This window comes from Vulpes vulpes, chromosome 6, assembly GCF_048418805.1.
Source record: "Vulpes vulpes isolate BD-2025 chromosome 6, VulVul3, whole genome shotgun sequence".
NCBI classification, from domain to species: Eukaryota; Metazoa; Chordata; class Mammalia; order Carnivora; family Canidae; genus Vulpes; species Vulpes vulpes.
Window position 1 is genome coordinate 6,078,824 of NC_132785.1, and position 119,827 is coordinate 6,198,650.

The 119,827-nt window shown below is 40.1% G+C and overlaps 2 protein-coding genes and 1 pseudogene across 2 annotated transcripts; 1 reads left to right on the forward strand and 2 right to left on the reverse strand.

Annotated features, from left to right (window-relative positions):
* Positions 1–12,593: 12,593 nt before the first annotated feature.
* Positions 12,594–53,042, reverse strand: GPALPP1 (GPALPP motifs containing 1). Its single transcript, XM_026017214.2, has 9 exons — positions 52,828–53,042; positions 38,599–38,731; positions 37,702–37,803; positions 34,726–34,831; positions 27,237–27,368; positions 26,663–26,827; positions 20,867–20,965; positions 16,893–17,111; positions 12,594–16,134 (listed from the first exon to the last, which is right to left on the reverse strand). The coding sequence occupies exons 1-8, from the start codon at positions 52,916–52,918 to the stop codon at positions 16,893–16,895; spliced, it is 1,047 nt and encodes a 348-aa protein (XP_025872999.1). The 5' UTR covers positions 52,919–53,042; the 3' UTR covers positions 12,594–16,134.
* Positions 19,385–19,938, reverse strand: LOC112933898 (peptidyl-prolyl cis-trans isomerase A pseudogene; annotated as a pseudogene).
* Positions 53,043–53,100: 58 nt separating the features above from the next.
* On the forward strand, positions 53,101–97,403 carry NUFIP1 (nuclear FMR1 interacting protein 1). Its single transcript, XM_026017247.2, has 10 exons — positions 53,101–53,552; positions 55,884–55,966; positions 57,777–57,875; positions 58,805–58,867; positions 59,658–59,734; positions 73,259–73,351; positions 80,314–80,507; positions 90,110–90,226; positions 94,923–95,140; positions 97,119–97,403. Exons 1-10 carry the CDS (start codon positions 53,147–53,149, stop codon positions 97,233–97,235), a joined length of 1,467 nt encoding a protein of 488 aa, XP_025873032.1. The 5' UTR covers positions 53,101–53,146; the 3' UTR covers positions 97,236–97,403.
* Positions 97,404–119,827: the final 22,424 nt, after the last annotated feature.

Here is a 119,827-nt window from a genome sequence, read left to right on the forward strand (position 1 = left end):
GCTTCTCCCTCAGCCTGTGTCTCTGCCTCTCTCTCTCTCTCTCTCTGTGTGTGTCTCTCATAAATAAATAAAGTCTTTAAAAAAAAAAAAAAGAAAGAAAGGCCCAGCTGATACCATCATGCTTGATAGAGGTTGAGGTATAGGATAAGGAGGTGATTTTAATATTTCAGGAGAGCACAAGGGCCTGGCCCAAAGCAGTGGTGAGGGGAATGGGACAAGGAGCGGAAGAAGAGATATTTAGGATATACAAGGTCCTGGTGAGGTGGGTGAGAGGCAGAGACTGGAGGATGATGATGGGCCCCTGGGTGGAGGGCAGTTGGTGACTTGGGGAGGAGGAGCCTGCCTCACAATGGTTAATCTTCATTTTCATCTACTGCTCTGAAACTCAGAAGAAAGTTGTGGCTAAACCTACAGACATGTCACCGACAGTCCCTAGAGAGAGGAGACGCGGGTTCACAGGTCAAGGACCTCCAGGGACACTAGATGTAAGGAATAGGTGGTGAGGGAAGAGCCAGGGAGTAGGAGAACAGGAGGTCACACTTAGGGAGCGTATTAAAGGGGAGAACTTTATCAATAAAGTCCTACAAAGAGGAGCAGGACCCGGTACCCTAACAAGGTATTATATTATATTATATTAATTATATTATATTATATTATATTTATATTATATTATATATATTATATTATATTATATTATATTATATTATATTATATTATATTGTTTCTGGACAGAAGGGGTGGAGATAGGAGAAGTCGAGAGAGGGAGAGAGGGAGGAGGAGGAGAGGGAGGAGAAGGGTGATGGGAAGAAGAAAGGGAGGAAGGTGACAGGAAGGAAGGGAGGGGCGGGAGGAGGGAAGGCACAAGACCATTTATGTTAGACGTTGGGGGGCCACGGGGAGAACAGTTGCAGCGGAGCCTTGAGTCAGGAAGCCTAGACATGGAGGTAGAAGACTTTCTAGAAGTTTGGCTGTGAAAAGGAGAGAGGATGACAAGCAGAGAGAGTCACATTTTTAAAGATTTGATTTTAATGAGCTAGGACAGACTTGGATCCAGTGACAGGCTGAGAGGAAAGTGCCAGATGAGAGGGAGGCCTGAGGATCAGGACAAAGGGAATAATTGGGGGAGCAAGGAACTTGACGTGGGGGTGGGTGGAGGGTTGGAGGAAAGTTGCTCCCTCCCTGGGGAGCCCAGAGGAGGCCGTTGGGACAGGCTGAGCAGGGGACGGAGTGGGGACCCGTGGATTCCATCCCCAGTGGGCAGGGGGGACATGGGCCTTAGGAAGGACTACGGCCCACAGTAGCAGACAGAGCAGACTCCGGAGGCGAGCCGGGGGATCACGTGCTCTTCCTGCCATCACTAGCTGTGACCCCAAATTTACCCAGACACCATCCAGCCTCAGTTTCCACATCTGTACCATGCAGAGGAGAAGAATCCGCTGTGGGCTGTTGGAAGGGTGAAGTGGGCTACAGTGTTGGGGGGGTGGGCTTGGGTCGATACCACTTGTCTCAGTGGTGTCATCCCCACGGTCACCCTGCCGAGCCACACGGCCCCGGTGCATGGTTGGAGGGAGGAAAGGTTTGGGCCAGCTGTGGGGTCACCTAGAAGGGGACCGAAGCACATGAAGGTTTGGGTGATAGCAGGGTGGGGGGGGTGCAGACAGGACCAGGACACACAGCACCGTGACAGTGGCGGTCTTGCCAGCTGTGGGAGGCTATCCTCAACCTAAAGAGAGGGGCCTGTTGCCCTTTTGCAGGGGAGAAAACCTGAGGTTTCGAGAATTCCCAGGGGCCGGCCTGGGGGTCCATGCTGGGAAGGGATGCGCCCCAGGGCTCTTCTAACCACAGCAGCGCCACAGCAAACTGTCACCAGGCTTCTGCAGCTGTGGTTGCGGGGCGACAGTGGGGTCGGTGGGGTCGGGGCAAAGGACGCGCATGACAGGTCATCTGGCTCCGGGAAGCACTTCTGGGCCTCAGCTGCTGGAAGTTTCCTTCTCAATGCCAAAAAGGCTAGTTCACATCTCACTTGCTGGAAACACAAGGCCAAATTCTGATGGATTCTGGGAAAGAGGCCATAAACAGACCCTTTATTGGTGGCTCGGCATTAAAGCCAATGGAACAGGTAACGCCTATTACCGGGGGACGCATACGATGGGATCCACCGGCAGTCCACAGCGGTTACTGAATGGATGTGGTTAGGGCGGAGAAGGGATCTGGGGGGTCTCTCAGAGGTTAGTCTAACAGAGGGGAGTCCTATTAAACGGCTTTTCCTCTAACACTTTTAAGTGTTGGCAGTTTGCTTAAAATTGCTTAAAATGTCTGTATGGTTCTCACCTAAACAACTGAAATCACTCGACCATATTAACTATCCTAACAGCCAAGCCCCACCAGCTTCTAGAGGCAATGGCCCAGCTGGTTTAAATGGGTCTCCATGGTTACAGGCATGCGCCGGTTGCCATGGTTACATTTCCCAGTCCCTCGCAGGAGTTACATACACGTATCTGAGATTTCAAAGGATTTTTCTCCCCCTCTCTTGCCAGCCTACACAGAAATCCAGGGTTCGAAGGGCTGAGATGGAAGTTTCAGCGACCCCTTGGGAAGGAAAGGGGGGGACACGGTGATAATATTGATGACAGCCGTAATCAATCATTGAGCGAGGCAGAAAGGATCCCGTGGGGACCCAGTGTGGGTGGAGAAAGATATCGCCCTATTACCAACCCCGGTGTCTTGCTTAATTAGCAGAGGATGAAAACTGGGGGGGGGGGGGGGTGCACAGTGGTGGTGTCTGGATCTGGCTCCGGGGGGCAGGGGGGATGTTGCCCCGAGTGGAGGGGGAGTTCCCTCACGTGAGAGTCCCTGTGCAGCGGGGGCTCCCCTCCTGGTGCCGTCGCCTCCTTGCACGGATTTCCCCCACAGGCCTCATTTCCAACCGTCTTCTAGGCCTATTTTGGCTCCACCGGGCATCTGTGAACAAGGCACCAGCCCGGGTTAAGACGCGTCCTTGGATCCCGCCTTGCTTGGCAGAGGGAGCCCAGTGGAAGTGTGGTGCCCCCCTGTGGCATCGCTAACATTTCCAGCTCCAGCTCAGCCTCCGGAAACCAGCCCCAAGCCGGGGTTCCTAACCCCTGGTATTCAGACAACAAACACCTGCTGGTACTTAGGAGGCAGAAATAGTCTTTCTCCATGGATCAGTGCGTCCCTCCTTGGCTCCTCGTCTCCCACAAACTCTATGGGGTTCCCGTTACATTTCACTTAGGCCCCAGAAAGACTACAGCAGACGAGAGGCTATTAACCTTCTCAGAGTTCACAGTCCGGGGGTGGGGAAGGGACAGAGCAAGTGAGCAGCGCCTCAGAGTCCTAAGAGCAAGTGGGACGAAGAGGGGGGGACCCCCTGGCTGGGGAGAGCGTGTCGGCTATGAAGGTAGAAGACTTTGTTGGGCCGGATGTTCAAAAACCACGTCCCTCCACGTTGAAAGGGGACATGAAGACAGTCCTTCAGCGACAGGGGGCTGTGTCATCAACACACCCCGGAGCATCACACGCAGCAAGCCCATCTTTATCTGGGTCCATGTGCTTGCTCCTCTGAGGTCAGAAACAGGCACAGAGGGGGACCCCTGGGGGGCTCAGCGGCTTAGCACCCACCTTCGGCCTGGGGGGTGATGCTAGAGTCCCGGGATCGAGTCCCACGTCGGGCTCCCTGCATGGAGCCTGCTTCTCCCTCTGCCTGTGTCTCTACCTCTCTCTCTCTCTCTCTCTCTCTCTCTCTGTCTATCATGAATAAATAAATAAAATCTTAAAAAAAAAAAAAAAAGAAACAGACACAGAGAGAGCACGGGGAGAGGGGACAACCTGGGAAGGAGGTGTCCGGGGAGGCTGAGTCCAACACAGCCCCGTGGGCGCTGGGCCTGGGCCTGGGAAGGACCAGCCCGATCACGGGGCAGAAGGGGGGGGTGCACGGGTGAGCCCAGGGGCGCACACAGAGGCTGGGGGGAGGCTCCCACACAAGCCTCAGCTGCAGCCGGGAGGACGTGGCCCCTTCATCTGGAGGCCACGGTGTCACTGCAAGATGTCACGTGGGGGGAGCAACACAATCAGGTTGATGTATCACGAAGTGCTTATCTACGGCCTTGTGGTCATGGCTAAGTTCAAGAATGACCCCTGCACTCGGGATTGGGGGGCCTAACATGAGGGGCCTGTTCACAGGCAATCTAGGAGGGGTCAGAGGACAGCAGCCGCGCCTACGGGATTCTTATAGATTCTCTCTGACGTATTCTTTGCTTCTACAAACACATTTTGATTTAAAGCAGGTAACGGATCGTGGTTGGTCATGTGTGGGAAGGACCTGTGAGCATCAAGTAGAGATGTCCAGCAAGCAACAGACTGAAGGAAAGCCGTCTGCCTAGAGACTTCATTTTTTGGGGGGGGGCAGGACTTTCTTTTTTTTAAATATTTTATTTATTTATTCATGAGAGACACAGAGAGAGAGAGAAAGGCAGAGACACAGGTAGAGGGAGAAGCAGGCTCCATGCCAGGAGTCCAATGTGGGATTTGATCCCGGGACTCCAGGATCACGCCCTGGGCCAAAGGCAGGCGCTAAACCGCTGAGCCACCCAGGGATTCCCCTGACTCATTCTTTTAAATAGCAGCGTTTCAATTTCTTTATAGCCAGTCCCCTAGGCTGGGCATTAATCTCTTGCTCTTGCAGACACGCTCAATGTAAAATGACATGTCATTTTCTCCTCGTGCCGGTTTACCTGTAGGATCAATTCCTAGCAGTGGAATAGTTCTGTTGTATGTGATTTTTTTAAAAATTTTTATTTATTTATGATAGTCACAGAGAGAGAGAGAGAGAGAGAGAGAGAGGCAGAGACACAGGCAGAGGGAGAAGCAGGCTCCATGCAGGGAGCCCGACGTGGGATCCGATCCCGGGTCTCCAGGATCGCACCCTGGGCCAAAGGCAGGCGCCAAACCACTGCGCCACCCAGGGATCCCTGTTGTATGTGATTTTTATGAATAGTCACAAATCGCCAAAAAGGCCACCCCAGTTTATAGTCCTTCTAACAATGTGAAGAACACATTTCCTACCACTCTTGCCAACAGAGCGTTTTAACATCTTTTTTTTTACCTTTCCGAACCTATTAATTGAAAAGTGGTTTCTTAGTGTAGTTTTGATTTGCATGTCTTTTTTATGAGCAAGGTTGACTTCCTCTTCCAATATTTAAGCTTCAACTGTTTTGTTTCTATGAATTGTACTAGTTTTTGCCCACTTATCTGTTGACTTGTTCATTTTTGTTGTTGTTGTCGATTTTTTTTGTTTTGTTTTTTAAGTAGGTTCCGTGCCCATCCTAGAGCCCAACGCAGAGCTTGAACTCACAGCCCTGAGATCAAGGTCTGAGCTGTGATCAAGATTCGGCTGCTTAACCAACTGAGCCACTCAGGAGGTGCCCCTTATTGTTGTTGAATTTCTTCTCCACTTTTATCAGTTAATCAAATGCTAAGGAAATCACACTTAGGTCTGTGATGTGAGCTGCAAATATTCATTCGTCTTTTGACTGCTTTCTATGCAGGATTTTTCTTTTAATATCATCCAGTTTATCAACATTTTATTTTAGGGCTTCTAGATGTCACATTATCTTTTGGCAGTCCCTGCCCATTCTGAGATCATGGAAATAAATTTTCTCACATTTTCTTCCAGTACATTTATGGTTTCATTTTTTTCTTCTCCTTTAAACATATAATCTGTCTGGAGTTTGCTTTGATCTACAGCATGAGACAGAGATCCAACCTCATTTCCCGTCCACGTGTCTACTGAGAAGTCTGGACACCATTTGTGGGATAATTACTTCCCCTCTCACTGATGTGAAATGCCTCCTTTAGTATCTGTGTCTGCTTCAGAACTTTCTGTGACAGATGAGCTTTCATCCCATTCCCAACTTTATCCTCGAAGGAAAGTTGTCGTTGTTGCTGTTATTATTTTAGGATTTTATTCATTTATTCATGAGACACACAGAGAGAGGGGCAGGGACAGGGGCAGAGGGAGAAGCAAGCTCCCTGCGGGGAGGCTGAATGGGGGCTCCATCCGAGGACCCCTGAGCGAAGGCTGACCTTCAGCCCCTGAGCCCCCCAGGTGCCCCTGTTATTATTTTATTTTTAAATACAGGAGGGCCTTGAGTATGTTTGCCTGGAGGGGGAAGAGGGGCCTGAAAGGCGAGTGCAGAGGGGGTGCAGTGGGGCCTCCAGGGAGAGGAGGTGAGGACGGGGGCAAGGGCCCAGGGGCTGCGGTGCCTGCAGGTTCCACCGGGTTTGCATCCTCGGGATGGGGGGTGGGGGGCTCCCGGGGCCCCTGGCCGCCACCTCATGCCCCTCCCCAGCCCGCCTGGAATTCGCGCTCCTCCCCTCAGCGCTCCCGCACCGACCTTCTCCATCCTTCTGGAAGGCTCGCAGGGCAGCCTGGACGTCGCCTTCTGCTCCTCCGGGTCTGGGTCCCTCTCGTCTGCCCCCCCCGCCCCCCGCCACCTTGGCAATCGTGCCCAGCGTCTGGGGTGCTGACCCCTTCCTCCCAGCAAATGACCCCTGGCACCCAGAGTCCGCGGGGTGGGGGGGCTCAGGAGGCCAGGAAACCGGTTCCCCGAAAACATGTGCGGCAGGTGCGGCAGGGGCGGCAGGTGTGGCAGGTGCAGTAGGTGCAGCAGGTGCGGCAGGTGCAGCAGGTGCGGCAGGTGCAGTAGGTGCAGCAGGTGCGGCAGGTGCGGCAGGTGCGGCAGGTGCAGTAGGTGCGGCAGGTGCGGCAGGTGCGGTAGGTGCGGCAGGTGCGGCAGGTGTGGCAGGTGCGGTAGGTGCGGCAGGTGCAGTAGGTGCGGCAGGTGCGGCAGGTGCGGTAGGTGCGGCAGGTGCGGCAGGTGTGGCAGGTGCGGTAGGTGCGGCAGGTGCAGTAGGTGCGGCAGGTGCGGCAGGTGCAGTAGGTGCGGCAGGTGTGGCAGGTGTGGCAGGTGCGGTAGGTGCGGCAGGAGGCAGGTGCAGCAGGTGTGGGGGGTGTGGCAGGTGTGGCAGGTGCAGAGCTCATCAGTCTCAACACCCTGAGAGGTTCAGAGACCCTCACCTCAGCAAATTGAGGGGGGCCGGTAGAAGCGTTTTCCTGCTGCGGGAGCACTCACCGATGGGGACCGTCCGCATCCCCGTTTCCCCGGCCTTTGGAGGGCGGCGGGCGTCCTCGTCCTTCCTTCAAAGCCAACCCTATGCGTCACCCTGAACCCCAGCCTTTTCCACCTGATTATTCCTCTGAGTCATCCCCCCCCCCCGCCCCCGGGCTCCTTCCTTTCCCGCAGGCCTGGCCCCTGGGTGCGCACCCCACGCCCCTGGGTGCCCCCTCCCGCGGCGCCCCCCCGGCTGTGCAGGTGCTGTCCCCCCTGGGACCCCGGGAAGCTGGGGACCGCGACCATCCTACATTTCTACCTCTAGGCCAACGTCTCGCACGCCGCGGGAGCTCCACGCATAGGTGTAGGCAGGAGCTCACGGATTTCCTTCTGCTCTAGGCCTCCTTCCTCTGTCTCTTCTTTTCTTTCTCCCGCCCCCACCATCAAAAGTATTTATTGATTTACATGTTATGTCTTTTCTTGAGGTATTGAAATCAGAATGGGAAAGTCGGTTTTTTGTTTTCTAAAGATTTTATTTATTCGGGGAGGTGGGTGGGGGGTAGCTGGGTGATGGCACTGAGGGGGACACTGGATGGGATGAGCCTGCGATGAGCAACTGTATGTTGACAGATCGAATTTAAATTAAAAAATGTAAAAAAATAAAGATTTTATTTATTCAGAGAGAGGCAGAGACACAGGCAGAGGGAGAAGCAGGCTCCCACCAGGGAGCCCATGGGGGGACTCGATTCCAGAACCCCGGGGTCACACTCTGGGCCGAAGGCAGACACTCAGCCACTGAGCCACCCAGGTGCCCCAAGAAACAGTTTTCTATGGAGACCCACCATAGGTTTGTCCAGAAGTAGCACCACTTCCCCCCCCCCTCGTATTTCTTTCCTCTCTCTCTCTCTCTTTTTAAAGATTTTATTTATTTATTCATGAGCAATACAGAGAGAGGCAGAGACACAGGCAGAGGGAGAAGCAGGCTCCACGCAGGGAGCCCGACATGGGACTCGATCCCGGGACCCCAGGATCACACCCGGGGCTGCAGGCGGCACTAAACCTCTGAGCCACCCGGGCTGCCCCCCGATTGCTAATTTTAAACAACAATTTATTACAGAACGACTTCCACTTGACAACACTTAAAAAAAAATCCATTTCCAACTACTCCGTGTCAGGCTTTTTACTGACGAGCGTGTTTGCTTTCAAGGCTTGCCTGCCTAGGTAGGATATATTCCCTTCCTTAGGTAAAAACCCCTCCGCTTCCCTTTAGGGGTACTTCATGGTGCAGAGACTAGAACCGGCAGAGCGTCTGACAAACCCAGGGCCCGTCGGGGCCCTCACAGTGCCAGGGGCCGCCTAGGAGTTGCTACCACGAGGCCACCTTGAGAAAGTGAAGATGAATCCAGCTCCCATCTTGTTCCTAGTTGCCTAGGGCTGCTGCTGCTGCTGCAAAACCCCCAAAACCTGCCGCTGACTTGGCACCTGAAAGCAGCAGAAGTTATCTTTCACAGTTGTGGAGGCCACAAGCTCGAAATCAAGGGGTGTCAGCAGGGCCAGGCTTCCACTGAAGGCTCCAGGGGGGAGTCGTTCCTCCCATCTTCCAGCTTGTGGGGGCTTGTAAAGTTCCTTGGCTTGTGGCAAATATAACTTTCTCTGATAAGGACACCAGTGGTTGGATGTAGGGCCCACCCTAAATCCGGGATGATCTCATCTTGAGATCCTGACCCTTGCTCCCAATGAGCCACATTCTGAGACTCTGGGTGGACATGCCTTTTGGGGGCCACTGTGCGGCCTAGTCCGCACCTAGTCTTCTCCAGGCCTAGTCCTCCAGGTGCTCGGGAGAGACATTTGAGACTCCCTCCTCCCTCCTCTTGCTTCCACCTAGTTTTATGATCTGGGGGGTGTGGCTCTCACTTTGGCTACCCCCTCTCGAGAGCTTCCTCAGACACTGAACACCTCCTATCCCAGATCCGTGATTAATTGGCAAGGTCGGGCAAGCTTCCTTGCTATTGGTTGGGTTGAAGCTGGCAACTTTTCATCATTTGTCATTTCCCTTTCCTTTTTCTTGTCATTCGTAGAAAGAAAGGCTGAATCAATCATTTTGGATTGTATCGTGAGCCACACGTCGCAGCTGAAGATCCGGTGAGGGCTTCGTTTCCCATCGACCTCGTGCTGAGTGTGCTTCTTGGCATCAGAGGACTTGATGGAAGCCAATAAAGTAGGAGCAATCACTGGGTGGGACCTCACCTGGCGCAGGCATCTGCGCAGCGCTCAGTGTGTGCCCCCTCCCACGCTTCCCTGCACACGGGCTCAGTACCCCACTACCTGCACCAGAATATTCCTAATGGAAAGGAGATGCACGATGTCCAGGGAGTCATACTGATAACCGGGGGAGGACTGACAGGTAGGGGGGTGATCTCTCATTTTGGTAAACAGAATGCTGGTGTTCTCATTAGAAAAGAGGTGGGAATGAAACCTGGGATGGGGGCTAATGGAAGCATCAGCTGTTTTTGCCTGTTACTTTGTTGCCAGTTATAGCACCTCCACTTTGTTTTAGGGAACTACCCCCCCACCCCCAACTCTGAAGTCTGTGTGGTTGGGTAAGGTTTGGCTCCACAGGAAGGGGATGGGAACCAGCCTGGGTTGCGGGGTGTTGTGTCTCCTGACCACGATGGACTCATGGGTGAACAAATGACCAAAGCTTGTCCTCAGAGTCAGTTAGCATTAGTCCTTGGGCTCTGGCTGGAATTTAATGGGAAGGAGAAGCTTTCCTTTCACTGGGTGGCCAAGCTGGTAGGATGTCACTTTAGAAGTGCTGCTATCCACGTCTGTCATCAACTAGGAAGCCCACCTAGCCACGAAGTCCACACAGAGGAAGGCAGGCTGAGGGACAGGAATCCTGATGGCATAATTTGGGCTTTCAGATCCGGCTGTACCCAAAGCCAGGGCTACATTCTGTACTTTTCATTACATGAGGGGATAAATGATCTTTTTTTTCACTTAAGCCAGTTTGAATTAGGTTTCTATCACTTGCTGCCAAGATCCCTGATAAATATAGGACTACTCTGAGATTATATGAGTGGATATGTCTACAGAAGTTGTCTCAGCGGGCTTCTCACCCAGGGGTCTACAATGATAACCACCGTTTATTGTTGGGTTTTGTGCTAATTGTTGGCATGTGTCATCTCTGTAATCCTCATGCCACCCTTTGAGGTATTACTGGTCTCATTTTAAGACCTATTTGGGCTGAGATAGGTTAAGGAACTTTCTCAAGTCCTCACAGCTAGTGGCAGGGCCAGGACTCCATTCCAGGCTGGTTTCCAATGTTTATGCTCTTAATTAGCATAGGATCACTAATTCTCCTATGTTAATGAGGGCTCTTGTGCCCAGTGATAAAAGGAGCACATCTGTTTTCATCTCAGAGCGTTGACGGTATGAAAACTTTAGGACTAAATAACTCCTCACATGCTTGGCCCACGTTACCTCATCCTAAGGAGACCAAATGGAAAGGTTGGATGTAGAGAGGCGGTTATCAGAGACCTGAACTGAGTTCTGCAGTTCTTTTAAATATTCTAGCATAGGTCCTTGAAAATTTTCAGCTTTAAAACAATCATGCCCCTTTGTTTCTCCTTGACATTCCTTTAGCTGCTGTCATTGTTCTTTTGTTAGCAAATGTAGAAACTGGTATCCAAAAAGTAAACTCACTTGCTTTCAACGTTCTTTAGTTAAAATAATTAGCTGTCAAGGCACAGTTATCTCAGACCTCAACATTGGTGAGTTTTGCTAAGGAAAAGTCCCAAGGCAGAGACCACCTCTGGAGTTCGTGGTTCGCACGCGTGTGTTCTGCGCTTCCAGGGTACTCGGCGATCTCTTGAGAGCCACCAGCCAGCGCCAAAGATCTTATAACCCACTCCTCCTCCTGAAGACTCTTCCATGTTAAAAGGAGCCTACGAGAAGGCAATCTAATGAAACCAAACTCTCACTGCCAGTAGAATCTTGAGCCCCGTGGTACCTGGCTGGTCAAAATGTTTGAAGAATATACCCTTTTAGGCATCAGTTCCCCCAATAGGAAGGACAACCTACTCTTCCTAATGGGAGTTATTGCTGGTACTAGTGGCTGCAGCTGTGCGACCTAAGATGATCACGGATATGGTAAGTGCAGTGATTCTCAAACTTTTTACAAAAGGATGACCTGAGAGATGGTTAAAAGCAGAGATTCTCTGGGCTCTAACCTCAAGGATTCCCAGAGGGGTGGGCCTGGGAACCTGCATTTAATCAATCTCCTCAGTGGATTCTGATGGCGGTCCAAGGATCGCAAGAAATAGAAATGTGAAAATCTCCTTCCAAGCCCTGAATTTTAAAGATTCATTTACTCATTTGGTATCCGGTGCTATTTAGCTCTTAAAGAGAATGTATATAATCCTTAATAATTAGGCCTATGGGGAGAAAATGAACAATAATTTATGACAAATCTTGAAAGATAGACAAACGGCCCCGGCTGTGCTTGAAGTAGTTTTGGGGACAAGTATAGGCAGACGTTCAATGCACTTATTTTCTGCTGCTGACACTAGTGGAGTACGTGCAGTCTTCAGAGCAAGGGCCTGAAGGATCAATTCAGACATGGCTGGGAATCCTCGAAGGCCAGGAGGACAGATCTTTGGTGTTAGGACCCATCTGGCTAACTCCTGTGTGATGTTTGTTTGGCCAAAGTATACTCTCCTCTGGGAGGCTTCCTTTCACCTTCTAACTGCTCAGATGCCTTTATCTGGGTTCCTGGCATCAGTAGCAAGGACCAACCCTGAGCCCCTGTATTTCTTACATACTGTCCACCCTGGTGCAGTTCTTCAAACACCTCAGAACTAATGCTTCAAGGCCTTTGCATGTGTGGTCAGTCACTGTTCACACTGCTAGCATCTTTTTCATTTTTTAGGTTTTAGCTTAAATGACATCTCTTCAGAAAGACGTTCCTTATCATTTTTACCTGAAAAGTTTCTCATCCTCAACTAACCCTATATAATAAAAAATTAGGATTTAAACAAAAAAAGGGGGGGTAGGATTTAAAAAAAAGGGGGGATAATCCCTCCACTCCAAATGATAAAAGAATACATGTGTTCTCAAAGAATTTGGGAAGTAGAGAAAGGAAAGAAAAAAGCTGATAATCAAACACTCCTGAAAGCACCCACCGACCGTTCCAAAACAATGGAATCTTGGTGATAAACCAGTGCTAGCCCTCTTGTGCCATGGTGCTCTTAAGAGCATTTCCAATTTGTCTTGCAGGTCTAAAGAAAACAGTTACTGTTTGTAATTATGTTGGGATAATGAAAACTTGGCAAGTGAGCTGTCTTCCTAAAATGATCCAGTTGGCCAGAATGTATTTTTGTGGAATATTCTCTTTGCCAAGATTGCCTGCTTCAGATGAGTTAGTAATATTAAAACAGAAGAAAAAGAAAAGACCACAGCTTCTCAGATAGAGATGAAACTTTATTTATACATAAAAAATTATACATCAGGAATTCTTTTCTAAAAACAGTCTTTTATTGTAAAGTTCAAAATGAAAAGATTCAAAGGGGCAGTGTATAGCTCTTTATAGTATTTTACAAACCACAGTCACAGTTAAACAATTTTTGAAGCTGCAAAAAAATATACCTCTCTTATAGCAGGAAATGCATGACCTCTGTAACTGCAGACTTAGACCTCATGATGGTGTCAAAAACCAAAGTAAAATAAATTAATATCACGAAATAGAAGACTTGGCACGGATATTACACAGGCACTATCTCTAATCACTTTCCTCCATGTTAATTCTTCCTCGTAGGTACAATACTCAACAGACAGTTGTTTTTTCTAACAATGTTTATCGTCACCATGAAGGAAGTATAAAAGACACAAGACAAAGACTCTTATAGTTTAAAAAACCTATCTCCCATGATTATATGTTTCTGAGTAATAATATTAACATGATCTACCCCATATAAGAAATAAAAAGTGCCGTGATGTTTGGGGACCAAATAATTTATAGAATAACTATTAATCTATTCTGGAGCAAGGAAGTTTTGGTACCATGCCAATCTCAACCTCGCTTCTAAAAAAACTCATTAATTAAAAGAACTATTAAAAGTTCAAGAGCTAAATTAAATGCGAAATGGCTGCTATATCCAAACATGACTGAAAACCTCTTAGTAAGACCATGATTTTTGTTGTCGTTTTGTTTTTTTAAAGAGCAATGGTTTAATTTATAATATTTTGCTAATATAAAAAGGTTCTAATTTATGTGATAATGAATGGCGTAGCCACCATCTCTCATCTTCTGTTCCCACTCCCAATCCTCTCCCTGCTAATGCCACCATTTATTTATCAGTAATGTGGTTATTCATGGAAGTAACTTAGTCTATCTGAGATGACAACTTACAGAGATGGACAAAAATCATGTAATTTCAGGTACAATGAACTTAGATGTCACCTTCAACAGAAAAGAAAGTTACAGTATCTGCTTCATCTTTTTTTTTTTTTTTTAAAGATTTTATTTATTCATGAGAGACACACAGAGAAAAGAGAGAGGCAGAGACACAGGCAGAGGGAGAAGCAGGCTCCATGAAGGGAGCCCGACGTGGGACTTGATCCCGGGTCTCCAGGATCACACCCTGGGCCAACGGCAGGCGCTAAACCGCTGAGCCACTTGGGCTGTCCCTGCTTCATCTTTTGAACTTAGTGTTGCTTTTTAATTTTTCCTTTCATTTTTAAGTTTCAAAGGAGGCCACAGTTCTGTAAGACTTAGCCAAGAAGTGCAAGAAATTAAAAAGGTCTTATTAGAAGATGTCAATGATGCTAATTTTCTGCCAGATGAATGGAGACTTGAATTAATTAGGCTTTTTACCACTTTTGGAAGAGGGGAGGGGCTGTCCTGAGCACCTTTCCATTCTGTGTAAATAGCAACTCTGTTCTTTTATTATCAATGCTATTCTACTGGGCTTAGTCTCTCCGAAGGGCATAAAAACCTCTGGTCTGGCCTCACGTTTGATTAAAACTGGGATGGCATGAAAGAGCATTACACCCAAGGGAGCAGTAAGATGGTAACTCATGGAAAGCATCAAGCAGAGAGAAGAGGTTTTTCTCTCTTTTGCAGAGGACAAAGACGCTTCAAGGGGACGGGAAAAACAAGTAACTATGTGATGCAGAAATATCCTATCCCTTTAAGATGAATAAAACAAAGAAAAAGAAGTAACCAAAGGTGATATTTTTACTTTAAAAAATACAAAGTTTCCCAAAACTGTATGTTAGAAATTTATAGAAGGGTGAGGAACTAGAAAACATGTCTTCCTTTCATCCAGGAAAAATTATAACCAAGTTAAATGAGAGCAAGGATGCTTTTGCACAATGTTCTGCATTCAGAAAATATTACTAAAAATGACATCTTTAGTCAAACGGTAGCTCTGTTCAATTTTGCTTAGACAAGAAGCTGTTTCAGTTTGCTTAGGAGAATTCATCTCTTTAAAAGCTACACTCCTTGAGTAGGCTACTGTTTACGCTGATATCATAAAAGAGCAACGAAGAATAACTTGTGCCATAATCTCAACAGTTCACTGTACTCAATTTTCACAAAGCCTAAATGAACTAAGAATCAGAAATGTTTTTCCATTAAAACCTCCCACCTCCTACCTAGTCTCTCATTTTGTATTCTTTTTTCCCCCCACACAAAACAAAAAAACAAAACCCCTCATGCTTTATCAAAACTAGAACACAGAACTAGTGAACAATTAGGATGACTCTGTAAGAAAACATAACTAAGAGAATTTGAATTTAGGCATTAACTATTTAGAATGTTCTATTTAACATCTTAAGAGACAGTGCCTCAAAGCATTACCAAGTTACGTACTCTCATTAGAGTGGTTATGATTAGAGTTTCCATTCATATTTTTGTATTTCAAGATTATGAATTTGATTTTTAAAAAAGACTACTCATGATTGATATAAAAGATCAGTCCCCAATAAATTAGCTAAAATCTGTTAAATATAAATGGGTAAAATAAGTCTCAAAGCAAAGTTTAAAGACTTAGAAAGCTTTGGCTGAGCCCAGAGAGACCAAGTCTTTGACTTCACACCGCTAATGGTTAATGGCATATTTTGTCCCTTAGATCGCCTCTCCTAGAAGTACTTATCAAAGTTGGAAAAATCAAATTAGTTTTTCTTAGTACATGAGATAACATATAGGCCCTTCTTTCTTACTTAAAAACCAACCAACCAACCAACCAACACAAAAAACCCAAACAAGAAACGAAAAGCCCTGGTTGCCCAAACAAGCAAAACGTCAACAAAACAGACAAAATCTCCAAGCCCTCTATTTGTAAATGTGTATTCACTGGCTGCAGTTTAGAGGGAAAACCCGAACAATTTCAGATGCATGGATTTACTGCAAGGACTCAACACACTTACTCCAGGGCAGGTTAGGAACAGCTGATGAGGAGGTCTACACTGGTGGAGATTCAGCAAATAGTCCTGAACAGATCTTACACAATACTTGGGAGACACCACAAAAATTAGGGAATAGGTGGGAGATCCTCAAAATAATTATTTTTTTTTAAAAAAGATTTTATTTATCCATTCATGAGAGAGACACACAGAGAGAGAAGCAGAGACACAGGCAGAGGGAGAAGCAGGCTCCATGTAGGGAGCCTGACGTGGGACTCGATCCTAGGTCTCCAGGATCACGCCCTGGGCTGAAGGTGGCACTAAACGGCTGAGATACCCGGGCTGCCCTCAAATAATTATTTGAAGAAAAGCCCACACTTCCTCAGAAGCCAAAGACACATAAAATTCTATTCCACATAAGAAATACTGACTTTAGGTTTCCACGTGACTTACAGGACATACAGCACAAGGTAAGTTTGTATGGTTTTTAAGACTAAAGTAATCTCTAATTTTAAGAAACTCAAAACAAAGGAATAAAGGTGGACAGACTGACAAAAGACTGTTCTTCAACTTTTCTTCATTGCACAGGGAAATCCCCCTGAAGTAAGAATAAGAAAGTTTAGTAAGTTGGAAATGTTTCTAACCTTAACCGTATTTTCCTTTATTTTTAATTTTTTTAGATTTTTAAGTAATCTCTACACCCCAACGTGGGGCTCAAACTCACAATACTGAGATCAAGAGTCACATGCTCCACCGACTGAACCAGCCAGGCACCCCTGTATTTTCCTTTAAAGCCATATTTTAATATTGATGTAGGTTTCATACAATTAAAGATTTTAAGGAGCAACCTCAGCTTTTATGTAATTCCTTACTCACCTTTATGAACCCTGGTCAGATTGGGCTTGGATGAAGGATATGATTTTAAACCTTAACTTAAACAGAAGCTTTCAAAGCAATGAACGTTTTCTAACTGTGACCTTGTTTAACACAGAAATGATAAACACATCTCCTTTCTCTGTTTTTTAAAAAAGCATGCATATTTACCCAACCTTAAACCATTCTTTCCTTTGCCATTTCTTTTAAACTAAAATTTAATTTTAGTGTTTTTAATAGCAATGCCTGGTTAATAGCAATGCCTAAAGACAAGGCTACTTTTCCAGTTAACTACATTTTTTATCCCACAGGGCTGAATATTCAAAAACTCATGGTTGACTTATCAAAAAAGATTTTCAGGTTATAATCTACTTTATTATAAAAGGAAATAAATTTTTACACACAATTACTTATAGATAACAGCGTATTTAGAAAAGTTTAAATTTATCAGTTTGGAAATATACCCCACTGAGATATACTTACTTATAAAAACATACTGCCTTTGCCATGTGAAAATCTGGTGTTTAGTTCTCTAGATTTCTTTATCAGAGCTTTTTTCTGAGCTTCATCAAACCGATTAACTTTGAGATCTTTATCACGGTCAAATGGTATTCTTTCTTGGGGCTTATTTTTCTCTTCGGCAGCCTTATTTTTTAATTTCTTATGATGAATGTCCATAAGAGATTCTGATCTTTTTGATTCCTAGGGGAGAGGAAGAGATGAAAATCTTTACTTGTGCAGAGTATGGACAGAATATGATCATGAAGCAAAATGATTAAGCAGTCATGATGAACGAACATTAAGGAGGGCTTTTACAAACCCTAATAGGTTTTGCCAAATCCAAGACAGGATCTGGCCTGTCCTACAGATTTCATTTTTATTTTTTTAAAAAGATTTTATTTATTCATGAGAGACACAGACACAGAGAGAGGTAGAGACATAGGCAGAGGGAGAAGCAGGCTCCATGCAGGGAGCCCGACATGGGACTTGATCCCGGGTCTCCAGGATCACGCCCTGGGCTAAAGGTGGCGCTAAACTGCTGAGCCACCTGGGCTGCCTTATTTTATTTTAGAGACAGAGCACAGAAGGGGCGCTGGGGGAGGGGCAGAGAACCTTAGGCATGCTCCACAGCCAGCACAGAACCCATCAGAGGGCTCCAACTCAGGATCCTGAGGATCATGACATGAGCCGAAATTAACAGTCTGATGCTTAAACGACTGTACCATCCAGGCACCCTTTGATGCATTCTAAGGTAAACTGTAGACATCATTACACAATCCTTAAGTACTTTAGCATTCATTTCATTAGCTAGAACTCCACATTTGTTCACAATTTTCTCCTTTAAGGTAAATTTACATGCATAAATCTTTTTTTTTAAAGATTTATTTTATTTATTTATTTATGATAGACATAGAGAGGCAGAGACACAGGAGGAGGGTCTCTCTTTCTCTCTCTCTGTCTCTCATGAATAAATAAATCTTAAAAAAAAAAGTTAAAAAAATAAATTCAAATTCAACTATTTGAATTATTTGAACAGATAGTGTATTATTAGTTTCAGAGGCAGAGCTTCTCATAGAAGTCTTTTTGAAGACATTAAGGATAAAGCATATTCAATCTTTGTGCTGGTTAGGTTTTCATTTGCCTTAAGTAGATGCCCAGGATGATGCTGTAGGGTCACAGGGGAGGTGTAGTATAGGAAATGCCTATTTGTTGGGGAATATAAAAAGTAGTGAAAGGGAAAAAAGGGGAAAGGAGAGAAAATGAGTGGGAAATATCAGTGAGGGTGATGGAACATGAGAGGCTCCTAACTCCAGGATACGAACAAGGGGTAGTGGAAAGGGAAGTGGGTGGGGGAGTTGAGGTGACTGGGTGACAGGCACTGGGGGGGGGGCACTTGGTAGGATGAGCACTGGGTGATATGCTATATGTTGGCAAATTGAACTCCAATAAAAAAAAATAAAAGCACAGGTATTAAACCATGTATTAAAAAAAAAAAAAGAAATGCCTATTTGGAAAAAGGCCCAGCTTATTGATTTTCAGCTATTCTTCTTTTCTAACAGAATTCATTATGGCTATAAATTTTGCTTCTAAGTACCACCTGATAGTGCATTGCATACATTTTTTGATATGTCATATTTTTGTGTTATTCATGTCTAGGTATTTTCTAACTTTCATTATCATGTTGTCTTTTTTTTTTTTCATTTTTTTCATGTTGTCTTTCATGCAAAATTCAAATTCTGAATTTTTCTAAGTTCCACTTGTATAAGTCTTTTAAATTATTCTGAATTTTTACTTAAATTTCTTGAGTTCAGAGAACATGGCTTTAATGATAGTGATTCTTAGTTTTGTTGAGATTTGACTTTTAAGCTGATCAGTTTTCATAAATGTCCCGCGTAAGTGGAGGTTTTGGTCAGTTTCCAAGAATGTTTCATGTATGCTCACTGTTTGTGTACTGTCCAACTAATCATGCTAACTATGTTTTTAACATTTATGGAACTTTTCATTAACTAATATACTGAGAACAGGTAATTTTCCTTAAATACCTGAACACTGCAGGGCTGAAAGGTTTAGTAATTTACATTTATTCTTTGAGCTAGAACAATCACCAGTTTTTGTTTTTTGCTTTTTTCTTTAAAGTAAGAGAATATAATGAAATAACAAAATGTCAAATGAATACTAAACTGTTTAGTTTATAAATTTAGATTCTTTTCTCCGATGTTTAAATGTTCACATTGAATATTCCAAATCTGCTTATAATATAAAATATGAACTGAGGATCTCTAGGAATTAGTAAGGCTTTTGCTTTCTTTTATTGCTGTTTAGTTTTTATTTCACAATCATAAGCTTAACTCTTCAATCCGGCTAGACTTGGGAAGGGAGTAAGGAAAATATGGAATCCACTGAACTGCAGTGAGGGCATAGAGATTATCAGATTTTTTGAGCAGATGAGGGTAAAGGAGTGCTTTCCTGAGCTATCAAAGGAATAGACTCGTAGTTAAAGTAAAATACAAGTCAAATTTATTAGATTTATCTACAGTCAGCAATGGTGATCTTCCTGCTGGGCTTGTCACTCCTGGACCCAAACTGCTCCATTATTTCCATTATATTCATGCTCTCTCTCACCTTGCCAAAGACTACCTGCCTGCCACCCAACCATAGTCTTGGCAGTGCAGATGAAAAACTGGGAATCATTCGTGTTGGGTCTAGCATTTGCCATGGACAGGATGCCAGGACCCATGTGCTTCAGGATGAAATTCTCATCAGCCAATTTCTCCTCACAGGTGGACTTACCACAAGTGTCATGGTGTGTGAAGTCACCACCCTGGCACGTAAGTCCTAGAATAATCCTGTGAAAGCAGGAACCTTATTACCAAATCCTTTCTTTCCAGTACCCACAGCAGGAAAGTTCTCTTCTGTCTTTGGAACTTGGTCTGTAAACAACTCAAAAGTGATGCAGCTCAGGGGCTCCCAGTCCACAGTGATGTCAAAGAACATGGTGGGACTGACCATGGCTGGGTGGCGCAGGCGGCTCTGGGTGGTAGTATCTGCAAGGCCAGGGCTCTTGTTTTCTGATCATCTGTTACTAATCTCTAGAAATTAAATTTCTGATATATAACTTAAGTAAACTGAAAGGGACACCTGGGTGGCTCAGTGGTTGAGTGTCTGCCTTTGGGTCAGGTCGTGATCCCGGAGTCCTGAGATCGAGTCCCTCCCCGCATGGAGCCTGCTTCTCTCTCTGCCTATGTTTCTTTATTTTTTTTTTTTTAAGGATTTATTTATTTATGATAGACATAGAGAGGCAGTCCCTCTGGAGGGAAAAGCAGGCTCCATGCAAGGAGCCTGATGTGGGACTCGATCCCGGGACTCCAGGATCACGCCCTGGGCCAAAGGCAGGCGCCAAACTGCTGGGCCACCCAGGGATCCCCTCTGCCTATGTTTCTGTCTCTCTCTTCCTCTGTGTCTCAAGATTAAATAAATAAAATCTTAAAAAAAATACAAATTGAAAATATTACATGAATACAAAAAAAATCCTACCAAAATCCTATAAAAAGGATTTAAGATAAATATATATAATACAACAAAGTGGGATATTTCTCAGGGCATACATGCAGAAAAAGATCGAGGTAAAAAGGAAGATGTATAAAAGAAAGAGAAACAAGAAAGACAATACTAAAGGATAGAAAAAAAAAAAAAAAGCTTGGGGCACCTGGGTGGCACAGTCAGTTAAGCATCTGACTCTTGGATTTGGCTCAGGTTGTGATCTCAGGGTTGTGGGATCCAGCCCCAAGTTGGGGTCCACACTCAGTGTGGGGTCTGCTTGAGATTCTCTCTCTGCCCCTCCCACAACTAATACATACTCTCTCTCTCAAATACATAAATAAATCTTTAAAAAAAATGACAAAACTTATGACCACTCTTAAAAAGAATAAACGCGTATATATTTTATTCTTACTTACATTGTATGAGGACACCTGCTCAGCCAACCTCTTTTCCCTTCCTGACAATACATGTTCTTCATCCTTCTTATTAAATGACTTCCTTGCTTCTTGTGTTTCCTGAAGAATGAACACAGATAATATACTATTGAGCCATATAGTTAAGAAAAACTAAAAAAAAAACAACTATTATTTTTATTCAGACTGAGTAATAAGAGACTAAACTAAGATTGATGAATCTTTTCCCAATAGGAATATATATACATATAGTTGATAAGGGATTGTTCAAGTTCTACTCTATGATTTTCTTAAAAACAAGAAGAAACCTGTTCAATCAAGTAACTGGAAGAAATTCCTTATTTATCAAACTCACAAAGGAGTTTGACAAACAATGATGGCAAAGAGAATAATTAGGGATGCCAGGGTGGCTTAGCTGTTGAGCATCTGCTTTGGCTCAGGGCGTGATCCTGGAGTTCCGGGATAGTGTTCTGCATCAGGCTCCTTGCATGAAGCCTACTTCTCCTCCCTCTGCCTGTGTCTCTGCCTCTCTCTTTGTGTCTCTCAAGAATAAATAAATAAAATCTTAAAAAAAAAGAGAGAAAATTAGACTTTAAAAGAAATCCTATAGGGGCAGCTGGCTGGCTCAGCTAGTAGAGCATGTGACTTGATCTGGGGGTTGTAAGTCTGAGCTCCACGTTGGGTATAGAGATTACTTAAAAATAAACTCTTAATAAAGAAATCCTATATTATCTGTTTTTAAAACTAGTAAAGTCACTCTTCAGGTAGAAAAATAAAAAGACAAGGTTTAAGGAGTTCGGAAAAGAAATAATACATCTATCTTTACTCACAGATGACGTGATTATAGGAAACTCCAGGGCAGCCCCAGTGGCTTAGCGGTTTAGTGCCACCTTCAGCCTGGGGTGTGATCCTGGAGACCGGGGATCGAGTCCCACATCTGGCTCCCTGCATGGAGCCTGCTTCTCCCTCTGCCTGTGTCTCTGCCTCTCTCTCTCTCTCTCTCTCTCTCTCTCTGTGTCTCTCATGAATAAATAAATAAAATCTTAAAAAAAAAAACAACTCCAAAGCATTTATAAAAATACTGGAACACTACAGCAAAGCTGCAAGGATACAAGGTCAATATACAATATATACCAACAATGAACAATTGGGATATGAACTTAAAAGAAAATTTAACAACTGTGCGTACACAAGATGAAGTACTTAGGTAAATTTCCAACAAATTTTAATTAGAAAAAAGATTCTAGAGACTATAGTTCCAACCAGGAATGATAACAGCTCATAAAAAGACCATTGAAAACCACTGTTCTCAAGCATATTTTATACTGCTGTTATCTGCTTAAGAAAACCAAGGAGGTCATCTGCAATTTTTATCTTAATAATGTACAAAACAGTGCTTGGTTAACTCAGTTGGTAGAGCATGTGACTTTCAATCTCAGGGTTGTAAGTTCAAGCCTCACATTGGATGTGGAGCCTACTTAAAAACAATGCCGTATTTAATGAAGTATGTTAAAAATACAGAAATAGCTCAGTTCTTATTTTCTTATAAAATTTTCCTAGAAAACAGATGTTCTCATTTATTTAAAGATTTTATTCATGAGAGGCACAGAGAGAGAGAGAGAGAGAGAGAGAGAGAGAGAGGCAGAGACACAGGCAGAGGGAGAAGCAGGCTCCATGCAGGGAGCCCGACGCAGGATTTGATCCCGGGACTACAGGATCATGGCCTAGGGCTGAAGGTGGCGCTAAACCGCTGAGCCACCTGGGCTGCCCAGATGTTCTCATTTATAAATATTAAGAGAACAATGATATTATGGTAAATAGAGACAAAAACTTGACCATCTAGGGATCCCTGGGTGGCTCAGCGGTTTGGTGCCTGCCTTTGGCCCAGGGCACGATCCTGGAGACCCAGGATCGAGTCCTGCGTCGGGCTCCTGGCATGGAGCCTGCTTCTCTCTCTGCCTCTCTCTCTCTCTCTCTATGTCTATCATAAATAAATAAATCTTTAAAAAAAAAAAAACTTGACCATCTAATAGAGTTAATATATCTAGAGTTAATATATCTAGTCAAGATTGGGAGATGAGGGGGCAGCCCTGGTGGTCCAGCGGTTTAACGCCACCTTCAGCCCGGGGTGTGATCCTGGGGTCCTGGGATCGAGTCCCACATCAGGCTGCCTGCATGGAGCCTGCTTCTCCCTCTGCCTGTGTCTCTGCCTCTCTCTCTATGTCTGTCATAAATAAATAAATAAAATCTTAAAAAAAAAAAGGGAGATGAGAACATAATAGATGTCAGTCAATTTATACTGAACATGTCCATTTCTTTCTAAAGAGCAATCTTACCTCTTTAGGCCATGTTGGCTAAGTGAATGTGAGACTTAGTGGCATGGGAGATTATGCCGGGAAGTCAAATATTAAAAAGAAAGATAAGTAGTATGTTGGTAAATTGAACACCAATAAAAAATTAATTTATTAAAAAAAAAAAAAAAAAAAGAAAGAGAAGTAGAGGGCAGCCCAGGGGGCTCAGCGGTTTACTGCTGCCTTCGGCCCAGGGTGTGATCCTGGAGACCAGGGATCGAGGCTCCCTGCAGGGAGCCTGCTTCTCCCTCTGCATGTGTCTCTGCCTCTCTCTCTCTGTGTCTCTGTCTCTCATGAATGAATAAATAAAATCTTTAAATAAAAAAAAGATGAGTAGAAGAAATAAAAAATACATGGAAAAAATGTAAACAAAAATACAGTGGTCCAAAACCTTTGTAATGCAGCAAAAGTGGTCCTCATAGGGAAGTGGAGAGCAATACAGGTCCATCTCAAGAAGCAAGAAAAATCTCAAATAAAGAACCTAACTTTATACCTAAAGGAGCTTGAAAAAAGAACAACAAATGAAGCATAAAGCTAGCAGAAATGGTAAAGATAGAGCAGAAATAAATGCCAAAAACTAAAAGACAACAGATCAATGAAACCAGGAGCTGGTTCTTCAAAAAGAAAATTAATAAAATTAATGAACCTCTAGCCACATTTATCCAAAAGAAAACAGAAAGGACCCAAAAAAATAAAATCACAAATGAGAGAGGAGAAATGACAACCAACATCCCAGAAATAGAAATAATCTTAAGAGAATATTATGAAAAACTAGATGCCAACAAATTGGAGAATCTAGAAGAAATGGATAAATTCCTGTTAGAATGGCTAAAATAAAAAACACAAGAAATAACAAGTGGTGGAGAGGATGTGGAGAAATAGGAACCCTTGTGGGCTATGGGTGGGAATGCAAATTGGTGCAGCCACTGTGGCAAACAGTATGGAGATTCCCAGAAAGCTACAATTAGAACTATCCTACAGTCCAACAATCACACTACTAGGTATTTACCCAAAGAATACAAAAATACTAATTCAAAGGGGTACATGCACCCTGGTGTGTAGGAGCATTATCTTCAACAGCCAAATTATGGAAACAGCCTGTGTCCATCAATTTATGAATGGATAAAGAAGAGGTGGTGTGTACACACACACACACACACACACACACACACACACACACAGAATATTACTTAGCCATAAAAAACAATGAAATAAAAAAAAAACAATGAAATCTTGCCATTTGCAATAACATGGATGGAACTGGAGAGTTTTATGCTAAGTGAAGTTAAGTCAGTCAAAGACAAATACCATATGATGTCACTCATATGTGGAATTTAAGAAACAAAACAAATGAGCAAATGGAGAAAAAAAGAGAGAGAGGCAAACCATGAAACAGACTCTTAATTGAAGAGAACAAACTGATGGTTACCAGAGGGGTGGTGGGTGGAGGATGGGGAAATAGGTGATGGGGATTAAGGAGGGCACTTGTGATGAGCACAGGGTGAGGTATGGAAGTGCTGAATCACTATGTTGTACACCTGAAACTAATATTACACTGCATGTTAACTAACTGGAATTTAAATAAAAACTTAAAAAAAAAAAAGATGGTACCATAGGAATAATACAAAAGAAAAAAAAAAAAGAAAGATGAGTTGAGAGAACCTGTCAAAAAGGAAATTTGGCTAAGAGCTTCCATAACAAAAATTAGTCATAAACTATACACAGGATCAAATATACAAGAAAATGAATAGCTCTCTGAAACTGTGTAGTTTATGCCATAAATCTAAGTCTGTGGTACCATATGCTTAATATAGTATAGCGTAAAATTTAAGGAGTTATTAATAGCCCCTTTATGAGTTCACTGTAATACTGAGCAAAACACTTTCAGTGCCGAAAAGAAGAGGATCTAAAGAACTCAATCACAGGGCCTAAAATCACCTGTCGGTTCACCTCAACTGTCTATTACAACCTTCATCTTCTGGACAAAAGAGAACTTGTGATTTTGCCACATATACAAGGTAGGGTGTTAAAGTCTAGAGACCTCACCATATCATCCACATTGTAAGAAAAACACTGTGCATCTTACAACCAATTCTCCACAAAAATGACAGCTCCTTAAGAAGCTTTTTTCATTTTGCTATTACCTGCACCCAAAAGAATTTCTGGCAGAGAAGGTATTTGATTTATTGTTACAGAATGAAGATAGAAAGCCTCATAATTCTCATTACTGATGGACAGTAATGAGTTAAAACAGAGTTAGGGGCAGAAATGAAGTGTGGAACTACTCAAAACTGATAAAGCTATAACCCTCGGGTACCAATTATTCAAGCATTGAAATTTGAATTAAAGGGAATTAAGCCTTCAGATGGAGTAAATTTCAAAAGTAGTGCCGGGGTATTTCTAATTTACAATGGTTCAATTCTTAATTTACAATAGAATGTTTGGCAATAAGCAGAAATAGTCAATAATGTATTCTATCCATACTTTTTTCTTTTTTCCCAAATTATTTAATGTACTAATGAAAGTGCTTCTTTTTTTTAAAAAAAATTGAGGTGTAATCGATGAAATACTATATTAGTTTCAGGTGTATGATATAATGACTCGTTATTTGTGTATATTGTAAAATAATCAAAATAAGTCCAGGTATCATCCATCACTAAACACAGTAACACTTTTTTTCCACCATGATGAGCACTTTCAAGATCCACTCTCCTAGCTAATTTCAGATATGCAATGCAGTATTATTAACGATAGCCACGGTGCTGTACACTATATCCCCACGACTTAATTCACTTTACAACTGGTAAGTTGTATTTTTGACTCATTTCACCCACCTTGCCTACCCCCACCTCAGGCAGCCACCAGTCTGTTCTTCATATCCATGAACTTGGGTTTTTTTTGTTTGTTTTTCAGATTCCGCATATAAGAGAGATCATACAGTATTCAGCACTATTGATAAGAGCGTTTCTTGCCTGTTTTGACAGTAATGCAAAGCTTAATGCACCTGAGGTAAGTTTGAGAGAGCGTCTCTATGCATCACTTAACTTGCTAGGCCAATGTGTGGCTTTGGTTTCATGGAGAGAGTGTGATGTTGTATATAAACACTGGGGGATTTCGAGTTATAGGAAGTTCTAGAACAGAACTACTGTTCATTATGTACCAGCCCTCTAGTTCCAGAAAAGTTGACCTCATAAAAGTTAGTTTTTCCTTCTATAAAATGAAGTCAGTAAGTCCATGTCTCTGGGTTTTCTTGAGATTTAAATGAGACAGCTCACTGGGAAATAGTAAGCAACTGGGATCACTTTCCTTATTTTCTTTCAGGGGGAAATTTGTATTTTCCCTTGGGAATCATAATTTTAAAAATAGTACCTTGAAATAATTATGCCTTTTATCTTTTCAAAATAGAGTGAACACGGGCAGAAATACAGGAACAAACCAACCCTCTCACCTTGGCTTTCTTCTCCCTGTCCGCTGGAGTGTCTGTCCAGACCGATCGATCTCCAGATTTGTCATCGGCTCTTCTCTTAAAAGTTCTGGGCCCAAGACCAAAGTCTTTCATTTCTGGAGGCAGTTCAGTCATCCATGACTCTCTTGTAATTGGTTTAGATGAATCCTTTAAGAGAAGTAAAAAGTGGAAAAAGAAAAAAAGGAGCTTAGACAGAGTGTGTGTGTGTATAAAATATTCTGTAAGTGGGCATGTTTCTTAATTGAGGCTTTAACATTAAAAAACACACTTTATGAGAAAGAATTTAATATAAAGGATTGATTTTTTTCACGTATGTTACAAATACCTTTGTCTAATTTATTATTTTTTTGACTTTGTTATCTTTTGCCATATCGAAATTTTTAGATAGGCAAATTTGCCAGTCTTTTCCTTTTCCAGCTTCTGGGTTACCTTACTCCTAAATTTTCTTTATATACATATATGCATATATTTCTTTCATGAAAGAAGCAATGTTGGAAAATTTAGATTTTTAATTCATTTAGCCTATTTCTCAGAGTACAGTCTTTTTAACACTTACATTGTCTCCTTTGGTCAATTTTTCTTTCATTCGCTGGGCTCTTTTTTCAAATTCTGTTGTGACGTTATAGTTAACTGGTCCTTTTGCAGGCATTGGTCCAACAATGTCCTCATCTTCACTACTATCTGTTTCCTTTGAAATAAGATATTACCTTTAAACCAGGAGCAGAGCTACAGGTTATAGAAAATGATCCTAAATTGCTTAAAATTTCACCAAAAACTGATTACCCAGAGACACTAAAACAAAAATGCAAACAATATATTGCTAGTTAATTGCTGAGCAACAAGGGCCTTTGCCTTGCCTTCCTAAAGTACAGAGAACAGAGATGACAAAACCACGGAATGTGGATTGTCCCCACCCTCCCATGTCCATGGCAGGCCTCATTAAATTATTTCTGCTTTCCTCCTGATGGATACAGATGTGGCCTCACAGTTCCTCCTAATGTACTGGCCCAGGTAGTTACTACCAACTGGTCAGAGATGACACAAGTTGAAACCATTTTCGTTCCTGGTACAGAAAGAACTCTTTGGAATAAGACACACACAATTAAGACATTCTTGGAAACTGTATGAACTTTCATGACTCAGCACAGTGCATTGAAACACAAATGCTGTGCAACAGCCTCACAAATACTGGCCCAAATGAGTTAACTTCGTTCCCAAAGTATCCCCCTTACTGTACAGATATAATAGTATTGTAATAAGTGAATTCAATTTGCTTTCAATAAATCATTTTATTTAAGATTTTGAGAAAGAGAGAAAGAGAGAGAAAGAGAGCGTGAGCATGAGCAGGGGGCGGGGTAGAGGGAGAGGGAGAAGCAGACTCCCCGCTGAGCGGGGATCCCCACATAAGGCTCAATCCTAGGACCCCAGGATCATGACCTGAGCTGAGGGCAGATGCCCAACCGATTGAGCCACTTAGGCATCCTCAATAAATCCCTTTATTTTTTATTTTATTATTTATTTTATTTTATTTTATTTGAGAGTGAGAGAATAAATCATTTTAATAAAGAGTTTATGTATAAGACTCTGTGTTAAATGCTATATATTCTAGGGCTTGAAGCAGTCCTTTGTCCTCAAGGAGGAGATGGTTAAGATGAACAATAATAAGACATCTGTCCTCAGCTCTGATAGGCAGCTTCTTGCTCTTATTTTTTCAAACTATCAGGATCAAGCTCATTTGTGTTGTTTACATGTTCCCCACTAGATACTCAGTGGTAACTTTCTATCTGTGGTTTCTTCTCTGCACCCTTAAAGCAATTGCTATTGGTATAAATAATTAGATAATTACATATCTCTTGGCTTACTCTAAATCACTTACGCACACAAGTACACTCACTTTCTCTTAACTATGGACTTTGGTATACAATGCACCATTTGATCCTTATAACAAAACTGTGAAAAGGCATTATTATTCCGGTTTTCTTTTCAAAGGAAACCTAGGTTTAGAGAAGTGTATTTAGAAAGGTTAAACAACTTGTTCAAGGTTATAAAACTGGTATTTAAGATGAAAATATTCTAAGATTGAGGCTAGTATGTTTTCTACTTACACCAGAGAATGCCCTCTATTTTTTTAAAATTTCAACTGTTAATGTTTAACCTTAAGTGTTTATAGCTCATCTCTACAAAGGTAAGCTCTTTGATGTCAAAAACATTATCTTTTTTTTTTCAAAGACATTATCTTAAACATATTTATAGCACTTACAAAATGATACTTGGTGACATCATAAAATGACCCAATATAAAAAATATAATGAACTTTTACAACTATAAGAGGCATGATATCAATATAGTATTGAAATGTAAGATGATGGGATATGCAAATGGTATTTTTACTTCCATAGAACAAGAGATGATTTTATAAAGATAGAATATGGCACATCTTGTACATCGTGGTAGGATGATGCCTGGAATTTTTAGAAATAAAAATCGCTTAGGGTGTTGGGAGTTATAAATTAACTGAGGGGTAAGGGAGCAAACCGAAAATTGGGCCCAACACACTAAACTGAAAAAAGAAAACTGGAATCATAATCCAAATTTAATCTAGATGCCTAATCATTTTGGTGTCCTGGTAAAATTTTTTTTTTAAAGGTGAGTTATTTTATCCAGAAATACAGTAGAAATTATATACCTTACTAGTTTATACTTTGGACTATAGTTAGAACTAGTTCCAAGGCCTCACTTTGCCATTGTATTAGCTCTGTGACCTCAGATGTGCTATTTATTTAGCCTTTTTAGGCCTTAGATTTATGTCTTTTATTTATTCATATATTTTAAGATTTACTTATTAATTTGAGAGAGAGAGAGATGGGGGGAGGGGGAGAGGGAGGATCCTCTAGCAGATTCTTCTCTGAGCGTGGAGCCTAACTTGGCTCTGAATTATTTGCTTTATAATTTCCCTCTAAACCTTGAGGGAATGAGATCATGGCATGAACTGAAATTAAGAACCAGCTGCTTACCTAACTGAGCCACCCAGGTGTTCCAGATTTTTGTCTTTTATTTTATTTTATTTTTTTAAAAGATTTATTTATTTATTCATGAGAGACACAACTGAGAGAGGCAGAGACACAGGCAGAGGGAGAAGCAGGCTTTTTGCAGGGAGCCAGATATGGAACTCGATCCTGGGACTCCAGGATCATGACCTGAGCTGAAGGCAGGCACCCAACTGCTGAGTCACCCAGGTGTCCCAGATTTTTGTCTTTTAGATCAGGATTATAACAGTTCCAACCAGTAACTGCTCTATTTTTAAAGAGAACCTCATGTTTTGTTCATCCTCTTTGGAGCCACATCTTTCTTAGGAACCTGGGAACTTCCCTAGCTCCTGGGGGAAAATGTTGATAATTCTAAGCCAATCAATTTGGTCAAATTCCTCTTGCCTACCTGACTGGCCAAGGGATGGGCATGTGATCCATATCTGGCTAAAGAAACACGAGAAGAGGTCTATAGGAAACCTGCAAAGGTGTTCCTTTCTCTACAAAAGGGGCACAGGGTAGGATCATTCCCTCATGCATCTGGACACTGGCATGTGTGTGTGAATCTCAGAGCTTTGACAGGCTTCCTGGTATAACAAAAGGTCACCTAAGAGGAACTGACATATTGTAGCTGACAGAGAAGAAAGTAAAAAAAAGCTGCAGTCTTGGGTATCATTTAGCTGCTCAATTCACCAATCTAGAATGACCCTAGTTCTACACCTTTTGTTACATATGAAACACATTTTCCTTATTTTGGGAATGTAGATTATATATCACCCCAGCAGTTATATAAACAACCATTTGCTAACTATAGAGGTTAAGACAAAGTTCCATTTTGAGTAGGATTTTTTTTTAAAGATTTTATTTATTTATTCATGACAGACAGAGAGAGAGAGAGGCAGAGACACAGGCAGAGGGAGAAGCAGGCTCCATGCAGGGAGCCCGATGTGGGACTCGATCCCGGGTCTCCAGGACCACACCCTGGGCTGAAGGCAGCACTAAACTGCTGGGCCACCTGGGCTGCCCTTGAGTAGGATTTTCTGTTATTTGCAGCTAAAAGCTTTCTAGCTGACACACCATTTCCCAGGACTGTTGTTTCGATTAAAATTGTGTTGGCCTGGGAATATAATTAAGTCATGTAAACAACAAATATATGTTTACATTGTCCTTTGCAGTGTCAGCCTTACAGTAATTGCTCAACAGATGTTGACTATTAGTATTGCATGTCTTTATATAGGGGGATATGTTGTGAATGAGAGACTAAGAGAAGCCCCTCTTCGAGAAAGGAAAACATGAAAACAAAAAAGTATCTTTTGAAAAAGGTTTAGAGGGAAATTATAAAGCAAATAATTCAGAGCCAAGTATACCTGTAACAGGTTTACAATGATATAGTCCCTGCCTTGTTGTAACCCCTCACCTTTTGCTAAGGGAAGTAGAAAATATAGGATAGATACCACCAGGGAATTGCATAAACTATCCATTTGCTGTCTAGGTGAGCTAGGACAAAATTCCAAGCATGAGTCAAGGTGAATTATGCTACACCTTTGGCAAATGTTTTGGAAAATGTAGTTCACTACTAACACCCATGTTTCCTCACCCAAATTCATCAGCTGCTAACATTTTACCATATTTCTCCTTCTTTCCCCATTTCCCTGCCCCTCTCTGTGTGAGGCGATAGATAGACATATTGGGAATCACCTGAAAGTAGGTTATGGAGAGCATGAAACTTCCTGCCCACTTTCCAAGGGCTGTGGGTTTTATGTCTCCAGCATTCTTTTGCAGACAGAGTGGAACTTTGAGGCTATAGGTTTTATCCAGAGACCTCAATTCCCTCTCCTCTGCCTTCACAGCTAAAGTTACAGCTCTGGTCCCCAAGCCCAACTCTAGGATTTATGGCTGGCTTCCCTAAAACTGCCCTGGTCCTCTGCCACATCAGCTTGTGTTTACTGCTCTAGCTTTGAATTCTCTCAATGTCACTAATACCTGTGGACTTTCCTTTCTTTCTTTTGAGCTTTGCTGTATATTAGCTTTGTTGCTACTTTCCCCTTGTGTTTCTTTGTGTTTGTGGCAGGGAGATGGGAGCATGACCATAGGACCATGTCAGTTCAGTCTTCCGTGTGCCTGGAGGTTAGTTCCCTGGTAATTTATTCTTGTATTTAGCAACCTTGCTGGAAGGATTCCTTAGACTAAATTTTTCAAAGATACTCTCATGGCATGAGGAGTGAAGATGGTAAGAATAATGACAATGATGAGAGCTATTACAGGTTGAATACCTACTGTTCTGATTTAATCCTTGTAACCACACGCTAAGGTAAGTATAACAACCGGCGTGATACTGACATGACACTAAGCTTACCCAGGATTCAAAGCTCAAGTGGCTCTTGCCTTCTCTCTCCTTTCTCTCCACTCCAACCACACTGGAATTCTTCTTCTTTTTTTTTTAAGATTTTATTTATTAATGAGATATATATATATATATAGAGAGAGAGAGAGGCAGAGACACAGGCAGAGGGAGAAGCAGGCTCCGTGCAGGGAGCTCGATGTGGGACTCGATCCCGGGATTCCAGGAACACGCCCTCAACTTAAGGCAGGCACTTTAACTGCTGAGCCACCCAGGTGTCCCCACACTGGACTTCTTAAACTCTAACTCTCCCTCTCCACACTCTTTGCCTTCAGAGAAGCTATCTGTATTTTCTGGAACAATTTTTCCTGCCCTCTTTGCTGAGATATTTCCAACTCATCAATCTTTAATTTAGACATTTTCTCAGAGACAGACTTTCTTGTTTCTTCAGATTAGTTTTGAGTCATCTGCCATAGTTCCACTGTATTTGGTCTCACCTTTTGAATCACTCATAATGTTAGATGTTTGTTTAATGTCTGCATTCCCCACTACGTTGCAGGTGTGATTAGCTGGGAGTATGTCTAATTTATTTATTTATTCATTCATTCATTAAACAAATACTTCTGAATGTCTACTAGAAAGAAGACAAAAGTCTCTGTCCTCAACAAATTTACATTATGGTGGGGAGAGGTCCACAATAAACACAAAGAAGTAGTAAAATAAATGGTGTTTGAGGTAGTGATAGATGCTCTGGAGAAAATTAAAGGAGGGAAGGAGATGGGAATCAGGGGAAGAGTTAGCAATTCTGAATTAGGAGGTCAGAAATGACCTCATTAAAGTGACATGTCAGCCAAAAACTGAAGTTCTGGGAGGCAAGCCACATAGATATCAAGGGAAGGCCATTTTGGAGAGGCTTAGCAGGTATAAAAACTCAGGGGTAGGAACCTCTCTGTGTGTGGGAGGAGGTACAGCAAGTAGCACAGCGTGGTCAGATTAAAGTAAGAGACAAAATCAGGAGCTAAAGGAGACCAGATTGTAGAGGGCCCCATAAGGGCTCTGGCTTTTTCTTTTTTTCTTTCTTTTTTTTTTTTTTACCTTTTTTTACTTTTACTTATTTATTCATGAGAGACACACACAGAGAGGTAGAGACATAGGCAGAGAGAGAAGCAGGCTCCATGCAGGGAGCCCGACGTGGGACTTGATCCCGGGTCTCTAGGATCAGGCCCTGGGCTGAAGGTAGTGCTAAAACGCTGAGCCACCCGGGCTGCCCATCATTTTTTTCTTTTTTAAGTAATTTCTACGCTCAACAGGGGGCTCAAAGTTATGGCCCTGAGATCAAGAGCTGCATGCTCTATTGACTAAGCCATCCAGGGGCCCCAGGGTTTGGTTTTGAGTGTGAGTGACACAATCTGACTCCATTTTATCCAGGCCACTGTAGCTGCTGTGTTGAGAAGAGGTAGCATAAAAACAAGGGCTACAGTATCAAGATCAATAAAACAGGTGAAATATGACTGACATTGACTTAGACTAGGGTGGTCGCAGAAGTGGCTGGATTATGAATGTCTTTTGAAGGTAGGAACAAGATTTGTTGGCCGATTCACTTCTGTGACTATGTGCCTGATACACTGTAGGCGCTCTATAAATCTCTAAGGAAGGAGTAAATGACTCTGAAGTATATGGTCTTACCGCCTGCATTATATTTTTCTTAGTAACAACCTCAGTGTAACTGCTGAATTCTCAGTAGAGATGAACATACAAGAAGCTACTGTAGAATAACAGGCTGGACAGGTGATCTAAAGTCTTAAGAACTTGGTTTAAGGGGTGCTGGCTGGTTCAGTTGGTAGAGTGAGTGACCTTGATTTTGAGGTTGTGGATTCAAGCCTGAGTTGAGCGTAGAGATTACTTAAAACTAAATCTTAAAAAAAAAAAAAAAAAAAAAAAAAAAAAGAACTAGGTTTAAGACTTGGCTTTGATAAGTACAAATTTCAATCTTGGGTAAGTTACCTAATTTTTATCATTTTTAGCATCTGTAAGATGGTGGATCATATCTATTACATAGAAAAGATAAAAATAATATCTCTCCATATATGGGGAAAAAGCATTACAAGTTATAAAGTACTCTACAAATCTCAGCTATTGTTAAGGGCCAGGCCTCTAACAAGAAAACAGCTTTCATATTTGACTCTAAAATCATTTGACCTATCTTTTCATAAAATGACTTAACTCCCAGCTTTGTTATATTCAGGCACCAGAGCTGTAGAGGTAAGAGCTAATTTTATAGCAAAGATCATTGTCAACAAATTCCTCAGCTTTCTCTTTTTCAGGTCAAATCACAATTTCGTAAACTTTTCATCATGTTCTATTTCCTAGCACTTTAAAGCTTCTCTTCAAGGATGAGAAGCACAAATAGGTAACACCTTTGTCAACATGTTATTGCTTTGTTATTTGTCTAACATCTCAGTTCTGGGACAAGCTTTTGATTTCATCTATCTACCTTACAATCCTAGATTAATGTGAATAGGACTGCATATTTGTTACATTTGAACTAAGTGATTACAGTTATTATTCTATAATAATATAGAATATAATATAGAATATAATAATATAGAACAATAATAATTATTCTATAAAGTCTTGAGTTTGCTACATCTTATTCTTTAATCAGAAATTTTCCAAACCTCAGAGTTGAAATATGATGATACTTGTCCTGGATCTTCTCTGCCTTTGTCACTTTTCTGTGTAGATTTAATAAAACCGGGTGGTAATGCAGGACCTATTAACGGCCTGAAAAATAAAATGTACCATTACCATTCTCCCTGACTTCAAAAAGCAGTTTTTAGAACAGAAGTTCACAAATATAACAAAAAGCCAAATAATAACAAATGTTGAAAATGAGAATTTTATTTAACATATTATTTTTTTATAACCTATTTTTCCACTTAGTAGTATCTTAAAAATATCTGATTTTCTCATTTTTACTTTCTAGTTGTTAGTCAATGCTAAGATACTAAGCCAGTAATTCTCAATCTTTGTGGCAGTAGTGTTAAACCCACTTCCTAAAAGAACTACATTAAATAAAAATAACAATTTTTTAAAAAGCCCTTATTAAGAAAAAAAATAATAAAAGCCCTTATTAAGAATTACAGCCCGTGGAGATCTTTTTCTATTTTGTGCCTTGCCTTTCAGGTTTTTTTTTTTTTTTTTTTTAGGATTTTATGTATTTATTCATGAGAGACACAGAGAGGGAGGCAGAGAGGCAGAGACACAGGCAGAGGGAAAGGCAGGTCCCCTGCGGGGAGCCTGATGTGGGACTCGATCCCAGCACTTCGGGATCACGACCTGAGCCAAAGGCAGACACTCAACCACTGAGCCACCCAGGAGCCCGGCTTTCACTTTTGATAGTCACTGTCCACCAACACACTCTTTAGGGGGAAAATAATTATAGTCAGAACTCCTTAAGTAGAAACTGACTTCTAAAAACTTAAACAGTGCACGCAGACAACAGATGTTGGCAATTTATGGTTACCTGTGCCATGGTAGTATAAAAACCTAAACGCTGTCCTCACTAGTAGTTTAATAATGACGTGGAGGTGTACAAGAATGAACATAAGTCATGTAAGAGACCTCCAGACAAGGGAAAAGGTGCTGTGCTAAACACACGTCAACCAGAGCACCTCTCTGTTTCCTCCAAACAACCCTAGTTGGGGTAAGTCACTCCATTTTCCAGGTGAGCAAAATAATGCCCAAGGACATCACAAATGAGTAAGTGGCAGAGCTAGAGTTTGAACCCTGGTCTCCGTGATGCCAAAGTTCATTTTCTTTCAAGCTGACCTACTGCCACATTTCTGAGGGAACTGACATCATTCCAAATGGGAAAAGTATCTAAAATCTGGGTCTTAAAAAGAGAAAGCCTTACATCAGGGAAAAAAACAATAGAAACCAGATATTTTCTACTCTCTTCTGTGCTTTCAAGTTTCTTGGTCCTTTCTTTCATATGTGTTTTTCCCAGAGGCATCACTGTGCCAGTATTACCAACCAACATGGCACTGAGCTGAATTTTCCTTGTTGCCCTGTGTTCAACTAGAGCCTCACAGACGAGGTTCCTGGCAGAGGAAAAACAGTACTGAGAGTCAGCAGGTGTGGGTTCTGATCCTGGCCATTTAATAGCCAAAGTATAACTCTCAAGAACGAAACTGCTGTGCATCTAATAATGTGCTTTCTTGAATGTTATGCCCTGGCAGTCAGCAAATTTTCTGCAAAAGGCCAGATAGGACATTTTAGGCTTTGAGGGCCATTTATGGGTCTCTTAGGCATGCCTGTCTTTGTTTTTTAAATGACCCTTTAAAGATTATTCTTGGCTTGGGGGCCACACAAAATCAGTAGTCTTCCCTATTAATTCTAAAAGGACTAAAGTCATGTGAAAATTGGAGCTGACAAATGCGATTATAAAGTTTGAATATTAAAATGTGTAGGGGGATCCCTGGGTGGCGCAGCGGTTTGGCGCCTGCCTTTGGCCCAGGGCGCGATCCTGGAGACCCGGGATCGAGTCCCACGTCGGGCTCCCGGTGCATGGAGCCTGCTTCTCCCTCTGCCTGTGTCTCTGCCTCTCTCTCTCTCTCTCTCTCTCTGTGTGACTATCATAAATAAATAAAAAAAATTATTAAAAAAAAAAAAGATTTAAAATGTGTAGGGATGCCTGGGTGGCTCAGTGGTTGAGGGTCTGCCTTCAGCTCGGGGCATGATCCCAGGATTCTGGGATGGAGTCCCACATCATGCTCCCCGCAGGGAGCCTGCTTCTCCCTCTGTCTATGTCTCTGCTTTCTCTCTGTGTCTCTCATGAACAAATAAATAAAATCTTTTTAAAAAAAAGTACAATACTCTGAGAAGAAGACTATATACTTGGGGCCAGGCATGATGAAAGAGACATACACACACGTATGTATATATATATAAATATGAAATCTCGATCATCACAATAATTTTGAAAGCTACTTGTTAACCTATTTTTCAGATGGCAAATTTGAAGTACAGAGAAGTCAAATTGTTTAATGGGGCACAAAGGAATTGCTTCTTCTATCATGAAGTAACTAAGACAGCATCTGATTTTAAAGTCAAATACCACGATTCCAGCCCCAGGTCTACCAGTCACTATGTGTGCAAAACCTTATCTATTTAAAAAAAGAGGGGGGGCAGCCCGGATGGCGCAGCAGTTTAGCACCTCCTTCTGCCCAGGGCGTGATCCTGGAGACCCGGGATCGAGTCCCACATCGGGCTCCCTGCATGGAGCCTGCTTCTCCCTCTGCCTGTCTCTACTTCTCTCTCTGTGTCTCTCATGAATAAATAAATTAAATCTTAAAAAAAATTCTCTAAAAAAAAAAGGAGAAGGAGGAGAACATTCCAATCAGTCTACTACAAAACACTCTTGTGAGCATCAACTAAGAGATACGGAAATTTTTATAAACTATAGAAGTATTTATATGCGATTAAATAACCATTTTTGTTATAGGAAACGACTACTTTTTTCCTATGCATTTCAAATGTTACATAAATTTGTAAGTTAAACAACAATTTCAGATAACTCTTTAATGAATTAACAAGCACTAACTGAAATATTTAGAAGAGACAGGCTTGAACTATTTATTTTATGTTATCACCTTGGAGGAGAATCATCCTGCTTTTTAAATCCAGGAGGAAGAGCTGGTCCAAAAAATCCTTCATCATCATCATCATCATCATCTTGATTTCTCCTCTGTTTTCTAAAAACACAGTAGTGCAATTTTATGCAAATTATTTCACAGAGAAGTTTTAGGTTTTAAAGGAAGCATTAACTCCAACTAGTTGTATAAATACTGGAACAATAAATTAATCTTGCCCAATAAGAACAAATGGATACCACAGTAGATCTTATACTAACCTTTTCCTGGAATTTATTTTTGGCCGAGGATAGAGATTGGTTAATTCTCTATACCAGGAATACTGTATCACTTTTCTGTATTTTCTACATTGTTAAAGATTCTACTTGCTGAGGTTTCAGACAGTCTACTTGCTATAAGTTTTTGAACAAAAAAGATAGTGACCCTGGATTTTAATCTCATTCAGGAAGAGTTTTAAGTTGCTATTTCTCTCTTAAGATCTTTAAAATGCAACCAAAAAAACTACCCAATACTAAACAAAGATTTCACTTATTTACATGCACCTACGGTAAGTAAGGTAGTTAGAGGGAAACCAATCATCTACTTAAGCAAGAACCATCTACTGCATTAACATTTTTTAAAAGAAATGCTCTGGTTTACTTAGAATATGTAGTCACTTCAGTAATACCTTCAGGAAAATCCTTTATCTAAGAATTTAATTGAAATTCTAGGTATCTCTACAGCTATCTACTACTAGAATAAATTTCTTTCTCCAATGTATAGCTCAACGAGGCAATACTGTATGAAAGGATTTCTTCCCATGCAGTAAAAATACAGATATGGTGTTCTCTGACTGGCTACCTGATCCAGCCAACGAATACTAGGTTTGGAGCTTGGTTTATCATTTACGTGACTGACCTTGCCGTTGGACCAGTGTCATCTTCTTCAGATTCCTGATTTTCTTCTTCGTACAATGAACTACTGTCTTCATCGCTGTCTGAGGACTCCGAGCTACTGCTTTTATAATTAGGGGGCAGAGCTGGTCCTGCAACTAAAGAAAATTTCTTGTATAAGTCCTAACTAGCCACAACTATTTCAATGAACCCCCTCGCTGACATACGTTTTTTTCTGATATTTTTCATTATCATTTATTTATTCATGAGTTAAGACAGAGAGAGAGAGAGAGAGAGAGAGAGAGGCAGAGACACAGGCAGAGGAGAAACAGGCTCCATGCAAGGAGCCCCATGTGGGACTCGATCCGGGATCCCAGGATCACGCCCTGGACCAAAGGCAGGCGCCAAACTGCTGAGCCACCCAGGGATCCCCACGGTCATGAGTTCAAGCCCTGTGTTGGGCTCCATGTTGGGTGTGGAGCCTACTTAAAAAAAAAATAGATTCACATGCATTAACCATCAATTTATTTGATTCTAACAACTCTATTAGGGAAGTGTCATAATTTCTATCTTTGAAATGAGGAACCTGAGGCAGAGAGCAACTTGCTCAACATCACACAATTAAATAGGAGAGTTGTGATATGAATCCAGGAGTGTGATTTCAGAGACTATACCCTTAGTCACTATACTAAACAACATTCAGCAAACAGTCAACATTCATCCATCCAACAAATACTTGCTGAGTAAATACTTCCACAAAAACAACATAAAAAGTAAGCAAATATAAAGAGGGACCGTGAATATGTGGGAAAATAATTTTAAAGACAGATGTCAGGGAAGGCCTCTCAGAAAAAAACAATATTTGAATGAAGACTTATATGGTGAGATGACAGTGGCCATCCAACAATCTGAGGGAAGAACATTCTAGATGGAGAAAGAGCAATTGCAAAAGTCCTATGGAGAAAACAAGCTTGATATGCTTGAAGGACAAAAAGACTTGTGTGGCTAAAGTCAAGTTAGCAAAACAAGATGAAGTTGGGATAGTTTAAAGGGGCCAGACTGTATGCTTTGGAGTCAGACTCCTTGGCTTTGAATTCCAGCTTAGCTGGTAACCAGCTGTGTGATCTTTCTTTTCTTTCTCTCTCTTTCTTTAAGATTGATTTATTTATTTGAGAGAGAGACAGAGAGCCCGTGTGCGCACACACACAGCGAGGGGAAGGGAGAGGGAGAATCTGAAGCAGACACCTCCCACCCCACACTGAGCAGGAATTGGACATGGGGCTTGTTCTCACAACCCTGAGATCACGACCTGAGCTGAAACCAAGAGATGGTTGCTCAACCAACTGAGCCACCCAGGAGCCCATAACATACTCTTGATCTATAAAATGGAGTTAATAATATTTCCAATATACTCTTGATCTATAAAATGGAGTTAATATTTCCAATATAACAAGTCCATTGTGAAGATTATGTTAACACATGCAAAGCATCTAACACAGTAGGTGGAATATAGTAAGCACTCAATACATACTGATATGAGATGTGGTAAGGAGTCTGGGCTTTAATAACAGGTAGTCACTGAGAGGTTTTAATTCTGGAGAGATATAATCTGAGTTGCTTTTTTGGATTCCTCTCTCACATTTAGGCCTTTCATCCATTTTGATTCTATTTTTGTGTATGGTATGAGAAAATGGTCCAGTTTGACTCTTCTGCGTGTGGCTGTCCAATTTTCCCAACACCAGTTGAAGAGACTTTTTTCCATTGGTTATGCTTTCTGCTTTGTCAAAGATTAGTTGACCACAGAGTTGAGGGTCCGTTTCTGGGTTCTCTATTCTGTCCCATTGATCTGTGTGTCTGTTTTTGGGCCAGTATTTTACTGTCTTGATGACTGCAGCTTTTTTTTTTTTTTTTAAAGATTTTATTTATTCATGAGAGACACAGAGAGAGAGGCAGAGACACAGGCAGGAGAAGCAGGCTCCATGCAGGGAGCTCGATGTGGGACTCGATCCTGGGATTCCGGGATCACACCCTGAGCTGAAGGCAGATGCTCAACCGCTGAGCCACCCAGGCGTCCCCATGACTGCAGCTTTGTAATAGAGCTTAAAGTCCAGGGACTGTGATGCCACCGATTTTAGTTTTCTTTTTCAACGTTCCTTTGGCTATTTGTGATCTTTTCTGGTTTCATACAAATTTTAGGATTATTTGTTCCAGCTCTGTGAAAAGTTGATGGTATTTTGGTATGGATTGCAGTGAATGTATAGATCACTCTAGGTACCATACACATTTTGACAATATTGGTTCTTCTCATCTATGAGCATAGAAGGCTTTTCCATTTCTTTGTGTCTTCCTCAATTCCTTTCATGAGCATTCTATAGTTTTCTGAGTACAGATTTTTTGCTTCTTTATTCCTAAGTATCTTATGGTTTCGGGTGTAATTGTAAATGGGACTGATGCCTTCATTTCACTTTCTGTCTCATTGTTAGTCTATAGGAACACAATGGATTTCTGTGCATTGATTTTATATCCTGCTATTTTGCTAAATTCCTGTATAAATTCTAGCAATTTTGGAGTGGAGTCTTTTAGGTTTTCCACAGAGTATCATGTCATTTGTGAAGAGTGAGTTTGACTTCTTTACCAATATGGATGCCTTTTCTTTCTTTTTGTTGTCTGATTGCTGAGGCTAGGTCTTCTATTTCTTTCTTTTTAAGCATTATCTTATTTGACAAAGAGAAGGAGAGAGCATGAGCACAAGTAGGGGGAGCAGCAAGCAGGAGAGGGAGCAACAGGTTTCCTGCTGAGCACAGAGCCTGATGTGGGCTTGATCCCAACACCTGGGATTATGATCTGAGCCGAAAGAAAACACCCACCGGACTGAGCTACCCAGGTGCTCCAGAGGCTAGAACTTCTAGTACTATACTGAACAACAGTTGTGATAGTGGACATCCCTGCCTGACCTTAGGGTGAAAACTCTGTTTTTTCCCCATTGAGAATGATATTTGCTGTGTGCTTTTCGTAGATGGCATTTATATTAGGGTAGGTTCCCTCTATTCCTACACTGTGAAGAATTTTAATCAAGAAAGGATGCTGTACTTTGTCAAATGCTTTTTATGCATTGATTGAAAGGATCATGTAGTTCTTTTCCTTTCTTTTACTAATGTAGTATATTACATGGATTGATTTGCGGATGTTGAACCACACTTGCAGCCCAGGAATAAATCCCACTTGGTCGTGGTGGATAATCCTTTCAATGTACTGTTGGATCCTATTGACTAGTGTCTTGATGAGAAATTTTTTTTAATGAGAATTTTTGTATTCATGTTTATCAGAGATATTGTCTTTAATTCTTTTTGGTGGGGTTTTCGTCTGATTTTGGGATCAAGGTAGTGCTGGCCTCATAAAACAAGTTTGGAAATTTCCTTTCCATTTCTATTTTTTGAAACAGTTTCAGAAGAAGAGGTACGAATTCCCTAAATATTTGATAGAATTCCCCTGGGAAGCCATCTGGTCCTGGACTCTTATTTGTTGGGAGATTTTTGATTACTTCAATTTCCTTGCTGGTTATGAGTTTGTTCAAGTTTTCTATTTCTTCCTGTTTCAGTTTAGGTAGTTTACACATCTCTAGGAATGCATCCATTCCTTTCAGATTGCCCAATTTGTTGCATATAGTTGCTTATAATTGTTTGTATGGCATATAGTTCTTACAATCGTTTATATTTCTTTGGTGTTTGTGCTCTCTCTTCTTTCATTCATGATTTGATTTGGGTCCTTTCTCTTTTCTTTTTTGATAAGTCTGGCCAGGGGTTTATCAATTTTATTAATTCTTTCAAAGAACCAGCTCCTAGTTTCGTTGATCTATTCTTTTGGTTTCTATTTCATTGATTTCTGCTTCAAGTTTTATCAATTCTCTTCTCCTGCTGGGCTTATTTGCTGTTCTTTCTCCAGTTCCTTTATTTATTTTTAAAAAGATTTATTTATTCACGAGAGACACAGACTGAGAGATAGAGGGAGAGATACAGGCAGAGGGAGAAGCAGGCTCCCTGCAGGGAGCCTGATGTAGGACTTGATCTCGGATCCTGGGATCACGCCCTGAGCCAAAGGCAGGTGTCCAACCGCTGAGCCGCCTAGGTGTCCCATCTCCAGTTCCTTTAGATGTAAAGTTAGGCTGTGTTTTTGAGACCTTTCTTGTTTCTTGAGAAAGGGTTGTATTGCTATATACTTCCCTTTTAGGACTGCCTTTGATTCTTCCCAAAGGCTTTGAACAGTTGTATTTTCATTTTCATGTTTCCATGAATTTTTAAAAATCTTTAATTTCCTGGTTGGCCCTTTCATTCTTAGTAGGATGCTCTTTAGTTTACACGTATTTGAGTACTTTCCAAATTTCTTCTTGTGATTGAGTTCTAGTTTCAAAGCATTGTGGTCTGAAAATATGCAGGGAATGATCCTAATCTTTTGGTACCAGTTAAGATCGGAGTTGTGACCCAGAATGTGGTCTATTCTGGAGAATGTTCCATGTGCACTTGAGAAGAATACGTATTCTGTTGCTGTAGGATGGAATGCTCTGAATATATCTGTGAAGTCCACAGGTCCAGTGTGTCACTCAAAGCCCTTGTTTCCTTGTTGATCTTTTACTTAGATGATCTGTCCACTGCAGTGAGTGGGGCATTAAGGTCCACTACTACAATTGTATTTTAATTGATGTGTTTCTTAATTTTGTTATTAATTGGCTTATATAATTGGCTGCTCCCATTTTAGGGGCATACATATTTATAATTGTTAGATCTTCTCATTGGATAGACTCTTTAATTATGATATAGTATCCTTCCTCATCTCTTATTAGAGTCTTTGGTTTAAAATCTAATTTGTCTGAAATAAGGATTGCCAGTTCAGCTTTCTTTTGATATCCATTATGATAAATTAGTATGGTTTTCCACCCCCTCACTTTAATTCTGGAGGTGAGTTTAAAGCAAATCTCTTGCAGATGGCCTATCAATGGTTCTTGCTTTTTTATCCAATCTGATACCCTGTGTCTTTTGATTGGGACATTTAGCCCATTTACGTTAAGAGTAACTATTGAAAGATATGAATTTAGTGCCATTGTATTACCCGTAGTCACTGTTTCTGTATATTTTCTCTGTTCCTTTCTGGTCTGTTACTTTTGGGCTTTCTCTTTGCTTAAAGGATCCTTTTAAATATTTCTTGTGGGGCTGATTGATCACAAATCCTTTTGTTTCTCCTGGAAGCTTTTTCTCTCTCCTTCTATCTTGAACGAGATCCTAGCTGGATAAAGTATTCCTGGTTGCATATTTTTCCTCATTTAACACCCTGAATATATCATGCCAGTCCTCTCTGGCCTGCCACATCTCTGTGGATAGTTCTGCTGCCAGCTAATGTTTCTACCCTTGTAGGTTATGGGTCTCTTGTCTGCTTTCAGGATTTTCTCTTTGTCTCTGAGATTTGCAAGTTTCACTATTATATGTCAGGGTGTTGACCTATTTTTACTGATTTTGAGGGGGGGGGGGTTCTCTGTACTTCTTGGACTTGAATGTTTCCTTCCCCAGGTTGGGAAAGTTTTTCATTATAATTTGCTCCAATATTATCTTTTCCCCCCCTTTCCTCTTCTTCTGGAACCCCATTTATTCTAATATTGTTTCACTTCATGGTATCACTTATCTCTCGAATTCTCCCCTCGTGATCCAGTAGTTGTTTATCTTTTTCTTGGCTTCTTTATTCTCCACCATTGTCTCCACTTTTATCCTCTATATCATTAATCCTCTCTCCTGCCTCATTTATCCTAGCAGTTAGAGCCTCCATTTTTTTTATTGCATCTCATTAATAGCCTTTTTGATTTAGACTTAATTAGATTTTAGTTCTTTTATTTCTCCAGGAAGGGATTCTCTAGTGTCTTCCATGCTTTCTTCAAGCCCAGCTAGTATCTTTATAATTGTTATTCTGAACTCTAGTTCCAACATCTTACTTACATCCATAATGATTAGGTGTCTGGCAGTCATTACTGCCTCATGTTCTCTTTTTTGAAGTGAGTTTATCTGTCTTGTCCTTCCTGCAGAAAAGTGGTAGCTTTGCTACTTGTAGAGTTGCAGCTATTCTATCCTCAGCTGAGTTTGCAAGTGTTCAGAATGATTTGATGGCTACCTAGTTGAATTCGTAGGACCAGAAGAAACTAAGTTCTCCTACTCCTCTGCCATCTTGGACTCCAGCCTTTTCTCTATGTAATGCTCTTCTCTGATACGTGGAAGACTAAGAGGGAAGTAGGTTTGGAGGAAAAGTCAAGAGTTTGTTTTCCACATCTTTTTCTTTTTAAAGTTTATTTAAATAATCTCTATACTCAACATGGGATTTGAACTCATAACCCTGAGATTAAGAGTTGCAAGCTCTTCTGACTCAGCCAGCAAGGCACCCCAAGAGTTTATTTTTCAATATTTTAACATGCTTACTAAACATGTCAGTGGCAGTATCAGTGGTACTTGGGTAAACTGGTATAAAGCTCAGGGGAAAAGTTAGGGCCAGTTTTGGAACACCTGGTCTATTTCTGAACATTTTTTTCCTATATCCTCTGGATTTATTTCTATAGAACATATACACAATTCACAGTAAATTGGCTTAAAAATCCAAACTTTTATCTTAAAAAACTTGATGCATTTTTTTCAATATTCTTCTGTACATCATTAAATAAAGGTAGGAATTTTAGAACATGCTAAACTAGTAATATAGCACGCCTAGAAAAGATTAGACAGCAAATAGAGGAAAACATTAAGAATTAAGGGATAGGATCTGTATCTCCAATTTCTGTTCACTCAACCAGCTCAGTGGTTGAGTGTCTGCCTTTGGCTCAGGTTGTGATCCCAGGGTCCTGGAATTGAGTGCTTCATCAGGCTTCCTGCAAGGAGCCTACTTCTTCCTCTGCCTGTCTGTGTCTCTCATGGATAAATAAATAAAATCTTAAAAAAAAAAAAAAAAAAGATTGAATAGATAGAATGTGTTTCCCAACTATACATGGAGATCATACCTGATTTGCAAGTGTAATGAATAATGTCTTTACCAATTTCTAATTATCTCTTTGTTTATATTAATTGCCAGAGAAAACACCTTTTAGACTATAGTAAGAAGGGGAGGATACCACCTTCCATAAATACCCCTTTCTTCAAAATTCTAGAGGTCACAGTTTATCATCAAAAAGACTGGAGGAATTACATTTCCCTTCCACAGTGATTGGTTCTTACATCTTCCTCTTCACTCTACATATTAAAGAGAATATATATATTCTCTTTTGCTTCCATCTTTTCTTATATGAAACTCTTACCAATGTAATTTGTCAATTTGACACTAACTGGCTAATTTTGGGTTGGTTTGGATCAAGAAGAGATTTTATAGGGTGCCTGGCTGCTCAGTCTAGAGATCACCCATCTCTTGATCTTGGGGTTCTAGGTTCAAACCCCATGTTGGGCATCGTTTACTTAAAAAATAAAACCTGAAAAAAAAAAAGAAAAAATGTACTATTCTTTTATATAGTTCAAATGATTACAAGGCTAAATGGTCTAAATATATGCTGTCCTTGGTATTATAACTAACAGATTAATTTGCCTTAAATTTTTAAAGGAACAAGTGGGGTACATAAAAAGAACACTTACATAGATGAAGATAAAACTCATCTGAGAAGAATGCAAAGCCTTATTTTTTCAAAATGATCACAGGAAAAATAATGTAAAAGAGTGAAATTCCACTTAAGTTGAATCAAAAGAAGTGATTTTTATACACATACTGAAGTAACAGAATACTAAGAGTCAGTGACCTAAAAAGGAAAAAGAATATTGAAAATACAAGTTGATATAAGCCACACAATAGACTTTATCTAATAAAACTAAGGGCATACTTGGCTTCACTTTTTTATAGGTATCCTTCTTTAGAGGTGTATAAATGGTCTCAAAATTATTTTAGGCTTTTGTAATGAACTAGTTCATCTCTGTCCTAAAACAGTAATGCTGTCCTATAATTATTAAAGTAGCTCTCCCACTACAGTGATAATTTTACAAATAAATAATAAATTCCATGAAAATAGGAGTTATGCCTTATATTTCATTATTTGTCCCCTGTAGTATCTGTAACACAAAATTATGCACAGAAAAAAATGTACTCAGTATAGTACATAAAACCTCATTACAGGGGCACCTGCATGGCTCCATTGGTTAAGTACCTGGCACCTGACTCTATAGATTTCCACTTGGATCAGGATTGCAGGGTTGTGAGATTCAGCCCTGCATTGGGTTTGCACTGGACTTGGAGCCTGCTTAGGATTCTTTCTCTCCCTCTCCTCTCCCTCTATCCCTTCCCTCCCCCATCCTCATGTGTATGGGTGCACACATACACGTTTGTGCTGTCTCTAAAAAACAACAATAAAAAAACAACCCTCATTACAGATCAGGAATGGATTGTAATAATAGAGAACACCAACTTAGAACCCCAATTAAACAAAATGTTATTCCCACCATTCTTCTCATTAGATTATTTACAATGAAATTGTATTCCTTTATGTTTTGAATCTTTTTTTTTTTTTTAAGATTTTATTTGAGAGAGAGAGAGAGAGAGAGTGCATGAACAATGGGGAGAGGCAGAGGGAAGGAAAGACGGAGAAGCAGGCTCCCCTGTGAGCAGGGAGCCCAATGCAGGGTTCAATCCCAGGACCCTGGGATCACGATCTGAGCCGAAGGCAGATGCTTAACCAACTGAGCAAGCCAAGATCCCTTGTTTTGAATTTCAACAATAAAAATTTTTGGAAATTTGTTTCCTCTCTTATTGTACTTTCACACTAATCGTGATTTTGCCTGTTATCCTGTGAAGCCTAAAATATTTACTATCTGGTCCTTTATAGGAAAAGATTGCTGATCCTGTGACGAGATTAGGCACAGAAATATCAATAAGGAGAACCCAACCCAGTCTTTTGCAAGGAATAGTTACTTATGTCAGAGAATGCTTTCTAGAAAAAGTGATGGTTGGGATGGGGCTGAAAGATTCAAGTGAGTTACCTGGATAAAAGAGGTGAGAATTGGAGGAAAGGCAGTCCAGACAGAGGCAAAAGCATCTCCAAGAACCTGGAAGCATAAGGGCCTAGCACATGTAGAAAAACTGAAATGTAACCAGGGAACTGGAGCCAAGAATGGATAGAAAGGAGGGATTCATGGGGTTAGATTGCTTGCTGTGAGGTCAAGTAAGGTCAGGACTCAAAAAGAGTGCCTTGGACTTAGCAAAATGTGCTAAAAAACAATTGTTGGGTGGTCTTCATTTATTACCACAGTGGAATTGGTGACAACATTCTCAGTGGACTGCCAAGAACAGTAGCCAGAATGTAGTGGGTTAAGAGGCTACAACACAAAAGGTAAGGAGAAAATGGGAGAGGATCCAGAGAGAGAACACTAGCTACAGGGGGATGTGAAGTAGAGTTTTCGTAAAGACGGGAAAGATTGGAATGCTTTGGTCACATGCTATGGGCTAGGAGCCCTGAGCATAAGTAAGCGAAGGGATTCAGAGTAAAAATGAAGGATTAACCTTAAAGGAAGGCAGTGCATCTTTTCTACAGTAATCAAAAGGAAGACCAAAAGGATTCATGAAAGTTTTAGGCATAGTGACAGAAAATCGAGGAAGTTCTTTTAAGATGGCATTTATCCGCTCAGCAAAGTAGAGGGAGAGATAGTCTAAGAAAGAGAAAGAGGCTTTTAAGAAAACATGGTTGATAACGGGGGAAGAGAGCTGCATGTGAGAAGCCTTTGAGGATTGCTGGGCAGAGCTGAGAACCCACGTAGGGAGGAGATTATAATTTTTAATAACATTAGCCTGTGGAGGTCTGAAGTTTTTTTCCAGCAGCTTTGGAAGGCTAGCTGTAGGCTCACAAGAGGCCAACATTTGGATTCATCCAGAGCTGGGGTTTTGCCGGATAGGTTTAACAGATACCTAATGGGTAAAGCAGTTGAAAATACTGCAAGAGGGTGGATGAAGTGATGGCTCGTGAAGTCTAAGTCATGCAGGGGCAGAAGTTATTAAAAGAAGGAGACCAACACAGAGGGCAGAGACTGCGTAGCTCAATGACGTTAAAGAACAAAAATAAAAAACCAAGTATAAAGGGAATAACTGAGAATGATGGCTGAATAATGGGTTCCTGCTCTGAATGAAATTTGAACTTAAGTTTTCAGAGATGGAAGAGTCCAGTGTATGATTCCAAATACAGCTGAAATTAGTGGAGGTGAAGGTCATTGCACATGAGGAATCTGGAGTTGGAGTCAAAATAGTTAAGGCTCCACTTAGCTTCCACAAAGCAGTTGTAGGAGTGAGTATATGGACTGGTCTTGAGAAAACATCTCCCCCATGATCTGAGGGGACATTCCTCAGCATTCAATATTCTAGACTATTTGAATAAAGTTAATTTGTTCCATCTCAGACCTGTGTGCTCATTCCCTCCTCTGAACTCTGTCAGTGATCTCTTTCAGAGAGGTAGCTGAGTATGCGGAACACGGGCAGATATCTGGCTGAGCTTAAGAATCCCCACCTGAGGGGAATTTTGGCACGTGCTACAACATTGATGAACCCTGAAGACATTATGGTAAGTGAAAGAAGCCAATCACAAAAAGATAGATACTGTATGATTCCACTTACATGAAAGACCTAGAGTTGTTAAATTCACGAGACAGAAAGTAGAATGGTGGCTGCCAGAGGCTGGAGGAAGTGGGAACAGGGACTCACTGTTTAATGGGTACAGAGCTTCAGTTTTACAAGAGGAAAAATGTTTTGGAAATGTATAGTGGTGATGGTTGCACAGAGTGAATGTACTTAATGATGAACGATACGCTTAAAAATGGTTAGCATGGCCAATTTATGTATATTTTATCAGAATGAAAAGGAAAAAAACTAGATGCACATATATGGTCACATGATTTATAAAGTTGACATTATAGTATAGTGGAGAAGGGAGGGTAATGGATCAATTGGATACCTGTGAGGAAAAAAATAAATCTTCACCCCTACCTCACACCACACACAACTACCCATTCCAGATGGACTGAAAATATGTGAAAGCTAAAACAATAACACTGGTAGGATAGAATGAAGAACAACTCTGTAGCCTTAAAGGAGCCACGAGCCATCACTTCATCCACTCTCTCGCAGATAAATAAATAGGATACAAAAAGCTCTAACTATAAGAGAAAACAAACTAAAAATCAAAATGTGCTAAAATTAAGAACTTCTGTTCATCAAAACCTACTAATGAGAAAGTGAAAAGGTAACACAGAATTAGAGTAGATATTTGCAACACGCATGACTGAAGACCCGTTAGGAATATATAACAAACCCAACAGGTCAGTAAGGAAAGACAGACAAATCAGTGGAAAAATGAACAAAGACTGACACACATCCACATTTCCCAAAAAACATCTGAAAAAGGTAGTCAACTTCTTTTGTTATCAGAGAACTGCAAATTAAAACTACCAGGAGATACTGCTGCAAAGCATCAGATTAAAAAGACAGAAACAACTAAGTGAGAACATGGAATGAGTGCAAACTGGTATTCCTTTGGAAACTGACAGTGTCCACTAAAACAGAATATATGCATATCCAATGATCCAAAAATTTCAAAAGGAATGCACCATGTGTCCACTGAAAGATGTGTACTGTAATGCATAACAGCACTTTATTAACTGCCAAAAAGGGGAAACTACTCAAATGTCCATGAGAGTAAACTAGGTAAGGAAATCGCAGAAAATCCCCCTAATACACTGCTGGGTAGCTCTGACAATAAACGATCTGTAATAACCACCACAATAATTCATCAACATGATGGATCTCACAAAATAACGTTATGCCAAAATATGAAGCCAGTTGCAAAAGAGTTCATCTTTGTATTTTTCCATTTACTTAAAGCACACAAAACTAATCATAAGTCAAGATAGTAATTACCCTCTGGTGGAAAAAGGGATGGGGAGGCAGGTAGTGACTGGAGAATAGCACAAAAGGAATGTCTAGGGTGTCACAGAGTGCATTTCAAGGATACTGGTACTCATAAACTTCTTAAGAAACCAGACAGAAGCATAATGAGAAAAAAAAAAAATCTCAAACATTTTTTGGGCAACAGTTTTAGGATCAGAATTCCAGGAGGTTATGAAGGGAATGGAATTACAGCAGGGGGCATATTTTGTGTTAAAAATGACAGGCTGTGTGCAAGAATTTGTGCTTGGTGAAGAAGTGAAGCCAACAAATACCTACCAAGGATCTTTTATGTGCCAGGCGGGGGTAAAACTTGGTCAGGATTGGGGGAGGGGGGCACCTGAGTAGCTCAGCTGGCTAGGGAGCTGCCTTCAGCTTGCCTCATGATCTCATGGTCTTGGGATTGAGCCTCTCCTTGGGCTCCCTGCTCAGTGAAGAGCCTGCTTCTCCCTCTGCCCCTCCCCCTGCCTGCACGCACACCAGCACTCACTCATTCTCTCTCTCTCTCTCTCTCTCTCTCAAATAAATAAAATCTTAAAAAAAAAAAAGATAGTGGAGGGTACATACACACAGTGTTAAGTACTGAACATGGGGGGTGAGAAGAGAAGGAATGCACAAAAGCAACAAGAATGGACAGAGAAAGGAGTACCTGAAATAAATGCTGTAGAATAATGGAAGCGAATCAAATAGAAGTACCTATTTGGGAAATAGTGGTTATTTACCTGCAAATCCTGCCTTGGTTTAAAATCAGGAAATACGGTGAATCCAAAACAACATGCATGTAGAAACCCAACCAAAAAAACCTGGCTAACCCCACTTTTCTTCAACTTGAGTTAAACGGATCCTTCCTTGCAAAAAGTAAAAAGCATGACTTTATAGCCCTTATGACAGAAAGGAGATCTGGGGGGAAAAAAAAAAAAAAGCTCTAGGTGGAAACATGCCCCCCTTCATCAAAGGATGAAAATAAATTAAGAAATAAGAGGGTAGGGACGCCTGGGGGGCTCAGAGGTTGAGCATCTGCCTTTGGCTCAGGGCGTGATCCCGGGGTCCTGGGATCGAGTTCTGCATACGGTTCCCTGCATGGAGCCTGCTTCTCCCTCCGTGTCTCTCATGAATAAATAAAATCTTAAAAAAAGAAAAGAAAAGAAAAACGGGAGGGTTACTCTTTCAGCTTTACTCTTTTCCAACTTTGGTGTCAAAACCAGTCTGCAAATTAGAACAAACATTAAAGGAGATAGATAGGAAGCGTTTATTTGGCAAATAGCAAGTGCCCACTCTGTGTGTTACAGCGAGAGGATCCTACTGTAAACGGTGCAGGAAGATATGACACAAGTCATTTTTTAAAAGTGTGTTAAGGGGAATCCCCGGGTGGTTCAGCGGTTTAGCACCTGCCTTTGACCCAGGGCGTGATCCTGGGGACCCGGGATCGACTCCCACGTCGGGCTCCCTGCATGGGGCCTGCTTCTCCCTCTGCCTGTGTCTCTGCATCTCTCTCTCCATCTCTCTGTGTCTTTCATGAATAAATAAATAAAATCTTAAAAAAAAAAAATTAAGTAGAAGAAAACCCCATGGGGAGGGGAAAAAAAAAAAAAAAAAGGAAGGCGTGTCAATTCTTGGGAGAGTTTGGAAAAGCTTCCCTGAGGCCTTTGCTGACATTCACGCTGGGCCTTGGAGATCGGGGTAGGAGTCTGGCTGAGAGTGTCAAGAAGCGGAGCGAGGCCGGAAAGAGCCTAGAGCAACTCGGGCCTGGTTTCAGCACTGGACTGTGCGTGTCGGATTCAACGACAGGAAGAGGGGCTAGGAGGGCGGGTCGGAGCATCTTCTGCAGAGCATCTTCTGCAAGGACCCCGGAAGGCAAAGGGCACGGAGGTTAGGAGCCCCGGCGGTCGGGCCTCGGGGTCCCCGTGTGTGGCATGGAAATAACAACAATCTAACTTCCTAACGGTATCATCTTACACATATAATAACCACCTTACGCAGTCGCTAGGAGGATGAAGCGACAGTGTGTACCGATCGTCAGCAGAGGCTCCAGCCCATCAGGAGCTAAGTAAGACATCATCGTCGTAACGATTCCCAGCGTCTCCCCGCCCCCCTCTCCGCCCCCCCCCCCCCCCGCCCCTCCACCTCCCGCTACCGCTGGAGAAGCCAGGTTAGCTGCGGTCGGCCGCGCCCACTTGCCCCTGCTCCGCCCTTTGAGGCCTCGGACGTCTCTTCACGGCGGGCCCGGGAAGGGGCGGGCAGGCGGGCAGCGTCAGGCGCCGCCGCTCACCGGGGCTGCGGTCTCGCTCCTCCTCCTCCTCCGCTGTCCCGCGAGCCTTGAAGCCGGGCGGCAGCGCCGGCCCGATCAGATCCCTCGCCATCCGCGGGGGCGGACACCCGTCCGGCCCTACGACTCTCACCACACAGACTCCCGCCGGCCAAGAGGCAGCCCCGGCTCCCCGCGCCGCACTTTCCGCACGCCTTTTTCCGGCGCCTGCCGATGACGTAGCAGCCTGTGGTTGGCGGAGCCGCGCAAGTCGCGAAAAGCGGAAGTGACGCCTAAAGCCCGTTCCGCATTCGCACGCTCGGCTCGCTGCCTGGCGGGAGGCATGGCTGAGCCGGCTAGCGACTCCGTGGCTTCTGCGGGCTGGTTTCCGTCGTCCGAGCTGACCCCGGCGCTGGGGCCTCTGAGCGACCCTGCCTCGCTGCGGGACAACTGGATGCTCTGGGCAATGCTGCCGCCGCCGCCGCCGCCGCCTTCGTCGTCGCCTTCTCTGGGAGGGTCGGAGCCTTCCTCGGAGGGGCGGCCCTCCCGGGAGACCCAGGCGCTCCCCGAGGCGCCTCCTCCCTTCGACGCCCAGATTCTCCCCGGGGCGCAGCCTCCCTTCGACGCCCAGTACCCCCTTGATGCTCAGCCTCCCCTCAACGGCCAGCCGTCCTGGAACTTCCAGGCTTCGACATCATGGTACTGGAGACAGTCGTCTGGTGCTTTTCGGGGGCATCAGAAGACTCCGGGTAGGCTGTTGCCCCCGCCCCCTCCTTACCACCCTTTACTTTCCTTTTCTCCCCTTCCTTCCTCTCCCACTTTCCCCTTTTTCCTCTTCTCTACTTCTGATTCTGTCCTGCAGTCCTGGAGTCTGTCTGCTCATCAACGTCTCACAATTTGTGGGACAGTAACGTTTTCCCCGCCTATTCAGTCCGGTTCAGGAGTTATTTATTTATTTTTTCTTTTTAAAGATTTTGTTTATTTACTCATGAGAGACACACACACACAGAGACACAGAGAGGCAGAGACACAGGCAGAGGGAGAAGCAGGCTCCATGCAGGGAGCCCGACGTGGGACTCCATCCCGGGTCTCCAGGGTCACGCCCTGGGTCAAAGGCAGGCGCTAAACCGCTGAGCCACCCGGGCATCCCCTGTTCAGGACTTATTTATCGAATTCCAGCTGTGTAGCAGGAACTGGGGATATAGCAGTGATCGAAACATAACAAAAATCCTTACCTTTATGGAGCTTCACGTTTCCTGGCCGAGGAAGACGGAATAAAGCAGTGTGTATTAGAAGGCAGTGAGGGCCATGGCGAGATGGAGAGCCAAAGGGGAATGATAGGGAGTGCAGTTTTAAGTGTCAGTCGTTTAAAAAAAAAAAAAGAATAAATAAAATAAGTGTCAGTCGTAAAGAGTCAGCTTCGGAGCAAAGGCCACAGGGAGGTGAGGGATACATTTGTGGATGACATCTGGGGGAATAGGGATGCAGGCAGAATGGAGTGCAAGTGCAAAGACTTGGAGGCGGGAGCTGTAGATCAGAACCGAAGCCAAGAGGAACAAGCCTGGGGACAGAACTGTAGAAGATCCGGGAAGAGGGCCGACCTGCTAGGGCCTTGTAGACGTGGGACTTTGACTTTTTGCTCTTGTGATAGGGGTGGTGCAAGGGAGTGACGTGACTTGATTTACATTTTAGAAGGATTAATGTGGCTGCTAAGGGTTATTGATCTAAAGGGAAAGGAGTTAGGAAGGTATTGGAGTTACCCAAGTGAGAGATACTGGGGACTCGGACCACCAGGGTGGAGCTCGGGGGATGGATGAAAGTGTTGGATTCTAGATCTGTTTGGAGGGGAGGGAAGGGCCAACACGGTTTGCTCCAGGATCAGATGTAAGGTGTGAGGTCAAGACAAGAATAACAAAGTTTTTTTTTGTTTTTTGTTTCCCCAAACAAGCGGAAGGATGGGAATGGAACAGATTTGGAAGGAAGACCCAGGAGTTGAGCTTGGAATATGTTGGTGTCAAATGGAGATATCGAAGAGGCTGTTAGGTTGTACTTTTCAGGGGAGATTGGTGTCTGGAACTGTGAATTTGGGTGTCAACAGCATATAGGGCATAGTTAAAGCCACAAGATCGTTCACTTAAAACCCTTCTCCAATTCTGCATGAGCTTTAATTTACATCAGCTCGAATCCAAATCAGTGTTTACTGCTTGCCAAATGCCGGGAATATGAATGTTCTAAGACAGTCCTGAGTCCGGTGAGACGGGTTCATAAATATAAGTCACAGCACAGCATGACTGGTGATGGAGGCATGTGGAGGAATTTGGGGAAGGCTCTTGGAACAAGTGCGTTGGGAGATGTGTAGGGTTTAGGAAGAGATACTTTTTAGGTAGGGGCAAAGAGGTGTGAATACAAGGGGAGTTCTGAGAACTGCTCTGTTCTTGTGTGAGTGAAGCAAAGTAAGTGGAGGGTATGGGGGAAGAGTAGGATGAGAAAATAAACTGGGATCTCATTAAAGGGCTCTGGGAAGCCATTTATAGGTTTTCCAGGATTGTGACCATTGGAGGATTATTTCTGTGGTGAAAATGTGTAGAGTCTGTTGGAAGAGAGGGCTTGCGAACTAGAAGACAGTCTGGAAGCCTGTGCTGGTAACCTAGGTGAAAGATGAGGTTTCAGAGTTGGGTCTTGGCAATAAGAGAGGAAAGAACGTGAGAGAAAATGTATTTCACAACTCTGTTTTCCTGCTGTAAAGTTGATGCTGAAAGTGCTGTATTGGGATTTTATTATTTACCTTTCTAATGTTTGAAATAACTGTAACCAATTTTATCAGGTTTGAGTGGCCATTTCTTTCTTTACTTTGACACCTAAAGCATGTATGGACGTGTAAATTGTTACATGTAAATATGTAACAACGTATTTACTTGAAAAATACTTTTTTGGTAGACTAGTCTTAATCTTTGTTAATTTGAACTACTTTTCTTCTTAAAAGCAGCAGTTTTTACTCAAGTATTTGTGACATGTTAGAACAAATAAAATTTAAAAATTGTATAGTTGCAAATATTTACAGATTTCTTTTTGTTTTTTAGTTAATCATTCTTATTTTCCACGAAAATATGATGCAAAGTTCACTGATGTCAACCTCCCTCCCAGTAGAAAACAGAAAAAAAAGGTATTTTTAAAGATATTCTTGAATGTGACACTTGAGTCCCTAAGTCACTGTTTTATTCCTTGTGTTTCTATCATAACTGTCTCAGTGTTTTGCGTCCATAATTGACACAGTGAGGCCTTAACTATAATGGGATCTTTAAGGATCTTAGCTTTAAGTAAAAACTTGAAGCAAAATCTTTTTGAGAAATAAATGGAGAAATTGTAGAAGCAGAAAACAGTCCATTTCAGTATATTTTCTTGAATAAATTGAAAATTATGATTACAAGTAAATGTAAATGTTGTTATCAAACCTTGGTAAACTAAAAAAAAATATGTATATATATGTACACACTCACATAATTAGAGAATTGAGGGAAGAAGGATGGAATTTAGGGAGAAGGATGGAAATCCAGACTTTTTCTCCTGTAAAATTGAAAACATGGAGTTAAGAACAAATTACAATGACGCAAATCTTTATTTTTTATAATCTTTTTTGTTTTGTCACAGGGATATTTGAGGAACAAATATTTCTGTGATCAAAAAAAATATTTGCAGCAGTTTCTTTTTTTTTTGTTTCAAATTCAATTAAAATTAAGTGTATTTTTAAAAGAGAGAAAGAGAGAGCATGAGTGGGCATAGAGGCAGATGAAGAAGGAGAGGTATACTCCCTACTGAGAAGGGAGCCTGACTCAGGGCTTGATCCGAGGACCCTATATTATGAACTGAGCCACCCGGGTGCCCCAGCTTCCTTTATTCTGATGAAGCTGATGAATCTGGTCTGTTTTAAGGTATATAAATGTCAGGGTGCCTGGCTGGCTCAGTTGGTACAGCATGTGACTCTTGATCTTGGCATTGTAAATTTGAGCCTCACGTTGGGTGTAGAGATTACTTAAAAATAAAATCTAAAAAAAAAAAATGTCATTAATTTAGGATGAGTTGAATAAAGTCTACAGCTTGAAATTATGTCCTTCGTTTTGGCATGAAAACTGAGTAACACTAACAAAATATTGTGCATGTATAATGTATTAACATAATCCCAGCATTAAACAATGGAAGACGGTTTCCTCTAGAGTCTGTCGTTGTAATCTTTTTTGTTTTTTGTTTAAGCATAAAAATAGCAAATTAGGAATAAATAACTGACCTTTACTAACTGATTCTTTTATTTTCTTTTAAAGATTTTATTTATTCATTTGACAGAGACAGAGAGCACACAAGCAGGGGGGAGCGGCAGGCAGAAGGAGAGGGAGAAGCCAGCTCCTCATGGAGCAGGAAGCCTGATGTGGGGCTAGATTCCAGGACCCCGGGATCATGACCTGAGCTGAAGGCAGACAATTAACTGACTGAGCCACCCAGGCATCCCCATATGCTGTGCTCTTAATTAGATTACCAATTTGAAATCTATTCACAGATTGTATTAGTTCTACTCTGTTAAAATTTTTTTTTAAAAAAAACTTTATTTATTCATGAGAGACACAAAGAGAGGCAGAGACACAGGCAGAGGGAGAAGCAGGTTCCTTGCAGGGAACCTGATGCAGCACTCAATCCTTGGACCCTGGGATCACAACCTGAGCCAAAGGCAGATGGTCAACCACTGAGCCACCCCGGTGGCTCATGATAAATTTCTTTATCATGCCTGGCTTTTCTTAATACATTTCCTAAAAATAAAGTAAACAGAATTATCCCTTCATTAGAAATGTATTCAGAAGTTTCTCCCACATACAGGGGTTAATATGAAAAATCAAAGTACATACTACTGGAAGGATGGTTATATTTTTGTTATTGGTTAAAATTTTTTTATTAAAAGCCTAATGCTTCTCTGTTTTTGTTTGCAGAAAAGAAAGGAACCAGTTTTTCATTGTTTTTGTGATACCTGTGATCGTGGTTTTAAAAATCAAGAAAAGTATGATAAACACATGTCTGAACACATGAAAGTAGGTTTTTATTGGTTGTCCTGAAATTAATTAATTAATTTATTTTTAAGATTTTATTTATTTATTCATGAGAGACACATAGAGTCAGAGACACGGGCAGAGGGAGAAGCAGGCTCCGTGCAGGGAGTCCGATGTTGCACTTGATCCCGGGTCTCCAGGATCACGCCCTGGGCTGAAGGCGGCACTAAACCGCTTGAGCCACTGGGCTGCCCCTGTCCTGAAATTTATTTAGCAAAATGGGTATATTTGGTAGAAATTCTGAACTTTTTTTCCTTAAAAGTTTATAGTTTTCATAGAAAAGTTGTTTGATGACTTGATAAATTGAGACAATGACCCTAGGATTTGGGGTGTGAGGGTGGGGAGCCCACTACTTCAGGAAGAGGCTAGATGGCAGCAAAGAAGAGAGGTCTGACAGCTGTGTGTGTATCACTTCTGCTTTGTAAGAGTCCTGGGCCTCACCTCCAGGTGCTCTATGCACCTTTGTGTGGTTTTTCTGCTTTAAGGCTACCCTTGACCGTTTAATCACACTGTAATTTGCCATGGCCCATCACTCTCAAAGGATGGTTTGGACCTTATTAAGTACTTAAAAATTTCTTTTAATCAAATTGTTCTTAATTTGGAAAGGTTCAGTTTATAAAAATGCTCCTTCAACTTACAGAATCAAAAAAATTTTGTAACATTGCCAATGTCCTGCATTTAGGGAGAAGTAAATGATATGTTGCTGTACAGTATGCTTTGTGAATGTCATTCCTTTTTAAATACAATCCCGATTTGGAGTGCTTTTTGTTTTGCTGTTGACATAAGTATGGGATGATAACAGCACATAGATGGGATAACTATGTAATTCAACCAGATTATGTTTGAATATGTAGTAGGATAAATTTAATATGGAATATATTGAATGTATATATATTTTTAAATTCTTGCAGTGTCCTGAAGTAGATTGTTCTTTTAGTGCACATGAGAAGATTGTCCAATTCCATTGGAGAAATGTAAGTTCTTGTTGCATTTTTGTTTTTTTTCCTAAAAAAATTCATGCTTTTTATTTCATTGATTTGTTATCCTCACAGCTCTTCATTTATGTAGCCTAATAATAAGTAACATTCATGAATACTTTGTACTTTGTATTCAATTTTATCTTCATGAACCACTATGTGAAATATCAGGTAAATGTTGGCCAGAGTTAATAGGTTTTAAAAAAATGACTTAACCAGGGCCTTAGAACTGATTATTGTACTTGATTTTCTTGACCACAAATTCTATGCTTGTTTTACTGCATGGTGCTGCTTCAAATCATTCTGTGTATCATTATTTCTTCAGCTACCTCAATCAATTTTGGTTGGTTAGATTACTCATTTGTGTATTTGATGTCAGTTGAGAAATGGTCATATACCTACTTCGTAACCAAAGTTATCTTACTCCTTTTCTCTTTATCAGTTGCACCAATCTAAACACTCAAGAAATTATTCCTTTTCCTTTAAAGGAGAAGTCATAATGGATGGGTAAAACCTGCTTACTTAGTTTTAAAATTTTCTCTGCTTTAGTTTTAAAATTTAATGTTGAGTACAGAGTCTCCATCATCACCCATGATACTTGAAATTTATCAGAAACATATAATATGGGTGCAGCTGAGTGAGTGAGTCAGTACAACATGTGACTCTTGATCTCAGGGTTGTGAGTTCAAGCCCCATGTGGGCATGGAGTCTACTTAAAAAACAAAAAGTCAAAAAAAAAAATACATACAATATGCTTCCTGATGTTCAGCAGGCTTTTTCTCCCTAGATGCATGCTCCTGGTATGAAGAAGATCAAGTTAGACACTCCAGAGGAGATTGCAAGATGGAGAGAAGAAAGAAGGAAGTGAGTCAAGAGTTCAGAACTAGTGAAATAACTTTCTTTTACTGTGGCAAGGCTGAATACTTCCAAATAATGACCATTCTGGCCTAATGAGTGATTTGAAAAAGGAAATTTGGGTTTTTTTTTTTTTTTTTTTTTAAATTTGTTTTTTTTTTTTAACATTACAAATATTCCTCTGAAAATGACTAGTACTAATTTTGCTGTTCTTCAGACTTGGTATATAGTGAATTTGAGGTTGTTACTTGATGTTTTAAAAAGAAGTATACAATTTTTATTAGTGTAGTCACTGAATTCCCTTATAATGTTGGTACTAGGGAATGGGCTGTGAGCTATATTACATAAGGCTATTATTGAATAAGTTTTAAGAGAACCTAGTAAGAATTCTTTGTAAATAACCAGTCATAATGGGACTGTACTCTACTCTTTGAGGGGAGCTCCTGCATGCCGCCTTTGTTAGATGTTCAGTGCTCAGGCAATAATGAGTGGGCACTCTTTTTTTTTTTTTTTTTTATGAGTGGGTACTCTTATTAAAACAATACATAATACTTTACTATGTTTTTCTTTTTTTTTTTTTCCAACAAAAATTTGTTGAACGACTGAAGTATGCTAGGTATAGGGAATATAGCAATGATACATGGGTTTATCCTTAATTTTAAAAGACCAGGAATTTTTTTCTATAAGTAATGTCTAAGAAATTTGAGCCTTACCAGGTGTCTTGTAGCTTTATGCTTATCAGAGAAGAAAGTTTAATAGATGTCTAGCTTGAATATCCTCAGGAAAAATCCCAGTAGGACACTATTTTACTGTCTTATTAAAAAGGAATATGGGGATCCCTGGGTGGCGCAGCGGTTTGGCGCCTGCCTTTGGCCCGGGGCGCGATCCTGGAGACCCGGGATCGAATCCCACGTCGGGCTCCCGGTGCATGGAGCCTGCTTCTCCCTCTATGTCTCTGCTTCTCTCTCTCTCACTGTGTGCCTATCATAAATAAATAAAATTAAAAAATATTAAAAAAAAAAAAGGAATATGACAGCTCGTCTTGAAGCCGAAACTTGGTAGAACTATTAGAATAGTGAGATGCATTTTTAAGTCAAATGATGTTTTTCTGGAATTAAAAAAATGAGAGCCTGAGATGAAAAAAGGATGGTTATCTTCCAAGGTCAAGAAAAAATACTTAGAACTCTTGACTGGCAAGTCAAATTTTTACTTTGTTCTTAATTTAACTTTTTAGTTTATTTTTATTTATTATTTTTTTATTTATTTATTTTTTTAGTTTATTTTTAAATTCAACATTTTTGTTTGTAACAAATAACTTGAAACCATGTGGACTTTATGAAGATGTTAGTAAAATTATAGGTATTATCACCACAGTCATCATCCTCAAAGTCTTCAATATGTCAGTCAGATAAGCTTGATCAGATGCCCAGCAAACAATAAAACACGACGTGTTTTATTTGTTCATTTATACGTGCCTTGGGTCCAACATGAGGTTGTGAGTAAATGTACGATGAAAGACACGGCAGCGCATCTTAATGCTTTTATACAGCACTTTCTCACTTTTAAGCCTCTTACAATATATATTTTTGTGTTTTTGAAAAGTATTTGAGTATAGTTGACATACAATGTCATATTAGTTTCAGGTATACAGCATAGTAATTCCACAAGTCTATATGATAAGCTGTGCTCACCACGAGTGTAGCTGCAGTCTGTCACTGTACAACACTGGTCTGATATTCCAGTTGACCATATTCCAATTGAACATATTCTTATGCTGAGCCTTTTATCCCAGTGACTTATTCATTCCATAACTGGAAGCCTGTGTCTCCCGCTCCCCTTCAGCCATTTGGCCCATTTCCCACCTTCTCCTGTCTAGTAATCATCAGTTTGTACTCTGTATCTATTGGTTTTACTCTGCTTTTTGTTTGTTTATTATTTAGCTTGTTTTATTTTTCAGATTTCACATATGTGAGATCATATGGTTTTTGTCTTTCTCTTTCCGACTTACTCTACTTACCATAATTCCCTCTAGGTCCATCCATAGTATCTTACGTTTTTAGTTTAAATCCAATTATATATATATAGTGTTGTGGCAGGTGTTATTCCATTAGGTGAAAAAGTTAGTTACTGCCCTTTAAAGCTGTAATTAAATTAATTAAATTAAAGGTAATTTTGAGGGAGGCAAGCATAAACATAAAGATTTAGAACCAACTGAGAACAAACAGAATTTAGTTGACATATATATAAGTATCAGTTATGAATACTGTGTGCAGAGATGGATGAGGGTGAAAGGACCCGCAGAAGAGTTTAATTTTTAAGCAAGTCGAGTCTAGCCAGTTAGCATGGACTCGGTTGATTTAATAGAGTTTCAGTCACATCTTTGGCTGACAAATGAAGGAGTTCAGGCCATCAGAAATAGGGTGTACTAGAATGCCTTTTCTCTGTATTTCCATGGCAGACTACTGCTATCTTGAAATACTAGTCTTAAATGTCACCTGATTTGTCACTCTCTCCTTAATCTTTGTTTTCTTTATCTTGGTGCTGCCAGAGTGCTTGTCAGTAATAAGATAAGGAACTTGTATCAGAATGTAAATTTAAACATTACTTTTCTTATTGAGAGAAAAATCTTGCTAGGAAAAAGATGGTAGCTGATCTAAATATTTTACTTAGTAACATAGTTGATTTATACTCTGGCATCAGTGTGTGGATTGTGTGTGGATTGGCTGCCAATCCACAGACCACCCTACCCTAAGATACTATTTACTACCTCATTTGTGACTATGTAGCTTTTGAATACAACTTTAGCATCTGTTGCATTGTATCATAGTTAACCCTAGGCTTGGACATCTTTGGTTCTGCTGCACTTTGCACTGCGCCTGGAATTTAGGGTGTAGAGAATAAATATTTGTCGATTGGATTTCTGTTAAAGGGTGCAGGGTAGGAAGACTTGAATTTCGACTTGAAGGGAGTTTAGCCAATTGCATGGTCAAACTTAGCAGAATAGTCAGGACCACAATATGGCTTGACTTAAGAATTCTGAAGCAAGGCATATTGAAGCACCTCGCTCCCTTTAACTGGCTTCTTTATAGATACAGTTTATTTTCCTCACAACTCTTTATATGTTTTTTTGCTTTGCTTTTTTGTTTTTGTCAATTGGTTGTATCTTTTTATTATTTTACACAGAGGAATAATAAACAAGAAGAATTAACTCCCATTTCCTGTCTGACACTTAAGTTTTTGAAGAGCGGATGCTGACAGTGTTCTATTAACTGGGATGGAAGTGACCTAACTGCTAAAAACACTACGCTGTTCTCCTTGCTACCTAGTTTTGACTTTGATCAGTGGCTCAGCTGCCAGGCCCCTCTTATGAATGTTTAGTTCTTTTGGGGAGGATGACAATGGTTGCCAGTCAGCAAAGATTATAAAGCAACTAAGAAATTAAGCAAAACTTAGTTTAGTTGTTCAATCTCTCAAGTCTTGAGTTCACTTAAAGCAGTAGGAAAGGTCCAAGTTTCTGATTTGCCAGCTTTGGTTCTCTTCTCTGTAGTGGCTGTATAAATTGAATCCTGAACTCTGGGAAAATTAGACTGCTATTAATGATCCCCACCTTCAACGACTCTGTTCTACAAGTGTAGCTGTTTCACTCTCTCACAATCCTTCCCTCCTCCTCAGCATATAAGAGAAGGATCTCATGTAGTCTGGAGGAGTGCAGTATTCCTTGGCATAGGAAGGTTGAGCTGAGCTCAGATCTAACTAGGAAAAGATGAAGGAGAGCATAGTGTGGTGTCAGATGGATTGGCATGTTCTGGGAACTTGAGTATAGGTAAGACATGATAGAAGTTTTTTAAAAGATGGTGGTGGTGTGGACAGAAAGAACTAGGTGGCTATAGAACATTTGGGAGATAAATGGGCACTATTTGGCATTAAATGATAATGAGGTTGAGGAGGAAAGAGGTTTTGAGGAGACTTCCAAGTTCCTGATATGAGTACCTCTGAAAGCTGAATCCTGAAAGAGGGTTTGGAGGTATTGATTTTAGACATTGTTGAATATAAGGAGATTCTGAGATACTTACTTAAGATGTTCCATAGACATTGAGACTTGGACCAGACTGGGCTGGATAGATATTTTTAAATCATGAAATTGGAAATGTAAAGACATTCCCCACAGAGAGAGGATGGAGTTAAAGGAGAAGACAGCCTAACAGAGTAAAAAACCAGTAATACTGCCAAGAGAGAGGTAGAAGAAAACTAAGAAAATGACATGTCATGGAAGCCAGTAGAGGGGAGGATTTCAAGAAGGAAGATGTGGTTTAGTAGTAGCAGTGTAGTTTGCTGTGGAAAGGTGAACTAAAACAAGAACAAAGAGTGACTGATTTTGTGACACCTAGGGCCTCCTTGATGTGGATGGAGATCATTGCTCCTTCACCCTTCTTTGAATTTCCTGCCCTCTGACTACACAGCTCTCTGCAGTTTGTTTGTTTGTTTGTTTCTCTGCAGTTCTAACAGCCTCCCCCGTGATTGGTAACAAGATGGGTTGCAGTGGGTTGCAGTTGCCTTTGCCATCTGCCCTTGGCATACATAGTAGATGCTCCAACAAAAGCTTGTATACTTGGAATTCCCCTGACTTTTTGAAACTCATAGCCATAATAGTTCATTCAGGACCTTTTTATATGCGGATTTATGGTGTCTTTCACTTCTATGCAATTTTAGCTGCTTACTTCATGATCACAGTCTGGATCCTATTATTCTGGACTTTTTGCAATGGAAATTTTAAAGTTAGGCATACTCCTCTTTCTAAAAAAAAAATTTTTTTTAAGTTTTTTTATTTTTTAAGTAATTTCTACACCCAGTATGGGGCTTGAACTCACAACCCTGATTACGAACATCCTCTACCAACTGAGCCAGCCAGATTCCTCTGGGCATACTTCTCTCTGATCATAACTTCCATTCTATCTAGCTCTCACTATCGCCTCTGTGTGTTCTTGGACTATTTGAGACCTCTGATCTCTTACCCCTTTCTGTCATCTGCTTCTGTCTTTAACTCCCTACCCTGTTTATTTATTAAAAAAAAAAAAAAAAAAGATTTGGGGATCCCTGGGTGGCTTCAGTGGTTTAGCACCTGCCTTTGGCCCAGGGCGTGATCCTGGAGTCCTGGGATTGAGTTCCATGTCAGGCTCCCTGCATGGAGACTGCTTCTCCCTCTGCCTATGTCTCTGCCTCTCTCTCTCTCTCTCTCTCTCTGTCTCTCTCTCTCTCTCTCTCTGTGTGGGGGTGTGTGTATCTCTCATGAATAAATAATAAAATCTTTATTAAAAATAAAAAATAAAAATTCATTTATTTTAGAAAGAGCATGCGCATGTGCATGCATGAATGGGGAGAGGGAGAGAATCTTCAAGCAGACTCCCTACTGAATGCGAAGCCCCACTTGGGGCTCGATCTCATGACCTATGGGATCATGATCTGAGCCGAAAACCAAGAGTCTGATGCTCAACCGACTGAGCCCCAAGGCACCTCTCTCTACCCAGTTTCACTCAGTTCAGCTTCTTTGGTCAATATGCCAGCTCCCTTATTCGTTCATCCTTCATTGCACCTAACTGGCAAAATCTCAGCTCTGGCTCAGTTGCTAAGTGCTGTTCAAGAAAATCACACAGTTGAAGTGTTCTTTTCGCGCGAATACTCAGCAGTGCTATCACACTTAAGGAACTGGCTTGACTGATGAGAATGTTGTTATTTTCTTTGTATTTGTTCTTTATTGTGCAAAATTAGATCTTCAGTAGGCATATATTTCTTAGTTACATAGGTGACTATTAACTAAGTAGTATAATATTTAAAAATAAAGTCATTAAACTGACTATTTATTTTAGCCAACTGAAATGCCAGTGAAAACAGCTCCTTTAAACTGGCAGTCAGGATTCTGTAATGTGGGCTTAACATGTCTTTTCTGATTATTCCTACATTATTTGTTCATAAGAGTTCTTTGTTCTAGCCAGACTCGTTATTTAGCATATCCCAAAACCAAATAGGTTTTTTGACCTTTCAGCCTCAGTTGCTCATGCTCTAGCTTCTAGAAAATCTTACCCACTCCATCTAATGAGTTTTGCCCTTAGACTAGCTGAAATCATGCTGCTAGAGGGTTTTTTTTTCTGGCTAAAGGAAAATCTTGTTATCCTTTTCCATCTGCTACTTTAGTATGGATGGCCTTAATGATCCTGTTAATGAACTTTGCATATGTGTCTTTTTTAAAATCTAAGTTATAGTCTTAGAAATATAAGAATTATTTTTTATGTGACTGTTTATATTCCTTGGTGCCACAGATTGAAGGGATGCTTGTAAATGTTGGTATAGGTAAATGGGGCTTGAAAATGTTTTTATTATGGTATAATTTTTTTTTTTATGGATGTAATTCTATTTTGACATACCCAAGTAAGTGGTTGTAGATATCTTGTTGAGACTCAAAGTTTTTAATTCATGTTTCAAATGATACATTGGTCATTTTATTTTTTATTTTTTATTTTTTTTACCTTTGTTGTTTTTAAAGAAGAGTAAAGGTATATTGATCTGATTAATAATTGTGGTTGGAAATCAGTAATAATAGCTAATGGTACTTAAACTGCTGTTGTTTTAAATATTAAATTCTCACCACATAGGACAGACCATCACTAGGCAAACCAAATTGATCTGTGTTTGAATGCATTACTTTCTAAAGTAGCATTCCCCATATGAACTATGAACTATGCCCTCTTGTGGTTTTGTGTAAAAAGTGCTTTAAAGGAAAAAAGCACTGGCTAGAGAAATTTAAGGTATATTAATATTTGAAAACAGAACTCAGCTTAGGTAGCAAGTGTAAAAGCTTTGGTAGAAGGCTAATTTGATTTTCTAAAATTAGTGAGAAATCTTAGGAACTTTGAATTTGTTATGTTAATGTAGATTACAATATGTTTGTTATGATACCTTATGTTAATGTATAATATCTTTGACTAATTTGACAGTCGTTTAGCATAAAAATTAGAGGTAAACATTCAGTATTTGAAAAGGCAAGGATTTTGTTATATATGAATGAGGTCACCAAAAACATATAGGAGTAGACACTTGCCTTTAAGACTCTTACCCTAATGTGAGATATAAGATCAGCGTATATGAGGCAGCCATGAGACCACAGGCAACTCAAGCATTAATTTTAGCCATGAAGGGGTAATAATGTCTGGTCAAGGGGTACTTGAAATCTTTGGAAGGCAGGGCTACTAATTTGTTTTGCAAGACTTCTTGTAGGAGGGATAGTGCCCACCCACTATCCTCCCCATTTATTTTAAGGTATGTTGTACATATAGTGAAACCCATCGTTTTTAATACATAATTGTGGCAGATGTATGTAATGTAATCACTACCACAATCTAATATAGGACTGTTCCATTAACCCCCCAGAATTCCCTTCTACCCCCAGCTGTAGCCCCTGACAACCACTGATCTTTTTCTTGCTCCTATATTCATATCTTTACAGGACATACAAAGATATTGTTTATATGTTACTATTCTGTTCCATTATGTGGATGTAACAGTTGTGCATTTATTTCCCAACTGAGGGACATTTGGGATGTTACCAGTATATGATGAGTATGAGTAAAACTTTTGTAAACATTGATAGACAGGTTTCTGTTTTATTTAGATTTTTTTTTTTTTTTTTGATTTGGGTAAATACCTGGGAGTGGGATTGTTTTGTCATATAATAAGTATATGTATGACTTCATAAGATGCATATATTTAACTTTATAAAAAAACTGCTTCTAGGAGGCAAGTTTTTATCTTAATTTTTTTTAAGATTTTATTTATTTATTCATGAGACACAGAGAGAGAGAGAGGCAGAGACACAGGCAGAGGGAGAAGCAGGTTCCATGCAGGGAGCCCAATGTGGGATTCAATCCCAGGGCCCCAGGATCAGATCCTGGGCTGAAGGCGGCGCTAAACCACTGAGCCACCTGGGCTGCCCAGGAAGCAAGTTTTTAAATCAAGATATTCCTAGTCGGGCTTGGACAGCACTCAGATTAGAGGATGGCTAGGATGCAGTGGTGCTTGTATCAGTTAGGATCTGTTTCAGGAAATGAAACAATGAGTTTACCACCTTAGTTTAGTACAAAGGGGTCTATTTTCCCAAGTAGAAAAAAGTCCAAGGCTACTGTTGCTGCTTGGCAATACCATTAGGCACATTTTCTTGTTTGTTGTTCCTTAATAAGTGGCTTTTGTCTTAATGTCCACAAGGAGATTCCTGCATATGCAAATATTAAGCCCTCATTCTAGGCAGGAGATGAGAAAAAGGCAAAAGGCACACTAAGCTGAGTTTGCCTCTTTTCATTGGGACAACAATAGCTTTGTTTTTTAGATCCAACCAGGAGACGTCCCTGTAGCTCTCATTGGCTACGAGCGGGTTGCTTGGTCACCTTTGGTGACAACAGAGCTGATGGAACTTCCCAAACAAAATTGTTAAGGAATGGGGGAGAATAGACAGTGTGCCTCATTGCTTGGTGGCAAAGTTTAAAGCTCATTGTTTTTCAAAACTCTTAAGTGGTATTTGGAAGCAGGTCTATCTTGAATAAAGGATAAACTTTTTTTTTTTTAAAGATTTAATTTATTTATTCATGAGAGACACACACACACACAGAGGCAGAGACATAGACAGAGGGAGAAGCAGGCTGCCTGTGGAGAGCCTGATGCGGGACTTGATCTCAGGACCCCAGGATCATGACCTGAGCCGAATGCAGACGCTCAGCCACTGAGCCACCCAGGTGCCCCAATAAAGGATAAAACTTGAGCAAGGATTTAATATGCTTATTAGTGACGATTTTTATGTAAGATAGGTGAAGACATGGGGGATAGGGTGGAGTGTAGTTCTAGTTTCTAGAATGTAGACTGAAGGTATACTGTGAGAGTGGATAGAAATGTCTCGGAAGAGGAATGGGCAAAAACCTTTGAAGCAAATAAATGAAGTTACAGATCTATGAAATTTAGAGATGTTTAAAGAGACTGAGGAAATTGGGTGAGGGTGACAATTTGGGATGAAGTTTACTTGTACCTGTGATGTTGCCTTGTTAATATTGTGCTCTGAAATCATCACTTGGCACTTGCTGATTCCCCTGAGGTTATTCCAGATCTTGTTTCTGAAGTTCTTTTGCTTTAACATGCCCATACGTTATTTCTATAAATGTACTTTATCAATAAAAAGCATGGGAGACATTTCTCTTTTGGCACATTGGATAGATTTCTCAACAATATATTAACATTCTCTCCACTAGCAGATTTTAAAAAACCCATTATAAAACTATATTTGCTGTCTAAATATCTATCATTCGCAGTTAAAAAAAATGTTATTTGAAGCCTAAAAAGAATAAATTTCATGTTGATGTAGCAGAATAGCCCTCATGTCTTGAATTTTATCTGAGTGCCACCTTCTGAGGGAAGCATTATATTCTTTAACGTGCAGGAAAGATAAGGTCTGTATGTAAGTAACTGCTGTGTTAGAAAACCTTGTTAAAGACTTTCATACAGTAGGGGTTTTAGAGTTGGAAGAAAATGCTAAAGATTTACTTGGTGTTTTGTCCTCTGTCTTTAAAGAAAACACATCTTTGCTTTTTTATTCCTTTAGCTAGCCAAACCCAGAGATGCCCGTTGTGTTTAATTAAAAGCTTTAAGGCTTTCTACTAACCACTTTCAGCCCACCCCTCACCCCACCTCACCCTGCCAGGAGTGATTCTTTCTTAATTCCAGACCCGTGAGGTACAAATGCTGTATGATTTGGCATTACAGATAGCAGTGGTAGAAGTTTGATAGAAACGCTGAAACATATTTTACAGTAGATACGAGTCCACTAGGTGGAGTAGTTTTGTGATACATTTTTCAATATTTATTGTGGTGCCGAGCAAATCCTTTAAAATTGTATCCGCAGTTTCTTTCAGAATTCCAACAGAGGGGGTAGGCTTCTAAAAAATACTATGTCTTTTTGAAATGTAGAAAGACTTTGAAATAAAAATACAGTGGTATAGCTGGTGTTGAAGCAGTTGTGGGTCAACGCCAGTAGGGGGATTGTGGTTTTATGGAGAATCATCTTAGGGGAAAAGTCAATAAACGGGTGGTGATTTGAGAGGGAAAGAGTCAGAGTATAATGTAACCAAAATGGTATGTGCTAAGATCACAGTTGGCAGAGTTTTGCCCGTTTATCGATGGTAGTGCTTAAGGATTGTCACTGAAGGCTTAAGGCTTAGGCAAGGGGAGGGCAAGGAGTTGGGAAGACATGAAAGAAGGAGGAGAAGGAGAAAAGACATATGGTTTCAGGGTCAGTTCCTTGGGGAGTACTGGGGAGAGATGGAAGTACAGGGAAAAAGTGATTTTGCAGGTAAAAGCAGAGAAACCAGCTGTGAAAATAGCACTTGTCACGGGTTTTATAAGTTCATAATACCCATTCTCTAACAGGAGACACTGAACTATTTTGTCTGTGTGTAATTGTGTAATGTTAAGACAGTTTGTGATTTTTTTTCCTTAACAGTCTTTGGACTTATTTCAGGTGTACTTTAGGAACCTTAACTACGTTTTTTTTTTGTTTTGTTTTGTTTATCAAAGCTCCAGACTTTTCTTTGTGTTATATTTTACTATTATGTTGCTGGAAAGGGCTTTCTGGTTGGGTGGTGGTTTTTGCTTTGTTTTGTTTTGTTTTTTAATATGTAACAAGGTCTTGTGTTTCTAGTTTCTTTCTCTTTTAGATCATTTGCTTTCCACAAAGGCAGTGGAAAGGCAGGCCTTTGTTTTTCCTAGTTTTTAGTCTCTAGGTTCTATGTAAATAAGAATGGTGTACATTTGGAAGAGGGTTTTATAATTTAAGCACTGAAAAATGACATCTTTTTGCTTTGCAAGGGATATCGAAAGATCCCTTACCTTTTAGGAAGTGTTACTTTAATTGGCCAGAAAGAGAAAGTGAGCTGTTCTAAAAGATTTCCACCAAAGGAATTTGCAAAACATCCTTGATGTCTTGTTTAAGGAATTCTTTCTTAGATCTCACGTTAAATCCACTTGCTATAACACTTAGATTTCTTACCATTGGTAAGCACTTAGGTAGCATCTGCTCATTTGTACATTGTACACCGTAGTAGCAAATCTTTATTGTTCAGCATGTGGCTCAACATGTTTAGGGTCTGCAATACTCAGAAGAAAAATGTTGGAGACCCTAGTAGTAAGAATAAGTGCATTTCGGAGAGGTGAAGGGTGTTGAGTAGCTGTGAGTTACACGCCTAGACAGTGTGGGGCCTGTGAAAGTCATCACTTTTTCTCACCATTTCTGCTTCTGCATATTTCTGTCTTCAGATTGAAACCAGCTGGCTACCATCCTTTCTGTAAGAGCATTTATTGTCACTTCTCTTCCTCTTTTAAAGGCTGCAGATAGTTCCAGTTCCTTTCATCTTTCCTCAGAGGTTTTAGTTTTCATGCTGTTAATCATCTTTGAGTCTCTTCTGAATCCCTTCCAAGTTTTATTTTTCCTTAACATTCCTTTTCAGTTTAGAAGCACAAAACTGAACACAGTGCCCTGAGAGTTTCTGACCACTTTTGAGTCTTGGGAGAGGAAGATTTCACACTTGTACATGTGCCAGACTCCATTTCACATAACCTTAGATTATGTTTGCTTTCCAAAAGTCCAGTCATATGGTGCTGACTGGCCGTCAGATTTTTATCTCCTATGACCTTGATCTTTTCCTCTTATGTTTATTTATAGCTTGTATATTCATCATCTTTTATTTATGGAGTTTACTTTTCTTGGCTGGATAGATCTTGGCTGGATTGCTTTGCACTGTCCTCATTGAAATTCATTGCCTTTTTTCCCTAATTATTTCACCACTTACTCAATGTCATTTCTATGCTTATCTTCCAGTGTGGTCAACCCAAAGGCTTCATATTGTCTGTGCCATTCAAGTCAGCAATGCAAATGTGAAGAAAGAAAAAGAAGGGGGTGGAAACAGTGTCCTAGTAACAATGGGAGAATACAGTTTGTTGATCTTTCTTAAAACTTACTCTGATGACCCCCCAAGCTGAGTGGAAGAGAGGGCTGTCTGTGTTTCCCCTCCCTTTGTGCTTTCTTATACTCCTAGGATCTGTTCCCCCCACCACCAACGTTTGGTGCTCGCATCACCACACAGCTGTGCCAAGGAATAAAGAAAGCTTTGTCAGAGCAATTCACCTTGCACACTGCTGTCAGATTTAATCTTAATCACTGCCTTGTACATAGCTCTCCCTGTTCATAACTTTCAGTGGCTCCCCATTGCCACTGAATTAAATATAAATTTTCTAATCTCCTATTCAAGGACATTTAATGGCCTTAGGCTCCCTTTCTGTCTGATTGCTTATAACTGTTTTATATAAAATGAACCACTTGCCATTCCCTGGATATTTTGTGCACCTTCTGAGGCCTTGGTTTGTTTGTATTGTTTGCTCTGCTTAGAACACAGAATCTTTGGGATGCCTGAGTGGCTCAGTGGTTGAGCATTTGCCTTTGGCTCAGGTTGTGATCCCGGGGTCCTAGAATCAAGTCCTGCATCAGGTTCCCCTCAGGGAGCCTGCTTCTCCCTTTGCTTGTGTCTCTGCCCCTCTCTGTGTCTCTCATAAATAAATAAAATCTTTGAAAAAAAAAAAAAGAACATGGAAGTTTTCCATCTAATTTCTATTTATTAAAACCATGTAAGACCGACTTCCTTCCTTCCTTCCTTCCTTCCTTCCTTCCTTCCTTCCTTCCTTCCTTCCTTCCTTTTCTGAATTTCTGGTTTTCTCCAGCTAGAGAAAATCTTTTCCTCCCACGTTCTAGTGTTTATACTCTTTGGGGTGCTTATATTATATTTTGATATTTGTTATAGTTATTTGTGTGCTTTTTTTTTTTTTAAAAGATTTTATTTATTCATGAGAGAGAGAGAGAGAAAGAGAGAGAGAAGCAGAGACACAGGCAGAGGGAAAAGCAGGCTCCATGCAGGGAGCCCGACACAGGACTCGATCCTGGGTCTCTAGGATCATGCCCTGGGCCAAAGGTGGCACTAAACCGCTAGGCCACTGGGGCTGCCCTTGTGTGCTTTTCTTATCCTTCTATCAGACTGCTTTTTTTGTGAACTTTTTCTTCCTCATTTTGGTAAATTTGGGTGTACCTAGTATGTATTTGAATAAGTAGTTGCATAGACTTACGTTTTTAATAGTATTTATGGGTACATGGCATATAAATGAACTATCAGTTTGAGCACATTTTATTTTATGATCTATTTGATTCAAATTCTAGTGTAAGTGCCTCACCTCACATACTGGTAGCAAAGCTTGTGGACTGAAATCTGGTTTATATTTTGAGTAGCATTGTCACAGTATACTTTTTTCCTTTAAAAAAAATTCTAGAAAGAATTAAAGGTTTAAAATGATTTATTATATTAGTCATTAAATAAAATTTGCTAAATGCAGTAATTGTTTGATTGCTTAATTAAATTTGTACTCTTAAAACCCTTTTATAATCGACTTACTATTTTCTAGAAACTACCCAACACTGGCCAATATTGAAAGAAAGAAAAAGTTAAAACTTGAAAAGGAAAAGAGAGGAGCAGTTTTGACAACAACACAGTATGGGTAAGTTCCTTAAAATTGCTTGCATTCTCCATGTTTATTTTGTTTTATTATTTTTTAAAGATTTTATTTATTTATTCATGAGAGACAGAGAGAGAGAGACAGACAGAGACACAGGCAGAGGGAGAAGCAGGCTCCATGCAGGGAGTCCGATGTGGGACTCTATCCCGGGTCTCCAGGATCACACCTGGGCTGAAGGCAGCGCTAAGCCGCTGAGCCACCTGGGCTGCCCTCTATGCTTATTTTAAATGAGTATTCTTACAAATAAATAATAAACAAGAGAATATAACAAAATCCTAAAATTTTACACTCCTAATTCTAAAATCTTTGCTTTTATGTTTTTTACTTCAAATTTCTTTATATTTTTAAGTGTGGTTTTCAAAAAGATCTATTGCTAATAAATTTTTTGTCTTTGTTTCCTAGCTAAATAGTTCTTCTTCCCAGGGACAACCCATTTTATCCTTCCAGAGATACTTCATTTGCATACAGCACATCAGATAATAGTCTTTTTTCCCCCTTTTTTGACATTATTTTACATTTTATTTTTTTAGCCAAATGATATAGTTGGAGATATTAATGCATAACTAGTGTCCTCATTCTTCAAGGATGTGTAGAACCCTAAGGATTCCCACAGGCTTTTTTTTTTTTTAATTTTCATTCATTCATTCATTCATTCATTTATTTATAAGATTTTATTTATTCTATGACAGACACAGAGAGAGAGAGAGAGAGAGAGACAGAGACAGAGAGAGGCAGAGGCAGAGACACAGGCAGAGGGAGAAGCAGGCTCCATGTAGGGAGCCCGACGCAGGACTTGATCCTGGGTCTCCAGGATCACACCCCGGGCTGCATGCGGCACTAAACCGCTGCGCCACCGGGGCTGAAGGGTTTTTTTTTTTAAATTAATTTCCTATTGGCAGATACATAAGTTCTTACCAATATTTTACTAATAAAAATTTGTCATTATTACCCTGTACATACATTTTACACAGATACAAGTATTTCTGAGGATGGATTCCTAGAAGTGGATTTGCTGAGTCAAAAGATGTACGTGTATTTTTTTTTTAAATTTAAATTCAATTTACTATTTTTTTTAAAGATTTATTTATTTATTAGAGAGCGAGAGGGAGAGAGAGCATGGGGAAGAGGGGAGAGAGATCCCAAATAGACTCCCTGCTGAGTGCGGGACCTAATGGGGGCTCGATCCCACAACTCTGAGACCATGACCTGAGCTGAAATCAAGAGTCAGAAGCTTAACTGACTGAGCCACTGAGGTGCCCCTGACGTATGTGTATTTGTAATATTAATGGCTAACTGCCAAATAACTATCATAGTTAACTCTCCTGCTAGCAATGAGTGAGACACCCTATTTTTCCCAATCCCTCACCTTCATAGAATTTTTTCCCACTTTTTTACTGAAAGATTTTAAAGAGATTTTGTTTATTTATTCATGAGAGACACACAGAGAGAGGTAGAGACACAGGCAGAGGGACAAGCAGGCTTCTCAGGGAGCCCGACGTGGGACTCGATCTCCGGTCTCCAAGATCACACCCTGGGCTGAAGGTGGCGCTAAACTGCTGAGCCACCCTGGTATGCCCTGAAGTTTATTTTTAATATAAATAAAATATACAAATCTGAAATGTACAACTTGAATTTATATACATACCCACACCTACACACCTATGTAACTTCCAAACAGATTAATAATACACAAAACAGCTTTACCTCATAAATCTTTCTTTGGCTGTCTCTAGTTTATTGCTTCCCCACAAAGATGACCTCTTTTCTGATTTCTGTCATCATAGATTTATTTTGCATGCTCTGGAACCTTATATAAGTAGAATCATATAATGTATATTCTTTGGTTTGTGATTTCTGTAATTTGGAATTGTTTTGTCGTATTCATCCATACTGTGTATAGCTCTGAACTGTTCTTATTTTCGTGAAGAACTCATTTTTGAGAATATCCATTCTACTGTTGGACATTTGGGTTGTTTCCAGTTTGGGTTATAAGGAATAAAACTGCGATGAACATTCTTTTACATGTCTTTTGGAGACATAAGTACCCATTTTTACTGGTCATATATATATGTGTATATGTATCTATATATACACACACACCCATATATATGTATATGCTGGATCATTGGGCATCTATATATTTAGGTTTAATAGATAAAGCCAAACAGTTTTCCATAACAGTTGTACCAATTTACACTCCTACTGATTGTGCATCTAATTGCTCTGTCTCTTTGGTTAATGCTTGGTTGCACCTTTTCCTCATGTCCTACCATTTCTCTCTTGACTAGTGATGTTGGGCACCTTTTTATATGCTTATTAGCATTTTGTTATTTTCTCATGAAGTGCCAGTTCAAGTTTTTTGACCAGTTATTAATTGGATTGCTTTTCTTGATTTCTAGGAGTTATTAACTTAGGACACAAATCCTTTCTTGAGTAGAGCATATATATTGCAAATATACCCTCATAATTTGTGACTTTCCTTTTTACTCTCTTAATGAGTGTCCTCTCCCCCTCCCCCTATATAGTAGTAAGTATTAATTACTCAGACATCTAGGGTCAGCTGGGGTTCAGTTAGACATATCTGCTGATCTTGACAAGGGTCAGTCACAGCTGGGGATTGGTTAGCTGATGACTAATCTAGCCTGGCTGAAGGCTGGGATACCTACATAGTTAACCATTTCTGTACACTTCATTCGTTAGTGTTGATCCATCTTTTCATCTGATAGCATTTTCCTTTTGCCTAAAAGACTCTTTGACGTTTTGTAGTGAGAATCTGTTGGAGGTGAATTCCTTCAGCTTTGTGTGTTGAAAAAGATCTTTCTTTGCTGTCCTTTTTGAAAGATATTTTTCTTCGATACACAATTCTAGTTTAACAGATTTTTTTGGTTAGTTTTAGTTTTGCTTTTTAAATTAACTTTAAAGATTTTGCTCCATTGTCTTTTCATTTGCATTGTTTCCAAAGAAATCTGCTGTTATCATTATTTGGTTCCTTTACATTAAATGCTTTTTTTTGCTGGCTACTTTAATATTTCTTCTTTATCACTGGCTTAAACAATTTGATAATGATGTGCCTTTGCATCATTTTCTTCATGTTTCTTGTGCTTAGGATTTGTTGAAATTCTTGGTGTAAATGAGTTTATGATTTCTATCAATTTTGGAAAAATTTTGATCATAACTTCTTCAAATATTTTTTTCTATCTCTGCCCTTCAGAGATTCCATTTATTTATTTATTTTTAATATAAATTTATTTTTTATTGGTGTTCAATTTGCCAACATATAGAATAACATCGAGTGCTCATCCCATCAAGTGCCTGTCACCCAGTCACCCCCACCCCCCGCCCACCTCCCCTTCCACCCCCCCCCCCCACACCCCCGGTTCGTTTCCCAGAGTTAGGAGTCTCTCATGTTCTGAGACTCCATTTAGATTCATATTAGGCTGCTTAAATTTGTCCCTTAGCTTGGTAATGCTCTTCTTATTTTTTAAAATTCTTTTTTCCCTTTGTCTCATTTTGGATAGTTTATATAGCTATGCCTTTATGTTCATTTATCTTTTCTTATGCAGTATCTAATCTTTCATTAACCTCTTGGTGTATATTTTGCCTTTTTTCATCATAGACATTGCAGTTTTCATCTTAAGTTTGCTTTGGATCTTTTAAAAATATCTTTCATGTCTCTACTTAATTTTTGAACATTTTGGAATATAGTTATAACTTTTAATTTATTTTTCTGTTCATTCTAATATTTGTGTCAGTTCTAGATTAGTTTTGATTGATTTTTGTCTTTATCATGGGTCATATTTTTCTGCCTTATTTTTCAGGCCTGGTAATTTTTTATTGGATACTAGACATTAGGAACTTGTTGCATATTTTCATATTTCTACAAAAATTTTTTTTAAAGATTTTATTTGTTCACAAGAGACATATCAAGAGAGGCAGAGACATAGGCAGAGAGGGAGAAGCAGGCTCCCAGTGGGGGAAGCCTGATGCAGGACTTGATCCCAGGTCCCTGAGATCACACCTGAGCCAAAGGCAGATGCTAAACCACTGAGCCACACAGGCATCATCCCTACTAAAAATATTTTTGGACTTTTTTCTAGGAACACAGCTAAAGTACTTAGAAACAGCTTGATCCTTTAGGTATCTTGGTTTCTCTAGGGTCTTAAATAAATAAGATAAATAAAATCTTTCAAAAAAAAAAAGAAAAGGAAGAATTAACTGTCCTTTGTTAAGAGTCAGCATGACTGTATATGTAAAAAAAAAAAAAAAAATCCAAACATCTGTAATTAGAGTTAATAAAGTGAATTTAGCAAGGGTGCTAAATATATATAAAGTCACTATTTAAAAAAAAATCCATTGCATTTCTACATGCTAACAACAATTAGAAAATGAAAATTTAGAAGATACTATTGACAATACTATCAAAATATCAAATACCTAGGAATGCATCTAATAAAAGACCTGTAATATTTCTATACTAAAAGATGTAAAATGTTGCTCAGAAAAATAAAGACCTAGTAAATGGAGGGATATGCATAATGTTCATGGACTAGAAGACTCTATATGATTATTTTTCCAAATTGATCCTAGTCAAAACCCCAGCTAGTTTAGTTTAGTTTAATTTTGTTTTGTTTTGTAGGTAGTGGAAGGGGTTAGTATTAATAAGTTTAAGATTTATATGAAAATCCAAAGGATCTAGACAGCTAAGAAAGAGATGGAAGTAGTGTGGTATTGTCCAAGGATAGGTAAATAGAACAGAATAGAGTCCAAAAAAGATCCTCTGGAAAGCAGTCACCTGACTTGGGACTGGTGGCAATATGGTACCTAGGGAAAGGATAGTTTTCCACCTTTTCCTTTTAGACTTTCATATGTGTGTATTTAAAAGTATATTTCTTAAAAAAAAAAAAAAGTATATTTCTTAGAGAATATATAATCTGGTTTTATTTTTTATTATCTAAGTCCATGATCTTTATCTTTTCATGAAATTTAAAGTAATTAATATAGTTGGGTTTCACTCTCCCATTACTCCCATTATCCTTTTTTTAACATGTCCTATTTTTTTCTTTTATTTCCTTCCTTGCCTTCTTTTGTTTGTTGTTACTGTTTTGAGGAAGCTCCATGACCAGCCCCAGCATGAATCTTGAACTCATGACCCTGAGACCAAAACCTGAGTGGCGATCAAGAGTTCAACGCTTAACCAGCTGAGCCACTCAGGTGCCCCCCTTGCCTTCTTTTGGATTAACTGAATGAATAATTTTTTGATATTCTACTTCCCTGTTAGCTTTTTAGTTATAATTATTCCTTAATCTCTCCACTTCACATTCATGTAAATCTGTTCTTTGTATAAGTATTTTTAAGTGTTGATTAAATAAACTTTTCCTTTTAAATGATTGTCAAGCAACGGTGTAAAGGAACTCCTCCCTCAAAGGTAGGGGTAGTGCAAATACCAGATATACCACTTTCAACGAAGTCTTACTGATCTGATCAGTTAAAGGTCATTCTAGGGGCACCTGGCTGGCTTAGTCAGTATAGCATGAGACTTTTGATCTTGGGGTTGTGAGTTCTAGCCCCATGTTGGGTGTAGAGATTACTTTAAAAAAATCTTTTAAAAATGTCATTCTAACTCATTGCTTATTAGTGAATACCTTAAAGATGATCATTTAAAAGCCATCTGTGGTCAGGTGCCATTGGAGCAGGAAACAGGGAAGGCATCTGTGAATGGCGTCTAACGAAAGCATTATCCTCATGGAGCCGGTGGGCCAGAGGCAGAAACTACTTGTTTTACCTGTGATGACATTGTTGAGGCCTACCTTCCATGGTTGGAACATTGGAAATTGGTCTATGGCTTTCTGCAAAATTTGGAGTATATATATGACTTTTTGGAACAAGACTGTAAGGGTTATGGCCACCCTAAAAAGGATTAAGAACCTTTGGATTATAGAAATACTAACTGAATATGTTGGTTTAGCAAATTTTTAGAGAATGTTATAGTAATAATTACCATTTATTAAGGACTCATTGTGGCACTTTATATTAAATCTATGTCTCTAAGATTCCCTTTCTACAAATGAGAGTAAACAAACATTAATATTGGATATTAATATTGTCCAAGAGGCACAGCTAGTAAGTGGCAAAATTGGGATTTAAACCCAGAGTCCTAATTTCTGTATTTCTAACTGCAGCTTCCATTATTAATGAAGAAAAAAATTCTGCTGATAAATGACAAATGAGAAAAAAAAAACATGTATTTTTATGAAAACTCAGCCCTACCAAAGGATACCTTGTATTGTTGTCTACTGAGATTGTATAATGAACCTTTTTTTTTTGAAATTTTTTCCTACACCTAGTTTACCCTAGAATATGCTCATATAAGCATTTGTTCTCCTAAGAGGAGTAATTATAGTTGTTGAGAGGGCACTTGATTTGAAGTAGCTGTGAAATTGTGCTCAGTTTATAATCTTCAAGTTTATCCTGTAAAGAGAATAGTTACCTGTCGAATCTATTTCAAAGAGTTGTTATGAAGATCAAACAAGGCAGAGTATTTGTAAATGCGTTAGAAATTTTAAGACTCTTAGAGAATGAATAGATGAAAGTTAACTAAATAACACTTTTATGTACAATCAGAATGAAAGAATTCTGCCCATTAAATTCACCTGCTGTTCATCATACAACGTGGACCATTTTCAGGGGGGTTAAAATACGGAAGGAAATGTGCATCTCAGAATTGATAAAAGTATAATATATTGTGGTGTATTATTCTTTTAAAGATCTACCATAAAGTTCTCTGTCTTTGGAAGCCATCGAGTTTATTTATTTTGATTTCTTTAATGTACTAGGCTACAAATGATTGATATGGCAGCTGAATTTCTTTTGTGGTCAGTATTTTTTAGGTTTTTCTTGAGAGGTCATTGCCTTTCATATTAAGAGTTGCATTTTTCTCACTCCAGCAAGATGAAGGGGATGTCCAGACATTCACAGATGGCAAAGATCAGAAGTCCCGGCAGGCATCACAAATGGAAAAATGACCGTGTTGGACAGAAAGCGGCCATTGGATCTGGCAATTGCTTGCGTGATTCGAAACCTGAAGATCCACCTGAAGCAAATGCAGACCCTCTGGGTGTTTTAGTAAACACTGATTCTGGTAAGCTAAACAGGAAAGCCGCCTGTTTACAAATGCATAGAACATGATCCTACAGTTGATTCTTCACAGAATTGTTTGTGGAGAGTTTAATGACAAATATGTAAAAAAAAATAGAATGATGCTCTCGTTTTTATTTGTAATAGAAGTGTCTTGTCAAAACCCTCATTTCAGGATATCTTTTCTGAATCCTGGGGAATGAGTGTGTGAAGCAGGCAGGATATGGAAAAAATTATATTTATTGGCTAATTTTCATAGTATGGTATACTCTTTTTAAAAATATTTTATTTATTAGAGAGGGAGAGTACAGAGGTAGAATGAGAGGGAGAAGCAGACTCTTCGCTGAGCAGAGAGCCTGGCGTGGGGCTTGATCCCAGGTCTCTGGGATTATGACCTGAACTGAAGGCAGACACTTAACAAACTGAGCTACCCAGGTGCCCCCATTGTATGGTGTAACCTTGGAAATTGTTTTCAGATTGTTTTGTATGGGAGTATGTGGGTTAGTTACTCTGTCAGTTAAGCATCCGACTCTTGATTTTGGCTCAGGTCATGATCAGGTCATGAGATGGAGCCCCATGTCAGGCTCTATGCTCAGTGAGGAGTTTGCTTGGGATGCTCTCTCTCTCTCTCTCTCTCCCTTTGTTTCCCTCCTGCCCACCACCCTCCACTCCCGTGCTCTCTCTCTAAAATAAGTAAGTCTTTAAAAAAAGAGATTGTTTTCAATATATTGATGCTATAGATTCAAATTTGCTCAATTAGGTTAATTTTCCCCACCTATGAAGCATTTCAACGGAAGCCAGTTATCATTTATGCTGCCGAGCATGAATAAGATCTGAGTAAATAATACTGTTTCATTATAATTGATACTGTTCTTCCTCAGCGTATAGAATATATTTATATTAGCTTTGAATTCCCTTACTCTGCCTTAATAAGTTGAAAAATTAAAGGACCAAAATGCTGCTAACCACATAGATATCATCCAGCCTCTGAGGCTCCGTTTTCCCTTCCGCAAAATGTAAATGTAGATGTAAATATTTCTACTACCTTTCCTTCCAATAACATTATGAGGCTTTATCTTACTGAATGTGTTTTCTCTTCTGCAAAGAAAGAATATAAGTGAGTGGACTGATGCTAGCAGGCTCTGTTTAGCTTGGAAGATAGTGGCTTCTATGATAAACATATGGCAAATTATTAAACTTACAGATGGCAAGAAATGAGATAACTAATTCAATGACGGAATTAAGATGGAAAGGATCTTGGCTAAGAATAACAACTTATAATTTAGTTAGAATAATAATAATTATTTTAACACCAACTAATACTTATTGAGTAAGGTACTAATGGTGTTCTACATGCTTTACCTATATTGAGGGCCAAAGATAATTATGTAAGTCATGAATGTAAAAATCTTACAAGTAAGTTATGTGTTTCCTCATCAGATCTTTTACAGTACATATATACTGTTGCTACTTGTGTTTTATTTATTTTTTTTAAGATTTTATTTATTCATTCATGAGAGGTACAGAGAGAGAGCGAGAGAGAGACATAGAGGGAGAAGCAGGCTCCTTGAAGGGAGCCCAGTGCGGGACTCAATCCCCGGACCTAGGATCATGCCCTGAGCCGAAGGCAGACGCTCAACAACTGAGCCACCCAGGTGTCCTGCTACTTGCATTTTAGAACTGAGAGACACACGGTAAATAATTTACCTTAGCCCAGCTGTTTGAATTTAGGAGTCTGATTCCACTAGACACTATGCTTCTTCTAAATGTGAAGTTTGAATTTATCTAAAAAAAATACTGTATGAGCCTAGGATAGTTGAGATGTGGGAGAGAGTTTAGAAAAGGCATCTTTTTATCCTTGCTGATAGCAAAGAAAAGGCAGATGATGTTTGGGGCCAAGATTACTCTTGGGCACTGATTTTTTTTTCCTTCAAAAGATGTTAGTCCACACTTTTTCAGATTTACAGTGTATGACCTTGATGATTAAAACCATCTATATCCAAATATGAACTTTCATGTCATTAGAATACTTGAAACACAGATACAAAGAATACTGTTATAATTAGTAAGTTACTAATTTGAAAATTATGTAACTCTCCATACAGTTCTCTAAATGAACATTCAAGGGACTCTAATGTTGAAGTCATCATTCTGTTAGCTTTGGTAGATAGGTAATTCTGTTTTCTTCCTCTCTCTTTCTCTCTTGCTCTCTTTTTTTAAAAAAAATAATCTCTTGGGACAGCCCTGGTGGCTCAGCAGTTTAGCACCGCCTTCGGCCCAGGGAGTGATTCTGGAGACCCAGGATCGAGTCCCGCGTCGGGCTCCCTGCATGGAGCCTGCTTCTCCCTCTGCCTCTGCCTCTGTCTCTGCCTCTCTCTCTGTGTGTCTCTCATGAATAAATAAATAAAATCTTTAAAAAAAAATAAATCTCTGCACCCAACATGGGGCTCAAATTCCCAACCCTAGATCAAGAGTCACATGTTCTATTGATTGAACCAGCTAGGCCCCTGTTTTCTCATTTTTATTTTTTATTTTAAAAAATACTTTATTTATTTATTTGAGAAAGAGATAGGGAGAGCATAGAGGCAGAGTGAGAGGAGGAAGCAGGCTCCTTGCTGAGCAGGGAGCCTGAGACAGGGCTAGATCCCAGGACCCTGAGATCATGACCTGAGCTGAAGGCAGACACTTAACCAACTGAACCACCCAGGCACCCCTGTTTCTCATTTTTATTTATTTTTAAAAAGATTTTATTTATTTATTCATGAGAGACACATGGAGAGAGGCAGAGACATAGATAGGGGGAGAAGTAAGCTCTCTGTGCGGAGCCTGATGTGGAACTCCATCCCAGGACTTCAGGATCATGCCCTGAGCTGAAGGCAGAAGCTCAACCACTGAGCCACTTGGGCGTCCCTGTTTCTCATTTTTAAAGCAGTATTTCAATATATGGTAATCTGGCGAAATACCAACAAAAAGATGATTATATATTTTGCTCTATTAAGCCTGTATCTAGGTCTTCAGGAGATACTTTAGATGTGAGAAACAGTGGTATCTTTCATCCTCGTGATAGAAAGTGTTTAGTCACATTCCTAGGAGTAATGATATGAGAGACCTCAAGTAATTTTGTTTTGGTGTCAGTGTGGAGACCTTTACCTATATTGAGGGCCAAAGATAATTATGTAAGTCGTGAATGTAAAAATCTTATAAGTAAGTTACAGATTTATAATATTACTATTTTTTCTTTTTTTTTAATAATATTCTTTAAGGAAATAAAAAAAAGATCAAGTTAGGGTAACTTAATTTTGTAGAAAAGATTTCATTTAAATTCATGTCATCCTTTACCTGGAATTTCTTCCGGATATTTACATTTCCCAAATCAATAGTTTGGTTGGTTCTTCAACTTTTCACTCCGGGTATAGCTACAGAAAACTATGTGTACCATTTTTCCACATGCCCAAATATTCCCAGCATGCCTACTCTCTGATCTCTTGTTTGGAGGCAACTTCCTTCTTAGGCCAGAGCGAGCCAGCATTAAGATCAGTTGTGTTCATTATTCAGGGTTGTTGTCAGTGGGGCAGCATTGTAATGATCTGACCCTGTTCATGCTCTAAGGTGGCAGTTAGTACTTTTCATCACTGATTTCACTTTTATTTTATTTATTTATTTTTTTTTAAATTTTTTATTTATTTATGATAGTCACAGAGAGAGAGAGAGAGAGGCAGAGACATAGGCAGAGGGAGAAGCAGTCTCCATGCACTGGGAGCCTGACGTGGGATTCGATCCCAGGTCTCCAGGATTGCGCCCTGGGCCAAAGGCAGGTGCTAAACCGCTGCGCCACCCAGGATCCCTGATTTCACTTTTAAAATGAAAATGTCCCGATGCCTTACATTTCTTTCCTTTTTGGATGGGGGGGGTGGGGTGGGGGTGGGACCTCAACCTTATCTAGATATCAGCATTCACATTTAAATAAGACAATAGTTTCTCAGGATATTTACAGACCAGATCATGCTTAGAAAATTAGTATTTTTTGTGATAGTTGGTAGTAAGTGAACTCTCATTAATTAGGTGCTTTAAACTGGGGATTGATACTGCTTCAAAGGGAAAGCCTGTCATTTGGAGTCTCCCAGTTTATCAGTTTTGAATATGGCCTGTTTTCACTAGATGTTCTTAATGGCACCATATTTTTTTTAGTTCCTTGTATGTTCTGTTAACTAGTGTCCTCACAATGTTGTTGTTTTAAATCTTTTTTTGGTATCTCGTTAGTTAGGACTGTTTATTTTGTTGCTGTTGTTTAAATGTAAATGCAGCATGTTTTATGTTTTTCCTGACCCGTGGTTTTAATAAGCATTGTTTGAGCTAGAAAGAGAAGAGCTGCTCACTAATGTACATCAAGCATCACTGACTGAAGTGCCTCAGCATCCACTGAACACAAAAGATACAATTTGTTAGTCATTCATTATAGTATAAATATAGCTATTGTCATGGAACCCACTGGAGGATGTCAGTGTCTGCACTGACATTAAGTGAGGTGGGCTTCTGGTATTTAAAAGATAGATGTTAAAATAAGAATAAGCCAGCATATTAGCTGTCGTGAATGTTCATTGTTAATGTTTGTTTTTGAGAGTTGGAAACCATAAAGCAAGGTTTCTTTTTTTTAAATTTAATTTAATTAAATTAATTTATTTTAATTTTTTTATAATAAATTTATTTTTTATTGGTGTTCAATTTACCAACATACTGAATAACACCCAGGGCTCATCCCGTCAAGTGCCCCCCTCGGTGCCCGTCACCCATTCACCCCCACCCCCCGCCCTCCTCCCCTTCCACCACCCCTAGTTCGTTTCCCAGAGTTAGGAGTCTTTATGTTCTGTCTCCCTTTCTGATATTTCCCACACATTTCTTCTCCCTTCCCTTACATACCCTTTCACTATTATTTATATTCCCCAAATGAATGAGAACATACAATGTCCTTCTCCAATTGACTTACTTCACTCAGCATAATACCCTCCCGTTCTATCCATGTCTAAGCAAATGGTGGGTATTTGTCGTTTCTAATGGCTGAGGAATATTCCATTGTATACATAGACCACAGCTTCTTTATCCATTCATCTTTCGATGGACACCGAGGCTCCTTCCACAGTTTGGCTATTGTGGACATTGCTGCTATAAACATCGGGGTGCAGAAAGCAAGGTTTCCATTTTTTTTAGGGTGACTTTTTCAACAGATTGCTTTTTCTTTAGGGTATCTAGAAATCTTCTTGAAGCTAGAGCATGTAATTGTGTTTTACTTCATAAAGGCAACAAGATAGAGTAGGGGGATGAAGGGGGAGAGACAAGTAAATAAGTTGTAGAAAGAAGCTGGATGGGAAGCTTTTATAACTAGTGTTTGTACTTAGGCAGGCCTTAAAAAAAGATGTATTTTTTTTCTCTCTTTTCATTTCAGTAGGGATTTACTTGAGGTGCTACATTCTGCTTGTCCAGTATTATAATTCAGAGAAGTCTCTGAATCATAGTCCGTTGATAAATTTTAGATTAATACATTTATATATTTGGTCAGAGGGCATATGATGTGTATGTATGAGATAGAGAGGTATTGCTAAGGTTTTAACAGTAAGAGAAATTATTTGAGCTGGTATTTTGTAATCATTTTAAAGTCTGATTTTATCATCTTCATTGCTCCCATCTTTATACTGGCATTTTTCATTTAGAGAGGGGTTTTGACTGTTTTTGTTAAAAAGTGAGTGAATTTTCTGGAGTCTTATTTTGTCAGCCAGTACAGTGCCTTCAGCATAAATCTTTCCAGCTGTTGAAAATGAAAATGCCTGTATTCGAACTGCTAGTAGATCCAAGGGACTTTGGGAACAGCCTTTTTTTTTTTTTTTTCCAGATGAAAAGTCACTAAAAAGGATGTTTTGATAGGGCCAAAACGACTGATAACCTCTTTTCAAAGTGTTATTACAGGTCATGGATTCCTGAAACATAACTGAGGGAGAGCAGCCTAGGAGAGCATTTGTTCACTTGTGTGAAGTCCTAACTCTTACCCATGGGGAGGCACTCAAGTATAGTGAACTTTGTGACAGTCCTGATAATGAATACACCACATATCCAGATTGTGGTTTTACCATTCTCCAATTGAAGAAATTAGGGCCTTTTGGAGAAATGATCGATTGTAGAGCTGGGACAGAGAAAATACAAAGTGAACCTAGAGCATCTTAATAGTGCCAAAAGGTAGGAAAGTGCTCAAGAAAGCATCAGAATTGAGAACATGTCAGAAGTATATAGGGACCAACTGGAAAATGCTCCCAATGGCCAAAGTTGGAATAATTCAAACCACAAAATAAATAACAATAGATTATAACCCAAAGAATAAAATAAATATCCATGAATCCATACTGATATAAATAAAAAATAAGGAAGAAAGGATGGATCTTATGAAGAATTCTAATAAATAATTGTAGAAGTGAAGGAAATAAAAAGTCACCATTAAAACACCACAGTAATAATTATTTCAGCCAAGATCCACTGATGAGTGGTAAAATTAGTGGCAAATCTTTAAGGTAAAACAGAGTATTTATATAGTTTCAAAGTATCTCCCCCTAAATATTAGTTACCGTGGTGGTTTTAACATATGTCTAAATTTCTTTGCTATTCCTTACTCTAAGAGGCGGGAGCTTAATTAATTCCCTTCCCCTTGAGTATGGGCTAAACTTAATCATTTTAAAAAACAATAATACAAAAAAATTGTAACTTTATATAGCAAAGCAGGCAGACCACCAAGAGATCAAGGTTAACATTACTAGTAATAAGCCATGTTGATGTCATGGACTCCTGATATGATGTGATGAGAAGGGCACTACCTAAAATCCATAGCCTCCATGTAATCATCAAAAAAACATAAGACAGACCCTAGCTAAGGGCCATTCTACAACTGACCAGTAGTCTTCAAAAGTGAACTTTGTTCATTAAAGTTCATTAAAGTTCATTAAAGACAAAGAAGTACCGATCACAGATTTGGGGAAGACACAGATAAGGAGTCACGATAACTAAATGTATAATGTGATATGATGGATTGGATCCTGAAACAAGCAAAGGGTATTACTGGAAAAACTAGTGAAATTACAATATAGTCTGTAGTTTTGGTAGTATTATACCAATGTTAATTTATTTGGTAGCTACGATAATGTGTCATGCTTATATAAGGGGGAAGCTGGATGGTAGGGTACTTGGAAGTTCTCTGTACTATCTTTGCAACATTTGTGTAAATCTAAAATTGTTTCAAATAAAAAGTTATTAAAAAAAGACAGGAAAAGGGGTGATATGTAGGCCAATTAAAGCCTTGCTCTCCACTTCTTGAATTGCGAGGAAATATTTTCCTTCAGAGTTTATTTTCCAGTGTTTTTCTGTTATGTTCTGATTATAAAAACAAAAACTGAAGAGCATTTAAAAAAACCCCTATGTTCTTAATCTACAGAGACAGCCACTGCTCACATTTTGTTGTATATCCTTTTAATATTTTTCTTATCATGTGTATATTATTTTTAAAAATAAAAATGGAATCATGTTATTAAAGAAAAGAAAGAAAAAAAAAATGAGCTTTGAATCCAGACAGAACTAGGTTTGTGTTGGGCTCCACCTTTTCCTAGCCCTGTCGTTCAATACCAGTTAGCCTTTTTGAACTCGTCTTTACTCATTCATGCAGCAGTTTGTTCTTCAAATATTTGTTCAGCACTTAGGTACTGTTCTAGGCTCTAAGGATATAGTACTGAACAAAGCCAAGCCTTTTCTCTCCTATAGCTGTACTTGTTCACATCTAAGTACTTCAGATAGTTGTTTATCGTTTTGCTATAACAGGGAACGGAGAAATGGCACCATAGCTGGAAGAAGACATTTATTAGCATTTTTATTGACCATAGAGACATTTTGGTACGATGGCTTCATTTTTTTTTTTTTTAAGATTTTGTTTATTTATTTGTGAGAGACCAAGAGAGAGGGGCAGAGACACAGGGAGAGGGAGAAGCAGGCTCCATGCAGGGAGCCTGATGTGGGACTCGATCCTGGGTCTCCAGGATCACGCCCTGGGCTGAAGGCGGCACTAATCCTCTGAGCCACCCAGGCATCCCCCGGATGGCTTCATTTTAATAAGAGGACTTTATGTATCTGTAGGAGATATTCTAGCCCATTAGTTAAGAATTGGAACTTGGAATCAGCCCCGATTTAACTTTGATCCAATTGTTGTATAATTTCATTACCTGAAGAAAAAGTTACTCAGATTCTCTGAATTTCAGTTTCATCATCTGTAATTAATAGTGAAAATGATACCTCCTAAGGATTAAACAAACTCATTCTTTTAAGAGCATTATAGTCAACTATATTGTGCTTTTCAGTACCTCTCTTTGAGTCTTAGAAAGAAATAGTTTGGCTTATCATCATTTAAACAATGAGATGAAAAAAAAATAAACAATGAGATGAACAGTCTCCATATTAATATTTTGTAGATTCTGTTTAGTCCACTAGTAATTTGTATTTAAACTGCATATTTTTCTTTCTCTTTATTAATTCATAAGAAAAGATGAGAAGTTACCTTAAAATTGACGAGCAGTTTTTGGAGGGTATGGTGCTCGGTAGGGTGGATGGGTGGAGAAGAGGGGATTTAACTTCATCCACCAGTATGTGTAGTTCCATATTCACATAGAAGTATAGCCCCAATTTCTACTAGCATGTTTTGTTTTCCCCTAGACTGACTTGGTGAATGTTCAATGCTGTCTTGAAATGTTTCATATTACTTGGGGGTTGAGCCGGTACATTACATAGACAGGTTACTTCCTGTCTTCATTCTTCAGTCAGGCTTTATTTTTTATTGATTGTTTAGACTAAATATAATACATTTTTAGAGCTGCCAAAAACAAATGTAATAGGTGGTGTCCTGAGGCTACAACTAGGCTCCATGGGCTCTGATCAAATGCTTTACCTTTGGCAGGCTCTTTGGTACGTGCTAATAAGTTCTTTGGCTTGGCTTGTTTACTTAAGTTCTTAGAAGTTCTAAATAATAAAAACTTTGGATGAATTCATTTCAGCATAAGTCTTTGACTAAGCTTTTATATATAGAATGGTTAAATTTTATTTGTGCCCTCAAAACTTAGTCTTAAAAACAAGAAAAGTAGATATTTTTTTATTATTTATTCCTAATCCAGTGAAGTTAAATAAATTTCTGGCCTTGGCCTTCCTATTACCTAATAAAATTAATTAATAGCATAATAGCCTAATAAGGTAAAATAAATTAATTAGGCAAGACTGTATAATTAACTTGGAGAAGGCTCAAATTCCATAACGTGTGAAGCATGGTAAGTAACTAAGCTGTATATAGCTTCCATTGACCTTCTGTCTTCTCTTTGGGGCAAGTAGCTTCTCTGACCATGAAGATGTAAATAAACCAAGGAAAAAATTTCAAGTTTCCTGAATTTTGTTTTTGGGAAAGATTAAGGAAATGATCAGAAATTACTTTCTTTTCACTAACATATAAGGAGTAGGGGACCTGTCAGCTTTCTTTTTTATGGTGGTGGATGTTTTTGGTATACTGTTTTATTTCATTCCTCTTTTTTTTTTTTTCAGAATCTGATAAAGAGGAGAAACCACAAAGTACGGTCATACCCAAGGAAGTGACACCAGCCCTGTGCTCACTAATGAGCAGCTATGGTAGTCTCTCAGGGTCAGAGAGTGAGCCAGAAGGTAAGTCATGGCCTCAGTTGATAGGTTTGTTTTATTGCTCTTTGAATTTGATGTATAGTGTGCATCAGTAGCATCATTTCATGTATGTCTTCCTGAGGACAAAATGTATCAAGAGCATTGTTTATTTAATCTTCATATTTTTCATTTGATTCAGAAGTGATGTTAGCATTGGGATAAAGGAAAGCTGGAGAAATGAGGAAATGTGTTGTTAGTCTGGGAGAAAAGGGCAAAAATAATACAGTGACAGAATAGGAAGGGGAAGAGATAATATGCCATTAATGGAATCAAAGACAATTCTAAAAGATACAGCAAAGAAAGTTAATTTGTTGTTTCTTACTCTCAATTCTTGTCTTAACATGTTTATAGCACCTTTGGTAGATGAATAGAGGTCCTTTCTGACAAAGTGGATGGTAGAATTCCTTACATGTATATAGAACGTTATTTTTTATAGAGCATATTTACATAAATTGCCTCATTTGGAGAACACATAACTCTGTGCTTGTGGTTGAGTTAGCCTGTATGTTTCAAAGACTGGATAAAATGGAATTCCTTCAAGGTTTTTTCTGAGGAGTCAGTGATGTACAGGATACATGTCTAACCTTTAAAGATGATAATAAACCAGCTCAATGTAGTGTCTTTTAGGGTCACCTAAAAGAGTTATTATGTTATTGATCTAATGTATCAATTATAAACCCAAGGTTCATATAAATAATCAGCATTTGTTTAATGAATAAGTCTGTGTACTTCTGTTGGAAACCTGGCTCTGCATGGTGAATTTATTTGGGCTTTACCAACCATGAGAGAATTCCTGTGTATGTGTCTCTGTACAAGATGTGTAATCACAGTAGGAGCTGTACTGAAGATAAGAGTACAGGGTCTGCAAGTGAATGTGTAAAAAGAAAGGAAGATTTGAGTGTAATTGGATGAAGATGGCAGCACTTTTAATGTTGATTAAACTAGAGATAATCACTCTGTAGTTGGAAGATGTTGAAGGAGAAAGAGTTGGGATTTAATATGAAGGATAATGTTTAGATGTATCCGTAACATAGGGATTTTTCTTCTTTTTTTAATGGACCGTGGTTTACTGTGGTAGCTGGTTAAAAGCTACTTGAATTTTGAAATACAAACTACTTTGGCCTTATCAGAGTATTTCTTAACTGATGGTTGCCTCTTCTTGTTTTTATTTTAATTTTAAGAAAAACAGTATTTATTTCTTTACTCTTGTTTCCAGTACACTGATATGAAGATGGAGTTATTCTTTAAACACATATTATATTTCTTGCTTATCGCTTGTATTTATGACAGGTGATAGCAATGAAAGCTATTACCAGATTACTGAATCTTATAAAAACAAGTTGCACTAATGCTCTCTTCTCTCTCTCTTTCTCTTAAGATGAAACATTTAATACTTTCATTCTTGTGTCTTAATTTTGAGGCTGCCACCATTTTTAAATTAGAAGAAAGAAAGGAAACTGGGAGGGATCTTTGAGATTCCACTCCTTCATTTATGGAACCTTAAGCTTAACTTCTTTGCAAAGTTAGTATGTGGCAGAGCTGTTGTAAAGCCTAGGTTTGGGACTGAAAAATCTTAAACACCAACTTTCGTTTTAGGCATTCTCTGTGTTACATTTACTGTCTTCCTGAACAGAAATGCATAGCCTTTTCTTAAAGATAACAAGATATTGTCTATTAAAAGATAAATTTTATCTTATATGAATTTATTTTTACTGATTGTCTAAAATGCACTGCCTGAAGGAAAAAGCCTTTGCTTCACATTCCTAAGGCCTAAGAATTATTTTATGTAGTTTGAATTCAGCTTTATTAAGCCATCCAGGTCACTAGCAAGTTTCCAACTTCCATTGTAAATTCTGAGCTGTAGGATAGCATATTGACACATAGGGACTTTGGAAGAAATAAACCAAAGAAATAAAGTGGGCTTTCTCTGAGCCATGAAATAGCATCTAGAAGGCTCCTTACTTAAGTGGATTTTAAATGGAGGGGAGCATTCTGATTCCTCACAGATTTAAACAATTGTATCATCTTAGTTAATATCTATCTCAACTTAGAAGTTAATACAGGTATGTATATAGAGGATTTTAAACATGAATTGTGCTTTTTTTCCAGAAACAGTTTTAAACAAGGAAGACTGAAACAAAACAAGAGGCTATGCTTGGCTTTGGGGATTTCAAAAAAAGCTACACATAGGAAAGAAAATTTCAATGAGTAATATTTCCAAATCAAGTAGTTTGAAATCTCTTCCAGATTTTACATGTTAGTTTTTTGTTTTTGTTTTGCCATGTTAGAAGTTAAGCACAGTTTTATAGCTCTCCAAAATTGTTGTTTTTTCGAAATGATTTGGGCTGTGACTGGAGGTCCTCCATTGAAAACTCATGTTTAAAGGCCACATGCCAAAAAGTAGGATTTACAGGTTTGGAAAAGTGCAGTGCTTATATTTTAAATTTATTTGGATTGATAAACATTGCATTAAAATATGATACTAAGCTGGGAAATGTTGTGAGCCTCAAGAAAAATATAAACGGTTCTGGTTCCTTGTTCCTTAGCAGAAAATTGACAGTGTAAGCTCTGATTCATTTGACTTTTATATTCCTGGATTGGAAGACCAATACTTGAAGGGGAAGGGAATAATAGAAAGTAGAACCCTGTCTTTTCTTTTTGCCTTTTGTTATTATTCTCATAGTTTTGAACTCTATAAACCACTTGAATTCTTTGCTCCTTTTATGGTTACATTTCTGATTTTTTTTTTCTTTTTTCTATCACTTTGAGGGCACATCAAAACCACTATCATTATAGCAAATTCTTTTTTTTTTTTTTTTTTTTTTTTTTGAGATGGAGAGTGTGCATGATGTGCACTTGAATTGGGTAGAAAGGGAGAGCGAATCTCAAGCAGGCTCCATGCTATGTAGAACCTGGCTTGGGGGCTCAGTCATACAACCGTGAGATCATGAGCTGAAATCAAGAGTCAGATGCTTAACTGACTGAGCCACCCAGGCACCCCTGTCATAGCAAATTCTTTATATAGTGTTGATTCTGGGTCAGGTCCTGTTTTATGTGCTTTACTCATTTAGTTATCACAGTAACTTCATGTAGCAGGTGCCATTATTTGTGAGGATATTTAGGCAGAGATAAGTAACTTGCCTGAAGATCACAACTAGTATATGATGAAACTAGAACTTGAACCTAACAGTTTGGGACTAGGATTTATGCTTCTAAGACTTACCCTGTACTTTGTTTCAAAGGTAGTTATCACATTGGGTCTTATGTAATACTTGGGTGTTGAAGGTTTTGAGGGATATGATTAGATTCCTATACTCTTGTCCAGGCAATTGAACCCAGTCTCTCACCTTCTAGAATTGAATTCTTTATATCATATCACCTTGTCAGAAATACAGAATAACCATTTTAGGAGTGAGAGGAGGAGACCCTTAAAACTTGTCAGTTTTCAACTAATCGTATGGTTCTTTTCTTTATTCTTCTTAATATGGTGAAATACATTGATTGATTTTCAGGTATCAAACCAACCTTTATTCCTGAAATAAAATCTACTTGGTCTTTTACTAATAATTTATAAAAGATATTTATTAACTATCTTAATTTATTTGTTAAAGATATTTACCTCCATGGTCATGAAGGATGTGTTTTTCTTATCATGACTTTGTCTGGATTTGGTATGAGTGGAATCTATTTCCTCCACCTCTTTTTTAAGGCTTTGTGTAGGATTGCTACCATTTTGTCTTATTTGTAGAATTCAATAATGGAGTTATCTGCTTTTAATCTGTGTCTGGTCACAGACAGTCTTTGCTTCATACTTCCTTGATAACTGAGATTTCATCTCCGTTCTGTTTGTGCAAAGCAAGAACAGCCAACAATTTAAGGTTGGATTCTTGTAGACATTATGTAGTTGATCTCGTTCCCCACACTCTCTCTTCCCCCAGTCTGACCACTCACCCTTTTAAGTGGGATGTTTAAATTATTTATATATATTGTAATTATTGATATGGCTGTTTCTTTTTGTCTTTGTTCTATTTTCCTTCTTTCTTGCCTTTGGATTTATGCTGTCTTATTATTAGGGCAGTGTAAATATGGGTTTATTTGTTGAATCTCTTTGGCTTTTTAGGAGTTGGTCTATATATAGTATGTAGCTTCAGTTTATCACAATATACTTTCAGTAGTATTATACCATTTCATATATGTAATTTAAGAATTTTATAGCAGTATACTTTCTTACATTTTCCTCTTCCCTTCCTTTATGATCTTGTTATCAGATTTTCTTATAGGTGTTATGAATCCCACATACATTGTTTCTATTTTTGCTTAGAGTAGTCAGTTATCTTTAAAACCTTTTTCAAATCAGAAAAAAATGTCTTTTTGTATTTATCCATATATTGACGGTTTCTGACACTCTTCATTCCTTTGGGTAGATGCAAGTTTCCATCTGATACTATTTCCTTCATCAAGATCACTTCCTGCAGCTCTTTGTGGTAATCTCTTCAATTATTGGCAGTTATATTTCCAATCTGAAAAATACTGTACTGCATTGAAAATGCCTAGCTTTTATTAATAAGTAGCCAGGATTATGGCTACTGGGATTATGGCTACTACTTCAAAAAAGTATTATGACTTTTTTGAAGTTTACCTGTTTTTTTATTGTTTTTGTATTTGTTCTCATCACATTTAGAAGCTCCCATTAAGACTGAAGCAGACATTCTGGTGGAAGATGAGGTTCTTCATAACAATACTCCTAAGAGATCAAGGAACAATGTTAAAGTGACTGTTAAAAACTATAGGAGCCCAAAGAAAAGTTTTAAAAAGACAAACCCTAAGAGGAAAAAAGATTATCACAACTATCATACCTTATTTGAACCAAGGACACACCATCCATATCTCCTGGAAATGGTAAGTGACTTTTCTTTACATTCTGATCTCTCTTTTCTTCTCAGGTGATGAAGCCAGAGCCACTGGGTTTCTGCATGGGTTCATGCATGCATGCTTTTTAACGTCACCAAAGACCTTTATTCCTTGAAGACTCATTTGTGTATCTTAATTTTGAAGCTGCATTTGGCATATAGCTGATGTTTAGTAAATGTGGAATCATTACACTTTTTAAAACTGTTAAAAATGAAAGCATCTGTAGATTTAATTGATAAGGAAATATGTATTGAGGTGTACTGACATTTTTAAAGTTTTCATTGAAAGCACAGCTAAGTACAATGGCAGACTAAAAGGAGGAAGAGGTTTTTATGTGTTTATTTTGTGCATTTTTGGCTTTATTCTCAGTGTGATGTGCTGAAAAATCTTATTTCTTCACATTTTAAGAGGAAGCAGCACATCTTTTGATTCTAAGTAATGGACATGAAGCTGTTCAAAGATCCAGTCCTTTGATACTAAGGGTAATAGAAAAATATTCCAAAATTTTTACTAGACTTGTAGAACTTTTTCTTTCTTTCTTTTTTTTTTTTTTTTTTGAGATTTATTCATTCATTTATGATAGACATACAGAGAGAGAGAGAGGCAGAGACAAAGGCAGAGGGAGAAGCAGGCTCCATGCCAGGAGCCCAACGCGGGACTTGATCCTGGGACTCCAGGATTGCCCTGGGCCAAAGGCAGGCGCCAAACCGCTGAGCCACCCAGGGATCCCCTAGAACTTTTGACAATGTGTGAAAAGTCCTTTTTGCCCTGTCAGCTAAATGCTTACACTGTAGCTAAGGTGTTCTGTGGCTACCCTCTTTGAGGTGTTACATGGAGACCCAGTTGCTTCTTATTTGAATTGATCTGAAGTCTACTCTCTATATTATAAATTTCAGTGTTTATATAAAGTAAGTTGCATTTTTAAAATACCTTGTAAGTGGTAAATTAAATCATCTCTTCACAGAACATTGATTCCTCTGTGATGTTTCTAAACTAATAACATCAGAAAATAAATTGAATGATTTTACCCTTTTTGGCAAATTATATATGATTCCTTGGTTATGTATTTCTTCTAAATACCAGGAATTTTTTTAGATTGCCTTCAATTGCAACAGGCACAAAAATGAAAAGTTGTAAAAATCCAGGAATGTCGGGATTTTTTACTGCTGGTTTCATCACTACTATATTTACTGTATCTGCTTATCAGTTTCTATACTGTTTGTAGGTTTAGGTTTAAGAGGGTCCTCTTTGACATGATTTGTAGGTTAAAGAATTACAGACTTTTTATTTATGATAGGCACACAGTGAGAGAGAGAGGCAGAGACATAGGCAGAGGGAAAAGCAGGCTCCATGCACTGGGAGCCCGATGTGGGATTCGATCCCAGGTCTCCAGGATCGCGCCCTGGGCCAAAGGCAGGCGCTAAACCGCTGCGCCACCCAGGGATCCCGAATTACAGACTTTTAAACCTACATTTCCTGTCCTTTGTTTAGATACTCCTAGAAAGAACTGAAAATGTGAACATTTATGCTGTTTAAAAACTAGATGGTCGGGATCCCTGGGTGGTGCAGCGGTTCGGCGCCTGCCTTTGGCCCAGGGCGCGATCCTGGAGACCCGGGATCGAATCCCATATCAGGCTCCCGGTGCATGGAGCCTGCTTCTCCCTCCGCCTGTGTCTCTGCCTCTCTCTCTCTCTGTGACTATTATAAATAAATAAAAATTTAAAAAAATAATAATAAAAAATAAAAACTAGATGGTCTTGGTGTAAGTTAAGAGGAAATGTTCTTGCATTATTTTTTTAGTGAAATGATTTAAATATATATTTATATATCTTATAAATATAAGTTATTATAAATATATATCTTTATTCTGTATTCTTTATATGGAGAAGGTACATATAATATTTTAGATTGTGTTTCCTGGATATATTTTATTTACCAGCTAATCATTTTATTTATTGTTTTTTAGCTTTTAGCTCCAGACATTCGACATGAAAGAAATGTGATTTTACAGTGTGTTCGGTACATCATCAAAAAGGACTTTTTTGGACTTAATACTAATTCTGCAAAAACTAAAGATGTATAGGTACTAGCACTCATGTGAAATAGGCCCATCCTAAAGTTAGTGGAGGAAAACCTTTTTTAAAAAAAAAACAAACAACTGGATTAATAATTGTAAACCTTATGAAATATTATGTTGGATTTTTAATTCTTTCCTTTGAATCTATGCAAATAAATACATAACTGGTCTTAAGACTCTGTCTCTATTGTTGGGGTTTGCCTAATATTTGCTGGTAGAGTTCTAATTTTTACTTATATTTATTTGTATTATTGCTGTCAGGTAAGGAAGTCTGCTGTGGGACCAGTCAAAAATTGAAGGTATTGGGTTAGTAGTAAAGAAAAAGACCTTAAAAATGTTTAATTCAGCAAACATAATTGAGCAAAGCTGTAGGTTACGGAGAGAAGTACAGTCATTTTGTCTTTATTTTTTTTTATTATTTTTTAAAGATTTTATTTATTTATTCATGAGAGACACACAGAGAGAGAGAGACAGAGACACAGGCAGAGGAAGAAGCAGGCTCCATGCTGGGAGCCCGATGTGGGACTCGATCCCGGGTCTCCAGAATCACACCCTGGGCTGAAGGCAGCGCTAAACCACTAGGCCACCCGACCTGCCCCGTCATTTCATCTAAATGCAGGAAAACGAGAATCATCCTTTAACTGTAGCAAGGGGGATTATTTAAATTATAAACCATATCAAATTAATATACTCAAAAGGTCTTGAAACTTAAAATTTCCCAGTTTATTTCCAAGGACATTGGGAAATTCACCTATTGACACAATTTAAGTAGTTCAAATACTTAATGCTTGGAATATTAATGTCGATAAGGCCTCTGTGTATGTTTAGATTCTCTGAAAGTGCTTCTTTTTGGTATGGTTCAGAATTGGACCTTTTTAATTTCTCAAATGTAAAGCATGGTACTTGATGAGGTCCATCTAATTTGTAGCAAAAACTGTAGTTCGTGAAATAATGTAAAACCTCAGTTTTAAGATTTAAAACTGAGCATATTTCTTAATTGAACCCTTTTAAAATGTTTTTAGATAAACATATTTTTTGAGTCTTTTTCATACCAGAGTTTGGTTTTTTTAAAGATTTTATTTATTTATTCATGAGGGACACAGAGAGAGAGGCAGAGACACAGGCAGAGGGAGAAGCAGGCTCCCTGCAGGAAGCCAGAGGCAAGACTTGATCCTGGGACCCCAGGACCACGCCCTGAGCCGAAAGCAGATGTTTAACCACTGAGCCACCCAGGTGTCCCAATACCAGAGGTTTTGATCTTATGTCCTAGTCGCTTGTGCTAGCTAGAACTGGAGCCTTCCTTTTTTAAATTTAAAAGAAAATTAATCTGATGTGGTTGAAAAATTGAATTTTTTCTGAAATTGTGATTATTGAAGTCCATGAGTCTTGCCTGCAAGAAAAAGGCAAGCAAGAAAGCTGATGGCAGCCCTGAAGAAAGATCTCTTGTTCCTATATTTATAAGATCCTATCCAGAATCCTGGAACACCTGGCATATAACGCTATGATACTACAGACCAAAGATCAAAATTCATATTTAGGTCAGTGTTTCCCAACTTTGTAACTGCCATACAGACTTTTTTTTTCTTTTAAGATTTTTTTAATTTATGAGAGACAGAGAGGCAGAGACACAGGCAGAGAGAGAAGCAGGCTCCATGCAGGGAGCCCGACTAGGACTCAATCCTGGGTCTCCAGGATCATGCCCCAGGCTGAAGGCAGCACTAAACTGCTGAGCCACCTGGGCTGCCCCACCATACAGACCTTTTTATTCTGTTTGACTCTCCTCCTGCAATGAATCCCATGTTTTAGAGAATTATCTGTCTAGCATATTACTTAATTCAATTTATGTAACACTGTTGAGTGCTTACTTATGTGCTGCCAGTATACATGGATTAAAAATAGAAAAATGAATGAGGCTTGCCTGACTTTAAGGGATTCAGTTTAATTTTTACATTATTCATAGCTGTGACTCTTAACCCAAATCATCTCATCAGGATGAAGTAACCAGCGTTACACACTGGGTTGATATCCTAAAATCTGACTTACTCTGCAGTTTTATTATAGGCTGGCATGCAAATTCCATAGGCTTTAAATACCTAAATGAATTCAGACTCCTAGGCTGCTTTCACAGACCCCCATAACTCCAGGGATGTTCACAATCACTGCTTTAGAGTATATTGTACAAAGTTTTATTTTCAATTTCTCTTGTTTTCTAATAAATGTATTTAAGACTGAAACTGCTCTTCTGAGTATTGCCTTGTCTATATCTGGCCGTCTTGAGCTCTAGTGACTGTCAGTTATTTCTAGTGGGTAATTTCAGATTCAGTTGCCTTTATATTTAACCCAGGAATTCTTCAAGTGCATTTAAAAATTCTAAGCACCATATAGCCTATGTGGTTTCTACTTTATGAAATACACAGTCAATATTTGTAAATATTCTGTGTTTTCAGGGGGAAGGGTGCCTGCCCTTGGATACAAGGTTTTTTTGGATTTAGCTTGTTAATTGTTCATACCATCTACATTCCTGTCCAGCTGTTCGTATAACAAACTGATTTCTGAATGTAAAAGGAAGCATTATATGATGACTTGTGGTGAGTTGTGCCTTTTATAACTGTGAAATACTCTTGTCCTCAGTACTCTCTGCATTGACCTATTTTCCCTCAATTAATGTAGTCAAAACAGCTTTTTGGGAGTTCAGTCTAATAGCCTCTGGGGAATTTAATCCACTTATATTAATTGAAATTGTTGAAATGTTTGGAGGGACCGTCCTAGCATTTTTTTTTTTTTTTTTGTATCTTATTTCAGCATTTCAGTGGCATGATTGTTGTTTTTCTCTCTTCATTTTTCTTTCTAGTGCTTCGGAGACAATTAAACCTATTGCTGTTCCTTTAGTGGTTATCTTTTTCTCTGAGTCTGTAGATACAGTGGCCCTATCTTCCATTTCTCTCTGTTAGCATCGTAGCGCTTCCCTTTCCCTTCCTGGACATCTTCTGTCATCGTGTGGAATTTATTTCAGATTCATTTCTCTTACCTTGGTGTGTGTTTGCGTGTGTTTTAATAGTATGCGTAGTTATTTAGACAAATACAAGTATTACTGTTTCCTTCTCCCTGCTTTTTCTTTCATCCCAAGATTAGTTTTTTGGTTTACTGCAGTGTATCATCAGGTAATTAATCCATCAGTTTGAATCCTCCATTTGAATTTTTTATTTAATTGAGTTTAGGGTGTTAAGTTCAAAATCCTTTCCCTTCAGAATTTCGAAGCATTCATGTGATGGTCTGTTAGCATCCAGTATTGCTGATTCAAAAAATCAGACACCAATCTAATTCTCTCACCTTTTCTTTTTACTTATTGATAAAAACCTGTTTTTCTGTCATTGAAAAGCTTTTAGGATTTTCTTTTTATGCTTGGAGCTCTAGAAGTTTTACCATTATGTGTCTAGGTGTGTGGGACATTTGTCACACCCCATGGTCCTTTCACTCTGTAGAATTGTACCATTCTTGGATGAAGAACAGTTTCTAAAATGGTTTCTTCAATGATTTTCTTTCCATTTTATCTCTTTCATTTTCCCGGAACTCTTTTTGAGTGTGGCACCTCCTGCCTTGATCTTCTGTCACTGGACATTTATGTTTTGTCTTGGGCTTTTTGCTCTGTTCTGGAAGACTTCTTCAGATATTAATGTCCAGATCACTGATTCCCTCTTCAGGCATGTCCATTACATTAGTATTTTAGCTTCTGTTTCATTTTAAGTTTAGTAATTTTTTTTTTAAATATTCAAGATGGCTTTCTTGGCCTAACTGCTTTTTTCTTAGATGTGGTATCCTTACGTTTCTGAGGATATCAGTTGGAATTTCCACGTTATTTGCTATTCCTTCAATTACTTGTATTCTCCATTGCCAACTCCATTGTTTTAATTTGTTCAGTTTACTAATTACGCTATTTGTTTTCTTTAAAGGATCATTCTTACATATGAGGTTCACTTGATTAATAAATTGGTGATTGGGTGTGGATTTTCCCCACATTGGTATGAGCCTTCTTCTCCAAAAGACATTTACCGGGGCACCTGGGTGGCTCCATCGGTCAAGCGTCTGCCTTTGGCTCAGGTCATGACCCTGGGGTTCTGGGATTGAGCCCCACGTTGGGCTCCCTGCTCTGAGGGTTGCCTGCTTCTCCCTCTGCCTCTGCCTGCCGTTCCCCCTGCTTGTACTCTCTCTCTCTCAAGTAAATAAAATATTGAAGAAAAAAAAAAGACGTTTACCTTGACTGAGAAACGGGGACTTGTTCACGCAGACTGTTTGGAGTACATGGATGGGAAGTGGGCAGATCTCTGCTCTTGTCCCATCCTCACCTTCACCTCTTATTCTGAGGATAGACCTCTTCTCTCCAGGGCAGAGCTCTCCCACTCCCACCAACCATTTGGTTTTGGAGGTGGGCAAGGTTAAGACTTGATGGTCACAGCTGGAGGCGTCCACCTTTCTGTCACATGTACACTCAACTTAGTGTATCCTTGGGATTGCTTTTACCTTTCGGTTGTCCCTTGGGCCGGTTTGGGCTGAGGCTTTCCACTCTTGCTTTTTATCAGTCTGATCAGCTTTATTGTGGTTCCCCACCTTTAATGGACATCAGAATCACCAGCAGGGCTTGTTAAATCCAGGTTGCAGGGCCCTACCCCCTAAAGATAATTTTTAGATAAAGATAATAATTAAGGAGGTTGGCATGTAGCCTGTGAATTCGCATTGCTAGCAGGTTTATGGGTGATGCTTTTGAGGTTTGTCTGGAGGACCACATTTTAAGAACCACTGTGGGGAACTTACGAGTTTCTCAAAACCACTGGCACCCCAATATTACCCTCTATCTTGTACTCCTTCCCTGTTGTAATCTTTAGTTACTTTTTTTTTAAAATACCACTTCAAGGAATTTGAAGCATAAAGATACATAAAAAGAGCTGTTTTAATCTACTTTTAACTTAATTTCTTCATTCATTATATTCTGTTTTAGAGTAAGCATCTTTTAAAAAAATTCTCCTTATGGCTTTTTAGAAAGCATTTCATTTTGGAGAATTTCAAACCTATGTAAAAGTATAGAGCGTCATGTAATGATACCCCTCTTCCCAACTATCAGATAGCAGCTTTGATGCTTTATCAATCTGTGGACAGTCTTATTTTCATCTATAACTCACCTATTCCTCCCCACCCCACCTGAGATTATTTTGAAGCAAATGCCTGGGCATCTTACTACTTTATTCCTGTATAATTCAGAATATGTCTCTAGAAGATAAGGACTTGAAAAAAATCCCCACCATATCTTTACAATTAATAATTCCTTAAGACCATCAGCTATCCAATCAGACAAATTAAATTTTATAACTTGTTAAGATAACATAGTTGAGATCATTATGTGTATTTCATTTCGTACCTTGTTTATCACAAATGCCAAATTAGAAAAATATATTTTGGACATATTTAATATTTGCTCAACTCCTTTGTTGTATTTACTATTATTATCACCTTCCTTTTCTCCATGAAGAAGTAGACCTTTTAAATTCTGAAATGGATGCTATATCTTCATTTAATTGTGAAAATGGCAGTGCCAGCTGTAGTAGAGCTTGTGGCCACTACTGTTGTGAGAATGGAGTGGAGGAAGATAGGAACAGACTGTTCCTGCTGAAGGAACAGACCAGGGCAGGTTTTGCCACATATTTAATATGCATTTGAAAGCTGCCCTATTGACTTCCTTTGTCCAGTAACTATTTGCCCCATACGCAAGGCTGATGTGGACTGAATGGTCGCTCTGGGAGAAGAGAAGCCCCTTCTACTATGTGGAAGCTGGAGCTTCCGAGGGCAGACTTGCTCCAAAACAGTCTCCTGTTAGCATAGCTGGGGGCTTCTTGGGACGTGCGTACGAATTGATTATTTCAAATTGGGAGAGGAGAAAACTAGTAAATGTGAGTAAATGGAGTAATAAAGAAGACATATGCAGAACATACCTGAATTGAAAGTTCTGTTCTTGATCGCTGTTGCCCTAGACTGTGCCCTGCAGTGCAGTGTACCCTTGTGAAACACAACCTGTGGCTAGTGTTTGGAACGCTTTCTGGGTCTTCTCTTGGTCTTTTGTACCTGTTGACTTGAATGTGTCTCTGTGCACCCCCAGGACAACCTATAATAGTTTTCCCTTTTCGTAGATTGTGTGAAAGTTTCCATTATTGTGGTTTCCAGCAGTCTTTATCTCTGGCTATTTGAGGGCAATACCACCATTGCCTGGGTCAAGTATTTGCAGTTTAGTGTCTATACATTTTTCTGGTTATTTTTATATTTTTTAATTTGTAGAACTCAACTATAGGCTTTACTTGGATTTCTCCAGTCTTCCATTGTGTCCTTTCTGATGATTAAGTTCAGGATACTGTGCTGTATTTAGTCACTGTGTTTCTCAGTTGCCTTGTTCATTTTGTTGTTTTTTTATGACAAGAGCAATATGCTCATTGTAGGAATTCAAATAATCCAGTCGTATATAAGATAAAAAAGGTTTGTTTTGCCCTCTACTATTCTTATCCTATTACCCAGAGGTATCACTGCTAATAGTTTGGTGTGTATTTCCAGACCTTTAAAATACATATATTTACAAATACCTAAATATGCTTATATAAATTTTGTGATGAGGTGGCCGATAGATATTGCTTTGCAAATTTTTCACTTGACAGTATGTCATGAATATTTATATATATGTAAATATATGCACATATGCATATATATGCACTTTCACTTTGTAAATCATTCCCCTATGGGGAAATTTGTTTCCAGTTTTTCTCCAATGTTAATGAGACTGCAGTGAACACTACAGAATTTACAGTGATACTGTGTGTGTGCATATGTGTGTGTGTGTTTATGAGTATTTCTGTAGGAGTCTTGGGCTCATAGGTCAAATGCCTTTAAAAGGCTATGTTAAATTACATTCTTATTAAAAATATGTTTAGAGGGATTCCCTGGGTGGCGCAGCAGTTTAGCGCCTGCCTTTGGCCCAGGGCATGATCCTGGAGACCCGGGATCGAATCCCACGTCGGGCTCCCGGTGCATGGAGCCTGCTTCTCCCTCTGCCTGTGTCTCTACCTCTCTCTCTCTCTCTCTCTCTCTCTCTCTCTGTGTGACTATCATAAATAAATAAAAATTAAAAAAAATATGTTTAGAAAACATATCGAAACTTGAAATAAGGAAAATAGATTCCTGTATACCCTTTCAGTGTCCTACAAGATCATTGGTTCCCAAAGTGTACCCTAAATTTAGAGGGGGGTCTGTGAAATTCAAACTATTGTCATAATTATAGGACATTATTTGCCTTTTTCACTCTCATTCTTTTTATGACTGGATAGAGTTTTCCAAAGGCTATATAATATGTGATGCTATATAATATGTGACAGCTAATGGGAAGTGTCCTTGGGTATTCGTGTGTGATCTAGAATTTTCAAAAGTGGTAGATTGAGGATAAACATACATGAGTTTTTAGAGCTTAACTCAGGTTGTTCTCAGTACTCTTACTAGCTATCTTTAGTTATGCCTGTTATAGTCTTTGTAACCTTGTAATTATTGAATTAATGTCATCAATAAATTATTATTTTGAAATGCCAGTGATCTGGAAAACTGTAAAATGATGCCATTCAGCTCACTAATATTTTTTGTATTAGAAAATAGAGATGAAAAAAAAAAGTTATGTCAATATGTAAATGGTTTGTTGTTTTTAAGTGATTTAATATGCTTAAATTTTGTTTTAATTTCTAATGCTATGTATATTAACAAATAGAACCCACATAAACAAAGGCTCTTGGAGATCTCAGTAACTTAAGAGTGTGAAGGAGTCCTCAGACTAAAATGTTTGGGAAGTCACTGTACTAGACCAGTATCTAACAAATCCATCTAATGGTTAACTGACCCTTTTTGTTTGACTGATTGATTAGGGCCCAGACTATGTAACGTCTGGTGTTAACTTGTACAATATCGATAAGCCGCATGTGATTTTTATTTTAGAATGACCTGTTCATTTTCTCTGGTAGAAAGGATGTCATAATTGTTTAACCTTGTAGGACATTGATCATTTGACTTTGTAATCTTATTCCCCTTATCCTTTTCCGGTATTGTCTTTTGTCACTCTTTGGGATTCTTTGGTAAGAAGTGAAATCTTTGACCTGTGTTTACTGTGTTGTTTCCAACTTTTGAAAACTATTCCTTGACAGGTTCACAAGAGGTTCTTTTTATCCACGCTCTTACTAATCTTTTTACTGGTTTTGCTGATGCATGAAATACACCAGGTGCTGTAAGACTTTAAGGCTTTAAAGTTAAAAATTTTTTTGACATTTCCTCAGAGTTCACGGAGTCCGCTTTACATTCAGATGCCTGAAGAGGATATGAAACTCTAAGAGAAGGAACAGGTGGTGCCCAGGCTTCCCCTTCTGTATCCCACGTGGCCTCAGGGACAGGGAGGTGGGGGTGGATGTGCCTTTCCTTCAAATACTCCTACCCCAGGAGTTGGTCCCATCAGCAGATACTGGTCCAGAGCAGTAGCAGGTCCTTAGTGTTGGACCTTTCAACATGTAACAGGTTGTACTTAGATAACCTTGTTGAGGAATGAGAACGTCCCCAAACAGCAAGTAGAGTAATTTTGTTACTCTGTCAGGTGAGATAATGGCATCTCTTTCTTCCTTCCTTCCTTCCTTCCTTCCTTTCTTTCTTTCTTTCTTTCTTTCTTTCTTTCTTTCTCTTTCTTTCTTTCTTTCTTTCTTTCTTTCTTTCTTTCTTTCTTTCTTTCTTTCTTTCTTTCTTTCTTTCTTTCTTTCTTTCTTTCTTTCTTTCTTTCTTTCTTTCTTTCTTTCTTTCTTTCTTTCTTTCTTTCTTTCTTTCTTTCTTTCTTTCTTTCTTTCTTTCCTTTTTCTTCTTTTTTTTTTTTGCATTTTCCTGAGACTAGAAGCCAAACATTTCTCCTCCCTTTTTTTTTTTGGCCATTGCATTCTGTGAATTGTGTGTTCTAATTCCTTATTTCCTATTGATTGCTTGTTTTTTTTTCTTTCTTTCTGATTTGTATACATACTCTATTATGGATCTTAATCTTTTGTTAAGTATTGCAGTCTCTTACTAGCATTTTTATTTGGGGAGAAGTTTGTTCTGTTACTTTTTCTGGGATGGCTTTGTGTTATCCTAAAACATATAAGTATATGTTTTCTTATAGTTTTGTGATATTGTATTTTGATCTTTAATCTATTTTGCATATAGTATGAGATAAGGATCTGTGACTTAATTCCTTATTCTATAAAAATGTAGAAGAGGAACTTAAACTTATTTTGCTGTTCTAGTCCCTTTATTTTTACAGATAAAATGGTTTACCTTTTGGGGGCACCTGGGTGGCTCAGTTGGTTAAGCATTTACCTTCAGCTCAGGTCATGATCCCTGGGTCTTGGGACTGAGCCCCACATCAGGCTCCCTGCCTACTGGGGAACCTGCTTCTCCCTCTCTTCCCCACTCGTGTTCTCTCTTACTATCTCTGTCTCTCTCAAATAAATAAATAAAATCTTTAAAAAAACAGTTTACCGGGGTCCCTGGGTGGCTCAGCCGTTTGGCGCCTGCCTTCCGCCGAGGGCGCGATCCTGGAGTACCGGGATCGAGTCCTGCGTCGGGCTCCCAGCATGGAGCCTGCTTCTCCCTCTGCCTGTGTCTCTGCCTCTCTTTCTCTCTCTCTCTCTCTCATGAATAAATAAAATCTTAAAAAAAAAAAAAAAACAGTTTACCTTCTTGATTCTGCCTTCTAGATTCTGTGCTCTATAGAAGGGTTTCTGTTTTTCTTTTTTTGAAGATGATAACATGTAATGGGAAATAATCCATTATTAATTTCAGAGTGATTTCTTTTTAATATCTTAATGGACATTTATTTAATCCAGGCTGCATTTTCTTCCCATGTTCTTTGCCATGTTTTAAAAACCACTGAAATTGATTCCATGTCTTACTGGAGTGGTAGCAGCCACTTCACAAATTTTGATTTTACACAAAGATTGCTGGTTCTAACCACTAAACTACCTTAAGATAACCAATAATTGGGGCCTTTTTTTATGTCACAGTGACTGCTGATTTTTTTTTGGTCCTTTCTCACTGGACTGTGGCCTTCTTCTATCTTGAGAGAAGTCATATGTTATTACCTTGTCTGAGAACATGTAAAATTCTCTACAATAGACCAGTCAGTATTATTTGCAGATGAATTGTATAAATTCCAGAATATCGAAGAATTCTAAAATGGGAAAATTCTTGAGAATGTTATTGCATTAAAATGAATCTATGGTAATATCTGTACTTTCAGCTCTGAAAGTATTTTCTGTTTTTTTGTTTTTAGACAATATCGGCTCAATTCCTCCCATATTTATTTGTACATATATTTAAAACAATGCTGAATCACTGTAATAGAACATCTACTTCCTTGCAGAGGCAGGAAAAAGAAAAAGTTCTGAATTAGATACATATTTGTATTCCAAGGCTTGGGTGCATTCTTTTGGATATTTTGAATCATGGGGACATATTCGAGAACAGATTTTTAGACCATAACTAAAATAACAAGGTTTGAATTTGGTAGGCACTCGTTAGATCTCATACAGTTTTTGGTGGATGTGATGATAGGAAACTGAGATGAGATATTCATCAAAAAACATCAGATGAGATATCAAGTCAAAACAAGAAAGTATCAATCACGTTAGGTACTGAATCAGACTTGTAGAGCCCAGTATTTATTACCCTTAATCACCTCGGAAGGAAAAATGGCATTTGAAAATTAATTGTTCACTGTGTCAGTCACTATTATTTGGTATCAAGCAGGGACTCCCAAACCCAGCTGATCGTCTGAATATAAGTTTCTACCTGTGATTCTGGGTTTTGTAGATAATAGGTTGTAGCTCAGGAATATTTTAACAAGTTCCCCAGGTGATTAATGTGGTCTGACAGGTTTGGGAAGCACTGATGTAGACCACTGTGTGTGCAGTAGAAGCCCCTGCTGGGCGTCTTTCCGATTAAAATACAGATTGCTGGGACACCCCCCCCCCCCCCCCCCCCCCCACGTTTCTGACTCATAGTTCTCTGGTTGGGCCTGAGAATTCACGATTCTATTAAGTTCCCAGGAGATGCTGCTTTTGCTGATCCGGGGACCACACTTTTTTTTTTTAAGATTTTTTTTTTTTTTTTTTAAGATTTTATTTATTCAGAGAGACAGGGAAAAAGGCAGAGACATAGGCAGAGGGAGAAGCAGGCTCCCTGCGGGAAGCCCCATGTGAAACTTGATCCTGGGACCCCAGGATCACGTCTGAGCCCTGAGCCGAAGGCAGACGCTCAATGAGCCACCCAGGTGCCCCATGGACCACACTTTGAATACTACTGACATAGATCTTCCCCAAGCTTCTCAATTCCAGATTGGTCTCGCTCAAAGCAACAATTCTGTGGCAAGGTCTCAGGTTTCTCCGGCTTGAGCCTTTGCATTTCTTATTCCTGTTCTACATGGCGATTTTCTTGGGAGTCAGCATTAATTGGTGAACCTCTATCCCTAAGAAGAGTTTCGAGTAGAAAGATGTTTGCTGGTTGGGGAGGCGTGGCAGAATGAAAATAGCTGAGGAGTGGTGCAGATCTGGGTGGAAATCCCTGTGCTTTGACCCTGGTAATATTTATTGTGACCTTGGGCAGGGACCTTCATCTACTTTGCAGCCACGGAGCTCAGGCCCTTGTGCCTTGCCATGCTTTTGTCCTGCCAGGAGGCCTTTTCTCTTCTCCAGACCTGGAAAGCTCTTCTTTTTCCCCAGTGTCATGTTGTTGCTTGCTTAAACTTAGATCTCTCCTCAGCAGTCACTTCCTCAGAAAGCCTTTCCTAACCTCCCTAAGTAGGTCAGGTCCTCCTTTACGCACTCAGCACCACGTACCTGCCCTTCTCAGCATCACCACAGTTGCCTTTGTATATCTACTTGTGTGATAACTTGATTTGTCTCCCTCTACTAGACTGTAAGCCCTGGGACTTAGGCTGTAAAGGGGTGGATCAGTTTGTGTTTCCTCTTGTGGTCCAGCCACAAACATTGGGCCTGGCACGTAGTAGCTGAATGAATGGAGTCACATATACAAACAGCTGCAAGGGCAGGGTGGGCATTCCCAAATTGACTGCATTCCTGCCTGTGGGTTTCTAGAAGACACTCTCTTATTCTAATGATAAATTAATTCCCTGTCGTGCATGACTATACTCCTTGGTTTCTGTTACTTGCCTGAGTCCTGACGGTACCACTATGGTTTATTAAGTACTTCTTATAGATGTCGGGCACCAGCTATAATCTCATGTTTGCGGTTGATGTAGGAAGTCAAGAATCTCAGTCGGCTAATATCTTGGGTGTTACTTTTTCCTACACTTCTACCAGCCAGTGTGTGTTACAAAGATATGATCTATAGATAGAAGATGCATTTCCTTAAGGAAATATAACAAAAAACAGCAGAAAGCAATTTTATGTTCAAACTAGATCTCTGAGGTAGATTTTGGGATTGGGGCTGATGGTACCAAAGGAGAATAAGGTAATTTTTAACTACTTGCAAACATGATGGCCCTCTCCATATAGTCGTCTTACAATGGGGTGACAACATCTGGAAAGTGTGTTCATTTTATAGAGACAGGATGCTTTCATTACTGGCCAGAACAGGACCAGAGTGACGATATATATCCAAGCTGCGTCTATCTCAAGGAGAAAAGGGACTGATAGCCTATAGTTTACAAAAATCGATTGGAAGAGACATATTGACACTAGGAAAGGAGAGACCCTGGCCCAAAGATCCAACTGTTCTAGGTCCTGTAGACAAATGGCTGGTGTGGAAACATAAGCAATTCAATTACACAACTAGTTATTCTTATGTAATTATGTGTTTACATGCAAGTTTCAGATGAATGCTGGGTTTCCCCCAGGGTGTCTTGTGTTTCTTTTTTTCTAGACTGTCTTTACAAGACTGTTTGTATGGCAGCTAACCTTAAAAGACCTATTAGCTCTGGAGCACTGGGCAAGTATGCTTACTGCACATTATAAAAGAATTAGGTTCCCTGAATGTAGGGTTCTCCTCCAACTCAACCCACTACATATGCAGGTGCCACCTAGCCCTCTTCTTGGTGTCACATGAGAGTTGGCGCTTGAGGTACCAGTGGAAATACTGACACTCTGGCTACTACTATCGCCATGAGTAGAAAGCCCTTTGTCTCTGATCCAGGAGTTTTGTGTCTTCTGGCTCCCATGCAACTGTGGCTGGCTAACTTGTGGTCATGCTGACTTGGATGTCTCTTTCCTTGTGACAGTGACACGAGGGATTGATTTGCTTTTGTTTTTTTTTTAAAGATTTTATTTATTTATTCATGAGAAACACAGAGAGAGGCAGAGACAGAGGAAGAGAGAGAAGCAGGCTTCATGCAGGGAGCCTGACGTGGGACTCAATTCCGGGTCTCCAGGATCAGGCCCTGGGCTGAAGGTGGCACTAAACCACTGAGCCACCAGGGCTGCCCTTGATTTGCTTTTGTCTCCTTCCATTGTCAATTCTGATTTTGCCAAATTGAGGACTAGTTCCTGGCCTTGGAGAATGAATTAGTAGAGATAAAGACCTCCTGGAAGATAGCAACCAGCACTAGTGTTCTTAAAGCTTTGATAGGACTTCACCGGACTTGCATCAGTCAGAATCCAATCAGGAGACAGGAACCATTGCAGGTATTTTTATAAAGAACTTAATGTGAAGGGTGGCCAGCCAGGTATTAGAGACGCTGAGGTGTCACAGAGGTAAGAACTACAGCCATCACCCCTAGGACTAGGGTAACAAAAGTATGAGGCTGGGAGTTTTTGAAACTTAGAAGCTTGGTGGAAGGCCCAGACTTCTAGACTGGGCAAGATCCGCTTGGTTGGTCTTGGTTCCTTGGGAGCTTAAAAGGGAGACTGGAGCTTGTACTCAGATCTCTGATGAGGGGATGCTGGCCAGTTAACATGGGTGCCTCTGAGCAGGGAGGGGTGGTGGTGATGAGGCTGGTTCTGAGAGCATTAGAAGCAGTTGCTGCTGCTATGATAACACGTGTCATGCGGTCATGGTCACATTAGAGAACTGGACACAGACCACCTCCTTATTTCCTTCTAGTGCCCCCTACCTACAGAGCCAAACAGGGAGCCAGCTGGCAAAGGGAGCATGGCTACGGAATGACACCCTAGCATCACATAGCAGAGGATAGAAATAACCAGGACATGATTTTTATTTTTGTTTATTTATTTTAAAAAAGATTTATTTATTTGAGAGAGAGAAAGAGAGTGGGGAAAGAGGCAGAGGGAGAGAATATCCAAGCAGATTCCTGCTGTTGATTCCCACTGAGCGCGGAGCCTGATGCAGGGCTTGATCCCATGAGCCATATCAGGACCTGAGCCAAATCCAAGAGTCGCATTCTTACCCGACTGAGCCTCCCACGTACCCCTGCATGGGATTTTTAAAAAGCCTATTTAACTAGAGGTTAGAAAATGGGAGGAGATAATTCATTACCTGAGGGTAGTTGGGCAATCGCCTCAAGAGTCTCTAGCAATGACTTGAACTTAGTATCTTTAGGTCGGGGAAGGGAGCAGCCAGGGACAGTTGACTTGGACATCCTGTATTATTACTTCGTACCACGGGCAATTAATTACCTGGCCTATTTTGTGGAGTATGCTGGATGGAGGCAGGAAGAAACATGTTCACATGATCCAGAGAGATAGGCCCACCGGCAACTTTATTAGATTGCATACAATTTTATGAGCTTGTCATAGGCTTGTGCAATACCCATGTCTGTCCACACCCCGATAATGACAGATACCTTTTAAGAGATAGAACACCACAGATGTTTGATTATATTTCACCCATAATTTGTGGCCCACATGACTTCATTGTATATGAGCTGATTTATAAGCTGTAAAGCATAATGCAAATGAGAAGTGGTATTTATTATTTGTATTCTTTCTGGTCTTTGGCTGAGTTCCAGGGAGGTTTCTGTATCCGAGGGAGGATTTCAGAGGAGACAAAGAGAACAGAGAGCAAAATCTCAGAACTTATATAATCACCAGAGCAGTTTTAGAGTTTTGGAGACTTGGTATTTATAAGTAATGGCCCTCCTGACTGTGCTTTTTGAAGTCAAAATTTGGACCTAGAGAAATTGGACAAATATCTCAATAGAGGGCACTAGTCCATGTATTGTTGCTGTTTCAAAATGGCAGGGACTGACTTCGACTATGTCAGTATCTGAAAGTTTAATAATACACATTTTCTTTTCAATCTCCGTTTATTTTAATTGAATGGAATTCTTTTAGAATCTGGTACCAGAAATTGGACAAAAGCTCATGGCACATCAGACTTCGCTGGTGGATAGTGATAATATAATAGTATAATAATATTAAATAATATTAAATAAATGCTAATCAGACTCAATCTGGATCTAGGTAATGGGCATTGTTATAACAGGGTGCCGTTCTATCAGCCTTTATCCTACCTACCAGTTTCTTTTGTCATTTGGATTATGGGAAAGGGCCTATTTCATTAATATTGTCTTATGACTTTTACTGTAATAGTTGCCTTAAGTGAGAATTGAGTTGAATCAGTAGTTGGATTATATACACATAATATATGATATGCTTAAAATATATATGCTAAATATTATGTATATAATAATACAAAAATAAATAAATAATTACTTCTCAAACAGAGCTGGAAAATTTCTTTCCCCTAAACATAGAGGATGCACACACTTCTGAAATGCCTTTGCTGTGTTTCTAAATTTAACAAGAAGAGGGCCTGAGGAGAGAAAGATGCCCCCTCAAGTTAAGTTACCAATAACTGCCCTGACTGGTGGACTGGAATTGCCTTCTGCTCTCCTAAGGCAAAGGTCATGAACCATCAGAGCCATTCATTTACTCTATACCACTCTGGGTGTGGCACTGTTCCAGGCCCTGGACAGTCTTGGAAGAAGGACACAGTCACCGCTGTTTAGGTTAACACCGTACGATAAGGACAAGTGCCTGGAAACAAGTAAGTGGCCCGTGAACATTTCAGCAAGAAGGGGAACTGGAACCTTCTGGGGAGGCCTGTCATCGGGTGATTTCCAAGTGGTTTTGAGTGTGAAGGAGAGCTCTTGCTCATGCAGGGTAGGAAGGATGGTTCCAGCAGAATGAAGGCAAGAGTCTGTGTTGCTGAGCCTTAGGCGAGGGATCGGTCTGCAAAGCAGAAGGAAGGAGTGGGAAGTAGCTGGCTTATGTGTCTTGGCCTGAAGAGGTGCTTTGAAACTGCTGGAGATACTAACCCTCTTGGGCATCAGAGACTGTGACACCCTGCAGCGGCCTGCCTGGGAAACAGCCCAGGCTCTACAATAAGACACCCAGGAAGGCAGCCTGCTGCGGGTCAGGCTTGCAGGACGGGTGACTGACTGCTATCTCTAGTAACAATCCAGGAAGCTGAACACTAACCTCTGTCGCAATCAGCCCCAAATGGCCGGGACTTGATTCATAAGTGACAGCTTCCCTATTTTATCTCCTTTTCCAGCTAAGGATAAATCAGAGAAAGCTAAATATGTACCCCCTACCCAGTCACATAGGATGAGCCACTTCTAGTTAGCCTGACTCCAGCTGACCCGTGGCAACAGCCTCCAATCAGGGCACTCCCGCAGCCTTCCCTCTGTGTCACTATAAAACATTCCCAGGCAGCGGCCTGCCTTGGAATCTCTGCCAAAATGCTAGTGACAACGCCTGACAACCTTCCTCCAGCAAGCTCTGAACAAATAGCCTTTGCTTTTCTCCTTCGGTTGCTCTTACCTTGGCTTCCACAGGAAGGCTGCTGCTGCTTCTGTGGCCTCACCTGCTGCGTAGCGGCCCCCTTGTGTTTCTGTCTCTACTTCAACAAGCATCGTTTGTCCTTTGCTTAGCATCTGACCCAGAGAAATAACAGAAAAAGATAGATTAACAGCAATGCCGGAGGGAGTTTGCTTTTTGAGGGTCACTAGGAAATGCTGTTGAGGGTCTCCTTTTGGGTAGGGTGGTAAGAGCATGGGCTCCAACGGAACAGGCACTAGGACACGGTGCCTCTCTGATGTGGCCTGGATAGCTTTTTAATTTTAAAGGATGGGTAAGGAGAAATTCAACTCCTCTTGGGTCAGTAATCAGTAGTTGACTTACCCTGTACTTAGTAGTACATCCCAGGCCTCTTTATAAAAGTTTTATTATCCTAAGAGTGGCTCCAAAGAAAGATCTCGTGGTTCAACGGAGTCTAATGGTTGGGAACTGTCTATCGGCGGCATGGAAGTTAATTATACGTTCTACTGAGTGCCCCTCTGAAAATCACATTTGTTTCAAGATTTGGGGCAATACTTACTTAGCCTGCTTTCTCATCTGCTGAGTCTCAGCCCTAGATGCCTAAAGGCAGTACAGGAAAATCATATCGTTTTGTTCTTGAGTTTTCTTTTTTTCCTTTTTCTTTTTCTTTCTTTCTTTCTTTCTTCTTTCTTTTTTCTTTCTTTCTTTCTTTCTTTCTTTCTTTCTTTCTTTCTTTCTTTCTTTCTTTCTTTCTTTCTTTCTTTCTTTTTCTTTTCTTTTTTCTTTTTTATATCTCTGCTATGTGCATTGCCAGAAGTCCTCATTCCAGCCTCCAGATGTTTGGGTAGAAGAAACCCTTAAATCTCCTTTCCTCGTGCCTTACTGTCACATCAGGTGTTTGACATGCCATGGGTGCAAAACCAAGTATGATGATGATGTTGACAAATGAAGTGGGGAGGAGGGCTCCCTGTGGAAGCCCCAGCTCCTTGGCTTACATGTGAAGCTTCCTCGATCACCTCATCCTAACTTTTTGGAGCTGTCCTCCCCGGGAACCTTAGTTCCAGGGACACCGGCCATGCGCAAGTGTGTCCTGCATGTATTTGCTTCCAGCATCTTGCTCATGTTACATTCTTCATGCTCTCTCCCCACTACCCGCACCTGCCCAAAGGTTCCTTATTTTTTAAAAACATATTTTATTTATTTATTCAGGAGAGACACAGAGAGAAGAGAGAGAGGCAGAGACACAGGCAGAGGGAGAAGCAGGCTCCATGCAGCAGCCCGATGTGGGACTCGGTCCTGGGTCTCCAGGACCACGCCCTGGGCCTAAAGCAGCACTAAACCCCTGAGCAACCTGGGCTGCCCCCAAAGGTTCCTTATTTTTAAAAGCCCAGCTCAGATTCTATGTACTTTTTGACATTTTTGTGATTGCCTTTTCCAGAAGTGACCTTTTACTTCTTAATTCTCATGGTGGTTCTTGTCCTAACCGCTCAGAGCGCCCTTCCGTGCACTCATCTGTGCAGCCGTCATCATTCGGGCATTTGCCCAATAAATATTTACTGAATGCCCACTAAATTCTCAGTTTTGCTCAAGGCGGGGATATATCAGTGATCAAAACCACAGAAGTGTTTGCACCCTGGGAGGAAAGGCAATGAACAAGATAAATAAATACATAAAACACATAGTGTATCAAGTGCCAGTAGATCTTCATGAGAAAATGTAAAGCAGGAAAAGGCAGGCTACTGAAATTTGTGATAGGGTGGACGGAGAAGGTCTCACTGAGAAGATCATTTCTACCGGATCCGAGAGGGGGGTCACGAAGCAAGTTATGAAGATATTCCCCTGCTACAGAAAGCGCTTTCCTCCCTGCACAAGTGCAAAGGTCCTGAGGCTGCAGCATATCTGGAGGATGTGAAGATGACAAGAGAGTAGCATGGCTGGAGCCAAATGCTTTTGGCTGATGGGAGGGGATAATTAATGGGAGGGGACGGTTGCCATGGAGGGGCTTGTCCGTCATTGTTGGGATTTTGACTTCTGTGTGCAATGGGGAAGCCACTGGAGGGTTGTGGAGAGAGAAGTGACATGATCTGATTTGTTTTAAAAGAAGCGCTCAGGGGCGCTGGGGTGGCTCAGTCCATTAAGCCTCCTTTCAGCTCAGGGTCATGATCTCAGGGTCATAAGACCGAGGCCTGCGTGGAGCCCCACATCGGGTTCTCGCTTGTGGGGGAGTGTGCTGGAGATCCTCCCCACCTCCATCAGGCTCCACCTTTCAAAAAAATAAATAAATCTTTAAAAACAGCCCTGAGGCTGCAGTGTTGAGACGAGGCTGTGGGATGGGGAGCTTGTGGGCCGAAGCAGGAGTGAGACTATCCCAGTGGTCCACGTGACAGATGTTGGAGGCTTGGGCCAGAGGAATGGGGAGAGGTGATCAGATTCTGGATATGGTTTCGTGATGGAGCCAACAGGATTTCCCAAGGGATCAGCTGGAGAAAAGAGACAAAGAGAGAGAATGGAATCAAGGGTGATTCTAGGAGTTTCGGCCAGAGCAACTGGGAGCATGTTGCTGCCATTAACGGAAACGGGAAAGACAGCAGAAGGTTGCGGGGCGTGGGGGTGGCGGATGCTCACGAGCTCAGTTTCTAAACCTGTTCAGTTGGAGGTGCTCATCCGTCACCCGTGTGCGGAGGTCAAGCAGGTCAGCAGGTCGTGGTCTCGGAAGGGCAGGAGGTCTCAGGTCTCACGAATCTTCGTGCCTAGGTTGGTGGCTGCATGAGTCGACCAACCAACAGTGAGCAATGATTCTGAGTAGAGGTTAGGGGAGAAGGTTCTGAGATTTCTCATCCTGAGAGAGGAAACACGTTATTTTTTGTGAAGGTGGTAAAACCTGAAAATGGGAAGATGATGAGTGAGAAGGCACCCTGGGGAGTCATCTCTGGGCCTGTGTCAGCATCTGTGAAGTCTTAGGTCATGAAATACTTATTTTCATTGGTTTAAGAAGAGCCCATAGCATCTTGACTCTCCCCTGAAGATGCCATCGGGGCTCAGGATGTAAGTCATCATTCTTGCTGAAGGCGTCGCCGTCATTAGTATCGCCGGTGGCAGCCCCCTATGCACTACGTATAATAGGAGAGTCGGTTTGATATTAAGAGTTCAGATGCTGGAATTCTTGAATTCGCCCTCCCTTCGGCAGCACATATCCTAAAACTGGAATTCTTGAATTCTGCTTCTTCCCTTTATACGTCGTAAGACTAAGCAAATCACTTGACCTTCCTGTGTTTGTTTTCTAATCTGTAAAATGGGTGTAATATTAATCGCAGCGAATCGTCGTGACAATTTAATTGTTCCCACACTAAAGTGTTTAGAATTATGTGGCACGTAGTGGCTCGTCCATGTGATGGGTATTATTTTTATATCCAGCACCGCCGATACATACTGGGTGCCACGATGGACACTGGATTTGTGATGTCAAATCCAGCTCCTGGCTGTGGATCTACTGATGGTAATTGAGACAGATTATCTCACAGGGAAAAGGGAAAATGAGCTTAGGAAGCTCACTCAAGGCAGAACTGCTGGTGGGAAGCTCAGAAAGGAACCAGAAAGAGTTCTCAGCTCCCACACAACTCGATGCCCACCTAGCACTTCAGTGGCGAAGTAAAGGTCTAAGCGAGGGCCTCAGAGGGCCGTACTTTCAGTATCTGGGCGGCTGCCACATGCTACCAAGGCCGGCCACGTTCTCTCAGTGCCAGGCCTTGGGGCACCTGGACTCGCACCACTCTGGAGGGGGGTTCTCCAGGAGGAGGAGAAGGGCTCTGTCTCTCTGTCCCAGGGCTGGTCCCTGGCAGGAGCCAACAGACAGGCGAGTATGAGGACGGTCTGCCAAAGCTCTGCCTGTCTTCTGTGAGCAAAGTGGACGAAAGGAAGGCATTAGGGAAGAAACGAGAGCATCCGTGAGGTGGGGAAGGGGGTTAGCAGAACAGCCACGTGGTTTCCATCCTGCCTGAAACGATGGCTCCCTGAGACCCGGAGTTGCCTTGCCACCTCTGTGCTGTGTCGGAACCAGGGCTATGCCCCTGGGACTCATTGACTGGCTCCCGAATGAGTAAGTGAATCAAGTCAGCAACCACTGATATGTCAGGACATGTCAGGAAAGATATGCTGTGCAGGTGTTCTTGCCTGACCCAAGAAGAATAGGTTCCTCCTGTTATTTGTTGATTTAAGGGGAAGAAGTCACCTTTACATAAGGAAGGTCTCCCACCCCCCCCCCAAAAAAAAAACAAAGATATTTTAGGAGACTGATTCATTCGATAAATGGTTCCATGGGCCAAGGCCTGTGCTAGAAAGCTGGGAATACAACAGGATGAGGACCAGACTCAGCCATCAGGAGTTTGCGGGCCACCAGCCCCAGGGTTCGTGGCGTGCGTGCGCGGAACAGCACTAGCCCGTTTTCAGGAGTTCAAGGGTATTGGCCCTGAGTCACGGGATGAGTAGGAGTCGCTAGATTTGGGGTAAGGTGAAGGGCAGAGTGAGAGAACCTAAACCAGCCCCGAGGAAACTCCGTCATCCCAGTGGCCTCCTGAGCTCAGATCCAGTTTTAGAAACTGAACCTAGTGTTAGGCCATGAAGATGAACTCACCCCACTGGTCAGCAGGGGCAGGTGCTGTTACCCAAAAGAGCTTCGGGGTTGACTTCGTGCCCTAGGCTGGGATCGCTCCCCGGGAGAGCGGGGTTTCATTGGCGCCCTTAGAAAGGGTATGTCCCGAGCCCACTGAAATGGAAACCGTCCTGACGCCTGCACGACTGGCAGGCAGGGCCCCGAATCGCACCCAGCACTTTGGCTGATAGAGATGCCCGGCGAGTACAATATGTTTGGGGCTTTTTCCCAGTATCAAATGAGGCCGGGGAGAGGCGGCCTTGGACGCATGGGAACAGGAATAGCTGTTCCTTGTGTCAACAAGGAGGCTTTTTTAGTGTGTGCGGAACTAAAGAAATGCAGCTCGCTTACTGGTCTGGCTAAACTTCAAAAATTTGTGTGTGTGTTTTTTTCTTCCTCCCAGGAACATTTTGTTCACGCTGGTGGTTAAAAGGGGGCAGCTTTCACATAGAAGTACGGCAGGAAGCATTTAAGTTGGTTAAAAGGAAGGACTATTTGGTAGGATGATTGAGTGCAGGACTGGGTTCCCAGGGGGATTATGGAGTCCAATTTTTATTCATGGACTTTGCTAGTAAATAGCTCAAGTAGTAAGGGTGGCAAGGCATTTCAGTGCACTTCACCACTTTTTAAAGGCCTGCGCTTTGGGATTCAGAGGAAACGGGAGTGACTTGTGACCAGGAGGGTCCAAGGCGGATTCGTTGGGGTGAAATGTCCTTGGAGTTGGGGTCAGATGTGGAAAGAAGAGTGGGGAGGGCAGTACACAGACAGGTGGAGCGAAGGGACCAGGCGGGAAAGCACGTGGGACCAGTAGGGTGATCTGGAAAGTGGTCTCTGAAGAGGGGCGCGGGAGGATTAGCGGGTATGGGAGGGCTGGATTATGGAGAGTGTGCAAGGCTTGGCCAGGGAATCTAGACCTTACATGTCATCCTAAAATTGACAGGAGGCAATAATTAAGCAAGAGTGTTTATTTGGGATCAAAGAATTGCAATTTAGGGTACACAGACTTGGGTGGCAAACCAAAGAGTGTTCCATTAGGGAGCAAAAGTCAGGGGTTTTTAAAGCAAAAATGGAATGCTTGTATATATATTTAAGATTTTATGCATTTGAGAGTGTGAGCATGAGTCGGG

Excerpts from the sequence above, each read along its gene's own strand:
- GPALPP1 (XM_026017214.2), bottom strand. The coding sequence starts at position 52,918 with ATGGCGAGGGATCTGATCGGGCCGGCGCTGCCGCCCGGCTTCAAGGCT. Across the intron at positions 37,804-38,598 it reads GACACTGGTCCAACGGCAAG|AAAACAGAGGAGAAATCAAG; the intron begins GTCAGTCACGTA and ends CTGTGTTTTTAG. Across the intron at positions 20,966-26,662 it reads ACAGGGAGAAGAAAGCCAAG|GAAACACAAGAAGCAAGGAA; the intron begins GTGAGAGGGTTG and ends TTCATTCTTCAG.
- NUFIP1 (XM_026017247.2), top strand. The coding sequence starts at position 53,147 with ATGGCTGAGCCGGCTAGCGACTCCGTGGCTTCTGCGGGCTGGTTTCCG. Across the intron at positions 55,967-57,776 it reads GTAGAAAACAGAAAAAAAAG|AAAAGAAAGGAACCAGTTTT; the intron begins GTATTTTTAAAG and ends TTTTGTTTGCAG. Across the intron at positions 95,141-97,118 it reads ATCCATATCTCCTGGAAATG|CTTTTAGCTCCAGACATTCG; the intron begins GTAAGTGACTTT and ends ATTGTTTTTTAG.